The sequence below is a fragment of the Callospermophilus lateralis genome, chromosome 11, assembly GCF_048772815.1.
Source record: "Callospermophilus lateralis isolate mCalLat2 chromosome 11, mCalLat2.hap1, whole genome shotgun sequence".
In the NCBI taxonomy this organism is placed as follows: Eukaryota; Metazoa; Chordata; class Mammalia; order Rodentia; family Sciuridae; genus Callospermophilus; species Callospermophilus lateralis.
The window spans coordinates 99,482,534-99,626,712 of record NC_135315.1 but is presented as its reverse complement, the minus strand read 5'-3'; the positions used below and the strand labels follow the sequence as shown (position 1 = coordinate 99,626,712).

The window sequence follows — 144,179 nt, the reverse complement described above, 5'->3', positions numbered from 1 at the left end:
TACCTAAACTGTTTATAGAAATAATATGGTTTCTGCTGAATATCTGCTTTCCTTCTGGAAGTCTAGAAGCTTGGTATGTACTTGGCAAAATGTGCCTATAGGATGAGCTCCTAGTAAAACCCCTGGGCACTGACTCTCTAATGAGGTTCCCTGATTGGCAACATTTGACATTTGTTTTCTTCACTCAATGCTGGGAGAATTAGCAGGTCCTGTGTGACTCCATTGCAAAAGAATATGGAAATTTGCACTGGTTTCCTCTGAACTTACACATCTTTTCTCTGTGCTCATTTTTCTTTTCATTCTTTTGTTGTAATAACTCTCAGCCATGAGTACAACTATATGAGTGATCCTGGTGAATCACTGAACCATGGGTGGCTTGGGGGACCCCTGAGACAGGACTGTAGTCATAATTTTTTTTAATTACAAGCTATTACTACATTATTCTTAATATTGCCATCATTCCTTATTTAAGTTTATATAATGTGTTTTTTTCTAATCAGGATGCTCATTCCTCTTGGTTGCTCTCACAAGACACACACTGTGATCTTCATTATATTCTGGTCTAGATGTCTTGTTTTAATTTTTCCTGCCCAGTTTATTTTCAGGAATTATTTGTATAACCAGGAGCTGAATATTTAACAGGCACAACTTTACTCACCAGTTCTCTGGCAGTACTTCAAATCATTGCAAGTTATCACTTCTTTTCTGGAATAGTCTATTCTTCTGCATGCATAGATTTTTGGGGGAAAATTATTCTTTTTTTTTTTTTTTGGTTTTAACATAGAATGAGCCATGTTCTATTTGAGCCTTGTTTGTCATTGCTTCTGTCTGGGTTTTCATGGACCCCAATCATTCCAAAAGCACAAGATGCTTTGAAAAGATGATGCTTTACTTCTTTGCAAGGAAACTTCCAAGGCAAAAGTATCTACTGGTTGTACCAATCTTATTTAATTAATTTATTTTTAAGGGGAGAAAAAGATAATGAATCCACAAATTACAGGTCAAAACTGTCCCCATCAGATATAAAACCCAAATTAGACTTTAGGAAATGTGATCGTAAGACCTGTGATCTACTCCACTGGCTCGGACTAAGCCTTTGTTAACACAGTGCATGATGTTCACACACCAGCTTTGGCTTTCTCTGAAAGCCTATAAAATCATACCAGTAAGGCATGTAGGAATCATGCAAGAGGAGAAATGAAAGTACCAAGAACCTGTTAGATACAAGAAGTCCATCCATTCTTTCAAATCTGGCCAGTTAAGCTTAGAGATAGACCTGAACAGGAAAGAGAGGAAATCCCACAGGAAATGAGAGAGTCAAGCTTGAACTTCAAACCCTCCTGCCTAAAGTCCTGAAAACTAAGGTCAACTGCCTGTTGGCACAGTGAGACTTCTATGCTTTAGATATTGAAGGTCACCCAAAAGTCCATGTGTAAAACTTAGTTTCCAGACTAGTGCTAATGGGAGGTACTAGAGACTTAAGGAAGTAAGGGCCATGTGGGGAGTCATTAGCACCACCCCCCTCTAAAAGGGGATGGTTGGACTCTAGTCCCATTTCTCTATTTTTTTTCTTTTGCTCTCCTGGCTCATGAGGTGAGGTATTTCAGTCCACCCCACACTCCTTACCATGAGGAGCCACCTAACCACAGACCAAAAGCAATGCAGCCAAATGATTATGGACTGAATCTTCTAAATCTATGAGGCAAAATACATCTTTTTTTCCTTTAAAAATTAATTATCATGGCTGGGGTTGTGGCTCAGAGGTAGAGCATTTGCCTACAATGCGTGAGGCACTGGATTTGATCCTCAGCTCCACACAAATATAAAATGTGTCCACCTATAACAAAAAATTAAATATTAAAAAATTAATTCTCAGGTATCTCATTATAATGACAGGAAACTAATACATATCCTGCATCTCCAAGAGTCTCTTCTGCAAAGCACACATGATTGTTATCCATCCTCTGGTCACTGACTTCAACTCTGAACTCAACTGCTTACTATATGATATTGACCAAGTTAATTACATATATTTGCCTTGGGTTTCCCATCTATAAAATACAAATAATAATAATATCTATTGCATGGTGTTGCTCTTAGGAATAAATAAGTTTCTTAAGGATTCAAACTTAAATAACTGCCTGTCACCTAGCACAATACTCTATTATCATTTATAATTATAACCACTTGAGGTCACAATTTTCTATTCACAAGAAAAAAAAATCCTTGTTTTTAAGTTGGCAAAGTTCTATAAAAGCCAGTCTCTCTACTTCTCATTAAAAGAAAACATATTTGACCTTGAACCATCAAGAACTGAAAAGCAGGAACCAATCCAAGTTAAAGCAAAATGCAGGAATGAACCAGATCCATGACATGAATCATTCATTTATTGAAAATTTAAGATGGCTGCATTTAAAAAGATTTTATGTGACTCCTAAAAGTTCAAAATTCTCTGTAATTTTTTCCCCCTGTGGTCCAGGACTGGTCAAGCATGAAGTTTCCTGGAAGCTTCTTAGTTTTCTTTTGCCCACACCATCCCACCTCAGTGCCTGGGAATAAGTTAGCATCCAGCCACCATGGTGAGATCCATGTAATACAATAATGCAGCCAGTGGAAAAGTTAAGAACCCATCAAGTCCTGAAGATATTTTCTTGTGTTTCGCATCTATTCGGTAACATTTTGTTATCGAGTGTTATGGGAACCCAAACAATGTTCTAAGCCACGTGCCAAATGCAGTTCAAGTTCCTAAGATGTTATAAGTAATAGTAAATGCATTTACTAAGTTTTTGAAAGTTTTTTATTCTATATAATGTGAAAAAATATTTTCACGATCATTAGATTAGTCAGAGTTTATTTAAGTGCATATTTGTGCCCAATGTACTGTTTCAGCTAGAAGAATTACTGTAGACTCGGAACATAAATCTCTGAAACTAAACATAATATGGATTTTTCTTTTTAGACTGGCAAAAGGCCTGCACATTTTCTGGTTTTATTTTTCTTCTTCTTCTCCTCCTTCTTTCTTAAAGAAAACCTTCCTTGGTTTTGCTTCAAACTATTATACTTGGTTGTTGACATAGTGTCAACTTGAGTTCAAACTTCATTATTTAGATGGGAATATCCAGAAATCATTTGCAGAGAATTATAATACATGAAAATTAAAACATTCCAGTGATCCTTTGCAAATCTCCTCCAAAGGAACTTTTAGTTATATTTTTAGTAGACATATTGAAGGGGAGTGTCTCTAACATGCTTTTGGTCATCTCTTCATTTGCATTAATATAAGCAAAAATTTCCTATTTCCTAGAATAATAAACAACAACAACAAAAAACCTTCAGGGGTCCAGAGATATAACAGTCAGATGTATCACTGCCATGCTGGGTACTTTGTGTTGGGGGGCATATATGATACTATTTTTTGACAAAAAAAATAGTATAATATATGTTATTCTACGTTGCAGATGTTGGGGAACAAACCTGAAGCTATAATACACACAATGAAGGAGTTGGAACATCCTTTGAGGTATTTATAGTCAAGTAAGAAATACAGTATGCAGTGTGTGTGTGTGTGTTTGTGTGTGTGTGTGTGTAGACACATATATACAAATATACTAGAAAGTAACCAATGTGATTCTGCAATCTGTCCACATGATAAAAATGGGAGTTCATAACCCACTTGAATCAAATGTATGAAATATGATGTGTCAACAGCATTGTAATGTTTTGAACAACGAATAAAAAATATACTAGAAAGTTTTACAGATTACAACTTGAGAGTGTGAATTAGATTAATGGAGACAGGTAGTTAATGTCTGTGCAAGAAGGAAAGAATCGGAGAAAAGGAAAATAAAGTAACATTTATTAGGCAGTGCAGTAACTATGATTTCACATGGCTCATCTCATTTATTTTGCATATCGACTCTGCATCATCAGTATTATTTTTGATATAAGTAGAAAGAGATTTGAACCAAGGTCAGTATATTCCAAAACACCAGATTTTGTGCACTATGATACATTAACTCACCATGCCTCACATTATTAATTTGCTTCCATTTAAATATTTTCCTCTGTATTTTGGAGATTTTCCAGTATGCATGTGCATGCACACAAGACATGTGTTGTATACTATATTTCCTACTATACTGTGAAGCATGCCATAGGCAAGGGTAGTATCACTCATCATAGTATCTATTATAGCTTCAAAAGAGGCAATCTCTTGATGACACAAAATAAAATTGTAATCAAAAAGTTGTAATTGATTTACATTCACAATAAAGTGATTGCAAGTGACTACTACATTTTACTAAATAATTAACAAAAACTATGGAAACCCTCTATCCAACAAAATCTTATGCGTAACTCCATACATGAAATTAATAAAGATGGCATTTCTCTGGGGGAAGCAAAATTGCCTCCACCTTGGCCGTGCCTGACTACTCAACAATCTATGATCCACTGCCTGCAGACCCTCTCAACTTCACAACACAGTTTAAGAAACAAATAGATAAAAATACTTGAGCTTAAAACTTCAATTTCCCAGAGCAATCAACACCCCATTTTTGGCCTCAAATGGAGAGTTTGTAAGAATGATGATGATGATGATGATGATGATGATGATGATGATGATAACAACAACAAAATATGACTGGGTTTCTTCTTCAATTGCCTAATAAATACAAGGCACATTCGGGATTCTATGCCCCAGAGTTGTTCCCAAGGCAATTCCCTAAGCATTTTGATAATGGGGGAAATTCAGTATCTGTATGAATATAAAAATGGGTCAGATGTTTTCCTCATTAAAATATTAGTCTAGAATATGCCATTTCAAGTATAATGAAGCACAGTTGAAATCAGGAAATTAGTTTAATTATAATCCACATTATTATTCTAGTTTGGAATTTTTCCTGTTCAGAAATCAGAACAGAAAAAAAATAGGGAAACAGGTTGCTATAGTTTGGATTTAAAATGTCCCTCAAGGGCCCATGTGGTAAATACTGGTCACCAGGGTGGTGGTATTGGGATCCTTTAAGAGGGAGACTCGTGGGAGGTCTTCTGATCACTGGGTGTGTACTCTTAAAGGGCAAAGATGCTTACCAGTCCCTTTCTCTTTCTCCCTTTCATTTTCTGGCCCTAAGATGATCTGCTTTACTCTGCCATGTGCTTACTGCCATAATGTCCTGCCTCACCACAGCCCCAAAGCAAAAGGGCCAACTGACCATGGACTGAAACCTTTAAAAATGTGAGCCAAAGTATTAACTTTTCTCTTTACAAATTGATTTGTCTCTGGTATTTTCCACAGTGATAGAAAGTTGGCTAACATACAGGAGGAATCAAGGAGAGTTAGTGTACCACCACCAGGCAGTTTAAAAGTAGAGCAGATTGCTCCCATTCTAAGAAATGTTCAAAGAACTGAGCTTCAGAGAAATAAATGATAAATAGGGGCCTCCTTTGGTCCATGTCTCTTTCTGTTTTGGGTAATCTGCAACAGTTTACCCACTGAAGATTTACTGTAAGTAAAGACAATTAGTAGATTTCTGGCCCCCAAATAATTAGCATGTATTTTCACATAGTAGATTTCACAACTCTATCCTTTTGATTCAAATAATTCATCCTGAGCTCAAACACTGAGGTTTCTACATAAAAGAGAATGTTAATGAATCAAAAGAGTAAAAATCCAATTTCAAAAAAAAAAATAATCTAAAGATGATTATGAACACACAGATGAGTCAACCAAAAAATGCTAACAAATGATCTCAAAATCATTAATAATCAGAAAAATAAAATTAAAACAAAATTATATGACTTTCAGTCAAATACAATGCAATGATTTTCAAAATTCAGGCAGGTTTTATAGTAGGACATCAGAAAGAATTAAATTACCTTCACTTGAGATGAGGAAGAATAGAGCAGGTTTTTGAGAAAAATCTAGATTTCTGGTGTTGGCACATTGACTTTGAGGTTCTATTAGATATTCAAGTGGAAAGGTCAAGAAGGTATAACCTTAGTTATACAAGACTGGAGCTTGAGTGACGATTTATGCAGGGGAAATAATTTAACTATTGTCAATGCATAGATGGCATCTAAATCTACAAACCTGGTTTAGATTATCAATGGAATAAGTATGGATAGAAAAGAAGATCAAGATTGATCCATGGAGTTCTCCAACAATAATATTAGGAATAAAAAGAGAGCCCAAGCAAAAGAGAAGGAAGATTCAGGGAGTAAAGGATAGATCAGAAAAATGGGGTCTCTGGAAATAAGAAGGGGTGACTGACCATGTGAAATACCACTGATGTCCATGGAATACAAAGATAAGACTTGGTCCTTGAAAACAGGTTAATGTAAAACAAAATTTTTAAAATGCAAAGGAAAGGTACTAGAGAATGAGAGCGATCAAATTATGTGTATGAACAAAGATGGCATAATGAATCCATTATGTATAATTATAATGTAAAAATAAAAAAGGTTTTTAAACACTCAGTGGAAGAGAATTAGGAGGCTAAAGCATAGGGGCATTATTATCTTTTGCATTTTATTTCTATTATATGTTCACAGACAAGTAGAATTTTTATGAATCAAAAGTTAAACAACAGATTAGTAAGTATGTCTGAGGAAGAGTTAGTAAACCATGGATACATTTAAAAATTTATTACATTGCAACATAGAAATACAGGAAATTAAGAAGAGGGATAAGAATAAACCTAACCAAGTAGGTAAAAGACCTCTTCAATAAAAATCATAAAACACTGAAGGAAGAAGGAAGAAATTAAAGAAGACACTACAAGATGAAAAGACCTCCCATGTTCAGGACTGGGAGAATTAATATTGTTAAATATTACTGAAAGTGATCCACAGATTCAAAATGCAATTATCATCAAAATACCAATATCATTCTTCACAGAACTAGAAAAAACAATCATGAAATTTACATAGAACCACAAAATACTCCAAATAACCAAAACAATTCTGGGAAAAAAAAAAAAGCAATGCTAGAACTATCACAGTACCTGATTGGAAATATACCACAGAGCCATAGCAACAAAAACAACACAGAATTGGCATATCAGACACATAATCAACAGAATAAAATAGAGGACCCAAAATAAACTGAAGCAGCAACAGCCATCTGATTCTAGACAAACATCCTCCAAACATATGCTGGAGAAAAAACATTCTTTTCAATAAATGATACTAGAAAAATTGGGTATTTACATGTAGCAGATTGACATGAGGTCTCTCTCTCTCCCATCCTGTACAAAAAATCAGTTCAAAGTGGATCAAATACCTGAAATTCTGAAACTGTTACAGAAAAATACTTCAAGATATTGGCACAGACAACAATTTCCTGAATAGGACACCTCAGAAAATAAAAGCTAAAATTGACAAATGTTATTACATCAAATTAAAAAGTCTCTGCACAGCCAAGGAAACTATCAACAGCACAACCTACTGAATGGGAAAAAATCTTTTCCAGCTATTCAACTGACATAGGATTAATATCCAGCATATGTAAATAACTCAAAAACTTAACATCAAAACAAGAAAGATAATAAAAAATAATAATATGAACAGATACTTCTCAAAAGAAGGGCAAATAGTCAATAAATATGAGAAAAATGTTCCACCTCTTTAGGAATCAGGAAAATGCAAGACAAAAATATCTTGAGATCCCATCTCACCATAGTCAGAATGACTATTGTCAAAAACTTAAAAATATAAACAAACAAATAAAAATATTGATGAGGATGTGGGGGAAAATGAGCCCTTATATACTTTTGATGGGAATGTAAATCAGTATAGCCACAATGGAAAACAGTATGGAGGTTCCTAAAACAAAAACCCAAAATAGAACTACTGCATATGACCTATCTATACCATCCCTGAGTGTATATATGAAGGAAATGAGGTCAGCATACAAAAAAGATACCTATATACCTGTCTTTATTTATTTATTTATTTATTTAGAACTATTTTACTGATTTATTATTATTACAGTTGGGTGCTATTAAGCAAAAAAAAAAAAATCAAGATGTACAAAAGTATGTAGAACATGATCCCCATTTTGTAAACAAACAATACAAAACCTTATATGTGTACATAGTTTCATATGTATATGTATAAATAAGATTATCCATTATTATGTGAGTATGGAGAGAAAACATGAAGAGAAACACATATAACATTTGTTTGTTAAAAAGAATTAGTAGGACTGGGGATATAGCTCAGTTGTAGAGTGCATGCTTAGCATGCATGAGTCCCAAGGTTTTTTTTTTTTTTTATTGGTTATTCAAAACATTACAAAGATTTCAGAATCACATCGGTTACACATCCACATTTTTACATAATACCATAATAGTAACTGTTGTATTCTGCTACCTTTCCTATCCTCTACTATCCCCCTTCCCCTCCCCTCCCATCTTCTCTCTCTACCCCATCTACTGTAATTCATTTCTCTCCTTATTTTTTTCCCATTCCCCTCACAAACTCTTATATGTAATTTTGTATAACAATGAGGGTCTCCTTCCATTTCCAAGCAATTTCCCTTTTCTCTCCCTTTCCCTCCCACTTCATGACTCTGCTTAATGTTAATCTTTTCCTCCTGCTCTTCCTCCCTGCTCTGTTCTTGGTTGCTCTCATTATATCAAAGAAGACATTTGGCATTTGTTTTTTAGGGATTGGCTAGCTTCACTTAGCATAATCTGCTCTAGTGCCATCCATTTCCCTGCAAATTCCATGATTTTGTCATTTCTTAGTGCTGCGTAGTACTCCATTGTGTATAAATGCCACATTTTTTTTATCCATTCATCTATTGAGGGGCATCGGGGTTGGTTCCACAGTCTAGCTATTGTGAATTGTGCTGCTATGAACATCGATGTGGCAGTATCCCTGTAGTACGCTCTTTTGAGGTCTTCATATACCTGTCTTTATTGTGGCACTATTCATTATAGCCAGGTTATGGAATCAGTCTAGGTTTCCATCCACAGGGGAATAAATAAGAAAAATATGGTAATATATATATATATATATATATATATATATATATATATATATATATATACACACACACACACACACACACACACACATACATATATCTATATACACACACACACTTATATACATACATACATATATTTATACATACACACACACAATGGAATACTATTCAACCATAAGGAAGAATAAAATCATGTCAATTGCAGGAAAATATATAAAACTAGAGGCTATTAGGTTAAATAAAATAAGACAGACATATAAAAAAATTACATGATTTCTCTGATATGTGGATACTAAGAAAATAATAAGAAGAATAAGAATAATAATGCCTGAAAGTAGAAGACAAATTATTAGGGAAAGAGAATGGGACCAGGGGGAGTGAGGTAAAGGGGGCATAAGAGAATACAAGGGAGTTAGATATGATTAAAACATGATCAATGCATGTTTGGAGATGGCAATGTGAAGCCCATTAAATTGAACAATTTGTATGAGTTAACAAAATTAGAGAAAGAGTGATGATAAAAGATATGGGCACTGAATGAAAAGGTATGTTATGTATCTTCTGCAAAATACAGAACAAAATCAATGAGAGGCAATCCTTTAAAATGGCACACATCTATTATACCCAATAGATAATATGAATCTATAGATATTAAAATCCCAAGATATTTCAAGGCAGGAAAAATAAAAACAAATCCACCCTAAATATATTGTGATAAAGTCTATAAACAACTAAAGTAAGGAAAAGATTTTTCAACCTCTAGAGAGGATGAATCACCTGCACAGCAGAACCTAGAATGCAGAATAAAATATTCAAGGATAAAATAAAATAATAAATAAAATAATTCCCAGTATAAAATTTTTAACCAGCAACATCATGCTTATGAACAAAAATGAAATGGAGTCATTTACAAATAAACAAAAACTGAGAATACACCACCCAAAATCTTTTACTCTTCTATAAATAATAATGAATTACTTCTGGTAGAGGAGAATGATCCCAGAAATATAATAAATATAAGAAAAAGAGATCAAAGAAGAAATGCAAATGAGGTTCCGAAGTTTTTGTCCTAGTTGTAAGTCACCATATTCAACTCCAGACATATTATCCTTGGTTTAAATTCAGAGAGTGAAGCAGGCTCTTATCCTTGGCCATAAGTGATTTTGCAGTTATTGATGGTTCAGCTCCCCAGTGTCAGGGGCCAAATAGGTTGGCATATTTAAGTATGTCAACCTAATAAAATATTAGTTGACCAAGCCCACCCTGAACAAGCTCTTACTAGGCCATACTGAACCTTTCCTGCTGCTACGTTTTTGCTTTCTTTCTATTAGATTAGCTCTCTTTACTTTTTATGTTTTGATGTGGCTCAAAATAATATATTTTTTCCATCCAGCAAGTGACATTTCCCTATTCTCTGCACCAATCCAGGACTTTATTGGGGCAACTGAAGCTGGAATTGAATCCTGGATAAACTGTCTTCTTTCTTTAAAAGCAATATGTTTAGAAGATTTTTTTTTTCTGTTGAATTTCTTAGCAAAGTTTGCTACTTTGGTTCCATGCCAAAAGAAGAAAGAAAAGAAGGAAGAAAACAAAATTCTTTTTTCCTCTCTTTGTTCAACCACTCCCAAAGTAAATCCTCTATCCTTGGAAAAATCTAATTTTTCAGGTCAAATTCCAGATTGAGCCTAAGGTATAATATTTTATTTTTTTACTAGGTCTTTGTTTGTTTAATTGGCTTGATGTTAGGGAAGAGATGCTATAGTCCCACTTAAAGCCATTAACTTCATACTGGAAAAAAAATACAATTTTACATGGGAAGAAAAAATTCTGTATGATGAATAGATAAAGCAATGGTTTAGAAATACCTGAAAAGGCAATTGAGTATGCACTGAAAAAAGTAGATCTATGGGCATCTCCCAGAGTGCACAATAAAGAGGTAAACAAGTGAAAAATGAGAGGTGAATGCACATAGTGGATGGAATAAAAAGACTGAGTACACTCTCCAGGAAAGTACATACACTGCGGACAATGACTGAGATTGAGGAAGAACAAGAAGCTATCATTGAAGGAGCGACAGCAATGCTGAGCTGGCCTCTGCATACTGCCTTCTGGTACTTGTGACACAATAAGCTGACTATTGATTTTCTTATTTATCTTCCTATTTGGATTTGGGCCAGTTCAAACCAGAAGTCTATCATAGTCATTGCTATAGTTGAAATCTTGATTGTCCTTCAAAGGCCCATGTGGTAAAGCTACTGGGAAGGGGTGAAACTTTCAAGAGGTGAGGCTTAGTGGGAAATCTTTAGGTCACTGAGGACATGCCCTCAACAGGAATTGTGGAACCCTGGTCTATTCCTCTGTTTTCACTTCCTGGCCATGTGTTGAAGAGTACTGCTCCACCATGATGCAGTACTTTGCCATAGGCCTCATTGAACAGGGCCAACCAATCAGGTACTGAAACCTCCAAAACTGTAATCCAAAATAAACCTTTTCTCTTTATAAACTAATTATCTTAAGTATTCATTATAGTGGCTGAAAATGGACTAATACACTTATTTTTGCATCACTAGCACCGATGCAGATCTTTGGAAAGCTTAACAAACTTGTGTTATTAAGAAAATAGAAAGTGTTTCTTAGAAAGTACTTACTATGCAATGGTGAATGAAGGGGGCATGTCCTATGGGTTGTAACCATTTTTCTTGCAGATGTTTACAGGGCATCAACCTTTCCCCTCTACAAGATGCTTCAGCTGGGGTTGGTAAGGGGATAGAGCTCCATTCTGAAGGGGAAAAATTTGACTGTGAATAATAATCAAGAAAATGTCTAAGATTTTCCCTACAGCTTCATTTTACTGTTCCTATTTATCCTAACAGATTTCTACTTACATATACAGTGGAGCATTACCTTTAACCTAAAGCACATAGAGCAAAAAGGCCAGAACAATGTTCAACATAGAAGGAAGGTAATAAGTTAAAAAAAATAAATAATCACAATTCATTGAATTTTAGTGGAATAAAAGAAAGAGAGCAAGAAAGGTCAACAAGACTTAGATTTCCTGAAAATGTCTAATCTATGAGCTGTTCCACCGAATACTCAAGTTGTGATGAAAACTGATAACACTTGGCACTCACAGAGGCTTCTTATTTTGTAGTCTTATGCAAAAATCTAAGTAATTAATCCTGACAGCTCTACTTGGAGAGATGCTGGTCAGGAGCCAGCAGGAGTATGTGTGTTCAAACACCTATTGCTAAGTTTTGCATATATCCATTTCTTTCCTCTACAATCTCCCTTCACCCACGGCTTAAATTCCCATGGCAGATTTCAGGCAAAGGCCTGTCTTCAGCTTGTCCCTTGGTGCTCTCTCCAGGATTATGTCTCCCCTCAAAGTGAGCCAACTTCAGTTTTATATTCAAATTGTATCCCAGGACTCAAGTCTGAAAATGAAAGTATAATGAACCCCATGTTCTCCTGGTGTTAGGATATGCAGGCCTTCTTGTTTGCAGACCTGATGCTTTTCAGAGCATGCACTGAAAATTATGTCTATAGGCATCTCCCAGAGTGCACAATAAAGAGGTAAACAAGTGAAAAATGAGAGATGAATGCACATAGTAGACAGAATAAAAAGACTGAATACGAATTTGTAGTCCATTTTCCCTTTTCCACCCGGCCTCTCAGGATCTCCCTGGGCGGGCGCTGAGGCGAGGGAAGAGGCTGGGGTCGCCACAGCAAAGATTCCTGCTGCCACCCCCCCCCTGCGGGGGTGGCCCTGGTTCCGACTGGGGGAGGCACCCTTCTGGGTGAGGCATCCACCATGGTGAGGCCCCTGAGCCGCTGCCCCCGCCTTCCCCCCCCCCCCCCCCCCCGCTGCCGCTGCCTGCTGCCCCTTGGTGCTGCTGCTACTACCCAGCCTGCTGTTGCTCCTCCACCTCCGGATCGGATCACAGTGAGGGAAAGATGAGCGAGGAGAAGGCGACTTCTGACAACCATAATAGTTATGCACGATTGCGAGCGATGGTGATGACCTGAGATGACTCAAGTGGTGGATGGTTACCCCTTGGAGGGAGTGGACTAAGCAGCGTCACTGTCTTTAAAGTCCCTCATCAGGAAGAGAATGGCTGTGCTTTTTTATCCATGGAGAGCGACTCAGGAACAAAATGGTGGTTTTGGAATGTATGCTTAAAAAAGACCTTATTTATAATAAGGTCACTCCAACATTTCACCACTGGAAGATTGATGACAAGAAATTTGGCCTTACCTTTCAAAGTCCAGCTGATGCTAGGGCTTTTGATAGAGGCATTCCAAGAGCCATCGAGGATATTTCTCAAGGATGTCCAGCATTGAAAAATGAAGCTGATGACTTACAAGCAACTGAAGAGGATACTTCCAGTTCTCTAGTGAAAGATCACCTTTTCCAGCAAGAGACAGTTGTTACCAGTGACCCTTACAGGGGCTCAAATATAAGACCATCTCCCTTTGAAGATTTGAATGCCAGAAGAGTCTACATGCAAAGCGAAACCAATCAGATAACATTTGGACAGCTAGGCCTAGACATTCAGAGCAGAAGTGTGGAATATGTACAGCGGCAAATACCCAAGGAATGTGGAAGCTTAAAGTCCCAAAACAGGGTCCCTTTGAAATCAATCAGACATGTCAGCTTTCAAGATGAGGATGAGATTGTCAGAATAAACCCTCGAGATATCTTAATATGTCGGTATGCAGACTACAGACATCCTGACATGTGGAAAAATGACTTGGAGAGAGATGATACTGACTCCAATATTCACTTTCCTAAACCAGACAGTAAAAAGTCAGACTATCTCTACTCTTGTGGGGATGAGACTAAGTTAAGTTCATTCAAAGACTCTGTGGTATTTAAGACACAGCCTTCTTCCTCATTAAAAATTAAGAAGTCAAAACGAAGAAAAGAGGATGGTGAACGTTCTCGCTGCGTATACTGCCAGGAAAGGTTTAATCATGAAGAAAATGTCAGGGGAAAATGTCAGGATGCTCCAGATCCTATTAAAAGATGCATATATCAAGTTAGTTGTATGCTCTGTGCACAGAGCATGTTGTATCATTGTATGTCAGACTCAGAGGGAAATTTTTCTGATCCCTGTTCATGTGACACTAGTGATGACAAGTTCTGCTTACGATGGTTAGCCCTGGTAGCTTTGTCTTTCATTGTACCATGTATGTGCTGCTACGTCCCTTTGAGAATGTGCCATCGCTGTGGTGAGGCGTGTGGGTGCTGTGGTGGGAAACATAAAACTGCTGGATGAAATGATCCAGTGCCAAAAGGAGCTTAAAATCTTTGTTTCCAGGAATTAGCTAACTTGGTTTTGTGGAAGCTTTTGGCAAGCAATATGGAATCTTGCCTGGTATCACTGGGGCCACACGTGGAAGAAGCAGAACTCGTCAGTTCTTGGCATTTCACAGATGCTAGCCATGCATTTTTTTCCTTGAGTGCATGGCATGTTTCATTACAGGTTGTAGAGTATTTGCAGAAGGAAATCATTTTTGGCTATTGACTATAAAAAGTCAGCATAAATATGATCCAACAAAAAGGGATTAATTTTTGGCATTTTGTATATTTATGCATTAGGTGATGGGAATTTAAAGGTTTGAATTCATGAACTAAAAATAAAAATGCACTAGGGGACAGTTGATTTCAATCTAAGAAAATTTAACACTTGGGAATTATAAGAAGTAAAATAAGTGCAACTAAATCATTTATTAGTTGTTTTTCTGAAAGCAGTTTTATGTATAAATAACAAAATGTTTATATTTAACTAAATGTAAGGTATGAATTATTACATATTAAACCTTTCTTGCCCTTCCTAATTCTGAAGTAGATACACATTTATCTACTGTCACATTCCATATATTTTAAATATTTAACTCATCTAGTTAATAACATTTTTATTCCATGTGAATGATTGATATTTTCATCCTTGTTTATCTTTGGCTACAATTTATATTGAGTTATATCTGTACATTCTGGTAATCTAAAAACCTTTAAGATATTCTAATAGCCTTGTGTGACCAACATTTTTTTAAAGTACAGATGTGCCGCAGTCTCTGGCTGGGCACAAATCACGAGTCTCCACACAGCTTGTAGATTCAAACAGCAATTCTTTATTCCCGAACTCACACCGGCCGTCTACAAACATGCTCTGGGGGAATCCACGTTCTCTGCCCAAATCCACTCCGCATGGGCTTCTGTCTCCCAAAATATACTGTCTGACCCTAAGCACTCAAGAGGAACTCAGCAGCAGGATACGCCCTATTCTAAAGGGGGAACACCCTAATCTCCTATTATGCTAAACTGCCCTATTCTAAAGGGGGAACACCCTAATCTCCTATTATGCTAAACCGCCCTATTCTAAAGGGGGAACACCCTAAACACGGATCCTGCGCTGGTCCTTGAGCAAGGTCACCTTTCAGAAGTCCTTCCACTAGACAGCATGGGAGTAAGCTGGCAAGGAATTTGTCATACCTACTTGGCTGATGGCTCCCAGCACAGATGTAATTGTCTAATGTTCTGATGGGAACTTAACCCTTATTTTTATATAAAAAGAGACTGAGTAAACAGAAAATTTAAGGGTTTTGGTTGTTTTGTTTTGTTTTTTGTGGTATTCAACCAGCAAGTTGTTTTCTTTCAGAATTTCCTCCTTCAAAAAATAATATTGCAAAAACAAACGTTTTACAAGGCAAAAAGTGTAAATGCATAGTTGGTGTAAAACAGTTTCCTCTTGAAATCTCCATTTATTGTTCTGCTACACCGAAATATGTTCAGCTGCATTACTAATGTTTTAGCTTACTCCTCAGTACTTACTATTCATATAACACTGATCTTTCTCAGCTATATTTTTTTTTTATTTAAACTGGCCGAAAACAAAATTATTTTGTTAAAATTTATGCTAATGTATCCCAGGAAAGTATTTAATCCAACATTATTGTGAATGAAATATCTTGTAGATATAAATTTTATTTATTTTGCAGAACACTGTATTACTGCTGTTTAATTTACAAAGTAGTGGGATATGTGTTCCAACATACCATTTTAAAATACCATAGGGTCATTTTTTTTTAAGCATCAAAACTAACCAAATGAGAAATTCTTTAAGAACATTCCCTTACAGGAATAAAGTTGAGACGTGTGCCTTTTTTTTTTTTTAATTAATGGCTCGAAGTACTAGAGGTGATAGAAATTAAAATCACACTACCATTTGAAACTCATTTTCTATGCAGGTTTTAAATGTCATTTATATCTCATTTGTTTTACATATCAAACTTAAGCTTGTGTTAGCATTCTTCTTTTGCCCCCTTTCAAACTGAACAATGTATATAACACTATCTTGTCTGTAAAATACTTTTTTTTTAAAAAAAGAAAGCATTTATATTTATATGACAGCTTGAACTGACAACATTGTGTACATAGATCATCTTGAAGTATTATTTCACATTGAAAAGAAGAAAATTATATTGTTAACTGTATGTTATGAAGAAGAGGTTATTTCTAATTTTGTACTAAAAATCAATTGGATGAACTAAATCCAAAACATGACATTGTAGCAGCAGTTTTAAGTCTTATTTTTACTGTTTATATATTTGAATGCTGCTACACCTGGTGATCTTCATCCCTGAAGTTTTCAGCTAAACTTGGTTTCCTAGAATAGACTGTTAACTTTCAAAATTCCTTTTTATGGATGAAATGGAAATAATGGTTCTCTTTTTGAATGAATTTTCATATTTGTAAGTACTGAGTTTTTAATTCAGGTTTGAGTGAGGTGTGAATGACTGAAGAAAATAACTTGCTAGCTATATAGAAAAATGCTGTGGAAATGAACTGTGCATATACTTCTGGGAAGAACAAATTTAATCATTTCTTCTGTTAAGCACTAATCAGTATAGTGCAACTCCTGGTTCTGTACTGTATTTTATATGCAACATATATGCTTTAATATTTTAATGTTTGTGCATTAATATTTTCAATTTGTTTAACCACTTTGCTGCAAAGATTTTGCCGTCCCATCCCCGTTTTTTCCTTTACAGTTTTAAACAAGTTTCTTCATTAAAAACTATGGTGATAAAAAAAAAAGACTGAATACACTCTCCAGGAAAGTACATAGACTGCAGACAATGACTGAGATTGAGGAAGAACAAGTAGCTATCATTAAAGGAGCAACAGCAATGCTGAGCTGGCCTCTGCATACTGCCTTCTGGTACTTGTGACACAAGAAGCTGACTATTGATTTTCTTATGTATCTTCCAATTTGTATTTGGGCCAGTTCAAACCAAGAAGTCTATCATAGTCACTGCCATAGTTGAAATCTCGATCGTCCTTCAAAGGCCCATGTGGTAAAGCTACTGGAAGGGATTTTGCTTCCCTCAGAACCAGAAGAAAAGTGAAACAAAATCAAATAGAAAAAGAGGAGGAGGAAAATGAAGAAGAAGCAAGGCAATGTCACTACTCCAAAAAAAGAAAGAGAAAAATAAACTCTTTAAATTAACTTAAAAGACTTCCTTACATGCTCTGTTTGGATTTGTCAAGTCTTATACCAGAGCCCACTGACGTAAAGAAAGGAATAATACAAATTAATATTTAAAAAGCTATTTCTTTTCCCCACTCCAAAGGCATTCTGGCTCTGCTGGAAACTGAGCCTAGATTCTGTCACTTGCACTAACTTCCAAACCTGGGTCTGTGTGACTTCTCAGAGAATGAGCTATAATTTCATGCTGTCTAATTCCTGATAATTTAGTTGGGTATTTGGTAGCAGTTAAGTGAAATTTTCCCCAAAACTATCCTAAAACACCTTTATAAAATATCTAAGGAAGTAGAGGAAAGGGACCAAGAGGTGAGAGACAGGGAGGGAGAGGGGAAGTACTGGAGAGTAATATTGGCCAAATTATATTGTAATATTGTGTACATGTATGAATGTTTAACAATAATCCATTATGTACAACTGTAATACATGGATACAAAATGTGGAAAAAAATATCAAAGAAAAGGACTGTCACATACACAATAAGATGTAAAGATATGGAGGTAGAATATTTTGAAACATGGCAGAAGTCCTATATAACTATGGCAATGATGATCAAATGGTCATAATTATTCCTGCAATTGATGAATGATATGAAGTAAAACAAATATAAGTCTAATAAAATAAAACCATAGTGCTAAGATTTTTAATTTAAGATGATAATATAAGGAACAAAGCAAAAATGGGGAAAAAATTAAATAGGCCATTTTAATTAAACACTCCAGAAAACCTGATTTTAGAATCTCATCCATTCTATAAATATGGCTTCTGGTTAATAATTTAGTCTTAACAGTTCCCAGCCATGGGCTTTAGGGAGCACAGTTTAACAATCCACTTGTGATGGTTATAAATTCCTCAAGGAACACGAAGTTAAATAGTCACTGGCGACTCAATATGTAAGTTAATCTTTAAAACATCACCGTCTTGACATTCTCTCATTTTAACCTGACTTTGGAACTCTCTGAAAACCTCAGGTGGCTCTTCTCTAGAGACAGAACTCCTTAAGGCACCAGATTTGTGAAAGTCTCTATGCTCCATCCATGTGTATCCCTAATAAATCTTGACTTGAGTGATGGGTTCCCATTGCAGCTTTTGCAGGCCTTCACCTGTCCTGAAGGGCAGGGCATCATAGTGAGGTGAGGCTGAAGAAAACCAATTAAGACCTGTGGAAAACAAGAACTCCCATACAATCTCCAGAGGACCAGGCAGTACAGAGGTGTCTATAACTGGTGTTTAACGTGTGGGCAAAGTTCATGTAATGGAACACGAGGACAAAAGTGGCCAATTAGCCATCTGCTAAGGAGCAAATAGGGAAGGAGTTTGTTCTCCAGGAGAGAACTGGGAAGAGTTAGGTAACATGGTAAGATCTAGCCAATAGTGCTGAGGTCCAGAGCAGAGCACAGTCCTCATGTGACATGTAAGGCTGAAGGAGGAACAAGCACACTCCTGTCCTGCAGAGTGGGAACACTTCCCAACTTAGAATAAGGCTAAAATGTCATGGACTGCAATGGTGGCCTTGGTTCACCCAGGCCACCAGAAACCCACAGAAGCAGGAGAATTTCCATGCCATAGGCTGATGGGTCAGAATGATGTTCAGCCCCCTGAGTAACCCAGCTTAAGTCCTACTAGATAGAAGACTTCAGTAGGAGAGGATGAACCTGTGGGTGAATGGCACAGTGGGTATAGTCTCTTAGGTCCTAGGAGCAACACTATTACTGACCTGTAGATGCTTTTACTTTGAACCGCATTCTATGGCTTCTTTTAGAAATACACCAGTAAGTTGGTATCTGATGTTTTAATAGCCTGAAGGAACCCATTCATCCTTTAAATTTAATCATTATTCAGACAATTGTAACACGTGAGTTTTTTCATGTTTGGACCCCTCCTAAATAGGAATTCATCTAGCACTCAACCACATCTCACAGTCATTGTTATTGTCCAGGTGGTTTTCATGGCAGATTCTGTTGCCTTCACATGCATAAAAGTGACAGTTACTCCTGGGGCTTGTCTGGACAACTTCAAACTTCAAGGTTTTTAGTCCATGAAACATTTAAAGAGCACTTGTAGAAGAGGTCTGATTCCTGGTGGTCATTTTCTGGTACGATTCAAAAAATGCTTGCATCAAAACATGTGGAAAAGAAATAAGTAGCCCTGAGGAAAATCCAAGAGACACAATGAGGAACTTTCTTTATGAATAGCTCAGGAGGACACCAAGGGGCAGAGATGGAAAAAGGCAGACATTTAAAACATATTCAATGAGATATTTCACACTGGATCCCAGGATGTAGGCTCCCTATTCACTTCACATATTATTTCTCTTGCTGAGAAAAAACTCTTTAGTTTGAATTCATCCCATTTGTTGATTCTTGGTTTTAATTCTTGTGCTATTGGTGTCTTATTAAGGAACTTGGGACCTAACCCCATGTGATGGAGATTAGGGCCTACTTTTTCTTCTATTAGATGCACGAAAAAATGCTCACCATTGCTAGCAATCAGAAAAATGCAAATTAAAACTACTCTAAGATACCATCTCACTCCAGTAAGAAAGGTTGCCATTATGAAGTCAAACAACAACAAGAGCTGGCGAGGATGCGGGGGTGGGGGTGGGGGGGAGTGAGGTACACTCATACATTTCTGGTGGGACTACAAATTAGTGCAGCCAATTTGGAAAGCAGTATGGAGATTTCTTGGAAAACTGGGAATGAAACCACCATTTGACCCAGCTATTCCTCTTCTCGGACTATACTCAAAAGACCTAAAAATGGCATACTACAGGCACAGCCACATCAATGTTTATAGCAGCACAATTCACAACAGCTAGACTGTGGAGCCAACCTAGATGCCCTTCAATGGATAAAAAAAAATGTGACATTTATACACAATGGAATATTACTAGCACTAAAAAATAACAAGATTTTTATAACAAAATAACAAGCATTTGCAGGGAAACGAATGGCATTAGAGCTGATTATGCTAAGTGAAGTTAGCCAATTCCTTCCCCCACAAAAAAAAATGTCAAATGTCTTCTCTGATATAAGGGAGGTGACTCAAAATGGGGTAGGGAGGAAGAGCATGAGAAAAAGATTACCTCTAGATAGGGAAAAAAGGTGGGAGGGAAAGGGAAGGAGAGTGGGAATTGCATGGAAGAGGGAATGAGACCCCCTTCGTTATACAGAATTCAGGTATGACAATGTGAGGGGGAAAAAAAGAAGTGTGTCACATTAGATTGGGTAGAGAGAAGTGATGGGAGGGGAGCGGAGGGGAAGAGGGGAATGGAAGGACAGCAGATTAAAATAGGCATTATTATTGCTGTGGGTATATACATGACTGCATGACCAATGTGATTCTGCAACCTGTAAACTCAGAAAATGAGAAATTATATCTCATCTGATTCAAATGTCAAGATCATTGTACTGTCATGTGTAACTAATTAAAACAAATTTAAAAAAAGAAAAAAAAGTTCCTAAATGAATAATCGAATGTTACATCTCTAGGCCCTGGAAATGGAAGAACAAAATCAGTAGAATATAGGAAATAATTAAGATCAGAGAAAAATTAATGAAATTGAGAATTTAAAAAAAATACAAATGATCAGTGCAACAAAGAATTCTTGAAAAGATAAACAAGATTGATAAACCCCTAACAAACTAACCAAAAGAAGACCCAAATCAACAAAATTATAAATGAAAAGAGAAATAATACCCACAGATTTGTGAAATATGAAGGATCATCAATAACTTTTGAAAATTTATACTCTAATAAACAGGAAAGCCTAGAGTATGTTGACAAATTTCTAGATCCATGTGGCTCTACCCAAGTTGAATCATGAGGATTTGCAAAACCTGAGTAGACCAATATCAAGCAATGAGAATGAAGCAGTAATTTAAAAACTTTCCAACAAAGAGAATTCTAAGCTGAGTTCCACCAAACTTTTAAAGAAGAACTAATGCCAGTCTTCCTCAAATTATTCCATGAAATAGAAAGGGATGGAACACTCCCAAATTCATTCTATAAAGCCAGTATCACCCTGATAGCAAAACCAGACAAAGAAACATCAAGGAAGGAAAACTACAGACCAGTATCCCTAATGAACATAGTCACAAAAATCCTTAATAAAATACTGAAAACCCACATTCAAAATACATGTATAACTAATTAGAACAAATTAAAAAACAATAAATAAATAAAAACACACATTTAGAAATAATATATCATGATTAAGTAGGTTCCATTCCAGGGACACAAGGGTGATTCAACATGTGCAAATCAATAAATATAAGTCACCATATAAATAAAATTAAGGACAAAAAATCATATGATTATCTCAATAGATTAAAAAAAAGGCCTTTGACAAAATCCAGCACCCATTTATGTGAAAAACACTGGAGAAAGAACTTACTTCAACATCACAAAGGCTGTATGTTGCAACTCAAAGCCAGCATCATACTGAACAGAGAAAAACTGAAAGCATTTTCTCTAAAATTAGGAATAAGACAATGATGTCCACTCTCACCACTGCTGCTCAACACAGTCCTTGAAACTCTAGCCAGAGTTATAATTTCCTTACTGAGACTCCTATAGCTCAAGAATAAATAGTAATGGCATCAAATTAAAATACTTCTGCACAATAAAGGAAACAAGAATGTGAAAAGAATGCGTATAGGAGAAAATCTTTGCAAGTGATTCTATGATAGGAGATTAATAAACATAGAACTAAAAAAACTTACACCAATAACCTAATTAATAAATGGGCAAAAGAAGAAATATAAATGGACAACAAATATATGAAAGAGTGTTCAACATCCTTAGCAATTAGGGAAATGCAAATCAAAACCACATGGAGATTTCTTCTCACTCTAATTAGAATAGAAATCATCAATAATATAAATAGTAATAAATGTGACAAGGATATAGGAGAAAAGGTATACTCACACACTGTTGATGGGACTGCAAATTAGTACAACCTCTTTGGAAAGTGGTATGGACATTCCTCCAAAAGATAAGAATAGACTCATTACATTGCCCAGATATTCCACTCCTTGGTGTTTATCCAAAAGAACTAAAATCATCAAACTATAGTGATACAGCCACATAAATGTTTATAACAGCACAATTAAGTTCTAGAACTTGAATAATAATAGTCAAGTTATGCAGCCAGCCTAGGTGCCTGTCAACAGATGAATGAATCAATAAAATGTGGCATATATACACTATAGAGTTTTACTCAGCCATAAAGAATGAAATTATGATATTTGCTAATAAGTGGATGGAAATGGAGAAAATCATAAGTGAAATAAGCCAAACTCAGAGAGTCAAGAGTCAAATGTTTTCTCTCCTATGCAGAAGCTAGAGCAAATAAAGAGGAAGGGGGAGCATGAAAATAGAGGGGAGATCAGCAGCATAGAGGAAGGTGATAAAAGCAGAGGAGGGGATATTAGAAAAGGTAGGGACTATGGAATGAAATTGACCAAATGATGTATGCACATACATGAGTATACAATAGTGAATCTCACATTTATGCATATCTATAAATCATCAATTAAAAAATAAATAGAAGGAACTTCAGTAATGTAGAGGAAGGGGAACAAGGGGAGAGATGAGGGGAGGGAAAGAGGAAGTACTGGGGACTGAAATGGAGCAAATTATATTCCATGCCCATATGATTAAGTTGAAATAAATCCCATTTTATGTATAACTATAATGCGCTAACATTTTTACAAAAGTAATCATATAGGACAGGAACAAAAATCTACAAACCTATAAGTTATAGTTTTTATTAGCTTATAAATAAATTCCCATGGAAAATTATGGAAAAAAATATTTTTAAAAGGTATTTATTGGCTCAGCCTCCTACTTTAAAACTTCATATCCTCTGGGGTGCCTTTCTCTCACCTAATACTGTTATATATTCTTATAACAACTCTTCACTATCTTATAGATTTATTTAGGTGCTCTCTACCTTCCCCAGAAGAGCATTAAACTCTATCTTATTCAGTTGGTGTACTCCAACCCCCATGCCTAGAAGAGTGTCTAGGACAAAATAAGGTGTTCAAAAATATTTGCTGAATTAAGAAACAAAGTGATTATCTACGAGAGAAGAGTAGAGCAGGTCATATCATTATACCTGCGTTAGAGACAAGAAAACTAATCTACAAACAAATTGAGTAGTATTCCAAAGTCCTAATTAGTGGCATAGAAAAGAGATTGGCTCTGGCTTTCTAAAGTTTGTTTTGTTTTTTTCCACTGTACCATATATTCTTTCTACACAAATTTGGTACAAGTTCCAATCAGAATACCAAGATCAAGAGAAATTTTGAGCTCACAAACCAGTAAGGAAGCACCTTTTGGTCAGCACCAAAACTCAACATGTGAAAACAGCTGACCATAATTTCTCCTGTCTTTTCCACAATTCCAGCCAAGAATCCTCTCCTAATTCAAAGAGACTGTTCAAAACAAGTTTACCACACAGAACTCCCTCAGCTTCCACCCCCAGCAACTATTGGACCAGGAACATATTCAGCTTAATGAGGAGCCCCTTAAGACTTACATTTTAGTCAGCTTTTTTGCTAATCTGACTGAAACATCCAACCAGAACAACTGTAGAGAAGCAAAGGTTTATTTGCGGGCTCACAGTTTCAGAGATCTTAGTCATAGAAGGCCAGCTCCATCTCTCGGGGCTCCGGGTGAGGCAGAACAGCATGGTGGAGGAGTATGGCAAAGGAGAGCAGTTCATGTGATGATCAAGAAGCAGAGAGAAAGAGACTCCACTCTCCAGATACAAAATATATACTCCATAGCCACGCCCTCAACAAACCACTTCCTCCAGCACACCCCACCTTCCTCCATTTCCCATTCAGTTAATCCCATTAGGAATCAATTCACTGATTAAGTTAAGGCTTTCATAACCCAATCCTTTCCCCTCCAAACCTTCTTGCATTATCTCACACTTGAGCTTTTGGGCGACACCTCATATCCAAACCATAACAACTTAGAAAGCCTAGATGACATTACTGATCACCTCCCCTCCACCACAATGGCATCCAGTCCTCATGAATGCCACAAAACATATCCCACAAACCCATTAAGAAATAATCTTGAAACAAGAGAACCCAATCTAATTGTTCCAGAATTTCTAAATGCCGGACTTAAATTTGAATCTCTCTTTTTATCCAGAGATTAACTGACCACTGCTTTTATATACTATATTCCTCAGTTTTTTTTTCTTATAACTTTAGTATTTTATTTTAAATAATGGTGCTGGATCCAGGATTGGGAAAAATTTTGAAGTTGGTAAATATCCATTTTTTCTGACCTTCTTTACCCTTTTCTTACTGGCTAAAATATCCATATCAGAATTGAGTACTTCTCTCCAGCTTGATTTTCAAGATAGTATTACATGCATTAGACCAACATCCCCTCAAATTTGTTCTCCTGAAGACTAACTGTGTAGAGATGGTCTGCTGTGATTAGTTTCATGCTCTGATAATTTGGGGAAACCCTGCATCTGATACACAAACCTCATGGATTTCAATCCCATAAATATATATTGAAGGTTTGAGAAACACATGGTTATTTGACAGTCAAAATTCCCAGAATTATTTGACCAACATATCTCATTTCTTTTTCTCTTAATGCCTATTAACTTCCAACTGAATTAATGTTCCTTGAAGAATATTTTTAAAAACATTGCTCTAAGTCTCTATAAGTCCCAGCTCCACACTCTCCCAAACAACATCAAAGCCAAATAATATTAAGAATGACAACCACCACCAATTTACAACATAAAGTAATTTACACATCTGCTTCAACATTGCATTTTTATCTTTACAGCTGCTGTAGTTATGACCTCTTCTGGTACTGCAACTGCCCTTGAAGGCTCTGCCTTCTTCTGACTTCCTCCCTGGCATTCATTCAGCTCCTTGGGCCAGCTCCTGCAGTACTTTGTCTCTTAAGAGTCATGTAATGGTTCTGACCTGAATAGATCCAGTTAGTGAATTCTTTAATTCTCCTCTCCACATTGCAACCTTTCTCCCAGGCATTCTGTTCAGGTTCTAAATGTTCCCTGCCATTTAAACAATTGCCTCGTGAGCTACAATTAATTTGATGATGGAAGGAGTCAGGGTGGCCAAGAGGCCAGGAAAGCAATCACTTGTGGCTCTGCCGTCAATTCCAATTACCTCTGCTAATGAAAGGGAGAAATGCTTGGAGAATCCAACGTTGCCTCGGCTGACACCTCCAGAACTTCATCAAGAAAATGGTAGAACTTCTCTGAATGTCCCTTGCAGTTCAAGTGCCATCCTGGAATCTAAGTGACCCTGCAGAGCTTCATTCTTTCAACCACTTGGGTCAACTGACCTCAAAGAAAATGTCAAAAGAGGATTGATAACTTTGCTTCAGCATCATGGCAAATGCCAACTGATCAGCTCTTATAGGAAGTTTCTAGGTAGTTCTAGACATAGGTAAATCCTCTTTAGAATTTTAAAATGGATCTGGGAAAGGGCTGTCATAGTGAGCAAACTTCATCTTTGGAAAAAAAAAATGCCAGTTCCTTGCCCCACACTCCATCTTTTTCTGGGAGATATCAAATTGGACAACATGAACACAAGCTTCCAAGTTTTAGATCCTAGAAATAAGTACAGCTATAAGGGCATGACAGAAAAAAGCCACAAGACTCCTAGGAACAGGTCTTATTTTGTTGTTGGTTCCATTTTCAGTCATTTTTCAGAGCCAATGTGCATTCTCAACCCTTTTAAGGGCTTGTCACTTGGCTACCTTTGGAATGGCTGTCACATTTTATGATGGCTTAGAAAATGCTGTCCTTCTTCACACTCTTCAGAGGACACCCTCGGGCTGAAGTTAACAACACAGGTTTGAAGCTAGTTAGAAATGGGGTATAGTCAGTTTACAGTGCTTAGTGGCTTTCAGAGAGTCCGCATGTGTGTGCTGTTATAACAAACAAACAAACAAAAAGAAACTGGATAATTTATTTTTAAAATATACTTATTTCTTATAGTCTAGAGGCAGGGAAGTCCAATATCAAAGTGCCATCACGAGGTGAGGGTCTTTTTGCTACCTTATCCCATGACAGAAAACTAGTAAGCATGTGGGAGAAAGAGAGCTTACCTTTATAACAAAGTCATTGTCAATAATAACTGACCCACTCCTAAGATAACCAACTCACTAGATAACTAATCCACTCCCATGATAATAGCATAGTGAAGAAAGCAGGAATGGTCAATTAAAATAATTAACAATCATGCAGCAGTGGTTTTTGCATGTATAATCAAAAAGACAGACTAGTTTACATAATTTGCAGATCTACACAAATGGTTAGCAAATGAGAAAAATCATGAAAGATAAACAATACAAAATATGGCTCTGTCCTTATTGAGCCTAGTACTCTGAAACAGAGGAAGCAAAATAGTAAGACAACTAAAGAATTCTTTGGGCATAAATTTCTTTGAACTTGTTATCTTATTATGTGTAATGCTGGCCCCAACCTAAAAAAAAAGCATTCAATATTTTAATTGGTCAATGATATTCACTCTCATAATAAAAATGAATAGAAATAATCTTGCTCACTTTCATTTTTATCTAAAGTTCAATGAAATTTTCCACCAATCAGTTCTATCCTTAGCTTGCACTAAAAATGCTGCTATTGAAGATGATTCTTGTGTACAGAAATTTTTTCATGCATCCTTCTCTAGCCACCAAAGCTAAATAAATCAGTGAGTAATCCAGGACTCTGAAGTTCATTTCATGTCCTTGACACTGGCTCTGCTTTTGGGGGGCTTCCTTCAGTCCTTCTTGCCTACTTCCAGACTCCTTCATCCAGAACCAGAAAGATAAAGGGAAAGAAATCTAGGAAATAGATGCACTTTAAACTGCAATCTCAACCCATTTGAAACTGATTAAAGGAAGAGTAAGCAACTGTGTTAGGTTATTACTGGGGCTTACACAAACCATTAATGAAGATTTTGTTAGCATTTTAAATGTTATGGTATATGACCTTTTGACTTAGGCAAAAACATTGCAATAATATATTTGAGAAGTAGCAACTCAAGCTTTCTCCTGCCTGACCAGCAAAGTGTATGCTTTTTTTCTTCCTCACCAGAGCAAACACATATACTGATATTGATCTGCTGTCAAAGGTGATTCCTGCAGACAAAATTAGTCTGCAAATCATCGTGCCTCTAACTAGATGCCTTTGAGTACAAACATGAGGATGATTTATCTTTTCCAAACAGAATGTAACTGGCAAAAATGTTGTATTGCTTTAATTTCGCCTCTGGATCTGGGGGGAAAGTCAGCTCCGCTATTACTGAATGAACTCCTTATTCTTCAACATTGAGTCTGACTTGAGCAGGAGAGCACATCGACAGTCAGCTTGTTTTAGGAACAGCTGGTTGACTCACTGATTACAGTCAGCAGATTTTCTAGCTGTGTCAGGGCCTGCCTGTGATTGCATCCTGGGAAGTAAAGATATTCCTTCAGCAGGAGGGACTTCTAAAATCAGCAGTGGCTCAGGAAACTCAAACATTCAAGTCCCTAGGTGGCCAAAACTCATCATGTGGCACAAATCAGTCTTTTCTTTGTGTTTGAAGGGAAACCTAATTATTCTTCTTTGTTGTCAGCATCATCAATGCTCTGACCATCACCCAAAAGATTAATCAAACTCCCATCTGCATTGGGTATAGTACAAATGCAAGGGAAGAAATTGCTCCCACTACAAGTCTCCCAGTAGACTTCTTTCTGAGTCTACCACAATGTATTGCAATGAATGGAGAAGGTGTATGCAAGCATGCATCTCTATAGTTAGTCCACTGTCCTTGCATCAGAGATACTAGGATAAATCTTGGTGCACTAATCTGCACAATGATGCACAATTCAAAGGAAAACTCCAAATATTCTTGCAATGGAACCAACCCAAAATTCACCATCCAACAAAAAAAGCATCAAAGTGATCATTTATAGAAAGATACTTTAGAACATATTGATAATTGCATGTGTTATGATTAGAATATGAGGTGTCCCCCAAAATCTCATGATTTCCACAATCTTCCAGGCTCACAAACTGAACTGCTTTCCTCTGCCATGCCCTTCCACCATAATATTTTTCCTCACCTGGGGCCCAGAGCTATGGGGTTGAGTGACTATGGACTAAACCTCTGAAACCATGAGATCAAAATAAATATTTTATCCTCTAAGTTGATCTTTTGGGGTATTTTAGTGAAAGTGACAAAAAGCTGACAAATAAGACATGAAGCAAATGTTCATCGTTATCATTAATGAAAAAAAATGATGAAGTAGTTAGTACAAAGCAGAACTTAATCAACATTATCAATATTTGACTTAGTCCCTGTGTGGTGGTGCAGGCCTGTTATCCCAGCAGCTGGGGAGGCTGAGACCGGAGGACTGAGCGTTCAAAATCAGCCTCAGCAATGACAAGGTACTAACCCAGTGAGACCCTGTCTCTAAATAAAATACAAAAAAGGGCTGAGGATGTGGTGGGAAACTGAAATTGAGAATTCAGTTTTTAAAAGTTTTTTATGGATGTATTGAAGAAAACAACCATGAATGCTCTGCATGTTGACAGCATCTTAGTATTATTATTAAATTAGTCCTGGCCTCAAAGAACCCCATGACCTGTCCTCAAGCAGAGGGTCAGCTTATTCCAGAGTGTGAAGATGCTAAACAAGGACAGTGGGTTGTATTTGACTTGGCTTTTAATCCTGACTTCAGAACCTCTCCTGAGTCTCCTTCCTCAGGATGGATTTATGTGGCTATTTGCATTTATTCAATAGAAATCTGTCCTCCTCTTCACTAGGATATAATCAGAAAAATTGCTCATACAACCAAAGATCTTGCCTGGAATGCTGTATTTGAAGATGATTCAGTATGACCCTATTTTTTAAATAGCATTATTGTGAGTTTATAAGTTTAAAGTGTATGAATTTATACATTAAAAGCATTCAACTCTGGGGTTTTTCACCACAATCAACTTTGAATATTTATCCCAAAGGAAACCCCCTGACTTATGTGGCCTGCACCTTCCCCAATCTTCCTGTTTCCCTAGACAACTGCTGGTCTATGGTGTCCCTGTGGATTTGGCCACTCTGAATTTCACAGAAATGGAATCATACATGTGGCCTTTTGTGATTAAGTCCTCTTGCTTGGCTTGATGGTTTCCAGCTTCTCCTGGCTGGTGAAGCTGACAGCACTCTCTCCTTTTCATCGACAAGTTACGTTCCACTACAGGATGACCACCTCTTGTTGACCCATCACCCAGACCATGGGTCGCTGACTATCCAGAGCAAGTCACTGCTATGAACATTCATGCCTGGGTTTTGTGCTCACGGTTTCCAGTTCTTGGGGCGCGCACCCAGGGGTAGATCTGCTGGACTCCCTGGAGCCCCCATGGTAAACACGAGAAGAAGCTGCCTGTCCCTGCTAAAGCAGCCGCGCTCTTCTCTTAACTACAGCCCATTTTCGCTTCTAGGTCACTTCAGAGTTTTAAATAGATTACCATGGACCAAACCCGCACAACCACCCCAAAAGTCAGGAGTGACGTGTGCACTTTGGAGATGGGGAATCAGCCCTGAGAGGATGATGTCACTTGCTCAAAGTTGCTCAGATGGAGAGGCGGTCTGGGGTTCCAGCAGACCCACCTTCCCCAAAGCTCCAGCCCTTTGCTCTCAATCCCACTGACCCCCGAGTGGTGCAGGGACTGGTGGGCTTCTTCCTTCCTCTGAAGACCTGGGGCTGCCTCTCCTCAAGGCCTCTGTCTCCTCCCCAGGCTTACATGTGAGGTAAGTTACTCTGCCCATTTTACACACGAGAAATTGAGGCTCATAACTCACCCACAGCTGTGCAGGGAGCAAAGCAGGGCTGGGACTCAAACCAAGACCCCCGAGCCCCAAGGATGGGATTCTCAAACACCTGGCTTTGCTGAAGGCTACTCGGAAGGAGCTGGAGGCAAGTCCAGCTGGTAGGTGGTGGACTCCCAGGATGGGCTCACATGTCAGATGCTCCCTGCTCAGGCTGCTCCAGAGTGGGTGGTGGTGGGCAGCTCCAGGGAGAGGCCCTCCCACAGATCAGGGCAAGTGCATGAGGCACAGTGTGGCATGACCTGGCACCAGTGAGCATCGAGCAGGGCCACCATCCCCTCCAGAGCCAGGTTGTGCACACAACGCTGCTGGGGTGCTGCTGACCTCCCGACACACGGGAATGGACAGGGCAGTGAGGGATGCGGAAGCTGCACCTCCAGGAGCTTCAGCAATGGAAAACCAAGTGTGACAGGCAGTTGGGAGATAGCTGTCAGGTGGTCCCACCCCGACCGGGAGCTGCGACACAGGAATCAGGCCCGATCAGCTTCTTCAGGGCTTTGCTGCGTGTGTAACCTGCTCCTTGCTGGTTTCCTGCACATGCTGAGCCAACGAGGGCTCCTTCTTCATTCCTGTCATTTCCAGAAGGGGACTGTGGCATGGGATGCTCTGTCACTGCCTGGAGGCAGGAGCTGCTCCTGAGAAAGTCAGACCCTGCAGGCCAAGATGTCAAACCCCACGGTTGTCAGGACCTAAAGACAGCTTCCCAGGCTGGCATCGTTCCTGCCCTTAGTGGAACATGCCTTTGGGGGATCCATGGCCCACCCAGGGGCTCAGTTTTCCTGTCTTGGGGGGGGCAGGAGGGGGCTGGACCTAAAGACTGCCTTACTGCTCTCACCCCTTTCCAAACCCAGAGAGCGTGGCTAATCAATCACAGCAGTCTTTCCCACAGAGCCGGAACTCTGCCTCAGAACCCTCCTTAACACCAAGTTCCAAGTAACTATGCTGATGAGTCAGTCTGCAAGAGGAGGCCTGGCTCCATACTTGCAGACACTGGTCTCAGAAGTGGCCCTCAGCTCCAAGGAAGGCACTCTGCTCTCCTCTGCACACACCAGAAGCAACCCACAGATTCTTTCACCCATGTGTTTCAGTTCTTGGATTTTTATTTTCCTCATTTTCTGGGGACTTTCTGTGCCCTGGACACTTGGGGATGTGTTTAAGTGAGGGGAATCCACAATCAGGAGGACCAGCCGCCACAGCCTCAGAACAGGTCAGCCCAGGAACCATAGGTCTCAGCAGCAGCTGGCTGGAACCACTGGGCTGTGGCTTTGTGGGTAGCAGCCACCCCACTTCTGTGGCTGCCCACTGGGTATGGGGACACCAACCCAAAATGGTATGGAAACCCAAGCTTCTCTGGCAGGGTGGTGCCACCCAGAGCTTATCCTGAACCTGCAACTCTGGGAGACCTTTCTGGCCTTGCCATGCAGAATACCACTGGAATCCAATGCCACTCACACCCGTGCTGATTGCACAGGGTAACCACGTGTTGCAGTTCTACAGTTCTCTGTAACATCCCTTTGTGCAGGGACTGAGTCCTGTGAAAGACTGTGCCCCAAACTCATAGAAAATGAGCTGTGATCACTGAATAGTTCTGATTTGAGCTTCTGCTCCACACAGCCCCTCAAAATCCTTCAGTAGGGCCAGGCAGGGGTGCAATCTACAATCCCAGAGACCTGGGAGGCCTAGGCAGGAGGATTGCAAGTTCAAAGCCAGCCTTCGCAACTGTCTCAAAGCAAAAAGTAAAAAGGGCTGGGGATGTGGCTCAGTGGTTAAGAATCCCTGGGCTCAATCCCCAGTTCCATACAAACAGTCTCAGCATCAAGCAGAGGTGGCAGTCAAATGGCAGTGCAGCCACCTGGGACTTGAGTGGGGAATACAGATGACAAACAATAGTAGATTCTCTGTAGATTCTCTCTAAGCTGATCTTATCCTATAGAAGGACATCTAAAACAAAACAGACCTCTCATCTTCTGAGTGAATAGTGTTTCTACTCAGTGAAGTCCAAGATTGGCTTATACAAGTGAAAACTCAAGAGGTAAAAACACATTCGATAAATTCAAATGACCGACTTTCAATTTCTAAAGTCACATTTTCTCAACTTGTAAGGGAATCTTAAAAACCAAAGCTCCGGGTGGCATAGACTGTCCCCCACACACATGCACTCACACCTGCTGTGAGCAAAGCATGGCCCTGGGGGACAGATACCAAGGGGATCCTGCTCCTGCCCTTGGGAACCCAGACCTGGCCCCAAGGCCTGAGCTTTAAAATGCTTTGTATCCTGAAGGCTCTTCTGAAGGACTCCAGGCAATGGGGTGGAGGGTTGCTGACTCCCAGGGACAGCCTACACCCCAGGGGACCTTCCTGGCCCCACCTGGCTTCCAGACCCAGGGCAGCGAGGCCTGTAGGAGGACAACTCCTCTGAGAGGTGCTGAGGGCAGACTGTCCCAGGGCATGGAGGTCCTGAGAGGAAGGAGGGCTGCCTGGGAGAGCCGGAGGCGAGGCCTGGGAGCACAACTCCACCTGAGAACAGCAGGTAGGGGTCAAGGCCCAGGGCCTGGGCCCGGGGAGGTGTCCTGGGTTGAAGGCCCTGCGAGGAGCTGCTGTGCATGGAGAGGGCCCAGGAGAGAGGTCACTCCCAACTCCTGAGAGCAGAGCTCTGGAACACGGGCTCTGGCTTTCTGCCAAAAACCAGGGAACATCCAGCCAGCCTGACCTTCGGAGTTCATCAAACCCAGGACTTCGCTTTGCAGCAGTGACTTCCTGAGACCACACACCCACCGGAGGGCACTGCAAGCCCTGGAGGCCAGAGCTCTGCTTAGAGTGTGTGGCGCCTGATGGAGAAGGACTGCAGGGAGGATGGAGGCCTGCGTAAAGGCTGGAGACCGTGCAGTGGCCTTGCACACTTCAGGGCTAAACGCTGCCTATGAGCCTGAGGCTCTGTGGCACCAAGTGCCAGGGCTCGGCTTCCAGGTCAGGCATGGCAGAGACCCCACAAATTCACTATTTCCTGAGCAGATGTGGAGCTGAAGACCTGGGAGAGGGGGTTGGGGGGGCTGGGAGTAAGGGTTTCAATTTTAAATGTTTTATAGCTGCACCTACAGCTCTAATGCTGAGGGGTGGGATTTTCTTAGCATGGGCTTGGCTGAGAGCTGTGTGGTCCAACACATAGCCTCCAACCACAATGGCTACTCAAAGTTGAATTTAGATTAATTAGAATTACATAACACGAGAAAATCCTGGTCCTCGGTCTCACCAGCCAACGTTCAGGAGCTCGGCATCCCCACGGGGCTAGCAGCTACCACATTAGATAGCACAGAACACGTCCACCATCTCAGGAAGTTCTATTGGACAACACGGGTTTATAACAGGAGTTGATGATGCCCCAGCCTTGGGCCAGATCCAGCTGCCACCTGTTGTAGTAAATAAGGTGCACCGGACCACAGCCATGTCCACTCATTGATGTATGTGCACATTCAGAGCCGAGCAGTTACACAGAGAGCACATGGCTTGCACAGCCTCCCATCCTGATGATGTCATCCTTATCAGAAATCAGCCAAGTCCTGGTGCAGATCATCACAAAGCTGCATGAGGACTTTACTGCACAGACACTCACTGGCATCTGTAGGAGGCACTTGTGTGTCTCCACCACTTGTCTGTCCTGGGAAGCCGGTGGGGAACATAGAGCTATCAGTGCCATTGCTAAATTTTACAGGGGTCCAGGAAACACCTCTTCTAGGGTGACTGACCTCAGAGACAGGCAACGGCAGTAGCATATGAGTGGCCACAAGACCACCCAGAAAAGGCACACGGAGAGACTCTTACCATTTGTTTTCTTTATTTTTTCCCATTCTTCCCAGATCAATGAGGCAGCAACATGAATAAAAAGTGACACATAGCTGTTTGCTTGCTGATAACCCAATGACCCCTCCCTCTCTGAGGCTCCATGGGTAAGCCTCAGGGTTTCTCAGGGACTTCAGTCTTAGGAGGAAGACCTGCATTCCACACATCAAAAGTGACTCCCACCCGAGAGCGGAACCAGAGAGAGGCTGGGAGGCCGACCTTCTCCTGGCTGTTTGCAAGTCCCAGCAGGCCACAGAGGAGACCCAGACTAACTCCTGCGGCACCTCTGCAAGGCTGGCACCTCTGGTTCCCCTCTGCCCCAGACACTGACCCCCATGCCTGCTGGGCCAGCAGGGAGTTGGGGGCTTTGGGGGCCCAGATTGCACGCGATAAGCCCAGTGCTGCCTGGCTCCCAGCAAGCACTTCTGTCCCCTTTTGAGGACACAATCTTTGCTGAAAAGGGATACTGGGCTGACCCCGAGGCCCACTGATGTTCACTTGGTAATGTCCCTATTGTCGTCAGAGTGCAGCATTTATCTGTAGCAGTTTGAAATGTCCTGGGGCCAGCCAGAGAGGGCGGGTTCTCTAAGGGCACCCAGGAGCATCTCGAATGGTAGCACTGGGGACGGCAGGCTCCAGGAGGGCTGCAACATCAGCTGTGCCAATCGCAAATGCAGAGGAAACTCCTGCTGACACGCAAGCAGGGAAGCCCTGGCTCTCCACGTGCAGCTGCGAGGCCCTGAACCCAGAGTGGCTCCCTCCGCTCCCGGGGTTCACTTGGCAAATTCTGCCCCCTCCAGCCCTTCTTTGCTGCTCTGTCCAAGGTATTTGGAAAAATGGGAACAAAGGAAAGAAAATATCCTAAGCCTCCAGCATGAGATCAACCTCCAATGCACACCCCCCCCCCCAGACGCTTCTTTAATTACAGAGAAAACAGCTTGAGCGAGTCCTCTACAAGCTACTACTAGGGTGGGTTTCCTTTGCAAGAGTCTGGGATGAATCTCAGCCGTCCAGGAGGGTCACCCATGCTGCTGTCTCTTTCTGCCCCTCAGCCTTGGGCGCTGGGCAGGCAGGCTGACAGACTGCTTCCCAAACTTCATGATCTCCCTGATCCTGGCCAGGTTGGTCTTGCTGAGCATGAAGTCGCACCGTGTGGCCCCCATGTCGTAGCCGACCATACATTTCTTGGTGGAGGTGGTGAAGCCCTCGGCCTTGGCCGTGACCACATATTCGCCAGGGTTCAGGAGGCGCCAGTAATCCCCATCGCTGGCTGTGAAGAGAAACCAGGGTGGAGGCTCAGAGCAGTTCTTTTCTAACACAAATAGCAGTGGCCTGTTCCAAGACTGCCCCCTGTGGACAGCCTCTGAGCCCTGCTGGAACCCAGCCTGCAGAGCAAGCCCTAGTGCCTTCTGGAGGCCAAGATCTCTCCCTCTACTGGAAGCTGCCATAATGGGAAGGGGCTTGGGATGCAAGATACCCCTAATGATCGTGACCACTCCTCTCTCTGTGGCAGTGCAAACCATTCATTATGAACTTGAACTCACAGTGTGCCCTCACCATAAAATGCCATCAGGCCTCCTGATGCCCTTGGCATGGCTACAAATACAGGAAAACAATTTCTAAAAGGGCTGGGGTTCTTCACTTCTGAAAAGCAGAACGGACTACCTCGGAGGGCCTGGTACCTGCGGCCACTCCACAGCCACCGTTCATGGCTGGGGCTGAGGGAGACATGGCCCTCACACACAGCTGCCATGAGGCAGAGATGCCCTGAGCTCACAAGCTGTGGCTGGACCCAAGGTGGAAACCTGACCCCAGTTAGGCCATTCACCCAGCAGGTACTAATTTATCAGGGTCCATCCCTGGCTTCCTGTGCCTCAGGAGAGCCTTTGGCAGGGGCCAGCTCAGGCCTTGACTGATCCCTGTGAGCACCCGCTGTACTGCAGACTCCCCATATCCACCCGCTGTGCTAAGATGGCGTCTGGCCCCCTGTTCCCTCATGTCTCTCCATCCCATTCAATGAGGACCACTTGGCAGAGTGCTGGACACACACTTGGAAGGACTTCCCAGCCTAGCAATGGGCCAAGACAGGAGCAGGAGGCCATCATCACTCTCAAGGACAGTACTGGTGAAGGAGAGGAAGGGGGAGGTCCCGTGAAGGAGGGGCTCGCTCAGTCAGCCCAGGGAGCAGTGGGAGCCAGAGGTGTCTCGAAGGGGACCTGTCTGAGCTCAGTGCCAGTAGAGCCCCAGGAATCTCTCACCTGCTGAAAAGCCAGGAAGGCATTTTGTGTTGTAGAAAACCCTGCACTTTCACAAAAGGAAGAACAGGAAAAAACAGGGAGCCACCTCCCTCTGTGTGTGTGTAGGGGACACCTGGCCTCTCGCATGTAGTGCCCATGTAGCAGACCATGTGCACCTGTGGCAAACACCCCTATAATTCCCTTTTCATAACAACTTGTGCTCCGGAGAGCTCACTGCATGACACGCAGTGTCCTGATGACTGAGACCATAATGTGAATTCAAACCTGATGCTGCGAGTGTTGTAAGTGTACAAGGGACTCGTCAGCTTAGTACTCGGTCAAATCCAGCCTTCGCTCTCGGAGCTCTGGGTGTCCCAAGACAGACCTGCTAGTTACTAGCTGTGTGGCCTCACACAATGGTGCTCAACTCTCAGGGCATCACATTGCACGTGTGGGAAAGGGAATAACCCGGCAGCCTCCATCACGAGTGGCCTGGAGGGTCCAAGGAGTCAGAGCAAGCCCTGTCTTTCCACATGCCATGTTCTCCAGTGTCTCCTCTTCTGTCTCACAGCCTCTGAGGTGCCAGGGCCTGTGTTCCTGCCAGGCTGGAGGCCTGATGACTTCAGGCAGAAGCTATGTCTGTGCAACGTGGAGATCACACAAGTGGCCAGGGACTAGGAGACAGTGGCCCTGTCAGCTGAGGAGTCCCTACTCACGTGAGAGCTAAGCACTCAGCAAAATGCCACTCAGGCCTGGGGCCCTGCCCACCTCATCACCAGCCACTGCCCACAGTGGCCACTCCAGCCACACAACTTCTCTTTGTTCCTGGACTCTTGACTCAGTAGCTACCCTTCCCTCTAGCTGCAGTGCTGTTCCCGACTCTTCACATTCCCCTCTTTCCTGGCCCTGATTATGGTCTGCACTGAACTTGAAGTCTTTCCCTTGCCCTCACTTGCAGGCCTCCATGAGAAGGCACATTGCTGGGGAGAGGAGTCCCCTTCTTTTCTCTTGCAGCATTTCCAGTCTGGCACCTAGTAGGTGCTCAGTAAGACGTGTTGGAAGAATGAACTGGATTATCAGGAAGATGTGAACAGGAAGTGTGGCTCTGTACTCTGACAGTGTCCACTTCTGAATCCTGACCTGCTTGATTCTCACCTGGGCCGGGCAGGTGCACTATCCCTAGGAGCTCCTGGTCAAGGGGTTCCCCACCTTATCCCCAAGGCTCTGTTATCTCTGCTCCTACCCCTGACAACCAGAAATGAACATATACTGGATAAAATGTAGGGCACAGCGGCGGGTTCCTGTCCCGCTGAGCGAACCGCTGGGTCAGGGGTGAACACCCCAAGCAGCCACAGTGGAGAGGGGATAAGGAATGGCACCACTGGGCATTTGTGGACAGCAGGGGCAGCCCAGGCCCATGAAGGTCCATCCACTAACAGTTCAGGTTGGTATCTACCAAACAAGGACAGTCCACAGTGGAATTCCAAGTCAGGTGTTTAGCAATGCGTCCATGCGCATCTCCAAAGCATCCTTGAGCACTTGGCTCCCTGTGGAATTCGTCTGTTTATTTTATGCAAAATCCTCCTGAAACAAAACTTGTCAATAAAACTGGTTGAACAAGTCTCTGAATCAAGGCAAATTCCGAGCTTTTGTTGAGCTCCCAAAGACACTGAGACCAATAAAATAAACAGCCATGTGTAAAGTATGGAACACGCCTGTCAGAACACACTGGGAAATCACTTACGGGGGGAATAAGAGCACATCCCATTAGCTCATCCAAACTGCCTCCCTGAATACAGGGGCTTCAAATGCAGAGCTCAGCCAGGGTTCTGTGGCCCAGGGCTTCCCTCCCTTCCACTCAGTTGAAAATATGGTCTTCTCACATTGCCTCCCAGGCACTAAATAGTCCAAGGAATGATTCAGATGCCTTTATGAATCGCTGTTTTAAAGGATCGCTTAAGGGATATTTAAGATACCAATCCTATGCAGGCCCAGACCCAATGGCCTCCCTTATTCATAGTGACCACCAGCGACCTGTCTCTAGCACCTTATGGTCCTCAGTTCACATTTGTTGAATTAACAGATGAACAACTGAAGGCAGAGCGTCTGAGGGGCTGCCATGTGTAAAGTCACACAATGAGGCGTGAAGCCTTGGGGTCAGCCGCTATCGGATCCGGGATGGTAAATGGTAAAAAGGTTCCAAAAATACAGAGTGAATAAGTCGGAACTAAATGGGAAGAACGCAATTTACGGCCCAATGAATTATATCATTTCAGACATAATTCATCCATCTAAATCAGTGGCACTGAACCCAAGGGCCAGGGTGGACCCCACATGTCCTCCTCCTGTGTCCCAGGGTCTGTGTCTCCTCGCAGTTGAATGGACCACAGCTGGAGGGCAGGATCTGACGACAGCTGTGAGCAGTGAGGACAGCCCCATGGGTTCCAGGAAGGGGCTCTGGCTGTGGAGCCTCAGACCTGGGCTCCCTCCCAGCTTCGCTCGCTGGGCAACCCTGGAAATGTGTGAGGTCCGTCCACCGTGTGTTCATTCATTCAGGGAATATTCACTTACTGAGCACCGGCTGCTCATGTGTGGCCAGACAGTGTGCCCGTGACGAGCCCAGCAATAGTCAGGGATTCACCCTTGTGTGGGGGTGGGGCAGAAGCAATGATAAGCACAGTAAGTACTGGATGGCTGGATCGTATGGGAGATGACAGATGTTCCCCGGACAAAGCTGGGTGCTAAGAGGGTCCATAAGGGCGGGCGGGCTGGTGCATAGTGTTAGGTCGGTGGTCACACTGGCTGCCTTGAGTGGTGACATCTGAGCAGCCTGGGCAGGGCTGAGGGTGGAGCCAAGGACTCCCTAGGGGTCCAGGCAGAAGGAGGGGCTACGGTGACAACTCTGACATGGGCTCAGTCCAAAGGAACTGCGAGTAGCCAGGTGGAAGGAGCGATCACCCCTGTTTGCCAGGGACTGGGGATTCCTGGGACTTGGCATCTTCAGTTTTAAACTGAGGTGTCCCAGGTGATGAGAGTGCTGGGATCTGAGGGCTTGAAACCCTGACTGTGGGAGCACCTTCTTTCCACATCACTTTCAAGTCACCAGCACCATGGCAGTGTCCCGGAGTGGATACTACAGAACACCTACAGATGATACTCCAGCCCAACCTGTAGTAGGGACTGGAATGCAAACCCAGCTCATCTCTGGAATCTCCATGGGGCCAACCAGCCTCTTGGAGCTTCTGCTTGTCACCTGAATAGGGGAAAGAATGGGCTTTCTCCCTCACAGGGATAACACAAGAAAAGAAAAGAAAGAACATGTACGGATGTTCTCAGGGAGGGGGAACAGGTCACATGAGACAGCATCATGCCACTGCTGCAGCTGAGTGACCCGGGGGACTTGGGGAGAGTCAATCCTTTGCTCTCCTGAGGCTGTTTGGTCACGCCATGAATGCATTTGAAAGTGTGAAGTTATCCGGGAGCAGCGGCACATACCTGTAATCCCAGTGGCTCAAGAGGCTGAAGCAGGAGGATGGCAAGTTTCAAAGCCAGCCTCAGCAACTTAGCGAAACCCTAGGTAACTTAGCAGGACCCTGTCTCAAAATAAAAAATAAAAAGGATGGGGGATATGGCTCGTGTTTAAGCACCCCTGCTAGACGGGTTCAATCCCAAGAATCAAAAAAAGAAAAAAGAAAAAGGTGTGAGTTTTCTTTGGTATTTTAGGAACTGGAAACCAAGTTTGTAAGACTGGGTATTGCAAAAGAGTTTGCACAAGATTTCAGCACTGCCTTTTAGATATCATCTTCTAGCCCTTAGAGTATCCAAGATTCTGAATTCTCCACACTCCACACAAATGGAGGTCAATGTGTGGTCCCTCAAGAGTTAACAGCCCAGCCCCTTTGTCCTTCAGCAGATGGGAGCTGGGTCTCCCTGCTGCACTTCTACACGTGCCTTGTTTCCTTGCCTAGCAACAGCATTGTAAAGATAGGAGTCAATCCACGCAAAGCTCTGGAGGGTGGCAGGCAGGAGATGCCAAAACAGCATGTGGGCTCATTGTGATCCTCTGCTTTACATCCGGGAGACTGGAGTCTTCCTAAAGCATGTTTGGTCATTTCCGTGGTTCAACAGAAAAACTGCATCCTCTCTGATCCGCAGTCAAGGCCAGGTTCTTGCCCCACCCCAGCTGCTCCCTGGATGCGTCCTTTCTGATGGCTCCACCCCAGCCCCACCAGGTCCTACGTGAGCAGGAACACCCAAGTCAACAGCGTCTCCTTTTAGGGGTGCCTGCCTGCCCTACCGGTCAGGGCTCATCCTGCTGACCTGGGTGCCTAGCTGCTGCATAGGCAATGACCCAGGGGAGAAGGAGCTGCTGCTTCCTCCACCTCTTGGGAACTTCCACTGCAGCCAGGAGCCAAAGGGCTGCTCCAAGCCCATCCCAGGAAGCCAGAGGCACAGGCTGAAAACCTGGCTCCCCTGGGTTACTCGGGAGAGTGAAAGGAGGAGACTCTACTTTAGCTCTGAGCAAGGAGTTTCTGGCACTCGGGTCATGATTGGAACTGAAGTAAAGCACCTCAAGAACACAGGTATTTCTTATGGAGAGACAGTTTATAGACATTCCCCATTACCTGTTCGGACGTCATGGTTAACACCTTCTACGGAGTTGATGGCATTTGGAATCCCCTTTCCATGCGAATCTCTCACCAGGCCTTTGGTGCCGCGATGAACCTGCTCGGGACATGGGGAGACACAGTGAGCTCTGCACACTCAGCACAAGGAAGTGGCCCAAACTCCAGCCAGCCCCGTCCCTGCCAAGCAAGCACGCTCCCCGCACCAGGCCAGCCCAAGGACCCTGGCTCTGCACAGAACCAGTGCATTTTTCTGAATTCCATTTAGGGGTCCATCCACCAGAAAGTTTCCCTTTAAAATTAAAATATTCCACAGACTTAATAAACATCAGGATCCAATACACCCACCCAAAATTAAAACTTAATGTTGATAAGGCACATTTATTTGGATTTCCCTGGGCTCTATGGATGTAATGACTGAAGAGTCAGAGAGGAAAGAAAAGAACTGAGGCTTTTCTATAAAGGCCTGCTGTGCCTGGGCACCTTCTGCTCATCAGCTGTATCAAGAGACATGTCAATTCTGAACCTCCTGCCTCGAGCCCCCGGCGTAGGATGACGTGGTGATCCAAGGTGACATGCCCGCATTTCCAAAGACATTCTTTATGCATATAACTGGGCCTGGGCTTCGTATCCACAGGTCAGATCATTGCTTCAGAATGACAAGTTGCTGCAGTCAAGTCTCAAATGCAAAGGGGAAGGCGCCATCCCTCACAAATTCCCGGGTCGACAGACATGTTTTCATGGCTTCTCAAGAGAGCAGACTGGCTGCCGGGGTCCAGCCCCAGCGGGGTCCAGGGAGTCCTGATGGAGGAGTGGCGTCGGCGAAATGATGAGACAGGAGTCGTTCCGTTTGAGCAATCTCCAGAGAGAGAGCTAAAACTGCTTTCTCTGGGTCCCCTTTTTATTACAATTTTTTTCATCATTATAGATTCACAATACGTCATTGATTATATAATTTAAAACTTTACCAAGACATGACATTTCCTTAACCATGATTGAGAGCACACCAATCTACATTCTTCCAGGATATGACTCCCAGCTATACAATCATCAAAGTACAAAATCATCAATAAAACATGTCACCAATTTACATCCTTCAGATTTTCCCAAGATTTACTATTTTTCCCAAGATATGTTATTTCCTTATTAACTAATGCCAAACTACGTAACCAGACTCTAAGTCTTTAGCCAATCATTAACCTAAAGTACATTTGTACTTTATTTCTAATTCAAAATTCCCATCTAAAAAAGTCCCTTTAAATCTTATATTTAAAATATCCTAAAGTTTATGAAGCATCCTTAAAACATATCAGAAACCTATACAACTTAAAGACTTAAGAATTTCTAAACTTAAGAATCTAAATAAAATAACATTTCTAACATTATTTTAAAACTGTGTCTTATAAACCTATTTTAATTGATTCCTAAATTTATTCTCATAAAACTGGTTGAGCTGCTTTCTCGAAGAGTTTCTTTGTTTCTCAGTCAAGGTACACTAGTTCTCAAAGAGTTTGTTTCTCAGTCAAGGTGCACTAGTTCTCAAAGAATTTGTTTTTCAGAGGATGATTGTTGTCCATTATTAGGTTTGTCCACAATGTACTAAGATAGAAGAATAGCCTTTTACTTTGTCCTTGATATGCTGAGGGGTGGGTAGAATGGCCTCCAAGGCATGAACTACCTGTTCTGTTCTAGCCATCTGAAATTTAATTTGTTTGGCATTTAACATACTCATGCCTCCTGTGAGAAACATAAGCATGAAAATGCAAAGTCCCAATTACATAAAAAAGGGTCTCATGGTTTCGGTTACCCACCAACCAGCGTGGCTTTGCCAGCATTCATCCTCACTGTGACCCTGTCAAGACAGTGGGAGAGCGGCTTTGCCAACACTTTTTCTCACTGTGACCCTGTCAAGACAGTGAGTGGGGGATCGCCTCCACCAATTTTTCCTTTTTTATTTTTTAAATGAAGTAGCTTTAGTTCCAGATGGGCTGAACGAATTTTACGACTCAGCAATCTGAACAGGACTGGAAGGACAAAAATAAGGACAAGAATAATTAAAATACTTAAACCACTATTAATTAAAATAGAAAATAAAGTTTTGTTGGAGACTAAAGAGTTTAATTTGGAAACAAAAGTGTCAGCTAATTTTGGAATGGTTGTTTCTGAAATATGTGCCTGGCTAATGTCTTTAATTTTTTCCTGCAATTTATTTATATCTAGAGTTAAGTTAGTGTTTTTCCATAATCCTCGTAAATGACATTGTATCTGAGACCATGTTTTTTTAGAATAGTTATATGTGTGAGGAGTAACACAAATCCATTTATATTGAGAATGACATCTAGTTGTCATTTGAGTTTTTATGTTTTGAATTTGATTACCAATGTAAAGGACAGCCTCTTCTAAAGCATTAACTCTAGCTTCTAACTTTGTATCTATATGTTCCTGAATCATAAGTGCAGTAGAAATATTTTTTGACAACTGATTTACATGATGAGCAGTATGAACTTCTTTAACTAATGCAGTGGTGGAAGCAACTATGGACCCTATTATACCAATTAATGTTGAAATTCCTAAAATTAAGTTAGCTACAAAACGTTTAGGTCTAATTAAGGCTTGATTAACTGAATCTAATGCTTGTAACCCAGGATCATCATACCAAACAGAATCTAATTTAACAGGCAACATAACATAAGAAGGTTTATGTACAATTAAAATATGATTAGATGTTGATATGTTAGGATCAATACAATTTGTTAATGTACAACCTTTACAAACAACATCATAAGTTTCATCCTCTAATTTTGAAATTTTTAGTGTTCCTTGATTTTTAAGTAATATTGTATAAGGGGATCCTACACAAGCTGTAACAAAATGACTCTCATGTACTAAAGAAGGCCTAATCATATGTATTATGTTTAAAGAAGCCAATAATCTGTAAAGTTCTGTATAAACCTGATAATGTTGTTTAATTTTAGTAAAATATAAAGGGGCAACCCATCCAGCTGAGAACCATTTATTTATGGGTTCAAGTGGAACGCTCCTAATAATTCGTATTTGAGGAGTATTTCATGAAGGTGACGATAAAATTTTAGGAGCCTCATATTTAGATTTAGAAATAGAAAAATCATATATTGGAAAAGAAGAATTTTTTGGAAAGATTTTAAATCCTTTTTTAATAAACATACATGTATGCCACATTGGAAATCCAAATTGTTTATCTATTTTTACCCATGAATGATCAAGATGGGACTTAGCTTTTTTATAATTTTGAAACATAGAAGGAGGCTTTTTTGAAGGCAAATTTTTTTAAAAATCAGGAAAATCTAAAGCTAAAATAGAAAGCATCCAAAGATCCTTTATATCATTTTCCTCATTTGGAGAATTTGTCATAAAAGTTCTATAATTAAGTGGTATGTAGCCCACAATTGGAATAATATTATAACTAAAACACAGAGGAGGTAAATGACTATGACCCTTAAAACTAAAATTATGAGTTGATATAGGAGTAATAAAAGAATTAGATTTACCCCCCAGGAGATTAGTATTATTGGTAAATACTTTAATATCTCCTTTTCCCCAAGTAGTGAGATGAAATAAAGGTGGATCAGGATAATATGCCCAATAATATTTAGAAGACACATTGGTTATCTGACAGGCAAGAATAGCTAGCATAGCAACAAACATTTTTTTAGGAGTGTAGAGGTTTGACTGAGTAGAAATAAGTTCTCGAGCTTGATGAGTCAATTGTTTTAATTGTCCCCAAGTTGGTAATTTTGTAAATCTTGTAGAAGATGATCGTCTGAATAAGGATTGAGGGTCATCAAAGCTCATTTGGGAGAAAGATGGAATCAAGGTAGTCATCAAATCTTTCTCAGGCACCGTGGTCAATGGTGAGGCGTGTCGGAGACTCGGAGGGCACGATCTGTTCCGCTTTCTGGTTCGGAGGCTGGACATAGGGTCGAATCAGTCTGTCAGGAATCCAAATGGGGGAATCTGCGTCCTGTGGGAAGACACAAGCATATCCTCGCCCACAAGTTAGTAATACATCAGGTCCTTTCCATTTACCTGTCAAAAGATCTTTCCATTTTACCAAGGGTTTTGCTGATATTTTTTTACTTTTTCAATGTCTTAACATGGGATTCACTCCTTTATAATCACAATTAAGATGATTGATCACAAACAAAGCATGTTGTAAAACATGATAAGGAGAACTATATTTATATTTTTTTTGAAGTTTAGTAATTTGAGCTTTCAATGTTTGATGAGCTCTCTCAACTATAGCTTGTCCTTGAGGATTATAAGGAATTCCTGTAGAATGAGAAATTTTAAACATATCACAAAATTTTTTAAAAGCATTTGAAGTGTAAGCTGGTGCATTATCTGTTTTTAATGTTTTAGGCATTTCCAAATATGAGAAACAAATAAACAAGTGTTGCACTACGTCTTTATATGCTTCCCCAGTTCTTGCTGAGGCAATAATCACATGAGAAAAAGTATCAACAACAACATGAACATAACTTAATTTTTTAAATGAAGAAATATGAGTAACATCCATTTGCCATAAATCATTAGGTCTTAAACCACGAGGATTAACTCCCATGGGTAAAGTTGGCAATAATGATGGACAGGTTTGACAATTTTTGACAATAGTTCTAGCTGATTCCCTAGGGATATGAAATTGCTGTCAAAGGGCAGAAGCATTTTGATGATGTAAAGCATGACTAGCTGTAGCTTCCTGAACAGTAAGAATTTGGGGTCTGGTTAATGAATCTGCCAATGTATTGCCTTGTGACAATTTTCCTGGTAAGTTAGAATGTCTTCGAATATGTCCTATAAAATAAGGATGTTGTCTATCTAAAATTAACTTCTGTAAAGAATTTAAATGATGAAAAATTGTAGTCTTATGTTGAGGAAGAGAAGCTGTCTCTATATGAGGAAAAATTTTTACAATATACTGAGAATCAGTATATAAGTTAAACATTTGATCTTTTAATTGGGTAAAAGGCATAATTACAGCTATGATTTCTGTCCTCTGAGCAGAGGTTTCCTCTGTCTGTTGAACATAGGTTTTATCATTAATAACTAAAGATGCTCGTCCATTTGAGGAGCCATCAGTGAAAACTAAAGCTGCTGGTTGAGGTAAAGGTTCAGAAGAAAACAATTTTGGAAAAATAACAGGGTTATTTTTAACTAAATATAACAAAGGGTGAGATGGCAAATGAAATTTAATATGACCATAATATCCCTGTAAAGCTATTTGCCAATCTTCAGAATGTTTCATAAGTGTATTTAATTGATCTCTGGAATAAGGAATCACCAAACTATCCATTTCTTTCCCAAATAACTCTCTACTTCTATGTCTTTCTTTTATTATTAATAAAGCAATCACAGTAGGGTATGAGCAAATAACCTTTTTAGAAGTAACCGGCATATGAATCCATTCTAAAGGGCCTGACTGCCATAATACTCCTGTGGGTGTATGAGGAGTAGGTAAAATAAGAAAATCCCAAGTTTGAGTATAATCAACTCTTTGTAATTGTTGTTTATTAATAGCTTTTTCTACCTTATTTAAAGCCAATTTAGCTTCTTTTGTCAAAATACGAGAAGAACGTGGGTTAGAGTCTCCTTTCAAAATATCAAATAAGGGTTTAAGATCTGCAGTAGTAAGTTTCAAAAAAGGACGAATCCAATTAATATCTCTTAAAAGTTTTTGAAAATCATTTAAAGTTTGTAAATGATCAATCCGTAATTTCAAATTTTGATGGGAAACAGTTTGAGTATTTATAATTTTACCCAAATAATTGTAAGGAGGTGATTGCTGAATTTTATCTGGGGCAATGATTAAACCAAAATTTTGTAAAGACTGTGTCAGCATTAATAATATATGATGAAGCAATTGGACATCTTTATGAGCAATTAATATATCATCCATATAATGAATGATATAAGCATCTTTATATTTATCTCTTATTGGTTGTATTGCTATTGCAACATATTTTTGACAAAGAGTAGGACTATTTTTCATACCTTGAGGCAACACCTTTCATTGGAAAAGTTGATATGGCTGTTTTAAATTTACAGAGGGAAGGCTGAAAGCAAATCTTTTGTGATCATCAGGATGTAATGGAATAGTAAAAAAGCAATCTTGTAAGTCTATTACCATAACATGAAATCCTTTAGGGACAGCTACTGGAGATTGGAGTCCTGGTTGTAAGGAACCCATATCCTCCATGGTAGCATTTATAGCTCTTAAATCTTGTAATAATCTCCATTTACCTGATTTTTTTTAATAACAAATATAGGAGTGTTCCATGGACTATTAGAAGGTTCTATGTGTTTTAAATTAAGTTGTTCCTTAACCAACAAGTCTGCAGCCTGTAATTTTTCTGTTGTTAAGGGCCATTGTTCTATCCATACAGGCTCATCATTTTTCCAAGTAATTTTATCTGTTGTTTCAACAATGGCCCCAATTAAAAATCCTGTTGAGCTTCTTTTACAAGAGCAGTAGAGAGAGAAACTCCCATTTTAAACATTATATCTTGGCCCCATAAAGTAAAAGGAAGAGAAGGAATAACATATGGCTGAAAAGTTCCTGAATTTTTGTCATCAGCCCATTTAAGTATTTGAGTGTTTTTTGTTACATTAGTAGCAGTTCCAAGTCCCATAAGTGTTGAGGGAGTTACTGTTGTAGGCCAGGTTGAAGGCCAATCTTTTTCAGCTATACAAGTCACATCTGTTCCTGTATCTAATAAACCATCAATTATTTTTCCCTGAATCTCTAATTTTTTCATAGGACAAGAATTTTGAATTTTTTGAACCCAAAATGCCATATCACTAGAGCCAAATCCTTTTGTTTGTCTTTGTTTATTTGAAATAGTTCGGTTTCCGATAGATAAATAGGGGAGTAGCAAAATTTGAGCAATTTTTTGTCCTTTATGAATAATCAAAGTCTTCCGAGATGGAGGTTCTATTAAAATCTTAATTTTTCCAGTAAAATCAGAATCAACAACTCCAGGAATAACTTTGATTCCCTGTAGGGAAGCAGAGCTTCTTCCTAGGATAAGACCAAAAGTTCCTTTAGGTAAAGGTCCATAAATTTTAGTAGGTATAGTTAGAACAGAAGAGTCTGAGGGAATAACTACTGATTTTGAAGATGCCAAATCTAATCCTGCTGAATCTGGTGTGGCTCTTAATAAAGCCCTTATAGTATATTCTGTTGAAAAAGATTGTTGATGTCCTCTATTATTTAAGGGGCCCGAGGAGGGCCCCATTACTAGTTTCCCGGCAATGGATTGGCAGTGATTTGTGGAAATTTTTGAGGCATTGGTCCACCTATTAAAAGTGTCCCATCTTTATGAAATTTAGAGCGACAGTCCTTTGCCCAGTGAAAACCCTTATTGCAACGTGGGCATAAAGTTTTGGGTCTAGATATCTGATTAGAAACTATGTTTTCTTTATTTTGAAAATTTTTATTAGGACAAACTTTACTAAAATGACCTGTCTGTCCACAAGAAAAACAGCTTTGATTTCCTTTATTTTGTTCTCTGTTTTGAAGTCTTTTAAGAAACTGAGCATTTGTTTGTCCTTGTAATGTTGCAGCTATGGCTACACCTTGCAAATATGAGGGTGATACATCAGCACAAACCTTAACAAAATCAGATAAATTTCCTGTCTTTCTAATAGGTCTTAGGAGTGTCTGACATGTAGTATTTGCATTTTCAAAAGCTAATTGTTTAATTATAATTTGTGTAGCTTCATTATTTGTTATAATTTTTTCCACTGATTCTTTTAATCGAGACAAAAATTCCTCAAAAGGTTCTTCAGGATTTTGTTTTATAGTACTTAAGCCAGAAGTTTTAACTCCTTTATTTTCCAATTGTCTCCAAGCATTAACTGCTAAATCTGAGCACTGGATCAAGGCAGGATGAGGAAGATGTAATTGATCACTTGGCTGAGCCCAATCATTTTCTCCCATTAACATATTAAGAGTGACTTCACTATTTATAGATTTATTATATCGAGAGCGTTCTTTAGCTCTATCTTCATAATCTGTTTTTCATAGTAAGAATGTTCCTCCAGGGAGACAAGATTTTGCAGTAGCAAACCAATCATATGGAGTCATCCATCTAGTGGCAATAATTTCTACTATCTGTAAAGTATAAGGAGAAGTGGGCCCATAATCATGAACAGACTGTTTTAATTCTTTTAAAAGTTTTAAAGGAAGGGGCTCCCATTGAGGCATATAATTCTCATCATTTGAATCAAAAGTGATAGGGAGAGTAAAACTTAAATCTCCAGATTGTAGAGCCTCTTTCATAGCTCCTTTAAATCCTACATTCCGTGGAGGAGGTGGTAAAGTATTTTTCATTTTGGAACCCAATTTATTTTTGGTAGAAGATCCGCAAGAATGTGTACTTATGGGGGCAAAGAATTCTTCATTATGATATTCAGTAGCTGCTTCTTCTAAATTATCTTTATTTTGTAAACAAGACTGATCCTTCTCCTCATCTTTTTTTAGGACATAAGTTTCACTTCTAGAGTCCTTCCTTAGGGGAGTTTCTTCAGTAGGGACAGTTAAGTTAATCTTATTTAAGATTTCAGCTTCTTGAGCTGGATCTAACATATCTTTTAAAAGATTCCATAATGCTATAGCATCTACAGGCATATTTTCTGGTCCATAATTAGAGTAATATGCTCTTAAAGCTTCTCCTATTTTTACCCATGTTTTTAGATCTAAGGTTCCCTCTTCTGGGAACCAAGGACAACATTCCTGAATAAAATGAAAAAACCTCTGTAATTGTGAAGTGGGAACCTGAACTCCTTTTTTTCTAAGCAAATGTTTAACAATATCAATGAATAATCCTCGTTCCTTGGATTCTGTATTTCCCATTTTTCTTTTACCTAATTACCCACTCTCACCTGTTCTGCCAACAGGGGGCTCGAGAAACCCACGGGTAATGGCCTATCCACTCCGAAAACAAGGGGGCAAATGCCGAGGGGGCTTACCTTCAGGTGCCGAGGGGATTACCTTCAGGTCCCTGGCTCGGGCGCCAATTGCCGGGGTCCAGCCCCAGCGGGGTCCAGGGAGTCCTGATGGAGGAGTGGCGTCGGCGAAATGATGAGACAGGAGTCGTTCCGTTTGAGCAATCTCCAGAGAGAGAGCTAAAACTGCTTTCTCTGGGTCCCCTTTTTATTACAATTTTTCTCATCATTATAGATTCACAATATGTCATTGATTATATAATTTAAAACTTTGCCAAGACATGACATTTCCTTAACCATGATTGAGAGCACACCAATCTACATTCTTCCAGGATATGACCCCCAGCTATACAATCATCAAAGTACAAAATCATCAATAAAACATGTCACCAATTTACATCCTTCAGATTTTCCCAAGATTTACTATTTTTCCCAAGATATGTTATTTCCTTATTAACTAATGCCAAACTACGTAACCAGACTCTAAGTCTTTAGCCAATCATTAACCTAAAGTACATTTGTACTTTATTTCTAATTCAAAATTCCCATCTAAAAAAGTCCCTTTAAATCTTATATTTAAAATATCCTAAAGTTTATGAAGCATCCTTAAAACATATCAGAAACCTATACAACTTAAAGACTTAAGAATTTCTAAACTTAAGAATCTAAATAAAATAACATTTCTAACATTATTTTAAAACTGTGTCTTATAAACCTATTTTAATTGATTCCTAAATTTATTCTCATAAAACTGGTTGAGCTGCTTTCTCGAAGAGTTTCTTTGTTTCTCAGTCAAGGTACACTAGTTCTCAAAGAGTTTGTTTCTCAGTCAAGGTGCACTAGTTCTCAAAGAATTTGTTTTTCAGAGGATGATTGTTGTCCATTATTAGGTTTGTCCACAATGTACTAAGATAGAAGAATAGCCTTTTACTTTGTCCTTGATATGCTGAGGGGTGGGTAGAACGGCCTCCAAGGCATGAACTACCTGTTCTGTTCTAGCCATCTAAAATTTAATTTGTTTGACATTTAACATACTCATGCCTCCTGTGAGAAACATAAGCATGAAAATGCAAAGTCCCAATTACATAAAAAAGGGTCTCATGGTTTCGGTTACCCACCAACCAGCGTGGCTTTGCCAGCATTCATCCTCACTGTGACCCTGTCAAGACAGTGGGAGAGCGGCTTTGCCAACACTTTTTCTCACTGTGACCCTGTCAAGACAGTGAGTGGGGGATCGCCTCCACCAACTGGCTTGCATCTTTCATGCCAGGGAAGCTCACTGGGGCTGTGATGAAGCTCCTGGGACCCTTGTGGGGCAGACTGAGAGGTCATTTGCAGGTGCAGAGGTGCAGCCACAGGCACCAGGAAGCTGGCACCCAAGCCACAGGTGGGCTGCCTGCAGCTTCTGACTCATACACAATAACGCACAGGAGGGCACCTTGTGTGCAGCCCCAGGATTGTCCTTCCTCCAGCAGGGGTTAAGCAGAATCTAACTGGTATGCTGGCAGAGTCCTGGGCTCACTGTGCATGCAGGCATATCCCCCTGATCTCCAGGAAGTCTGCTCCTGATCTCCAGGAACTCTGGGCCTCTTTATGATGCAGCTAGCTTTAGCATTAGACCTGGCTGACCCATTAATGCTCCATCGTGGGTGTGTCTTGAGAACGTGCGGCAGGGAAGGTGTTCCAGGGGTCCAGTGAAGACTCAGGGCCTCATCAGTTGGCTGCAGGACCTTGGTATAAGTGCTTCAGTCATCTCATGCCACACCCTGCAACAGTGACTCTGAAGGCCTGGGGGTTTCATGGGCTGCACTGGATCCCCCAATGTTTATCATGTGAAGCTTAATGCCTCCAACTGAGGCTGTCAGATGAAGCCATGGGCCCTAATCCAGCAGGACTGGTGATCTGGACATGCACAGATGTGCATGATCAGAGGAGTGACCTCCTGAGGCAGCAAGAGGGCCGCCATCTGCAGGCCACAGAGAGCAGCATCAGAGGAAACCACCTGCTGACCTTGCTCTTGGGATTCCAGCTCCAGGACTGCCACTGGAGCCACCAGTCAGTGGTATTTTCTCCTGGTGAAAGCAAACTCAGAAATGGGCTGCGGGCACACCTGCTCAGATAATGTCACCCACTCCCCACACAGCGTCCGAGAGCCCTGCACTGGCTGTGCCACCAGCGTGTGGAGGAGCCCCACTGGTCTGGAGCATTTCCCCCGCATCTCACTGGGGCTCTGGCCAAGTGCAGACAGGCCAAGGATCCAGGCAGCACTGTGGCTGGCCACGGTGACGGCCGGGCCTGGAGCACTAACTCAGCCCATGCCCTCAGCCATAGGACAGCCCCTTCCTCGGCTGCCCCACTCGAGCCGCGCACGCCGCCATACCTGCTCCATGAACACGATCAGCGATTCGCGGTTGTTCTCCCACTCCTCGGGCAGCTGGCTCTCATGCGGGTACTTATCGCAGCCCACATAGATGGACAGCTCGAAGCAGTTCGTGTGTAGGTAACTGAAGTCATTCAGACCTGCCAAGCCAAGGGACATTCTCGCTGAACTATGCTCCTGGAGGCAGGGGAGCCAGCAGGGGTGTTCCTGAGCACTCGGAGGATGTCACTAAACCCAGACAGGCACCTACCACTGACCAGCACCTGCAGGACTGCAGAAGTGAGGTCTGGAGAGAGTGGGCAGGGAGTGGGGGAAGTGCCCAGGGGAGGACACTGCCCCAGACGTCACTGAGAGAGGAAGGGTGGGTGTAGGTGCTTTTATGTATTTATTTTATTAAGGTGGTTTAACCCACAATCAGTCATTAACACTGTGGGGCTTTTAAGTGTTGAATTAAATCTATCTCCACAGCCACATGGACCTCAGCTTCAGCCATTTCCTACTCATAAAATTGGTGTAATTCTATCCCATGTTTTACTGAGTGCCTTCTGTCATCCAGGGCCTGTCCTAGGTCCCCTGAATCCCCTGGAGGAGTCACTGTATCCCCCAACCCAACCACCAGAGGTACGCAGAGGGCACATTTTTACACATAAGAAAATTGAGACCCCGAATGATCAGAATCAGATCTAGACTGTGGGCCCAGGTCTGCCTGGTGACAGCCCTTGCTCTCATCTCCAGACCACGAGTCACTTCTTGTGGACTGCGGGGCAATCATGCCCACCTCGAAAGCCCCAAGCAGACAACCCCCACATCCAACATGGACAAGCACGACTAAGCAGGGTGCCAGCGGCCGCCCAGGCAGGCACACAGGCTCTGTGCAAGGTTCCCAGCCTGCAGCTGCTAAGGGCCGCTTCTGGCTTAAAATGGACTGGAGCTCACTCCCTGTGGTTCTAGAGGCTGGACGTGTGAGATCAAGGTGCTTGCACTCCCCCAAAGCCTCTGGGGGCTCCCTTCCTGCCTCTCTGCTCTTGGTGGCCCAGGTGTTTCCCTCTCTCTGCCTTGTCTCTACATGGTCTCCTCTGTCCCTTATAAGGACACTTTTCAGGGTTTTAGAGCCCACCTGGGTGACCCAGGATGACTGCATCTTGAGGCCTTTAGTGTAATCAACTTCAAAGACCATGTCTCAATAAGGTGACATTCCCAAGTAGGGGGTCCACAGGTGAAGCCACCGCCTCACCTAATATTTTTGCAAAAGCCACTCTCTACCAGATTCTGGGTTCCAATCACTCAGAAGCCAGCAGCAATGGGCTTTGGTCACTAATTGTGATAAAAGAAGGAAGGACAGGAGCAGTGGATGGCGTGGCTGTGTCAGGGAATGTGAGTCCTCTGCCAGGGCCTGGCCTAGCTGCAGAAAGCTGGCCCCGTGCCCAGTCAAGTCACTCAGGCAAGTCCTGCAGAGGGCCTCAGGGCCAGGGCAGTGTCCACTTGGGTTAGTACAGTTCTCCACCGGGGGCTGGACATCTCATGGCACACAGAGTGTCTGTGGCCACCCTCTTGGGCCTTGCAGTACTGATGAGGTGATAAGGAGACATTTTGCAAATGTCTCTAAAGGTCGGGAAGCCTGAGCGGCAGGATGAGAAAGCAGAACTGGAGGAAGTTCGGGCCAGGCCGGCTTTGCTGCTGACGCCACCCAGGGCCAGGCCCCGTGAGGACGGCTCCCACAGCCAGCTTCCTCCACCCGAGCACAGGGGACGAGGTGCTGCAGCACTGGGCAGCGCTTGTCAGGCCTCCAGTCCTGGCCGGGGCAGGGGACATACCCTGGTGTTTTCAGACTAGACCAGCTTCATGGGGGACACAGGGCCACATGCTCCTCAGAGCTCTGTGCACCTGCCTCCTTGGAGGACAAGGCACAGGACCAGAGGCCTGGGACAGGGAAACCAACGTCTGTCTCCGTGGTGTTCGATGTACACAGTGCCCACGGTGGCTTTGTGAAGTTGACTGAGCCTGGCTCTCAGCTGTGTCTCCCCCATTAACCAGGAAGAACTGGACAAAAAGTGAGAGTGAGAAATCACATTTCATTATCCTACAAAGGACACACCTGCAGACTGTCACTCTTTTCGAGGGAGGACCATTAAAAAGGTCTGAGCCAGCTAGGGCTCCACCACCAGGTCCCTGGAATAATGGGAAATATAATTGAGAAAGAAAAACGCACCCCTGATCGCTGCATAGACCCTCCTTTACTCCCGCCTGGGTGTTGGGGGGGGGTGGTTGCTCTCCTTTTATAAGTGAGATAACTGAGCCTTGGAGACTGATAGGGGTCTGTCAAGCAAGAAAGGGTCAGGCACAGCTGACTCTGCGTGACGCTACTGGTGACCCACCCCAATCCCACTGCGACCACACCCGGCGTCCTCACAGCAGCTCCTGAACCGCTGCACTTGAAGGTTTCCCTAGGTAGGTCCTGGGGCTAAAACTGAGCATATGAAGTGTGATTTGCCCCTAGGGACTCTTCCTGATAGACGGGGATTTGCAGCTCTTAAACATTTCATATGAGGCAAAAATCATGGTGCAGACAAGAGGGAACACCTCCACTTGGTGTTTAATAGAGAAAGAGTCGGGGAGGGAGGCTCTCTGTGTTTTAAAATGGCCATGGGAACACATAGTTGTACTTTTTGTCTTTCCCAAGGGTGGAAATATACATGAAAATTATGTGAAGGCGAAATTTAAAGCAAAGTAAAGTCATATGAAAGCTCATTGGTACAGTCTACAGAGAATAAGAAGATAATCAAAAAAGAGATTCACAGTGAGTCTGCCCTGAAAGCAGGAAAGGGCAGGGATGGGAACTTGCCCTGAGGGTCTCTGAGAAGCAGACATTGAGCAGCCCACCCCTCCACCTTCTCAAGACACCTCTCAGGAGACATCACCATCACCACCACCATGGCCACCATCATGCCAACTTTACTAATGGAAACATATAGGGGTTCAGGGGGGTAAACTAACTTGCTCAGGGTCACACAGCCTCTCAGTGATAGAGGTGAATTTGAATCCAGGTCTTTCTGATGTAGAGTGTTATTCAAATCCATCATTGGATTAACCAACCTTCACAAAATCAAGAAAATAAGAAACAATAATTATGCTGGGGTCTTATAATCCAACGCTGGGGACTTTAGGGAATATGCCATCCTTATCCCTCTTGGATTAGGAGCCTTGGGATGAGAACAGCCAGAGTCAGGAAGCAAGGTGGAGGTTTCTGGTGGAGGCATCACCAGGCCTATTGGATTCTAGAAGGAACACCTCATGGTCCCCACTCTGCACATAGCTGCTTAGACCACGTGCAGTGTGGAGTCTGGAGGCCAGGTCTGCTGGCCTGCAGTGGACAGCAGATATGGTCTCTACCATGCAGGGGTCTCTGGACACACCTGCAGCCCACTCACTTCACACCTGAGCATGAGATCAGTCCATATCCCCTTCACAGGCTCCAGCACAGCAAACCCCAAGCCAGAACAGCTCCGAGTGAAAAGCCCAGCTCTGTGCCAGCATGCTCTGCTTCCTCACGGGGCTTTCTTTGGGGTCCAACACCACTAAGTTCACTTTCACCCATCTGTGATCCTATAACGTCTGCATAGCTCAGTGGCCAAGAACAAGGTCAGGCAGACCCCAACTTACCCCTTTCTTGCTTGGCAGACCCCCACCAGTCTCCACGGGCCAGCTATCTCACTTATAAAAGGAGAGTAACCACCTCCCAGACCCAGGTAGGAGTAAAGGCATTAGTCATGCCACTGAGGGTCGCCTGTGCCCTTCCTGTGGGGCCAGCTGTCTGTGAGTACGTGGCCTCGTGATGCCCTCCAGGACCATGAGACTTACTTCCGGCAACCGTGTGCCAGGAAGCTCCGTCGACGGTGCCCTCCTCCTTCTGGAAGTCCTTTGTGTGGCACACCCTCCTCCTGGTGTCCGTCATGAGGCCGTGGGTGGAGGCGTAGGAGTAGGCCAGCCAGCGGAACACGTGGTCGTCGGGCGTGGGCGTGTGCTCCTGGGTCTTCCACGCGGAGTGCACCATGTCGTAGGGGTAGGCCACCACCAGCTCGCCCCCCTGCAGGTTGCCACCCAGCACGAAGGGCATCTTTTCCATCCAGGCAATGACCGCTCTGGTCTCCGCGGCCACCTGTGAGCATGGAAAATGGATGGGTACCATGAGACAGAGACTGTTTCACCCTGGCTCTCAGAACAGCTGCCTGTTCAAAACAGCAGCAATTTCCTAGAATAACCTTAGAATTGCTAGAATTTCAAAATCTATCCTGGGGAACCTGGACTTGTGAAAATAGTGGATTTAAAAAAAAAAAAAAGGAAGCCAGGGAAGTGTCTGATTTCCATGGTGGGAATATTCCAGTGAACACCATTGTGAGAAGCCCTGGCTGGGTTCAATCCACAGTACTGCAGCTACATTCCCAGCCTTTTTTATTCTTTCTTTTGAGACAGAATCTTGCTAAGTGGCTGAGGCTGGCCTTGAACTTGTGATCCTCCTGCCCCAGCCTCCAGGGTCACTGGCAGAGTGATGATTCACTCCAACACCACTGAATCAGTTCACAGGCAGCACATCATCCATGGCTACCAATGGCACGAGAGACCAGCACCCCGAGTGTGGCCGAGCCCCCACCCAACTGTGGGCCTTGCAGTTTCTGTCACGATTATTCAACTGTGCCCTGCATCAAGGAAGCAGCACAGACAAAAGGCCAATGTGCACCCACAAAAAACCAGTTACCACAACAGCCCCGGTGACCTGGCCCCACTGAGGCCCGCCAACCTACTCTGTCCAGGCTCAGTCCCATGCCAGCTGCCTGGAGGTACCAGGGATGCATGCGTGACATCACGGGACACAACTGGCTGCACCAGACAGCAGAACACGCCAGAGAACCCAGTGGCTCACGGTCCAGCGTTACAGACCACGGGATCCCAGGGAAAACCCTCAGCTTCGAGGAGACTCAAAAGACTTCAAACCCTTGAAACCCACGGCTTTATGTGCATCTTGACTTGAGCAAGCTGAGGGGTTAGGTGGAATGAGAGGGGCTCAGAGAGGACGGAGGAAGAGTGGAAAATGGGGAGGAAGGGAACTCACTGACCAGTGTAACAGGGGGAGTGTGAACACTGACCAGACATTTTATAATATTAAGACATTATTTATTTGCAGTAATAATGGTAATAGACTATGGTACATTACTGTCTCATTATCATTTACTTTATATAGTAATGGTAAATACAGCTTTGAAAAAGAGTCCCCATTTTTTACAGATAGCTGTTGAAAAATTGATGGGTGATTGACACAGTCTCTGGGAACCGCTTCAGTCAGTGGGGAGGAAAAGAATGGGGGTGAAGTGTTAGACTCTGTAAACAAGTCTGGATGGCGCCTGGCAAAATGCCAGAGGGAGTGGTTTGTGAAGTAACGCCAGTGAACAATTAAGTGTGGAGATTCCTGATTGGTTGACTGCTGTATCTAGTTTATGCTAATTAAGATAAGCTGTGTGGAATGTATAAAAACCTCTGTTGTCCTACAATTAACGGCTCCCATTCCTGCTGTATCAACGTACACAAGTTGTTCGTCACCACCCCCACCCCCACCCCCGGTTATTTTGCTGCAGCCGGACTGCGGCAGTGAAGGTATTGACAAGTCAAGCCAAGTGACAAAGTCGGCCCCAGCCCTTGAGGGGCTTCCCAACTTACTGGGATGGTGCCTGTTTGACTGCTCATAGCTCCTGCGGATTCCACCCACCCCACCCATGGATCCCACTCACAGGGAACAGCCTCCTGAGATGAACCTCATTTTCTCTGTTTCATCCCACATGCAAATGTCCAAAATATGCGATTTAGTTTCATTTGCTCTTGATCTAAAGAGGAGGGAGTGACCACGCTGATGGCTGACTTGTACATCTTCTCCACTCAACTGATGTTTCTAACGCTCAGCCCCAAAGTCGACTCAAGCCATGGTTCAGTCTTTGTCACTTCAGCACTAAGATCTCAATTTATTCATGCTTAAGAGGACGGCATGAAGTAACCTCCAATCTTTGGCTGTAATGGACAGTGTGCTTTGACCTTTCTGGTGCTGTCACCTGACACCCACCTGAAAGTTCTCTTCCCTGTATCACAGCATTGGAATTACAGGTAACATCACAGGATGTGGAAATGTCCCAGTTTCGCAAGGTAATCAAGCTGGTCCCCAAAGTCACGACTCTCACCACAAAGGTATGACACCCACTGGGTCCATCCTGTCTGACATCTGGGTGTTGCTGGGCCTCTTATTTTTGCTGCTTGGTGGATGTGCAAGGTTCTCTCTTTCACACTTCCACACGTCCACATCTCCTGTGAGACCAGCCCTACATCTCCTCCTCTGTGAACTGCCTTCTGTGTCTTTTCTGCGGGGTTGCATACATTTTTCTTGAAACTCTTTATACATATTTTGGAAATTCTACTTCTTTTCAGCTACATAATTTGCAAATAACATCTTCCAGTTTGCAGCTTATCATTATAGTTTATTAAATCTTTTGTTGAGTAGATTTTCTTATTTTGAGGTAGTTGAATTTATTAATCTTTTATGATTAAGCCTGTGTGCATCTTGCCTAAAATAGGCTTTCTCACCCGGAAAGCTAATCATGTATATCCAGAGGTTTACTGAAGATTTTACTGTGAATTATTTTCAAGCTTTATCAAATGCTCCTTTCTGCAGATAAATTACTTCGTATTTGTGGGGTTTTTTTAATCATTTCATTAACTTGAGTTTCTTGTTATCTTTTTGATAACTTCTCAAATTAATTAATTTTTGGCCTTTCTTCTTTTGCAATAAATTTACTTAAAGATACACGTTTCTCTAAAGCACTATTTTGGGCTGTACTCCATAAATTCTGATAATAATATTTTGTTACCATTTGCTTAATATTTTTTGAGTTGCCAGTATAATTGTTTTCCTCTGACCTATAGTTAGAAGATTTTAAAACTTTTACTAAATACATACTAATTTTTTCATTCGTCTTATCATCATCTTCCAGTTCAGACAGAAGGTGATGAGATCGTGTTTGCCTGAGTTCTATTCTCTGAAATTCCATCATAGCTCCATTCACCCTCAATTTTTGAAAATGTTCCAGGATTAATGAGAATATTCTCTAATTGTTGGTTGTAGAATTCTTATGGGTTCCTTATGTCAAGCCTATTGATCTTGTTAATTAAATCTTACTTTTACTGATTTCTCACCTCTAAACTGTCCGTAATTGAGAGAGGGATTGGTGATGCTGTGTAATTCTCCTGTACTTCTAGAGAATGAGAAGCTTAGAAAACTGAATTCCAGGCTTAAAGCAAAGTCTGAACTCTGAGGAGCTGAGCCTGGCTGTGCTGGAGTAATGGGGTGTCTCCACAGCCTCGGGGGGACCAGAGCTGGCAACCAATTCCAATTTTGATCCAAGTGCTCCCAAAATATAGCATCACTTGAATTCTTAAGTTTGCCAGGTATCATTGGGATGTTATGGACCAACTGGGTTGAACTTAAAACCAGGAGAAAGATTGAGAAGACCTGGAGCTCATAGCCAATGAGGTCAATACCATCCCTGCATCATCTTGTGGGCATCCTCACCAACCACAGGGTACCACCATGGTCTGTTCCCATCAGTCAACTTCTGGGGACCTGCTCAGCCCTGGGCTGTGGGCCACTGAAGGAGACCACATGCTGACCCTCCACCAGTAAGAGGCCCAGCATGCTGTGCTGCATGGGCAGGGGCTCGAGGCAGCATCCCTCTGGATTAGCCCGAGCGTGCTACCTAAACTACAGCTTCCCAAAGCAGTGGATGCCCTGTGCAGAGAAACTGCCCAGTGAGATTTCAGCCCAAGTCTGCAGGGATTCTAGGAAGGCCTCCTACTGGCCACCGAGCTGCCTGAGAAGGGGACCTTAAAAAAAAAAAAAAAAACACAGGAAAAAACTTTCTCTCCTCTTCCTTCACAGTCATGACAGCCTGAGCACCGGCTGCCACCCTGGATTATGACCTTGAGGGTGAAAGTCACATGTCTCCATGGTAGAGGCAGAAAGACAGATATTCATCTGGGTTCCTGGGGTTCAACTACAAGGTCGAACTAACACTAACCTAGGTTCCAATCAAAGCAGACCGGGTGAAGGACATATGAGATCAAAGAATAAGGGAAAGGAAGGGAGTTACCGCTGACAGCGAGGGCACCCCAACAACGCACGATGCTTTCATGAGAACATATTTGTGAAACAGGAACAAAGGCATTTGGTGAAAACATTTCCTACCCAATTTCATTTTTTGTTTCCAAAGATGTGACACATGCAATAAACCCACAGGTACTTATTCAAATAAAATCAGATGCGTCAAACAGTCAGTGAGGGCTGTAGGTAATGTCATGGAAGACTGACAGGGAGGACAAGGATGACAGCAACCAACAGGTAAAATTCAGACATGTGTGCTTTGGTCTTTGCAACACTGTGCGGTTGTCAAGAAATGTAATTCAATATTTTCTAGGAAGAACCTCCAAGTACCCATTCGGAGGGGGCTCCTTCTCTGCCCACTTCCCTGCTTCTGGAGAAAGCAAAAGCACATGGCTTTGCCCTGCTCCTAAGTGCCAGGCCTCGGCCATAGCAGGTGTCCTCTGGCTGCCCGCTGCTCAGCAGATCGGGATACTTTTACTCATGGTGGCATTTTCAGACAGAAACCACTCAGGGATGGCAATGTGGTGATTGGGAACTTTCCTGGGGACGTTCTGCCGATCCTCTGCCTCCCAGAGCAGCATGTTCAAATCAGGAAAGTTGTTGTTGATGTCAATCCCATCGTGGGTTCAGCGTCCCAGGGACCAGCCTCCCAGCTCTGAGCCCTGAGAGAAGATTCAGAATGTAAGGAACCCGCAGATGTAGGAAAACCAACCCCTGCCCTAGGAGATGCACATGTCCACCTCCACCCGTGTGTCTCGGAGCCTCTGACACACTCTGACCTAAAGATGGCATCCAGGAGAGTACTGAAAACCTGCTGCTGGAATTTGATGGGTGACGAAGGGTAATACAGCAAGGTCACTCCAGAGGGCACCCAGAGAACCACCCTGCCACCTGGCACTGCTCAAAGGGATGAGACCCTTCCTCCCACCTCTCTCCTGCACAGCTCGGTGGGACCTCTGAGTGACCACGAACCTAGGACTCCACCCTGCAGGGCAACACGAGGCTGGCACAGCCTAGAGTGCTTGTTTTGCCGCCTGCCCAGGTTCTGACCTGCAGATCCCCAGTGAACAGAACCAAAGGTCTGTAACCTAAAGCTTGCATTTGATAGATGCCACTGTTTATACAGGGGTCCACTTTATCCTCAGATACTATGGTAAATCATCGTGGACCCACAACACAACATAGTTCTAAGTACCGTCAGCACATATTTACATACATAGGCTTGTTTTATATCTACCAATGACCTACGAAAATTCTGCATCAGAGTTTAGACAGGAATCATAAATAACATCTCAGAATAATAAAAGCAGCTCTCCTTACAGGGCTGTGGAGAGGGTAAAGGTGCTGCGCATGGCTGGCACCTGGTTTCAGGGTGCAGTCAACACAGGGCGTAAGTCTTCCATCATTTCATCCTATATATGTTATTATTCATGTTCTCTCTGTCCATTTAGTGGGCATGTCCCTCTTTCAGGGTCGCCATGGTTCGCATCTCCCATAAACCTCGTGGTTTCCTGGCCACAACAGGGAAGCACCAAGAAGAAGCCTCCTGAGGACCTCCCGTGGCCTGTTGGCCGAGCACACCCTGGTAAAGCCTCACTTTACCCCTTCGTAGGCCTTCTCGTAGCTGTCGGGGTTGAGGGAGGGAACGATGTGGATCCGGGTCTCCTCCACCAGGAGGACGATGCGCACATTCTGGCCCAGGTACTCCTGGCACAGGAACTGCAGTAGCAGCAGTAGCAGCTCACGGCCCAGCACCTCGTTGCCTTGGGCACCCGCGATGTAGTGGAACTCGGGCTCACCTTCACAGAGAGAGGCACAGGCTGGGCGGGCATGCGCACTGCCAAGGGCGCCTGTCCCTGCCTCTGAACGATAGAAACTTAGCTACGTAGCCCAACCTGTTCTTTCCAATAAACCTCCCAAATTATAGCGGGATAATTTTTAAATTCCAAAATAGTCAGGTATGTAGGCAAAGACAGAAAAATCCTGGGTGGCACAAGCCACGAGCAGTCCTGCTCATTCTTACGAGGTTTAAGGGTTACAAGTCACAGCAACCATATTCTCTCTCCTTTTCCATGTCTTACAAAGACACAAAGATGAAAGGACACAAGCAGAAAAGAGTCCTGCAGGGCAGGTTAACAGCAGTACAGTTGGGAAAGGGGCTGAGCATTTTCTCTTTCAAAGCTCAGCTTCTGAAATATGAGGGGTGCTATGGTTTAATGTGTGTCTCTCCAAAATTCACGTGTTGGAACTAAGACCCATGTGATCGTATCCAGAGGTAGGGTTGCAGCTGATTAGTAGCTAGTACCCTTTAAAATGGCCTAAGGGAACCAGCAAGGTCCCTTTCCCCTTCAGGCTTCCGCCCGGAGAGGACACAGCAAGAGGGAGCCTTGAGAGAAACGGGCCTCAGCAGACACTGAACGTGCCGGCCCCTGGTCTTGGACGTCCAGCTTCCAGAACTGCGATAAACAGATTTCTGTTGCTCGTATGTGATCCAGTCTCTGGAATTTTGTGATAGCAGATGAACAGATCAGACATGGGGCCATCTGTGCTGGGCAGAGCTGACAATTCTCTGCCCCTTATTGTCCTCACCGCTGCTGAGGACAATGTGACTGACCAGCAGAGCTGACATCTGCCCTTCAAAAGAAACTCCAGGGATTCAGTCGAATGCGAGGGCTGAGTGAATCTGACAATCTCTGAACCTAAATGGCAGTGGATTTCTAAGCAGCAGGCAGATTTACTAGAAAGGAATCCAGAGAAGCCCACCCTACCTGCAGGGGCTCAGGGTGGGGAGCAGGTGAATGGGAAGTGGCTGAATGCAGGAATGGGTAAAGATAGGACTGACATGAAAAAATAAAAATAAAAAAGAGGGAGACAGCCTGGCATGGTGGCGCACACCTGTAATCCCAGCATTTTGGGAGGCGAGGTAGGAGGATCGAGAGTTCAAAACCAGCCTCAGCAAAAGCAAGGCGCTAAGCAACTCAGTGAGACCCTGTCTCTAAATAATATATAAAAATAGAGCTGGGGATATAGCTCAGTGGTCAAGTACCCCTGAGTTCAATCCCCAGTCCCCTTCTCCAAAAACAAACAAACAAAAAAGAGTGAAGCACTGTAGCTTAAGCCATCAATGAGTAGCATTTCCTCCTGGGAGAGGAGTCTAGCCACTTTCTTCCTCGGCTGTTGTGAATGGCCTTGGAGGGGACACAGGATCAGGTGCGGGCTCTATGGAGAGAAGGAAGGTGTGTCCAGCTTAAATAATCTGCGGCCTGTGTCACAGGGGCCAGAGGCTCTCAGGTCTCCAATCTGTGTGCCCTACAGAGTCCACCCTATGAGACGGCTGACGATGGCCAGTGCAGGCCCTGCTTCCTGAATGTTCTCGGGGATAGAACATGATGCCTGAGGAGGCACCATGGATAAGGCGAATCACCGTCACCCCAGGGGCCCCTCACCGACTTCGTGCTCGCCTGGGTGGTCGGAGATCTCCACGGCGTACAGCTTCAGGCCCTGGTGGCTTTTGCCAATGTTGTAGATCCTGGTGATACTGGGGCACATTTAGTTCACGACCTTCATCAACTGAAAGACAAAGTCAATGAACCATTTCAAGTAACGATGGGGCAGACGTCTCAGGAGGTCAGCCGCTTGCTTCCTGTTCCCCACAGGGCCCTTCTCCCACAGCCTGGCTGCTCCACGTGGACGCTCCTCCCCACAACCATCCCCCCAAGGCTCTCAGCACCCACCTTTTGTGCCAGCCTGCCCTGGGGTCATCTCTAAGGAGGCGCTCCTGGCCATTGCCCACTGCGGCTCTGGACACTGAGCGCCCCTGGCTGTGGTACCACCTCCTGCCACGGTCTGAATGTTTGTGTCCCCCAAAAGCATACACTGAGACCTAGTCACCAAAGCCACAGTGTCCAGAGGTGAAGCTGGCGGGGCAACTAGGTCCCAGGGCAGAGGCCTGGGGAACAGGAGTGGTGACTGCGTAACTGGGGGGGCTCGCTTGCTCCTCCTGCACATAGGCATGTGGGGACAGCGTGCCTGTGAGCTGGAGGGAGAAGCCTCCAGACACAGCTCTGCCACTGGCTTCCTCCAGAGCTGCAGCCTCCAGAACCCAAGCAACAGCTGTGGCCAGCAGCTTGTTCATGGTGCTTTTGTCATGTCGGTCCTGTGAGCAAAGAGGTCTCCCTGGCTGTGGCCATCACCTCCCTCCAATAGGGCTGTCACCTCCTCGACTTTGGATGTCACCTCCCTGGTTGTGGCTGTCACCTCCCAGGTTGTGGCTGTCACCTCCTTAGTTGTGGCTGTCACCTCCCTGGTTGTGGCTGTCACCTCCTTAGTTGTGCCTGACACCTCCCAGGTTGGGGCTGTCACCTCCTTAATTTTTGTGGTTGTCACCTCCTTAGTTGTGGCTGTAATCTCCCTGGTTGTGGCTGTCACCTCCCTGGCTGTTCATCACATTTGTCATCACCTCCTTGACTGTGGTCATTATTTTTCACTCTGATTTCCTGCTTTCTTAATAAATATCCTTGGACATGGGTGGTCCATCTGAGTGTCTCTTGAATACAATTTCTCATGACCTACGCACATGGTGCTAGGATGGGGGACACTCCCCGCTCCGCGCTCCTGAGCTGCTGTGCCGACACAGAGGGGCTGAGAGCACCACTCCTGTGAGTGCTGAGTGAGGACCGCACATGCGGCGCGTAACTGGTGTCACAGGGGAAGGGCGCAAAGCAGGTGTCAGCACAAAGTGAAATCCGTCTGTGCTGCTTTCTGGATCTTTCCGTTGGAGTCGGCTGGTCAGACTGACAGCTGTGGTCTGCGAGAGCGACACAAGTGCTGAAGGAGTCACCAGGCTTCACAGCCACGCGGAGGGAGCTGCCCTTGTGGGGGAGGACCAGAGACACCTCCCTGGAGGCTGCCTTGCCTGGACCACTCAACGAGGCCCTGTCAGTCTGCTTTGGGGCGGCTTGGACTTGCCAGCTTGGTTCAACTAGTTTAGCCACTCCAAGTGCAAGACGCCCCGATTCAAGGGTCACGGTCCATTCACTGCATGTTTATTGAGAAGCCTGCCCCTTACCAGGCCCCGTGCTCCTGGTGGAGGCTTCACTCATCATGGGACAGCTGCACCACCCTCTGTTAATGTCAGGAAGGGTGCAGCCAGGATGGTTGGCAGATAGCACCCATTAGGAAGGGCTCCACCTTTCTGAAAAGATGAGCTGGACTGCTCAGCAAGGGAAAGGCACAGTCCCCGAGGGACAGCAGGGGCCTGCAGGCACTGGAATGATCTTTCAAAGGTTCCTGGTCAGCAGAATGATACACTGAAGGTCCTTGTAAATTGTAAATAAGCTGCTGCAACTTTTATAGTGGATGAAAATCTATTCAAACTGGAAAACTGATATTACACAGAGCCTATGATACAGACAGGTGTCATGCTGTGGTCGTTGTCACCTGCATAACACAGTATTCTGCCATCACCGGGCAGAGCAGGTTAAGGAGAATTCCTGAGGGCCTGAAGGATTTATCCTCACTATCTTGGCTTCCGGCACACCTTCGAGAGGTGACAGGCGCTCCTCTGGTTAGGAATTCAGGGTCTGATTCTCTCGTTGATTCTGGGGGAAAGTGTGCTTCACTCTGCAGTGACTCACTTTGTGTCGCAATATTCAGTTGAGAAAAACCCAATTGCTAAAGACCCATGTTTGCAAGACAGCTGAGGCAGACACCTGCCACAGGGGAGGGGCATGAACATCACAGGGGACACACACAGGTGGCAACAAAAATGGCTACAAGAAAGAGCACCCACATCCCTGCCAACATAAAGGAGACAGCAAAAATGTGTCATCTCACCACCAAGACCTCCAGGTGATGTAGACAAGGCAGAGAGACTGCCCCCATTCTAAAGACAGCCAGGCTGAAACTCAGAGACACACCACATTTCCTGCCCTGAGTCACTAAGGGGTGATATGCGGAAACCTAAGATCCAATGAGATGGTCTACAGAGATGGGTCTTTAGGGGGTGTCCTAATGAATGAAATTAATATCCTTTTAAAAGGTCTGTAGGGAACTAGCGAGGCCCTTCCCTCTTCTACCTCCCACCACAGGAGAGCAACAAGGTGCCATCTTGGAAGTGGACAGTAGGACTTACCAGACACCAGACGTGCTGATGCCTTGACCTTGAACTCCAGAACATGAGAAATACACTTCTGTTGTTTGTGAATTATCCGTTCTCTGGTATTTTGTTACCATAAGTATTAACAGACTGAGACATGTGAGAAAATGTAAGACTGAGGCAGGTAAGAAAGTTTGAGAAGGATCTATCTGTAGGTTTGGGGGTCACATACTGATACAACAGTGTTTGTCCAGTGAATGAAAATGTTTAAAGAATAAATAAAAGGAGGCAGAGGAGAAAAAGTTCTCTTCCATGGTCTTTCTTCATTCACCTGGGAAACAGACTGCGCCCGGTCAATGGGAAAGGAATTCCACAGGATGGGAAGAAGGAGAGGATTGCTGGGAGGGACCTCGTGGCTCAGGACTTTGGTGTGTCTGGACCCCCAGGTCGCTGCCCTACCCTGACTCCCCCCACCACGACCTCCCCCAGGGCCAGGCTCAGCATGGAGAGGCTCATGTCCTGTCCCTTTACCTTCATCTGCCTGAACCTCACTCTCCACAGATCAGCCAAGCAACCAGGGCTTCCTGAGCATGGGGCCCCAGCAACACTGTACCTCCCAAAAGAGTCAAGTTAAACCTAGTCCTCAAAATCACTTCTCTCCTTCCTGGGAAAGCACCCACTCCCCTGCAGGACAAGGCCAGAGTCCTCTCTCTCCCCAACTCACTTTACCAGGTGGCCTCAGACTAGCCAGAGGGCCTCAGAGATGCCTCCCTCCATCTTTGTCCAGGCCCAGGAGGCCCCTGTCCTGGGGACCCAATGGCTCTTATTCACCTTCTCTCCACACAGATAAGAGGCCCAGCCTTGCTCAGCGAGGAACCTCAGGACCAGGCTCATTCCCAGCCCACTGCCCACTGTGGCAGACACTCCCTGAACGCCCCACCTCCATGCCGCGGTTCTTGCTGCCCTTGCTGCTGGGCATGCCCTCCTCTGTTCCCGCCTGCCAAAGCCCTCACCAGCTCCAATGAGGGAGACGGACAAGGTGTCTGTGAAGGAACAGCAGTCAAGTGATCATAAGTTGTGACCCGCTCTGAAGGCCTTCTGCTTCTCCTGGCCCGGCTCTCCCACTCGGCCCCCACCTTCTCCCCTGCTTCTCAGCTCCCCCCCCCCACCCCTGCACCTCCCTGGGTCTGGGCAGAGCCTCTCAAGTTGGTGCTCAGGAGAGTTCCTGAGCCTGGGAGGCCACACACCTGGCCTCTCCCTCCCATAAGGTGTAAGATTTTCACTTTCTCTTCTTGCTTTTCATTGCTGTTTCTCTTTTTATTTTTTTTTACTCATCAGAAATGTCTCTGTCAATAGTAGGGTAAACTAACCATTGTCCCCAAGGTAGAGAGACGTCTACAGTAACCAGCCAATGCCACGAGGGAATCCAAGTGGCAAGTCACACTCGGGAACTTGCCATACAATGGAGAAACGCTCCCTGGACAGTCTCCAGTTGAGCACTGTCAGGCAGGCAGACCCTTGAGGACTCAGTCAGTGCCCCTGAGGCAGCTGACTGATGATTCTATGTCCTTGTAGTGGCTTTGACACCCGCCCCCCAAGTGACAGTGACCTTGCATGATGAAGGCTGCTCCACCAGCTCTCCTTGAGAGAGGAGCCCCGTTGTCCATGTGCAATGGCTACTGACCGACACCAGCACCCACACACTTTGGTGCAGCCTGCTGCCTTTAAATGCAGATTTATGGCTCAGATTTATGGCTCTTGACGTTCACTGCACCAACTAAATTGATATTTTCTCTCTTTTGGACTCAGTGGGATGTCCTGAGATGTCCAGAAAGCAGTTCTGAGTCAATCCATGGTGCCCCTGTGATGGAACTGGGGGCAGAGCCACAGACACCCCAAGAATGCATAGCCGCAGGCATGAGTCATGGACCTCAAGTCCAAGGACATCATCTTGGTTTCTGAAGAGCAAGAGGCTCAACACTGCCATCTTCCCGGTCAGTGCTGACAGGTGTCTAGAAGCTGCCTGTCAATTAAATGACACTGGGCTGCTGGGCGTGTTCCCTTCATAGACTGGGCTCAGCCTACAGGCCCCGAGCTCAGACACGTCCTCCACATTTGTCTTGGCATCTGCTCCTTCCCTCTGCTCCTCCAGCCCTCCTTTGAGCCTCAGTAATTTGCCTGAGTGAATCCTTCTCTGAAAATACATTCTCACGTACAGTCCTGCTCGTTCTGACTCTTCAGACTGATGCTTTGATTTCTAGGGACTTCTTGTCTGCCCACAACCCCTGTGCATTTCCAGCACATGTGGGGGGCAGACATGGAACAGGATGTCAGAGGCAATGCGCTCCACCCAGGGGCTGCCCCTTACCTGTTCTGATTAGTGGTGGCCCTCCCCCCTTCCTCAGCCAGCAGGCACAGGCTGCCACTGCTCAGACTGCGGGCCTCGCTGATCAAACCTGGGGAATCTCCTCTGATGGTCTTTTCCTGCCAACTGCACCCCCCACTATAAAGGTGTCAAGCAGAAGCTCTGAGACCTGGCTATGCAGCAGAAGCCCAAGGTCAGCTTTTAAAATCTTGAGTCCCCAGGTCCTTCTCCTAAGGGTTCTGCTTTACTTGTTCTGAAGCGAGTTCAGGAAAGCGTATTTTTACAAATTCCCCCAGTGTGACTATAACAGGCAACCAAGATGGAGACTGAGAATCTGTGTAACACAGGGAAATGCTGTGCAGTGACTTGGTGACTTGGTTTCCTCATCTGTAAGAAAGGATGACCACAGTGCTACCCTCCTGGGGTGTTAGAGGACTGAACGCAGTGATGTGGGCTCCAGCAGAGTCCTGCCAACAGCAGTGTCCCCATGTGCTTCCTCTTCTTCGACTCTGCACATGACTGACTTCCTCCGTCCCTGACCTGGCTCACACACACAGTGGTTCTTAGGAACTGGAGTATTAAATGAGAAGAGAGTCTGGATTTCAGGCCCATTTCAACCCTGTGCAGTGGGAGAACCTTCCTGATCACTGAATCCCAGAAAGACCCCTCAGTCTTGAAGGTGCGAGCATTCAGTGTGTCTTCCACAGCCAAAGGGACAATTCAGGTTTCTGTCCCTTGAACATGAACCCTACATACGAAGTGCTTAGGGCATTTGCCCTGCACAAACTCCTGGCCTGAGGCTACAAGCTCAGTTTCTTGTTTTGTTCTGTGTTTATTTTGTGAGGTGCTGGTGTTGAACCCAGGGCCTCATGCACGCTAGAGGAGAGCTCTACCACGGAGCCATGGCCCCACTCCCCGTGTCCTGGGTCTTACCTGGCACATTTCCTTATAGTTGTGGTGCTTAAAATCCAGGTCATCCGTGGTGGTCATTTCATTTCGTCGGTGGTAATAGTTATTAGGATCTGGGGACAGAGAGATGACCTTGAATTCATTCACACCATTCTGTTACTTGTGGTAACCCTGTTAGGGCTTGACTCATGAAAGCACCGGGGGGATGGCAAAGCCTTCCCAGCCCAGTCCAACCTCGAACTCCTAACATTGGCTCAGAGGCAGAGAACCGAGACACAGGGAGCAAGACAGGGTTTGGAATCACCCAGTGGCTAAGGGTGCAGAGCCAGGGTGCCTGGGTCCAGATCTTTTCCATTTATGTGCTGTGTGATCTTGAGCAAGTCACTAGTCAGTCTTTGCCTTCGTTTTTCACCCATAAACAGGGAATAGAGTGGTTCTGGCCTCACCGATCTACTGGTAGTGGTAGAGGAAACATCCTATGTGCCTAGCAAACAGCCACTCTAAAGAAATAGATGCAATATCAAAGCTGTGCGCATATGCAGGGACTTTAGGAAGTGTGTGGACACTGCTGGGCTCTTACTGGGGACACATTCCTTTTGTTCTTCCTAACAGAGGCCCCACATTTGGAAGTCCCCTCTTCCCACCTCTAGAAAACTCAGGGCCCCAGCTCCAGGCCATCAAAGCATGCCCGCCCCCGGCCCCCCGGCCACTCTAACTGCTCCAGCACTTGGGCACAGAGGAGGACAGGAAAAGTGTGCAGAAGCACATCGCCTGCTTGCCACAGTGGGCATCTGACTACAAGAGGAACTAGCCCCAGGAAGACCTCAGGGACATGGGCAACCAGGAGCAAAAGACAGAGAAGCCCAACTACATCAGGAGCTGCTGAATAGCCAGCCCTGCAGCTCGGCCCTCCCTGGACTTGCACTCACAAGACACAGAGTGACCATAATGCTGAAGTCAGTGAGTTCCCTTCACGGGAGCAAAAGTTCCTTGGTAGGTGTAATCAGACCATATTAACCGCGGTGACCCTGAGGACTAGGGCTTGGGCTCTGGGGAGGACATGCATGCTCTTCGCTTGATTCCCTTCCAGAAGCATAAGTTGATTTTTACCCTTTAATTTCTTAAGCTTGTATTCTGCATATAATTATAAAAACCAAAGAACACACAGAAAGAAGGGGACACGGAGGAGGAAGAACAAGGAGGACAGCAGGAAGGGACATCAGTTGGTGCTGAGGTCCTTCTCCTCATCTGATGATGACAGGAAAGGAGGGTGGCAGGCCCCAGCCAGCCTGGTAGCATCTCCACCAGCACCAGCTCCCGACAGGAAGAACATGGGAGCTTTGGAAGGCCGACCCACAACCCTAGGAGCATGTGAGCAGCTGGAGAGCCACAGCGGCCTCGGCTTGATGCAGGAGGCTCCAAGGTCATTCTGGAAGCAGAGCCAAGGTAGGTGGCAGAAGGACGGGCACTTGCTCCCTAGGGTGGCAGGCTGGGCCCTATCTCTGATCCGAATGTGCAGCACTGGCTCTTTGTCAGAACCAACCTGACAGAACCTTTTGACTCAGCAGGGTAGAACCACACTTTAACAGAACGCCAGCTGACCCTGCAGGCCGGAAGGCTGACAGCCGCCCAGTGTGTGGCAGCAGGGAGAAGGCATCAGTGATGTTCCACCCAGCCGGTCAGCTGAGCCAGCCCTGCGCCCTTGAAGATGGCTTCACCCTTCAGAACTGAGGTCACCTGCCACAAGGTAAGAATCACAGATGAACACAAACACTGAAAATAGAATTTTAAATCTTCACAAAAGGTTTTCCAGTGATACAATCAGATACGAGTAACCAAGGAGAAAAGGAAATGTCTCCGGAGGCAGGCGGGCATGCTGGCCAGCAAGAACAGAGAGGCTCAGCCAGAGGCCCACTCATTTCTCCAACACTTTCCTTTGGGGAGTGGGCTGACAACACCTCTGGCAAGCTGCCTTCCCTTTGAATTCCAAACCTGTAGATTTCAAAGCAAATGAGAAGCATGTATTTTTTGCATTAATTTCCACCAAACCTACCCAGTCATCTACAGTGAACCTAACCAGAGCTGTGTGCTGAGAGCTATTCCACACCCTGCCCCAGTCTCTGGGGCCTCTTTCCAAAGGACTTGAAAGCCCCCTTTGTTTTCCAACACAAGTTCTGCCTTCAAGGTTGTGAAAAGGAGTGAAGAAAAACTGAGAGCCTCCAGGACAAAAGAACTTTGTGTCTGGGATATTCTTCCTTCCTTAAGACTAATCAGTTTGCTGAAAGGTTCAGGTACAAGTTCCAGAACTGTCTCAAAGCCACGGCGAGTTTGCACAACTTTCAGTCTCCCTATCCTGAAAAAAATTCTTCTTTCCTGTCCATTTATTCTGACTGGCCAAGGTTTTAATTGAGGCTCTACTAGGAGCCACACACTGAAGTAATGAGTGCACACAGAGCAATTGGCATCCCATGTGTCCATCCCCAAATTCCCTCTGTGGGCAAAAGAATTCCTTTCCCTGTGAGTTCTGAGGGAGCTGCGCTGCCATGTGACTCAGGCCAGCCAGTTAACACACTTGTTCTGGCCACAGTCCCTGGGCCCAGTGATCCCAGGATCCACACGGGGCCACCAGAAGACTCTTAGCCCAGATCTGAGGAGTCTCTCCTACTGGAATCTCTCTGAAGAGAGGATGACTTTGGTCATCAGTGGCCACCTGCCTGTCTGCAAGAGACCAAGTGAGCCCTGACCTAGAAGGCCCTGAGACAGTAGACCTACCCTAACCTAAAGCCAAAATCAGACCCGCTCCTAAGATTTGACATCAGCCCACTTTTTTCTCTTAAGCTAGTTGGAACAGCGTGCTCCCATCTGAAGCCCCAGCTGCCTCAGTCTACAAGCCTGACTGTCTCAGATGGAGCTTTGGCTCCTGTCTCCTTCGGGGCACATCCTATATGCTGAAAAACAGCTGATTCCTCAGAGACACCCTAGTTACAGGGACAAACTCCAGACCTTGGTACCTAAAGCTGTCTTCCCAACAGACTCCCCTTACCAAACTCCCCAAATGCTCTGTTCCCCTGATTCTGCTGACTGAGATGTGGTCTAACCAGAGAGAGGCCACCATGTGCTGGTTTGCTTGGGGCTGTCCTGGTTGATAAATTGAAAACTTCCTGTGTCCCAGACAATTGGGATGGGTGGTCACCCCGTCTAGCAATCAACTCTAGCAAGCAGATCTCCCTTTACAAGGCAGTATACTCATGCAGCTTAAAGGCTCAACTCTCACAGCAGATGCACATGTTTTCCTATTAAATAATTAACTGTTAATTCTTTGGCCCATTGTTCACTACCTCAATGACCACAGTAAATGAGAGCAATCTTGTGATCTCATCTTCAGTTGGATCTGGCCTGTGTCCGGCTGACACCCGGTGCTTAATGGAGACATGGCTTCCGTCTTGGAGCAAAAGGCCTTCCCTCGCTTGGTGCCATTGTTACGGAACACTGCTATATGCCACATACTTCACTCAATATGCACAGCACTATCCAGCTACAGAACATTTTTCATCTTGCAGACCTGAAACTCTAAACCCATGCAACTACAGCGCCCCATTTTCTTTTACTTCTGAGCTTTAAAAATCCTATTAATAGTCCATGGTCTATGGTAATGCACTTTCCAGCTCAAAGATTTCTGGAAATATTCACCAAGTCTTAAAAAGCAACCCACACCCTCCAAGTCTGCCTCCACCAGAGGCCTCACAGGAAAAGGAGAAGGGAGGGCATGGTTGGAATGCAGAGATGCAGAATGGAGGTAAGTACATTTTTCATAAAAAGAATTCCAGGAAGCATGGAACTGGTGGCTGCATTTAGACCTCAAGGTCACCTTGGGTTTGGGGAGCTGCATTGTCTGCACAACTCTGGCTTCAATCTCATTAACTTTCATGAAGGTATCTTTTCCGCACAGCGATGATGAGAGGCTCAACTTGGACCTCTGTGCCACCCTGGTCCTCGGACCTGACTACCACCAGGCGGCATGTGTGAACACTAGTGCACCTCTGGACAGAGTGCTAAGTAACTTCTAGAAGAAAAATGGCCCTAAATATTTAGGGGGGGACAGCAGAATACTGCTGAGGCCATACTTGACAGCCACCCAGATTTCACAATGCAACTGTCTCTGCGAGTGATTCAACAGCTCCCAGGACCTATCTTCAAACACACCCCAAGAATAACTTCACATGGAAATATTTATTTCATGAGACTTGCACAGGCTGCCCTCTGCCCTTTGCTAACAACAGATAAATTCCTGCCTGCAGAGAAGAACCATGACCCTTCTCTTTAAAGCAAACAGACTGGCGGTTGCTGAACAAGAGTCCCAGGTTCATGTAAAGAGGGCCAGAGTCCATGACTCCCCCTCTGCAGATACCTACTGACTTCAGGGCCTTAGGACACACTGAACCCGGCAGGCCCTGGATGGCAACAGGCTGGACCTGGACAGCAGTGCCCAGTTCCAACACAACAGGCCACAAAAGGAGGCTTCAATCTCAAACCAGGCAGCCTCTCCCCAAGCCGTCCTTGACAATGGGCGCTTCCTTTGTCCCAGCAACCCCACTCTCCCCAAGGCCATCCTGGGAATTAACCGTGGACATGCACTCGTGGAATAGTGACGTGGAATGGTGATGGAGGAACAGGGATGCCCACTGCGGGTGTTCACAGAATCAGGACGCTGGAAACAACTCAACTTCCAACTCTCCAAGGCAGATTAAAAACACAGGATCTCTCCATGGATTAGGAGAGAAAGCATCAGTAAGACAGTGGGTCTCTGCCAGTTTTAATGACATAAAAAAAGTAGGTGTGAACAATTATAAAACAAAATATCTGACATGAGGGAAATTAAGTAGGTACCTAGATTCAACTTGGTCTCTAAAAATCCATGGTTGCCAAAGAGAGTTCATAGAAACTATGGGATTGAGAGGAAAAGAGCACAATGACATAAACACAATTGAAAACACAGTAAAAGTGAGTTCATGATAGGGGTGGGGTCATGATAGACACAGCCTCAGAGCTGGAGGTGCCAAGCCCCCAGAGCACTAGGAAGAACTAGGGGTCCAGAGGGAGCTGGGGTCAGCTCACACCTGCAAGATCAAGTGCAGGGAGGCTCCCTGGAGGAGCAGCCTGGGAGAGATGAGTCATGGCTCGCTCCTGGTCCTCCTGACTCAGGGTGCCCAGGAATGAGAAAGTTCCTGCCTGCTGCCTTCCCTGGAGATGTCTGGGCAGGAGGAAGAGGCTGCTACCACAGGTCCCTGAGCACACAAGCCAACCATCTATGAGAGCCAGCTCAGGCCAGCCTGTCCAGAGCAAGACAGAGCAGGGACCCAGCTGGCTCAGGAGTCCCCACCATTCTCCCTGTTACCCTAGGGTCACACACTAAAACCATCATGTAGAGATAGGGCCAAGAAAACACAACCAATAAGAATAAGTGACCCAAGACACAGGCATCCCATGAAGCTCTCTAAACAAGACCACATCAAGGGTCAAGTTTAAAGTGAACTTCTGCTGCTGCTGCCCTACCTCCTCTACCTAGAAGAGTGGGATCTGAAGAGACAAATAAATGTGGCCTCCAAAACTTTTTTTTTTTGTAGTGCAAGGAATGGAACCCAGGCCTTGCACATGCTCACAAGAGCTCGATGGCTGAGTTGTACCCCAATGCTCCAAAACCCCTTTATAGTGTCTCTGCTCACCCTTGAGTGGTGGGGTTGGGTAATTGTCAACCTTGAAATATGCACAATGGGATAAACCTCCCTTGGCAAGAGACCTCGATACCCCCAATGTTCATGATGCTTCTTAGCAGGATAATGGGGGTACTTGTTTTCTTTTGGGTTCACTTGTATTTTCAAAATATTCTAAATAGACACATCTCTTCTTTTTAACACTAGAAAACAATTGTGCAGCTTAATTTTACTCACCCCGGCTGGCACCTGTTTTGTGTCAGCATCCTGCCCTGCAGGAAGTGCAGGTGGGTGGACTCACCTGGCAGTGGGCAGCCTAGGATCTCCATTCTCAGACAGATGCTGCCGTTGTCAAACCAGGACTGCGGGTTGATGCGGATGTAGCGGGCCACCATGGGAACAGGCAGCTCGTTGAGCACAGGGATCTCTTTTTCACTGTTTCCTTCAAATATCTATTTATGTTCAAGGGGGAAATGAGGCTCTTGTAGGGTTTGATTATTGGGGGTGTGAGATTGGCAGTCCACTGGCTCAACAAGAGGCTGTTGAGGAATACCTAATGTGAATTGAGCACTGAGGAGAGGGAGAAAGGAGTCAGGTCCCAGGAAGCCCCCATCGATTGGGTCCTGGGGAGAACCTATTGACTGTAAGATAACTATCAAGGTCAGGGCAAAGGGACACCACAGAGCTTTTGTATTTCAGCAGAAGAAGACCAAGCAAAGCTGTGGGGAAGCAGTTGCATTTGACCTGACATGGGGGGAAAGACATACCTATCTTGGAATATTCTAGAGAAATACACAGCAATGGGTTCCCAGGTAGAAGAGCAGCTGGCACCCTTCTACCAGGACACAGGGATGTGGGTGATAAGGAATCTGCAGGCGGTGTGCGAGATGGGTGTGAGACAGGGGACATGGTGCTGGGAATGTGCCCTTGAGTATCTCAGTGTGACTGCAGTGTGAAGCTGCACCACATCACAGAGCTAAAGATCCAAGGGCATTAGAAAAAGTTAGGAAACTCATAACTGAACAGCTGTGAGGGGCCCTGCATGCTGTCTCTCTCCAGGGCTGGCCTGGGTGTGGGTAAGAGGCTGGGTTCAGACCCTGTGACAGGAGGAAAGGCAGGAGTCCACATCGTCCCCAAAGGTGACCACCTGGTGCTGAACTTTGGGCCATGGAAAGGGGTCACTGTCCATCACACTCTCAGGGTTGGCTGGAGTGGACCCAGAAATGGTAAGTCCCAGGTGACTAGGCATATCACATCTCTCTGCAGGGTCCCACACAGCCAGAACCAAGAAGAGACTCACCATGTCTCCAGATCCGTTCTTGACAGTGACCCAGGTGTGGCTGTCATTGCTCACCATGACCTTATAGGACGTCACCCAGTCACTCCTAGGAGAAAACAAAGCATCACAGGATCTGTACAATGTTTACCTCATCCAGGTGGGTGGAGAAATAAGACAGCAGAGGCTCTTGTGGGGTTCAATTATTGGGGGTGTGAGAGTCGACAGTCCACTCGTTCAGCAAGAGGCTGTTGAGGAATACCTAATGTGTGTGCAGTGCTGAGGGGGAGGGAGAAAGGAGTCAGGTCCAGGAAGCAGACATGCTCTTCCCAGCACTGGGCCAAACCCTGGTTCCAAGCCACTGGTTATGCAACCTTGGCCAGATAATTGACCCATCTATGCCGCTGGTTACTCGTCCTTAGGCTGGGAATCATGGAAGCACCTACCTTAAAGGATTTGGGAAGCAAAGAACAGTTTGATACCCTCTAAAATGTGGGACCATGCCCAGCCCCAGGCAGCGCTCAGCAGTAACCACACATAACAGGGCATTTGTTTGTAGTCAACAGTGACATAGCCCACAGGAAGAGTTTGGGGAAATAGTCTCAGGACAGGCCAGAAACTGCTTAAACATTTCATTCGGGAAACTGACATGGGAATGTAACAAACCAGATCCTGCAATTGCAAACCAGATCCTGCAACCGAAAACCAAACAGCTTGGGTCTCTGAGAGACGCTGAGTCTCTCCCTGGCTGTCCTGGTCACACAGATGGTCCCTGCCAGTGGTGTGCAGACTCAAAGCCAAACCTCTGTCAGTACATCCTACTGCCCCAATGTCACTGGGGACAAAGCAGCTGTAATCTGACTTCCCGGAGAAAAGCTCAAGGGGAGAGACTCAGCAAACTCAGAGCAAGAACTTGCATGTGGTGAGAACACTTCTTCCCTCTGCCTCATTTTTCATAATATTAATTCTTAGGCAGGGTAGAAATTTTCCCTCTGCCTTCACCCTTCCTCATTTCTTAAATACTGGCCCTAAGCACCTTCCCTGGTTTTCTCACAAACTCTGCCCGCTGAACTGCTTGGGATCCTTCCCGTGCTGTGAAGTCCACTTGGTCTCAGGGTCCAGAGCTTTCCCAAGAAGGTTCTGAGCTTCTTGTCGAGTCAGGAGTGGCCAGTGAGTCTTCAGAAACAGCAGCTGGTTTTATTCATTCTGGTTCATCTGACAGACGTGGCATGAAAGTTCTTCTCGGGGGCTTTCACACAGGCTTGGAAACAAACCCGTGCCTGTCACCTTCTCCCCTCTTCCCTGCTCCCCACCAACTGCTCCAGATCCCTGCAAGAAGCCAGAATCTCCCAAGCAACACGATTCCCCCTGCGAGCCCCAGGCCGGAGCCCACCACTGCAGTGGACGTAGCAAACAGGCCCTTGAGAAGCACCTCCCTCGGCTCAGGTGTCCTCTGCTGGACAACCACCCTCCCCCCAAACAGCAACCCCTTTACCCCATCTCGATTCCCAAATGACTCACAGGAGGTGCCGCTTTGTGTCAGCTGACACATCCCCACTGGGCTCTGGAGGCAGAGGTCAGAGTTGGGGTCTGCAGCTATTGAGGGAGAGGTGGCACATTTAGGTGACCCCTCAGGCAAAAGAAACACACACTCCACAAAAGGGAGGTAGAAAGAAAAATGGAAATAAATCCTCTGAAGAAGGAAAGAGAGAGAAAAAAAAAAGAGAATGAAATAATTTCTCAAACTTAAAAAACATATAGATAAAAATTGTGTTTGTTTGAATAATGACTCAGTGATGCCTTGGAACTCTGTCTGAACTGCAGAGCAGCCGGGTCTCCTGCCCACTTTACCCTCTACTTGATGTCTAAGTGACATCTCTGAGCTTTCTGCCACTGTGCACCCCAACATGGTGGCCTCCGGGAAAGTACCACCATCCCCCCATGCGTCAGGGTCCAGGAACCATCCTTGGCTCTCACACCCCGCCCCTCCCCTACATTCCAGTCACCATGTTTAGGCTATTCGACCACCCACATCTTTGCAGAAGGCTCACAACTCTGTCCTAACTCCCTTGTGACCAACCCAGCCCATTCTCTGGGGCCAGGACTATTACAGTTGCCTCTACATGGTCTCCTGGAATCTAAACTGCTCCCCAGTAAATCCCAGAGTCAGAGGCTCACTTTGCTAGTGCAATATCATGTCACCTCCTGCTTGAAATACCTCTTAACTTTAAGCATCTAGCCTTCCAACAGCAGGTGTATCCTCATCTTAGTATGAAGACCAAAATCCTCACCATGCTGTGCAAGACCCTAACTTACCTCTTGTTTTCTGTGTTCTCTCCTTCAATTCCCCATATGGAAACACACTCTGCTGCCTCAGGGTCTTTAACATACAGTTCCATCCGTCTCAACTGCTTCTTCTGTTTGCCTCTAAATTATTCAGAAATCAAACTGTATCAAAAAGCCTGTCCTGGCCCTCCTATCTAGCCAAGTTTTCATTGTATGTCCTTTTCATTCTTAGTTTGGGTTTGGGATTTTAAACTCCTTTTTTGAAATCGTCTGATAGTGTCTTTTATCCCCTACTGGAGTCCAAACAGCTCACAGATGGAGAAAGGAGAGACCGGGTGCTCTGGAGGCCACACAGGAAGCCTGGAGCACCCAGTGAGGGCCAAAGGTGCAGGGCCAGGCCAGGTGGGCTCTGGAGGCCATGTGGTGGGAGCAGGACTTCTCTGCCATGCAGTAGGGAGCTGACCCCCAGCCCTGAAGTCCACCAAGCAGCCCGGTCAAAAGTACCTGAAGGCCAACTAGAAATTCTCCTCTGCCTCCTAAATTTGCCTCATCATAGGATGCTTGGTATTTGGAGATGTAGTTCCCTGTTTGCACTGTAAAGCTGCCTCTCCTTCCCCGACCTTTGAACCCAGCTGAGGTGAACACGCCCACAGAGGGGTCTTTTGGCCCCAAGTTCTCGTGAGGCCTTTGCTCATTTTGTCTCAGACTTTGTCTTACTGTCATCATGATGCAATGCTGTAGATGCAACCCGGGGCCTCTGCCTCGCACACGCTGGGTGAGTGCTCTGCCCTGGGCCACGCCTCAGCCCGCTGTCTCCCGCGGTTCCTATTATCAACTACAGCCATGAGATTTTCCTTCCACTCTCTGTGCTTTTCAGTATTCCTCTCTGAGCAGATACTCCGCCTTATCTGCCCACTTTACTGCCAGTGAGGATCTGAGTCATTTGGGGTCTGAACTATTAAAAGCAGTGCTCCTGTAAATATTTTTGTATGTGTCTCTTGGCAAATTTATACAAAATCCTGTTTGGTGTATAATTGGGAGAAGAATTTCTGGGTCACTGAGTCATAGATGTCTATTTATATATGTATGTTCAGCTGCAGCCATTTTCCAAGTTAATTGGAACTATTTGCACTCAGGCCCCAGAGAGCCCCCACTGCTCCGGGTTCTCGCCAACATGTGGCACGTCTTTCCCCTTCATCTTTGCCATTCGGGTGAGTGTTAAGTGAACTACTTGGCAACTAACGAAGCCATAGGTTTCACAGGTCTATTGACATTTGAGTAACATCTATGAGGTTCTTACATTCCCCCCCTTCTCCAGTTAAGTTAGCCACTTTTTTAATACAGGTTTTCAAGAGTTCTTTCTGCATTCTAGAGATGAGATTTTTGATTGAATATATGGTCTGAAAGTATTATCTCTGATTCCGTCATTTCATTCACTTTCTTTGTACCTTTTGACAAAAAGATTTTCTTAATACCAATCAATTAACTATTTTTCTTTATCATTGTTTAGTATTTGTGCCCTTTTCAATAAATTTTTGTTTTCTCTTGAAAGCTTCATTGCTTTATCTTTCACATTTACTTCTGCAACCCATCTGAAATTGATTATCGTATGGTGTGAAGTAGGGGTTAAGATACATTAGGTGCAGGGTCTCTATTCTAGTGCCTAAGTCTTTGATCCACTCTGAGTTGATTTTTGTGCAGGGTGAGAGATAGAGGTTTAATTTCAACTTGCTACATATGGATTTCCAGTTTTGCCAGCACCATTTTTTGAATAGTCTATCTTTTCTCCAGTGAATGTTTTGGGCACCTTTGTCTAGTATAAGATAACTGTATCTGTGTGGGTTTGTCTCTGTGTCTTCTGTTCTGTACCATTGGTCTACAAGTCTATTTTGGTGCCGTTTTTATTACTATAGCTCTGTAGTGTAGTTTAATGTCTGGTATTGTGATGCCTCCTGTTTCACTTTTCTTGCTCAGGATTGTTTTGGCTATTCTAGGTTTCTTATTTTTCCAAATAAATTTCATGATTGCTTTTTCTATTTCTATGAAGAATGTCCAAATCTTCACCATGTTGGCCAAATATCTGACTTCCTTAACAAGACCCCTAAAGCACAAGAAGTAAAATCAAGAAATTTAAATTAAATTTAAAAGCTTCTTCTCAGCAGAGGAAACAAACAATAATGTGAGGAGAGAGCTTAAGATTGGGAGAAAATCTTTACCACATGCACCTCTGATGAAGCATTAATCTGTATAATATATAAAGAACTCAAAAAATTTGACACCAAAAAAACATAAATAACTCAATCAATAAATAGGCTAAGCAATTGAACAGACACTTCACAGAAGAAGAAATACAATTGATAAATAAAATATATGAAAAAATGTTCAACATCTCTAGTAATTAGAGAAATGCAAATAAAAATTACACTAAGATTTCATCTCACTCCAGTCAGAATGGCAGTTATCAAGAACACAAGCAACAATAAATGTTGGCAAGGATGTGGGGGAAAAGGTACACTCATACATATCTGGTGGGGCTGCAAATTGGTGCTACCACTATGGAAAACAGTATGGAGATTCCTCAGAAAACTTGGAATGGAATCACCACTTGACCCAGTTATCCCACTCCTCTATTTATACCCAAATGACTTAAAATAAGCATACTACAATGATGCAGCCACATCAATGTTTATAGCAGCTCAATTCACAATAGATAAACTTTGGAACCAACCTAGGGGTCCCTCAATAGATGAATGGGTAAAGAAAATATGGTATATATATATACAATGGAATATTACTCAGCTTTAAAGAAAAATGAAATCACAGCATTTGCTAGTAAATGGATGGAGGTGGAGAATATCATGCTAAGTAAAATAAGTCAATCTCAAAAAACAAAGGCTAAATGTTTTCTCTAATATGCAGATGCTAATTCACAATGAGGGAGGGGCACTAGAGAAGTATAAAGTTACTTTATTTACATAGAGAGAAGTAAAGAGAGGGGAGGGGATGTGGGGAGAGGAAGGATAGTAGGCTGAAACAGACATTATTACTTTATGTACCTATATGACCACATGACCATCGTGATTCTACAACATGTTTACTCAGAAAAATGAGAAATTATATCCCATATATCTATGTATATCAAAGTACGTAATGCATTCTGTTGTCATGTATAACTAATTAAAACAAATTTTAACAAATCTTTTAAAGATACATTGTTTTCCATATGGGCTTCCAATTAACTCAGGAAATTTACATGATGATCTTACTGCTGCTCCTCTGTGGCACTTTTGTTATAAGTCCTATTACTATTCATGTGGAGGTGTGTTTCTAGACCCTCTATTCTGTTCCCTTGGTCTATTCCATACCTTATCCTAAACCTGCCTTAATTTCTACAGATTTATGACATATTTTAATATCTTGCATTGTGTTTCCCCACTTTGATTTTGCTTTTCTAATTTATCTATCCTTGGCCCTCCCATATAAATTTTAGGATCAGTATGTTAATTGCCAAAACAGAGTCTTCTGGGATTTTAACTGGAATAACATGACATTGAGTATAGAAATGAGTTTTATACTTTTGCATCTTTACAAAATTAACTCTTCCAATCCATAAACATGATATACCCACCTATTTACTTACATTGATTGCCAGATTTGCTATATTTATTCTTAAGTAGTTGATTTTTCAATGATTTTAAAGATGATATCACTTTAAACTTTATTTTCAACTTGTTTATTTTAAGGATATATAAATGTTTTTTGTATCCAGCTATTTTGCTAATTCTTCAGTTAATTCTAATAGTTTGTAGATCTCTTTAGCTATTTTATGGATATGATTATGTCATCCAAAAGCAATGGCAGTTCTGTTTATTTCCAATCATTAGGTTTTCAATTTCTTTTTCTTGCTTTAGTACTTGCTAAGACTTCCAGTTGAATGCTGAAAGCCGTGGTAATAACAGACATTTTTGTCTCCTCACTGGGACTGAAGGAAAGATTTCAACATTTCACCATTGAACAAGACCACACATGCCCACGTTTAAAACCACTTGGCATTTAGTAAATGTACAATAATAATATGAGCAGAGAAATGAATTCTAACCATTTTATTAGCTCTAATCCACTTTTATTCTTTGTAACTACATGAACTTAAAAAGCCACCTCTTCTTCTGAAAATAATAGCTACCAGGAGAATGTGTGTTCATTTTTAAATTAAGAGATGTTATAGTGGAAGGTTAAGACTGCTGGTTCTGAGGTCAAGAAGCCAAAAGTTAAATTCTAGTTCTTCCACTTCCTTCCCTGTGACTTCTTACAGCTCTGCTGTAAAAAAAAAAAAGACACCAACTCTACCTTCTTGTTCAGTCAATGAGATGGACCAAAGCAGTAGGGGCTGAGCTCAGTGCCAGATGCACAGCACGTGCCCTTTCTAGAGGGGCTGTTAGTAAGGATTCCCTCCTCCTGGGCGTCTGTCAGATCCCAGGCTGGCCCCGGGATGTCAGGCTGGACGGAAGCACAAGCGGAGGCTTCTCCAGGTACTCTGGGGAGCGGCTCTTCAGGCTTAACCTTCTTGCTCTTGTGATGGAAATGAGCTGTCAGAGCCATAAAGAAATTAAGGAGGAGTTGTTTTAATTAAAATTAATAGGTTGATAATACAGGGTGAGAGAAGAGCCACCTGCCCAAAATTGTGACGCTGAGACTGACTGTGCCTTCCACAGGAAGAGGCTAAAGCCACGGGATGGCTAAGTCCTGCTCCTAGCCCTACAGCTACAGCACTCCCGACATTTCCAGCTCCAGTGTGTGGTGGAGGGAGCAAGGCACCTGCAGCAGAGGCTGGGAGGCCGGGCAGGCTGGCTGGCACACCTCACCCTTGTCCACTCCAAGGCTGCATATTGGATTCCTTTGTCAGGGCTCACTCATTGTGTGGAGAGCTAGCCGTGTAGACTGTAGCCACAATGGCCCTGCTCTTTGGTCTCCTAATCCTTAGGGAAGGCTTGAAATTCATAGCACTTTTGTGGCTTTTCTTCCACTTCCCTCAGAGAGATTATTTCACATCACAAAGCCACCTTGATATTATTTCCTCAGCACTGAAGGCTTTGACTCAAAGCCCCAGGGTCCAAGCAAAGAAGCCCTGCATCAGAGGCTTCTGGAGAGCAGACAGGGCCCCCATGACGCTCCTCTGGGCTGCAGCAGCTCCCTCAGCTTAGAAATGTGAAAACACAACAAAACACCCTCCTATGCCATTATCACACCCCCTAGTCCATCCTCCCTTAAAACCAGGGAAACAGAGGAGTGGGCCACAAAGAAGAAGCGGAACTTGGGGAGACAGGACTGCGTAGTGAAGACCTGGTGTCCATACAAATAAAACGCCACAGCAAAGGGTCACGGAGCCTCCACTGTGGCTCAGCCGCACCCTGGTTACCCTGAATCAACCCTCAGAGGGCAAAGAAGGGGTGTCTGCTTGCAGGGCCCTGTGTAGGGGCCCGGTTAGGAGGGGAGGAAAAGAACAGCAAGCAGTGTGCCAAGGAGACACCTGGGCTGCGGGGGAGGTGCCGGCGACGGGGCAGGGGAGGGCATCCAGACATTAAGCCAGGAAAGCTGGACTTTTCCCAGGACTCTCAAAGGGACAAAAATGGCCTTACAACAGGAGCACCTACTCGGTTCCCGAGGAGCACCCAGGAGGTTCTCTGAGGTTTCACTGGCTGGCAATCTTAAAACATCATTGAATCTATGAGAAAACATCCCCTGGGAGAAACAAAACAGCTCATTTAGATCCCAAAGAACTTCAGATTTTGAAACTATTGCATACATATTTTTAATTTTCTTTATCAAAGATGCAAACAGATGCTCCTCCACTCAGGATGCAGTCACATTCCCACAAACACAGGTTCTGACCTACTGTGCATCACGGCTTGGTGACTCGGCCCACAAGAGGCCACATGGGCAGGGCCATAGCTCACTGCCACTGCCCAGCATCAGGAGAGAGCTTCCTACCAGCCCAGGAAGAGAGACATCCCCTGCCCTTGCACTGCCTTCGCAGCCCTGGCAGGGTCAGGCTCAGTGGCATGGTGGGCTCATGGTGTTGGTTTTATTGTGATGCTTAAAGCCTTACAAATAGATTACACTCATCTTTTGTACCCATCAAATGTTACAGAAGGAGAAAGAGAAAATATTTATTTGAATGTTGTATAATAGGCTGACATACAGGACAGTACCACAGTTCTCTTGCAAAAAGGATGTATGTGAAGATGCAACTCATCTCTTAAAGGTAGACTTTAAGAAAAAAAAGATAAATCTTATATAACTTCTTATATGCAATTTTTCTGTCCTTGAAAGAACAATTCTATTAAGATTTCCTAGTAATAATTCAAATGGCACGTTAGTCTTCAAAATGCCTCTGCCTACTTGGTCTGATTTCATCCTAGAGAAACAAGCAAAGTTCCTCATTAGGCACATGGTTGCTAACCGGCTTGGTAGGAGGAAAGTGCCATGTGGCTTTTATTCCTATACATAAATGCTCCAGTCTCTCCTCTGGTCTTCATCAAACTTCTCTCGTTCCTTGGTTCTGGGTACAAGGTTTCAGTACCCAGACCTATCCAGTGCTTCAGGGGTGTGTGAGCAAGCTATTGTAAGCCACATGTGATGAACAGTAGCTGTTCTTCTCAAAAGTACCTATCACCAGCACGTCTCAGTCATTTGCAAATAACCTCCCTTTCTACAAACACAGTCTAGGGCTGATGCACCATCACAAAACAGTTCCCAAATGTGGAACACAGAAAGCACCAGACAAACATGGAGTCTAGATCTTGATGAATTTTCCTAAGGATGGTTCAGTAACATCACTGTCTTCAGTAACCAGAGAACCTCAGATATCTGAAGGTGTGCCGAAAAATGGTAGTAACCTATAGAACTGCTTTGATTGTATCTGTATGGGACACTGTGGGGACGTTCAGCCCTGTTGTTTTGAGTTACATTTCCACTTTGACCCTTATGCATGGTCACATTTGAAGCAGCTGTTCCACGGAGCATGACCCTGCACCTTGCCAGGCTGAATAGCCTGAAGGTGGTCACGTGACAGAAACCAGGACAGTCACAGTCGACTGGCCTAATGGAACACCTGACCCAAACGGAGCCAAGACATTCTTCCATGGGATTCTGGATCTGAATGCAAGAGGTGGCTGGAGTCGGAAGCCACAGCCCTTGGGTGCTAAGGGCAGTTCTATTCCTCATTCTGTGGTCAGAGAGGCAGAGGACACTCTACAGAAGGAGATATTCAGCCAACTCTGGATGCTGGGACCCAGTTACACCCAAGGAGCTGCCTGAGGCCTGCTGATACCCCAGAGTGTTTCAAGATGGGCCCTGTGACTTTCAGACAAGGAGGGCCTCCTGCTCCTAAACTGTAACCAAAGGTTCAGGGGTCCTCATATGTGACTCTGCTAAGCCTGAGTGAGAGGGCTTAGGAGCCCAGGTCAGGAGACTGGAAGTTATGGCTGTACAGAGGCAAAGCAGCCAAGCCATTACCAGCTGCATTTTATGACAACACACCAAAAGCTGGGATACGGAGCAGGCCGGCTACTTCCTGTGGCCTCAGTAAGGAACTCACCATAGGGAGAGGCTCTGGTCCAGGAGGTACAACTGGAAGCAGGTAAGCAATAGTGAAGCAAGGGCGCTGTGTGGCTGGGCAGCTCCTTGTCCCCCACCAAGAATCAGAGCCCACTGAGGAACAGATGACCAAATGCCCAGCTGGACAGCAGCGGTCACTTTCCCCCTTGTGGACATTAGGAAACAGAGATTGCTATCACGGTAATGGGGACATCTGAGAAGAGCCAAAAGAACCCCCAAGTCCCTCCCAACATGCCCCTGTCTTTCAGCAAAACTGGGTACAGCATGTAGATAAATGTGAGCTCTCCACCCCAACCACGGTGGCTGTGCAGCTCAGTGAGATCCGAGGACCCTCGCCTCAGCCCTGGGGCTGTGGGTGAGACCTAGTCTCTGTCTTTGTCTTATCTTATATACATTTTTTTTCTTTCTTAAGATAGTGAGTATAACTACTTCCTAATAATTCAAGTGGCATTTCAGTTTACGGGGTGCTTCCACATCACGACCCTGCTTCAGCTAAGAAGGAGCCAGTCACCTTGAAGGATCATCCACAGCAGATAGGTTCAGATGGGGTAAACACAGTCCCTCTCTTTACTCAGGGTCCATTGCTTAATTACACTGGCCAAGTCCCTCTTGCCATGTAAGGTCACATATCACAGATTCTGGGGACTGGCATGGGTGAGTTTTGTGGAAGGACATCTTCCACCTTGGGACCCTCACTCTGATTCTGGCTTCCCCCGTACACCCTCCAGAACCCCTTCTCTCTTGGCGCAGGCCTGAGAGTCCAGGCCTGTCCTGCTAGCCAAGTCACAACAGGACAACACGCTGTTTCCCAAATTCCAGTCAATAAATGGTAATCTTCAGTATTAGCCAAAAAACCACAGCCAAAGAAAACTGCATCACTCCCCCCTCCCCAACCACCACGAGGCTCTCTCCTGAAGAGCCAGAGTCCAAGGAAACAAAGAAAATTCCGTCCCACCTGACAACTCATGATCGACTTCTCAACCCACTGACTGTAATTAAAACTCCCTGGTATTTCTCAATATATCTGGCTCCTTCTACAGGGTCAAAGCTGTGTTCCTGAAAGAGGCGGTCCACTCCTCACCCAGAGTCAGCCCAACTAGCAGGAGACATAGTGTCAGCCACTGCAGATTCCGGAAACCCCTCCCGTGCCAGCCCAGGCTCCCTGCACTCCTCTGGGTCCCCAGCAATCATGCAGGTGTAGCCCAGGGCTCTGCAAGTATAGTGAGGGCTCTCCAAGAGGGTATTTCTGCCCCCAGGGGCATCTGCAGTGTCTGGGGCCATTTCTGGTTTTTATGACTGTGGGGCTGGGGTAGGCTGCTACTGCAGGGTGAGGAGCATCTCCTGGGTAGAGGCCAAGGGTGCTGCTAAACATCCGAAAATACACAGGAACGATTCCCATAGCAAAGACTTATCCTCCCCAGACTGCAACAGTGCTGGGGTGGAGAAGCCCCATTCTGAACCATTCAAATAGCAAGATGGGTATTCTCCACTGAGGTTGTTCAAAACTATACTGAGGGAAGAGTGATGTCACCCGCAATTTATCAGTGTGGAAACTAAGGCACAGCATTGTCAGGGGCTATGACACTTTAGAGACCAGAGTGGATATCCGATAATACAGGCTTCTTCAACATGCCTGTTGATTTGCCTGAACGAACACGAAGGACTCAGAAGCAGGTATGCGGTAGCAAGAGCAGTTTTTCAGAATGTGGCTCAGTTACCTGTCAGAAACGTGCAAAGAACAGCTGTTCAGTGAACAGAAACTGGTTCTTCCAAAATATTTTCAAATGTTTTGGACACCCCTGCACCAGGCAACCCTATTTCTCTCTTACCAAAACTTGTCTTTACAGACAGCCTGGGGTGCAGCCCAGACCTGGCTCATATTACCCTATAAGCCACAATGTAGACTCATGTTATGGTTTGGATGTGCGGTGTCCCCCAAAAGCACATGGGTGAGACAATGCAAGAAGTTTTGGAGGAGAAATGATTGAGTTATGAGAGCCTTAATTCAATCAGTGAATTAATCACCTAATGGGATTAATTGAATGGTGGCTGAAGGCAGGTGGAGTGTGGCAGGTGTGGTGTCAGGAGGCATGACTTTGTATCTGGCAAATGGAGTCTCTTTCTCTCCTTCTGGTCAACCCCTCTGCCACACTCTTCCACCATGATGTTCAGCCTCACCTTGAGCCCTGAGGAATAAAGCCTTCTGTCCATGGACTGAGACCTCTGAGACCATGAGCCCTCCAAAAAACTTTTCCTCCTCTACAATTGTAGTGGTTGCATCTTTTAGTCACAGTGGTGAAAACCCCAAATAAAACAACTCATGACCAATACTTGTCAACAGCAGGGACAGGGAGTAGGCCAGCCACTGCTCAGTGACCCTGGGCACAGGTAGTTTACAGTCTAGAGAAGAAGGCAGAGATTGCATAATTAATAATGCAATTAATAATTGAACTGCCATTGTGATATTGTTCAAAGGAGGAATATACAAGGCTTTTAAATGGGGCAGGGGTTGACTTTGTCCAGGGCTGGTTGGGGAGAGCATTCCTGGGGAGGCTGTCTTTGAGCTGAGACATGAAGAACAAACAGGAATAACTAGGTAAGGATCAGATTCATTTTAATCCAGTAAGAAAAAAAGCTGAGATTTAATAGGTAAATAATAATTCTAAAAAAAGCAGAAGAAAATGGAGCAGAGATTAATAGTAAGAACAATAACATAATATAAATAGAATACCTTAGAGCTAAAAAGTATGAGTTCCTGTATTTCAAGGTCATATCAAGTTTCAGCTATAACAAAGTACAATATTGTGTGGGTTTTAGCACAAGAGATATAAAAATAACCCTAAGAACTTCATAGAGGAAGAATTATTCAAAGATTCTTAGTAAGAATGATGTCCTCAGACATATATATCATTAACATTGAAGGTAAAGAAGCAACAGAAAATTCAAGACTTTGAGAGGTAACATGGTTTCTTTCTGGCATAATGAAAATGTTCTAAAATTGATCACGTGATGATTGCACCATCTTGTGAATATATCAAAACACTAAATCATGCCTTTAAATAGGTGACTGTATGGTATGCATTATAGTACAGCAGATGACCTGGCTGTAAATAATAATAATAACTCAATATGACCATGATATAAGAATTAAGTGCTGATTTCACAAAAGTTTTTTTTTTTGAGAGAGAGAGAGAGAGAGAGAGAGAATTTTTTTAATATTTATTTTTTAGTTTTCAGTGGACACAACATCTTTATTTTATTTTTATGTGGTGCTGAGGATTGAACCCAGCACCCTGTGCATGCCAGGCAAGCGCACTACCACTTGAACAACATCCCCAGCCCCACAAAAGTTTTAATATAGCTCCTTAGGAAGAATGAAATGAGAGAGAGGGGGGTAGAATATGCTGAACACAGGTCAATAAGAGAGTTCCATTCTTGCTTTTCATAGCAGAATGTCAGCAGATAACTAATTTAAAAGATTAAGAAAGAACACTGAGAACATTTTATTTAGAAACCTGGGGATTAAGAAAAATAAAACACAAGAACTAGCTGTCCCAGAGACTAGGAGATGGGACTGCTATTTGTAATTGTCATTAGTGCTATTTGACTTTTTAAACAGCAAAATAATTTTTAATTAAAGAATAAACCCACATTTTTCTCATTTCCTCTTTATTTCTCTGACACTTTTTTAAGTCTTCACTCATTCAAGGTCTTTTTCTTCCAACACATGCGAGAATTGAGGGCAATTTATATGTTACAGATTCAAAGCAAGACGAAAAAGCAGAATTTCTTTCTTCCTTTTAAGAGTTCACATTTTACTATGGTGTGAACTCGAGAGAAGGTCAGTGGAATTTTATGAGAACAATTGGGAAGCACGTGGCCTTTCGCCCCTGTTGGGCGCCCTGTGTTCTGAAGTGCTGCCAATGGACTACTTAGCTGGTGGCACAAATGTTATTTTTTAGATGGACTTTAAAGAAAAACTGGAGAACTGAAGGTTATTTTAAAAGAATAAAAACAAAGTCTTCCGTGAAACTTAGCCAAGAGTTTACTTTCAAAACTGCTGGGAAAACCTTGTACTTGATCGCTCCTTTAACCTGGATGGACAGCTAGCATAATACGAAAATTCTGCACTTGAAAGAGATCTTTGTAGAAATAGGAAGCTTCCTACCAGGCATGGAAGAGGGAATCAAGTGCAAAATGCACACCATGAGAGCTGTCTGCCCTTCAGCCCTGCTGGAGAGGGAGCAGGCACACCTGATGCAGAGGCTGGTGTGGTGGAGGGCCTCCTATGAGGCAGCAGCATGGGGCTCCAGGATGCCCTCTGACCCATACTGACCAGGCCACTCTGGCAGGTGCAGCTCTTTGCACCAAGCTGATAAACCTAACTTCCAAAGGTGTTGGGAGGAACGATTACCAGTACTTGCCATGATGGTAGCTCAGGACAGACTAGCTGTTTCCACCAAGACCGTTTCGTGATGAAACATGCCATCTTCCAGCATCTTCTGTCCTGCATGACAGGGAGCAAGGACGAAGGCATTCAACTGATGCGTTTTTCCAGGACCAGAGAGGAGCCCGGCCAATACAGAACAGGCACCTAGAGGAAGCAGGCCTTCTCCTAGTTGTGTCTCTTTTTTCCCTCCAATCAAAATTAGAAGATAATAATTTAAAAATTTCCAAGGTGACAGCTGAACATGTACCAGAAATCTAAGACCAGAGTTTTGTGGTGTAGGATTAAGAAGGAAAAGTTTTCCTCTTCTAGACCTTGATGACCTGTGTCTTGACGACTTGGAATGGACTTCATGAAACTGGGAAGCCACTGGTTAGATGTCCTGTAGGCCTCTCACACTTTGGCTCTATCCAGATACACAGTGTGCATATACTCCATAGAGGAAAGAGAGAGAGAGAAATAATGCCAGCAAAAATCCAAAACACCATCAACTCCAGCCAGCGTCACTGGCTCATCACTGACACAGCAAATGGGCAAAACCAGCCACACACAGTGGAGGAGACCTGATCTGGAAACCCAAAATCTGAAACTCTGAGCACCAATGTGACAACCCAGTGGAAAACCTCCCACCTCACCTGATGTGATGGGTCACAGTCACAACACAAGCATCTAAAAACAGAGGAAACTGCCTTCAGGCTGTGTGCTGAAGGTGCAGAGGGAATAAATGAATTCTGTGTTTAGACTTGGGTCCCCTTACCAATGCACATAATGTATGTCAAATATTCAAAAATAATAATAAAAAGCCCAAATCCAAAATACTTCTGGTTCCAAGCATTTTGAATAAGGGGTACGAGGCCTGCTGCAGGATCACCACTGGCTCTTGGCCCCTGGTGGTGACCAGTACCAGGTGTCACCCACTTCCATACAGAAGCAGGGCCAGCAGCGCCAAGTTCCTCTTCAGTTAGAAGAGGGAGAGTCCCAGGGCTCAGGCCTTTGTAGGCCAACTCTCTGCTTGAGCCATGAGGAAGCTGGCAGCTCCCCATCCATCACCTCATGAGGCAGCGTTCCAGCAGCCTGGCAGGCTCGAGTCTTGCTGGAGGCCAAGCTATAACTTTGGGCAGGAATACTGATCCCAAGAGGCCGAGACCGCCTTCAGCAGCTTCTGGAGACAACGTGTAAAAAGCGAAGTCCTATCTCTTGTCTACAATAAGCAGAGGCATGCACAGCAGCAAGAACACAGTGTCCTCATTCTGCCTGTCTGTCCATCTGTCTGTCTCCCCCCCCACTCTTACTCCCCAGCCCTTATCTGCTGGAACCACTCTCAACAGCTGAATGGTGCTGCCACATCCTCAGAACAGCCAGATGTTGGACACTGTGTGAAACATCAGCCCACTGATTTATTGGATTTCTCACTTTGGCTAGTTACCATGGCTCTTCGAGACAGCAGGAGGGAATGTTATAAGGTTAGAAATACTATCTATTTTCCATTACCTCCAGTAAAAACATCTACCGGGGAAACGGGAGGGGAAATGCCACTTTCAGAGCCAGGTTGCAATAAATCAGTGTTAAAACCCACTGTAGAGAACTAATAGTAAAAAAAAAGGTATGCGACGCCTACCTAGACCTGGAACAGTCACATGAGGGGCCAGGAGGAAAGGAACAAAAAAGTGAGACCCCTCTGAATGCCACAGGATGGAGCCTCCAGAGGGCTGGCCCCATCCTGCTCCCTGCCTGGCAAGCACTGACCCCGGCCAGAGAGTGCCAAGGGGCATGGCCTGCTCAGATTGCCCAGGACTCAGCGGAGCTGGATTTGCACCGTCCGTGGGGCCGAGGAAGCACTCTGCATTTGTAGGCACTGTTCATAGTTTAAATAGCACAAACTTATTCTCTCACAATTCTGGGGTCAGAAGCCCTAAAATCAAGGCGTTGGCAGAGCTGTATTCCTTCTGGGAGCCCCAGGGAGAATCTGTTTTTCCTTGTCACTCCATTCTTTGGTCATTGTCCCTTCCAAGCCAGCAGGAGGGAAGGTCTTCTCAAGCCACCATCTCTCTGGCTTTCCCTGCTGCCTCCCTCTGCATTTAAAGCCCCTGGTGATTCCATGGGCCCCATCTGTACGGTCCAGGATCATCTCCCATGTTCAGGTCAGCCACTCAGCAGCCTCAATCCCAGGCCGACTTCATGCCCCTTGACTGTGAAAACTTGTGTGTTCACAGGTTCCAGGAATCAGGTCACTGACACGGTGGAGGAGGGTCTCATCCTGCTGACTGCTCTCCCCTTCCTCTGTCAATGTCATAGTCTACAACTGCACCAGCACAAAGACAAACAGATCAACGTCATAGAGTAAAGAGATTGCTTCAACCTAAGAGTTAATTTTTTCTTCTGATTTTAAAAGAAATTAAAAACTTCACGGGCTCCTGAAGGTCTCATGGTCCCAGGTATCACGACTGCTGCTCCAAGGCCCCAGCCTTGGATGCCCTCAGATGAAGTCCACACGGTCCAGGTGCGGCCTCCACATTCACCCAGCCTGTGGCAGGAGGGCAGACCCTGAGCACTAGCCAGGAGTGGGCAGGAGGAGGAGCAGAGGACAAGCATCTTTACTGTGACAGACCAGATTAGAACACGCTACTTAGGCTTTCTACCCCTCAGTTTCTTCATAGTCCATAAAATGGGGACAAAAAAGGGCCCTACCTGTCAGGTCACTGGGGTCATTGCAGGTGGCAAGGTGAGGTGCCCAGCAGCCCTGATCTAGAGCCAGTGTACCTTTATTTAAAGAAACTTCCTATCCACCATTGTGTTTCAAAGAAATGCCGATGTGTGGCAGGAAATTCTCACACAATCAGACTCAAGTTCTTGGTGGTCACATGATACAGTTCTGGTCTTTCCTAGGTGTGTCTGAGGAGAGGCGTTGGCCACACTGGTGGTACCCGCTCGGGATGCTGGGGAGGGGCTCCAGGCTGAGGCTGCTGGGTAAGGAGCAGCACCAGCTCGTGGTCTCGGGCCTCCCACCTGCAGCCCAAGCTGAGAGTGCAGAGCAAGGCAACACCTCTCTCGGCTCAGGGGGGTGAGATGACCTACTTGGGGCTGGTGACAGCAGCCTTCTGGTTAAAGACACTGAGAACAGAGAATGTGGTCTGAGCACTCCAAGAGGCAGAGCACACTTCAGATTGGCTGGAGAGGAGAAAGAAGGAGGGCAGGCACCAATGTGTGAACAGGACTGTCTTCCAGGGGGAGGGAGTCTTAAGACAATCACAGCAACAGCAGGGCACCTGCCGTGTGCCAAGGAAGGACGACCTCAGCTGCTTGACATGAATGTGCTTGCCCAGTCCCCACGACACTAAGCCAACGGCATTATTACTACCCCATGTTACCAATGAGGAAACTGAGGCACAGAAAGGCCAGAAACCTGTCCCAGGACATGCAGCTAGGCAGGTCTGGAATCCTGGTCTCAGTCTGGGCTCCAACTCCAGGGGAGCCCTGGTCAGCCGAGGACCAGAGCTGCCCTGGGGAATGGCTGCTTCCTTCCCCTGCGGGCAGCTCTGGGTGGCTGACCTCTGGAGGAGGTGGGTGAGCAGGGGCTGGTTACGCAGACCTGCCCTGGAAGGACGCTGACCTAGCACTGGAGATGCAGCGGCAACTGGCTGCCTGCTCCTCAGGAGTAGCCAACACAGATGCCAATCGGGGCCAAACCGAGCGGGAGGACTCAGAGCAACAGGGAGTGGGTTTCAGAAGGTGGCCCAAGGACAGCCCCTGGTGCAGAGAGAGTCGAGTCTTCAGGCAGAGGGCAAGGCCATGCAAAGACCCCTGCAGGAGCATGCCTGGTGCAGCTGGGGAAGGAAAAGAGGGTTCTGGCTCCACACACAGTGAGCAAAGGGAATGAGGCCACACAGGGCCTGTGGGCAAGGGGCAAGCTGACCAGGGGCGGCTGCAGGAGGCCTTCCCCACCAGGAAACAGAGAGAGAAAAAGCAGCGGACACCCAGGATGCCTCTAGAAGGTCTCCCAGGGGACCAAAAGGCAGGGGGTGCCCAGAAACCATCCAGAGGCATTTCCAGGGAGCCAGGCTGGGGCGTAAAGCCCCTGAATAAAGCAGGGTGAAGCTTGCACCCAGAACAAGCTCTGCAATTGTTTCCACTTCACACGTGGAATCCCCCGAGAGCTCACTCCTCAGTCAACACCCAGAAAACCACCCAGGAGCCTTGGACGCCATCTTGAGAGCACTATTTGATTTCAAGTAGCTATCTCTGCATCGTTGAAATTTCACATAAGATAGAGGAAATGACTTAGTGCCTGAACTCATAATTGAACTTGAAGATGTTTTTGCTAAAATCCGTTCCCTGACAAGCTCTGCTGTTCAGAGTGACAGTTCTCAAAGAGGTTAGAAAGGAGTTTGGAAACTTCTCTCTCCCCAGCCCCCCACAGGTGCCAAAATTTTCATTTCCCTGTGAAGGGAGGAGACGCAGCGTGACAGTTCTACAAACACACCCACTCTCCAGGAAGGTACCATGTGAGTGAGAAGCCTCCGCTGAGCTCTGCTTCCTGAGCTCCCGCCTGGCCCTGGCGCCTCTTCCCTCCGCACCTTGGCTGCTGCAGTGCTGGGACCCAGACCCACCCTGGAGGATGACCCAGCAGCAAAGGCTGGAGGGGTCCTCAGGGAGCAGAAAACAGATACAGCTGAGCACTGCTGGGTGGGGAAGTGGGACCCCCAGTCAAAGAAGGAGTTTGGCGAGACCCCTGCTTGTCCCCAGCTCTGGGCCAACGTCCTCCAGCTGCTCATCTGCCACAGCCTCTTGTCACCCTCTCTCTTCCTTCTGCTACAGCCCTACTGTCCTGAGCAGCCCCCTCTGCTGAGCCTTGTCCAGCCTGCCCTGCAGACCCCCCCGCAGGGCAAGCACAGAGCAGCAACCCTGAGCCTCGGGGTCCCAGATGTCTGTCCTCTCTACCCTTTGGCTCGCTCCATAAGCCCCCGGCACCCTGACTCCAATCATCACCTTCACTGCCTCATGAAGTCCTCAGATTGGCCTCTGCCCTCCGAGACCAAGTCTCTATCATATTTTATGCCCTCTTTCTCCCAGAGATTCCACCAACTGACTCCAGGCTTTAGCTCCTGCACCCCAGCGTCCCCTAATACAAGTCATGTTCTAGAAGCACACAGTGCCTCCTCCCTGCCTTCCTCCACTGCAACTGCCCGACTCTACCACCCCTGAGGGCATAACAGACAACCCAGTGGGACAAGGACAATTGTGTACCCTCTATAGGCACACACTGAGCCCTCTCTGCAACTGAAGAAATTCCCTGTGCTTTTTCTCAACACGGGTCTTACACTCTCTGCATTTCCACTCCCTAAACCTGCTACTCTCTGAGAGGACCTGCCGCTGCCTTCTCTAAGACTCTACAGCCCTCCAGGAGCAGGCCCTGAGCCCCTCAGCACCGGCTTCCCTGCCTGGACTGCCTCGGGGACCAGGCCTCTATTCCTTTCCAGGCCAAGCTCTCCACTGTGGGTGTCCCTGTGCCCCTCCTGCACCCGTGCCATCACAGACCCCCCTTGTGTCAAGGCCCATGTCTCCCGTCAACCTGATCGTCCCCTCCAGGGCGTGGATGGCTGTCTGACCAGAAAAGGGCAACTTGCCTTTCCTGACCTTCTTCTTCTGACTTGGGTACCTTGGTCTTCTCAGAGTCTCCACTTTCAATGGCACCAGCTTCCTGGGGCTCTGTCAAGCCTGCCTCCTTGGGCACCAAGCCTGGCTCCTGGCAGGGGCTGTGCTCATCCTCCCTAACCAGCCCAACTACTTTACAAATTCAGCAATTAGCCAGCCTTGCTCAGCCCCCACCTTACAAACCCAATGCTGGCTTGCTGGGAGGCGAGACTGTCCTACCTATTAAACAGTTAAAATGTAAAGCATTTGGCTATTTTAAGTTGCCTGTATTTATTCTAAGTTCTTAGAAGCATCTATTCACCTCAAGAAGATTAATTAACTTTTCACTCATCTCACTGGTTATAATTGTAACTCTCATACATCTAATAAACTTTCTGTCATTGGGAAATAAAAGATTGGTTTTATTAGTATACTAACATTTCACTCAAGTGCAATGCAGTAGGAAGGACAATTTATATTGGTAAAAAAATATAAAGCATTCAATGTCATTAAAACAATTGCATTTCATTGCTTTCAAATAGAATTAATTATCTGAAAAATATTAAAACTGGAATTGTAGGCTTGTCAACTTGGCCATGAACTGGCAGTAGGACTATGGTGGCCAAGACTCAAGACCTCACTGCATCTCTGTCTGACGGAAGCTCCTGTCTGTCTCAAGTCAGTGGCACCAACAAGGGGCTGGACTGAAAGCTCACTGCAAACAAGACCCCTTTTTTGCTCATGCTGTGTATATTAGTCCCAATGCTTAGAACAGAGCATTCAGTAGACATCACATAGATTAAAATTAATAAACACATAAAGAGGATGTCGGGAAGAAACATCCATCTAGCAAACTCCAAAGGACCAGCACCCTCTTTCTCTTCCATGTCTATGAATGTTACCAATCAAAATGCAGCACTCTTCGAGAATGGATCTGTTCTGCATGCTTACTTAGAAAAATAAAACTCTAATCCCAGTTCTGGCACAGTTTGTCTTGGCTTGAATCCCACACCTGTCCATGACCTGCAGAACAGGGATGTGGCAATGGGCATCTGATGGTGGTCCAGGATTATCACCTGCATGGAGTCACCTTGGCTGTCCAGTATGCTTTCACACAGAGACACTGGCATGGATCTGTCTTTCAGGGGTGTCCCGTGCAAGGAGAGATGAGGGCCAGGCAGGCAGCATCCCTACCACCCAGAGATCCACACAGAGTCGCCTCACCTGTCTGTATTTTCTAAATATTTTCAAGAAAAATCTTATTTGAGAAAAAGCTCAGTGACTAAAAATAAAGCTAGAAATCCACTGTTGTACATAAACCCAAAGAGGGGCTGAGGGAAGAACCTACCATTTACTGAGTGCTATGTGCTGGGTAATTTTCACACATTATTAATTCCACCTAACCCTCATCACATCTTGATTAGATAAAGAATAATTATCCCTTTTTAGGGAATTGAAAACTGAGGCTCAGAGAAGGAAAATCTCATTACCAGCAAGAGCCATGACATGATTTCAAATCCGTCAGTTCTGCAAGGCAGCCATCTCTATATCTCTGTCATCTCTCAGCCTCTCTTTCCGAGTCCCTTCCTTCTTCCCCTTACATCTGACGCCAGCTGCCAGTCATGTATAGTCATGGGTCATCTCGTTACTATTCAGTGTGAGTGAACCTTCGTGAACTTGCTTCATGCTGGTATTTGTTCATCAGAGTTATTTATAGAGCACCTACTAGATGCCTGGGACCAGACAGGGTCCCAAGGATGCAGAACATCAAGTCCTGCCAGTATCGTCAAGGGTCTCACTGCCCAGTGGAGAGAGAAACAGAAACCAATGGACAGAAGCATTAAAACTGATGCTATCTGCCAAGGGCAGAGTGGGGACAGGACGTGGGGGTTAGAGGAACAACAGCTCTCTTCTCACTGTCAGTATTTAACAATGTCTTTTATTGACGTTCTTTCTGGTCCCGCTGGGTAGTCCTGTTGCCTCTGACATTATTCATGCTTCCAGGAGAAAAGAGCTGAGTACCACAATGTACCCGTGTCCACTGCGGCAGTCCTGGGTGGAGGCAGCCATTCCATGAGGTAAGACACACTGGGACACATCAGGTTTCTTCTTTCCATCATCCCTGAATAATAATTCAACTTGAAATACATTTAGACACTTTTAAAAATCTAACTCTGAAAAGAAATTCTATGAATTCTATGCCTTGCCTTCCCCATTAAATGTTTCTGTCCTGGCCAAACAAGAGAGATAATGCTCCCTCACCGCCTGCCTTGCTCTCCCCAGGCCCTCTGGTGCCTCCAATTGAAATGGAACATGAGCAACGTTCCTACCTTACTCTTATTTCCTAATCCAATGAACGGACTACATGGATCTCCAATGACAGAGGCCAGACAGGTTAATATCTATGCATGAAGGTAAAAATCTCTGCCTCATCCCTTTGGAGAATCTCAAACCACTCTTTGCATCTGAATCTTCATTTTCCCTGAGCAATCCAACTTCCGTGACCCCTCCCCCTTTGAAGACTCCCATCTTTCAGAATCTAAACAGTAAAGACAATTATCATGGCAGTAAGCCACTGAGGAGAGCAGAAGGCAAGCTGCAGAACAAAAGCCGGCACCCAGGCACACGCTCAAAGAGTCACTGCAAAGCTGAGTAAAGGAGACGCGTCCGCAAGGCAACACAGATACGTCACCAAATGCTGTCCAAGGGCACGAATGATTCCCACTCTGGAAATTCATTTGAAGGAAATAATTTAAATGAAGAAAAGTGCAATGTGCTATGTGACAGCAGAAAAGGCATGGCTGAGTAAATTATAGGCCATTAACAATGATCATTATGAAGCCACAGTCACAGCACGAAACACGTTACCGAGATATTAAGTTAAAAATAACACCACTGGATACGCAATATGAAGGCCATATGTAAAAAAAATCTGTCTTCATAATGACAGTGGGATCCAGGATAATGTTTTAAAATGCTGCGAGATGCTACAATATCCTCTGAATAATAAAAAGAAATTGAGAGGAAAACAGGTGATGAGTCATGGCCTGACAATTGTCACTGTGTGATACAATGTCCCCTTTGCAGGGACAATGACAGGTGGTTAAATGTGAGTACAGAGACCAGGTTCAGCTCTTTTATCCTGGGTTATTATTAACGTCGACCTCTCCAGAAATTAATCTCACTGGCAAGTTACACACTGATCTCACCTGGTTGCCAACAGGTAATTCATAAATATTGAAGGATGCCAAGAAATGGAACTGGAGAGGGCTGCAGGTATGTGTGAGGGGGAGGACACTTCAGCCAGGGGGGCCTTGGTAGAGGGTCACGACCAGTCACAGTGTCACCATGTGGGTATCTGTGTCCTTGGCGTTCAGCGCGGGCCCAAGGTTAGAGGAACCAGAAGCATGCTCATTCAAATTCAGCAAGTGTGGAAGTCCTTCCCAGGCCAGCATGCCCAGGTCCCTGTATGCCCTGTTCACAGGGTGGTGACACAGGAGGTCTCCTGAAGTGTCAGCTGCACTTCCACCTCCACAATTAGCCCAGGGCTGGGCCGAGGGGAAGGTGGATGGTTTCATATGTGTCTGTTGTTTGTTGTCATAAAATATACATGACACAAAATGGATCATCTTAACCCCTTTCAAGTGTGGAGACTGTGGCACTAAGTATGGTCCCAGTGATTTGCAACCGTTGCCATTTCACCCTCCCCACATGAAACACTGTACACTCAGCTTCCAACCCCACTGCCAGCCCCTGGAAGCCATAGTCCACTTCTGACTCCACGCATCCCACTACGCTGGGTCCTTGTGGAAGAGGAACGCATAGCTGTTGCTCTTGGTGACTCACTGATTGGACCTAGCACAAGAGCCCCAGGTCCATCCACATGCAGTGTGTGTCAGCATTCCCCCCTCTCTAAGCTGAACACAGCTCCCCTGGAGGCACATGCCATGGGATGGGGCTCTCAGGGGCTGTTCCTCTAGGAAGTACCATCAAGTCACACTCATATTGCCCCAGCTCGACCCCACACTCAATTCTGAGAAATGGCCTTGCATCTCAGACCAGACCTCAGACCAGGTCACTGGTACAACTTCTCGAGTATTCCTTCACTTAGGAAGCTGTCAAGGCTTCTGGCCCTTCTTCTCAGAGTGTGAATGGTTCATACCCTCCAGCCCAGGACAAGCTCACTGCTTGTCCAGAGTTCCCACCTAGGCCTGTGCTTGTGCACCTGTCTGGATTGTGCCATGGATCCAAGATGGCAGCCACTTGCCTACGGCTTTGTTTGGATTGTACTTTTGCCTACTTTATCCTACCTTCCAAGTGGATCCTGCTCCCTGCTGTACGTAGGAAGGTGTCTTTCTAGGAGATGAACCTTTGATCCAGTCCACATTTCGATTTTCTATTTTTGCATTACCCGTTGCCAGATATCTTGCTCCAGCCTCCCATCTGTCGAAACCCTCCAACACTAGACTGAGGACACAGAGCCCCAAAAGCACAGATGCAGGCCACTTACAGCCAGAGTGAGTTCCGTCCCTGCGTGATGACCCCCGTGAACCTGGTCAGGCGCCTGGCGTCCACTTCAATCCACTGATGAAGGTCATTCCTACCTGCGCACCATGCACCGTCGTAAAAATCATTTTCATTAATGCCTGCCTGGAAAGAAAAGAAGGGTGTGTTTCAGAAAGACCTTAACTGAAGAACAGTAAGACAAACATTTTCCTCAGGCTGAGAGGAGGAAGGTGAGATAGGAGAAAATTATCAAGGGGATAAAGGAAAACAGCAATTGTGCCCTCAAATCCTCTTTCTAAGTCACAAAAGGGAGTTGCTCTGTACTAACAAGTTGGAACTATCTCAATGTGGTATGTCCTCTTCTTGCCCAGTGTGAAAGATGAAATTTAATGAGTTCTCCTATTACTCATTCATCCAACACACAAAAAATGTCTCCCACACCCCAGCCCACACACGCCAGGTGCTGGGGAATCAAAGGTGAATCATTCCATCTCAAAATTTCACCATCCAGGCAGGAAGGAAGACGTTATGAAAACATAAATCAGAACCCAGCAGGACAAGTGCTATTCCAGGAATATGGACAAACTCCCATGAAGCTTAAGGGTAGCACAACAAATCTCGGGAGACCACACAGAAAGCCCCAAGGTGAGGGGGTACTTGAACTGGGTGCTGAGCTGGGTGCTGAGGTTGTTTACCGAGTAAAAAATCTGTCTGGTAGTGTCTGACTTATTTGATGTGCTCAGTATCTGTTACTATTATTACCAAAAAATCTTTGGCTCTGAATTTCCAAGGCAGGTGAAGTTTCTGTTCTGAAAATTTGCCAGCAGTGTTACCATTTGAAGAGATGAGACCTTGACCAAAATAAATAAATAAATAAGGACATTGAAGCCAAAAGAAGCATCTGGGTTTACCAGACCATTCTGCATTGACTCTGCTTCTCCATGGCTGTTTCTCAAGGACCTAATGAATGAGATGTCTGGACAGAGAATGGCAGGTCAGCTCACGCTCCCTGCCTCGACTCCAATTCTGCACAGGGCCTGACTTTTAATGGGCATCAGGAAGGTGCAGTTCACCGTACAGTGACATCATGGCCAAAGGGTTCCTGCGAACCAACAGAGGCTTTGTATCAGGACCACCCTGTGGCCTGCGCAGTCCCAGGCCACCCTGACACCCACCTCCGTGAACTCTGAGGGAAAATGCTGGAGTACAAACACAGCACTGACGCCTCACATGAGGGCCAGCGTCAGAAGCTGCTTGTCAACAGAAACCCACATCTCCATAACCAGATGGCCTTGGAGACGTCTGTGAGGACCCCGAGGGGCTGCAGGTTCTGCCTTTGAGAACCGTCAGAGAAAGTCTGCTCTTATCACGTGTGTGTCACAAATGCTCCCGTGTACTGGTGACATGCTAATTCTTAGGAAGTGGTGGGGCCTCTACTCAGCACAGCATCTCAGCTCCCAGCCCGCCATCCAGCAAGGAGGCCCAGAATCCAGCCGGAGGGCTGTAATTATGCCCCTGCTTCCTTTCTGCACTGGAAGGTAATTACCCTGCTAATGACAGAGATTTGCAACACATTAATGACCTACAATATCACAACTCAGCTCCTCTCATGAAGCCCTAACATGCATTTACTGTTTGTTTTCCTCATCAACCACAGGCGAGACTGCAGTTTAGAATGGTCCCATTCATTTAGCAAAGCAAACCTTCACTATGCCTCTGCCATACGTCAATTATTGGTCCAGGGAACAGGGACATAAAAATGAACAATGTGTGAAGCCCTGTCCTCTGGTTGGCAGATGAATTAGTCTACTCATACTGCCATCTTCAAATTAGCCATCACACAGAGCTCTGGCTCTGAGGTCCCCCTACCTGGCCGGCCAGGAATCCTAACTTGGCCACTGAAATGCAGTGGGCCCCAACTTGAGCCTTGGTTTCTCCCTCTGTCAGTATGGAAGCAATGATCATTTTTCCCTGAGGATGTTGGTTGTGTTTACAACTGGGTCTGGCACATAGGGTGAGCTCAGAGTTTGTACTCCATAAACATTACTTATCAAAATATTTAAAGCAGTGTAATTCAGTTAGCCCTGGCAAAATGTGGAAATGTGGATGGTTTATGAATTTTCTCAAGTTTCACAAAATTCCAGGGAATTCTGCAACTAATTTCAGTTAACTTCTGTCATATTTTCTACAACTTCAAACACCCAGAACAGAATTATACAGAACTTGAAGAAAAAGGAGACCCATAACATTAAAGTCCTTCACAGGAGTCCAATGCTGCCCCTCTGGGGTGTTTGGAAATGTCTGGAATCATTTTTGACTGTCCCTACTGGGAGTGAGGGTGTCCCTGCCTCCACTGGGTAGAAGCCGGGGATGCTTGTTGGACATTCCACAGTCACAACCTACAGTGCACAGGAAAACTGCCACCGTGCTAAACAGCCTGGCCTAAATGTCCAGGAGGCCAAGGTTGTATAATCCTGGCCTAAGGCAAAGTCAACTACCACAGAGCTGCCCTGTGGCTTGAGATGTTTACTATATGGAATCCCAGAAGCCTGGATGGAAGAGCTATCCTCAGCTATTAAATCAACATCTACTGAACAGGATTCGCAATTAAATTTAAGGTTCCTGGTTTGCTAGCTAGGAGATTTTGCCTCCGCTGTCAATCTCAGTTCTTTCTGAAGACACCAGTCAATTAAATGCAATTCAGAGTCAGGGGAATGGAGAGTCCTGCCTGAAGATGACTCATTGCAAGGTGACAGCTACCTCCTTAAAATCAATTTCTGAACTTAAAGGACAAGCACCTGGGAGAATTTAGTGAAAGAGGAGGTACCAGGCTCAGAGATGTCACCAAATTGTGCCACACTGCAACATGCAATATTTATAAGATGCCTCTGAGGAACCAGGAAGAGAGCACATTTGTCCCTTTCTGGTTAATCATACAGGGAAACACTTGAAAATTTTAGGAGAAATTTTAATTGAGAGTTGTTGAAATAAAAAGTTTGATTCTTAAATGTATGATTTAACACTGTAAGATTCATTCTACTATAGCAGCAAATTAACTGAGGATTAATGTAATTTTCTCAAGGTGATGAAGTTATGTGCATCATTTCTTTACCTTAAAGAATTAATGCACCTAACAGAGTAAGTTTTATAAAAGATAAATGTGGCAGTCACTAAGACTATAACAAAGAGAAAACCTGACATTATCTATTTAAGATCAACCAAATAGAATTTCTCCACTTCGAGAGGATGGAGGAAATATCTTATTTTTTTTCCGTGTTCTTTTCTCGAGTTTCCTCCCAAAGAAAAAAAGATATAGAAATAGAACCTCAAACTCTGGCAAAAAAATAGAAGGCATTTATAATCCAATCCCTCAGACTCAGGATGCTGTTAAGCCAGTTTCTGTTATACAACATAAATCTGTGCTTGTCAAACAATCCTCAAACACCTTAAACAGCTAATAATTGTTCAAATATTTATGAGCCCCACAGAGGAGATTTATGTTAAGCTGCTTGACAAGGAACAAGAGCCTGTGCAGGTCCAAGGAACATTCTGTTGAAACAAATATTGCCAAGACATCAATACTTTCCTAGCATTTTTCATAACGGACTTTTGCACCTGCTCATTTCCCTAATTATCCCCGAAGCTTTACACTTTCAGAGAGAGAACGAAAATGGAATTTTTTGAAAGATCAGTAATTTGAAAAATTAGCTTCTATATAAAGAAAAATACATACTCAGGCACAGCCATTTCTAAAAATACGGTCTGGAGATGGATGCTTAGAGAGAGATATCAAGTTGTTATGGCAACTATGATTATAATTATGAAGCTGGAGGGTTTTCCCGTTCATTACTATGTTGAGATGTGGTGATTTAAATGGCAGCGTCCTTTGTAATATCCTCAATCTCATTGCTACATAATTACCCACTTCATATTTAATCTTCGGTGTGTTTGTTCTTACTCCCATGCCCTGTGGAGTTGGCATCTTTTGACAAGCCTTATTCTTAGTTCATGGGTCCCACTTGCACCTCAGCTCCTCTCCCCACCATTGCCTCTACTCTGTGATTTCATTTTCACTTTGACCTCTGGGGAGACTTGCTTGGGCATGAGCTATCCATTTGTAAACAAGAAGACACTGTTATGAAAGTTAAGAAACCACCCCAACAGACATGTGGGGAGATGCTCAACTCAGAAGAGCCAGAGCCTGCTGGGCATCCTAGGAAATCCAGAATTTCTTGTTCACCTACTGTGTGCAGGGTTATTTACAGCAGCAATGATGTTTCACCTCTGTGTTGGCTTTCCTGTGTGCACCCCTGGGTCTGCAACCCTCTTGCGCTCCTGTATACTGGAGGCACCCCCTTGAGGCCTGAGGTCCAGTGTCCTCTGGTTTCTGATTGGCATTGGCCAATGGGAGGTGCCACCAGGAGGTAGGAAGATGAGAGAAAGGAGAGGAGGTTTGAGTATTTCTTCCCCTTGACCCCAACCCTTTCCCATCCCTGCCCCTGGGGACCTGCTGGTGGCTGCATTTATTCACTATCCTGGAGTCCTCTTTCTCAGCCCCAGTTTTGGAAGCTTGTGGGTGGTAATGACTTCCTGCAGGCCTGAGCCTGCAACAACTAGGTTCTGGTACCTCAGTATCCTTCACGTGTCCCCTCATCCCTGCCCACACCTCTGAGCTTCGGTCATCTGTGTGTGCCACTCTTTCCTGCTGGTCTCTGCTGGTTGATATACTCCTCCCAAAGCACTAAGAGAGGAGAAATAAGTCTCCTCTGTCTTGCAGCTGACTAGAATAGTTAAGTCACTTGTTGAAGGACACCTAAATAACAAGTCACAGAGTTGAATGAACCTCCAACTGTTTGGGTCCAGAACCTCTGTTCCACCATGTATGCTGCAGCCTCAGGCCAAGGGAGTGCCTGCCCACACATGGCCTGAGATGCATTCGGGCAGAGCAGCTGAGTGCAGGTGGAGCATGAGCCCTCCACAGTGGTCACCAGTTGGGGTGGCTTTAGACCCCAGCATTTCTCTAGCTCCTCCTTTCAATAAGATTTCTTAAGGTTTAAGTCCCTCCAAGTTAAAAATTCTGGGGCTGTTTCTGTTGTCACTGAATGCACAAAGCCCAAGAGAAAAGAAGCAATAACCCTTTTGGAGTCTCCATTTTCATGAAGAGGAACTCCAGGTGAGAAGCCAAGACACAAGACTTAGGAAGATACCACCCTCTCTCCAGCCCATCATCTCCACATGCATGGAACAACTATGTTCCAGCCCAGAACCAGAAGAAAGGGTCAGGAAGGCCTGAAGCTCAAGCACCTTACCCTTTATCCCCTGTGCCAGGGTCACGGCTCTGAACAGCATCAGCGAGTGCTACTGGTATACCCATCTGGAGAGCCAAGAACAGCCAGGCCTATAAGTCCATGGTAAACAAAACCCCAACAGGGGTCCCCGTGGAGACTCTGAAGTGGGGCCTTTCTGCTCTCTCCCACACCAACCACCCACTGAGCCAGACAGAGGGAAACTAAAAAGATTCAAAGCTTTGTGAACCTAACAAATTTGTAAGTCTAATAAATTCCCAGAAAAAAAAATGCTAGGTTTGACATGAGAAGAGAGAACCCAAACAGAATAATATTAAAGGAATTGAAATGGGAGTCAGCCAACTCTGCAAAAAAAAAAAAAAAAGTTCTAAGTAGTTTTTCAGGTGAATTTGCCAAGCTTAAAAAAGATATGGGTTTTTTCCCCAGAATGGAAGAGTGAAACCTATTATCTTATCATTTTATTAGGCTAATGTGACCTTAATACTAAAACCAGAGAATGAAAATGTCAAAAAATAATCAAATAGGTTTATTTTGTTTTACACATAGTTGCAAAAATGTCTAAGTCAAATATTAACTAACAACTAATTTTTAAAAAATTAAGATATAATCATATAGGCTTTATTTTAGAAATACAAGGATGGTTCAACCATAGAACATCCATGTAATTCATCATATCAATAGATCAAAAGAAAGCATTTTTTATAAACTCCAACATCTCTCTTGAAAAGAAACTTTTAGCAAACTATAAATGAAAGGAAACTCTTGATAAGGTTATAAAATAAAAATTTATAGCAAACATAATAATTAGTTGAACAAGTTTAGATAAACTCTCTGGAAGACCTGATTTAAGGCTGGGATATCATTTCTTGATCCTGTACATTATGGCCAAAGCTCATAGGGAAAGAAAAAGATACCAAAAAAATGTAAATTTCAGAAGAAAATAAAAATATATTTATTTTACAGGTTAAACAGTCAGGAAAAACCAACAGAAATATCAGACAAAATAAGACTTAGTTTTACAAGATTGTTTGATCAAATATGAACATTAAAAAATCAATTCCATTACTCTATACTAGTAATAACCAACCAGAAAATGTAATACAACATAGAATCATTTATAATATCAGCTAACCTATGAATTATTTGGAATTTATTAGCCAAGAATACAGAAGAAAGCAAGAATCCTATAACAAGGCAATTTTGAAACTTTAGTCAAAGTCATAGAAAATTTATTGAACAAAAAAGCAAGATACCCTTGCTCTCATGTAGGACAACTTGGCAAGATACAGATTCAGTTCCTCCCCAACAAATTGATCTGTGAATAAATTAATCATAAGAATAAATAAAGTATATGCAATCAAAATTCCAGTTTTTTAAGGAACTCTAAAATGCATAAGGAAGGAAAGTGTCCTCAAACAGCTTAAATAGTGTTGATTTACCCACCTAGAAGTTAAGCCACATCACAAAGCCATATTCAAAAATATAAAGAAGGAGAAAGAAAGAGGGGGAGAGGAAATGAGGAGGAGAAGGGAAAGGAAGGCAGGAAGAGAAGATGAAAGGAAGGTTTTTGCTCAAAAATAGGCCACGGTCTAATGTATGTGAAGAGAGAACCACATGCCGACTTCTGTGGCGTATTTGGGGATGATACATTCATTATGTGAGAACATGACAGGTCAAGGTGATTCTTTACTCTGTGGCCAGGAGAAAACCCAACTCCACATAGAGAAGTGAAACTGGATCCTTACCTCACACCACACAGAAAGGGGACTCCAGATGGTCTGAAGAATTAAACATGAAAATGGGAAACATAAGATAAAAAGGAAAATGTTTTTGCATCCTACAGATGGAGACGAACTTCTTAAATAAAATCTCTATAAAAAGTGAATGTCTGTGATCCATAAGGAAGAGAAAGGGGAATCCCAGTAGAAAAATGGGCAAAGGCCCAGGCAGAAGAGAAAACTGAAGTTTGATCCCTGAAAATGAGAAGCACTTAGGAGCCAGAGAAAGGCATATTTGAATGAAGAAATGTCATCTGACAGCTACCAGCTGGGCAAGCATCACAAACTGGATGGCATCAAGTGCTAGAGATGATGTGGGACAGGAGGAGCACTGCTGGTGAGGCTGCAAGAGTGTCCCATCCAGGGCTGGGCTGGGGCTCAGTGGTGGAGCACTTGCCTCACATGTATGAGGCACCGGGTTCAATCCTCAGCACCACATAAAAATAAATAAATAAAGTAAAGTACTGTGTCCATCTATGACTTAAAAAAAAAAAAGTGTCCCATCTGGAAAGCACATGTGTGTCCCTTGATGAATCCCAACATTCACATTTGTCACCACTGAATGCTGACCACTGCCCTTCTGCATCTGCAGGCTCCATATCCACAGATTCAACCAACCTCAGATCAAAAAATATTTGGAAAGAAAAACAATTGCATCTATATTGAACATGTACATGCTTTTTGTTTGCAGCATTCTCTAAACAATATGGTATCACAACTGTTTGCAGAGCATTTATGATGTATTAGGTATAAATAACCTAGTATTCAGGAGGTTGTGCATGAGTCCTATGCAAATACGATACCCTTTTATATAAGGGACGTGAACTTCCACAGTATCTGCAGGGGGACTGCAAAATTGTGTCCCCTTATCCTTGTGGATGTGGTGGCACATGCCTGAAATCCCAGCTGCTCTGGAGGCTGAGGCAGGAAGATTGCAAGGTCAAAGACAGCCTCAGCAATGTCAAGGTGTTAAGCAATTCAGTGAGACCCTGTCTCTAAATAAAGTACAAAATAGGAGTGGGGATGTGGCTCAGTGGTTGAGTTCAATCCCTGTACCCGCCCCTCCCCCCAAAAAAATGACTATCCTTGAATAAAAGAAAATGTCAGAGATCATGAGCTCAATGAAAATGAAAAAATATACCTGAGAAAAATTTTTTCCATTAAATGTTTGTGCCGATAGGGATTTATTTGAATATTACATTAACTCAGGACACACATCACTAAATAATTTCTACATGTTGTCATTCGATAACATAAAACTTAGGTCAATCAACATAACTGTTTTTTTTTTCTTTTCCACTGAATTGAATAAGCCAATCATTTTTATGGCAATATCTTCCAGAGTCAGCCCAAATTAATTATTGGGAAAAGTGGATTAACCTTTTATTCTTCCACACTTTCTGATGGCCTCAAGGGAATGAGATACATGACAGATAAGCAAGCAAATGTACGGATTAGAAGCAGGTGTAAAATGACCCCCTACCATCCAAGGACTATGTTACATAAATGCCCCATTCAGTAAGAAAATTAGATTTCCCAATAGCGGAGCTACTATTACCAAAAGGAGAGACACAATAGTTCATTACATCCAATTACTTCTATCCTCAGGGGCACAGTCAGGAAAAACATTTTTTTAAAAGTCTTAACATCATTTCTTTGAACCTGGATTTCACCGAGGTCTTGCCCCCATGTTGTAGATCACTCGCTGAGCTCTAGCCTGCTTTGAGGGAACCAGGCATCAAAGGTGGGAGCTTGGAGCAGCACGGACATTGTTTTCCTTCCACCCAAGCTCTTTAATCCCTCCAGATGCAAACGAAGGTAAGTTGTCACATGGGTTGATAAACTCTGTCACTAAGACTCCATTTCTAAGAAGATTAATGTTCCAAGTCCAAGACCTGATGCTCTGGGTATGCAACTTACACTGGCAACCTTTGCCACAGTCTGGGTAAAATTCTTACCACTTTTTCAAATCTAAGTGTGTTTGTCAGCTTCTCATTGCTGTGACCAAAACACCTGACCAGAACAGCTAAGAGGAGGAAAACTATTTGGGGATCAATCTCTGGTCAGCAGACTACATCACTCTGGGCCTGACGTGAGGCAGGACATCGTGGTGGAGGAGTGTCACAGAGGAAGCAGAGAGAGAGTGCCCGTGGAGCCAGGTCCTAAACGTAACCCCCGTGGTTCTCCCCTAGGGACCTGCTTCCTCCAACCCTGCCCCACCTGTCTGTGGCTACCACCCAGAAATCCATCCAGACTTATTAATGCAGCAAATGGATCAATCCACTGATTAGGTCACAACTCTCATAATCTAATCATGTCACCTCTGAACATTCCTGATTTCCATGTGAGCTTTGGGGGATACCTCATATCCAAGCCATAACACTAAGCTTTTCAAACCCCAGTGGATAAGATAGAAAGCATTTTTGTCCTTATTGTTTGAGTGTTCTATCACAAAGGTGAATGAGGGTGTTAAATGTTATGGAGTGTGTTTAAATGTTATAATTTAATAAAGAAACAAATTCTGCATGGAGGTATCTGAACCAGCAGTGGCCTATTTGAGGACATGTACAGGCAGGTGACAGGCCATCAGCTCAGTGTGGGCATGAGGCCTCCCATCCTGACTCCACCCTGCCAGCTGCACAACCTGAAGCAGGTATGACTGCCAGGTGACATGACCCCATGACAACCTCATAGAGAATGATGGTGAGATTTTAATGAGATAATGTGCATAAAACTTGCCATATACTGTCTTATTCTGTTTGGTCCACCAAACAAAATACCATAGATTCTGTGGCTTATAAACAGCCGCAGTTTAATTCTTACAGTTCTGGGGGCCAGGAAGTCCATGATGGAGGCATCAGCAGATTCAGCGTGTGGTGAGGGCCCGTTTCATAGATGGTGCTTTCTCATTGTATGCTCATATGGTGGAAAAGGCAAAAGAGCTCCCTCCACCTGTTCATAAAGATATGAATCCCACTCACAAGGGCGCCTTCCTCTTGATCTAATCATCCCTCAAAGGCCCCACTTCCTGACACCATTGGCCTGGGGGTGAGGATTCCAAGGGTGCATTTGGCCCACAGAGCCTGGTGAGCACTCAGCAAGGGTTTGCAGCTGCTGTTTATCCCTGCCGTCGTTACTGTTTGTCCCATCAGCGTGAGGTGCAAGCTGTCACTGCCTCCTGAGGAAGACACCCTCTGCACCATGCCCTTACATTCTCTGCCTGTCACTACCTGGAGTGTTCTGGGACCCTCCTCTCTCAGTGGACTCCTGCTCTCACGTGGAGCGCTGCCAGGGCCGGCAGCTGGCAAGCTCCTGTTTCTCTGAGCCTGAGCTCCCCAGCTCCCTCCCTGTGCATGGATCTCATGTGGAGGCAGAGGACTCTGAAGTGGTTCCTGCTAATGGATGGCTGCATCCAAGGGAGCAGGTATCTCTACCGCATTAGAAGGTGCTCAGTAAGTGTGGTTGAATGTCTGGGGAAACGATTTTGAGAGTGAGGTCCAAAATCGGATTCTCCTCTGCATCCTGCCCAGGGACGCGCCCCCCACCCCGGGTTTGGCATGCAGTGGGTGCTCTACAAAGGTTCACATAGAAGTTGACTTTCCAGGTCTGCCTGGACTGCACTCCCTCTGAGTGCCTCCTCCCCAGCCTTTATCTCAGCAGGGACCAAGGCCACCTGCCCTGCTGCCCTGCTCACCCCACCCAGCCTCAGGTCCCTCCTGGCATCAGTGGAGTCTGCTCTGGGGCTGGGACAAATCCTGGTATTCCCGTGAGACTGGGCTGTGGCCCTTCCTTGTCCCACAGTGGGGAGCCCTGAGACTTAGGACCTGAGGACTTCATAGTGTGCAGTGTCCTCAGGTGGCACAGCCACTTGAAACTTTAGGTCTCATTCTCCAAGAAGCAAAAGCTGGTGCAAAACCAATTAATTTTTTGAACAGCCAAGAGAGCCAAATTAAGCTAACTGCCAGGCACAGCTATTGTGTGACAGAAGTTGGGATTCACTGGGGAGGCTCTGATGATATCACCTCTCCTATCGGCCTTTGCAAGGTCTCAGCATGATCGAAACCCCACCTCAGTGAATCAGCTTTGGACAAAACAGTAGATGAGCTTAGGAAGCAAGATGAGAACAGCCTAATCATTAATATCAGTAAACACTGTTTTCTTTTCCAAACACAACAAGCTCTCCAGTTATTAGTTACATGAATAAGATGATTTTCATATTTCAGGTCTCAATTTAAAGTGCATTTCCTCAGGGAGCCCTTTCCAGAAAATTCTATCTGGAGACTCCCTCTACAGGGCCTCTCTGCCACCTTGAGGATAGTGTTCATGCTCTGTCCCCGAGACTCTGCTGGGTTGCCCTGGCCAGGCCTGCCTTCCTGCTCTCTCCACTTGTCACTCACCAGCCATGAATACTGGAGTGAGGTCACACCACCTCATGGCTCCCCACACCCTTGCTCCCTGACTTCCCACTGCCAGCAGAGGCCTCACCAACTCCAGCCAACCCCTGACAACTTCTCCTTCATCTCCCCTTCCTGACTCCCAACCTGGCACATTTCACTCCAGAAATCTTCCTCAGCCAACGCCAGCAGACCACGTGCTGATCTCCCTCTCTAAGTGTATGGAGCCTCAGTCTCCTGGTGTGTAAAATGGGACCCTCAGGCCTGCTCGGCTCCCCCAACTGGAAACGCTGCACCTATGTCAGGGCTGGTGCTAAGTAAAGTTAGCCATGCCCCTGCCCATCCACCCAGGCACCTCCCACGCAGTGGGTAGGGAGTCTTTCTTCCTTTAGACAGCTATGGGATCTTGATGGTCTGCCAAAGCACGTCCCCAACACCCCAACCACATGTGGTGTCAGCCCCAGCAGCTCCTTCTGAGCTCCTGGACACGACAGAGCAAACCTTAAACTCAATCCAGAAGCTGTACCACATCATAAACCTCAAAATGCACATCCCCCACTGTGGGACACAGAACCAACAAAGGGACCATAAATAAGTACCACCATCTTGCCCACTCAACCCTGAATACCCTAACTTGGCTCCAAAGGAATATGGGGAGGCTTCCAAAGATAAGGAGTCTCTGCAGGAAGCATCTCCCATGGTTAGGAGTCAAGCCACTCTCATGAATTTTCTAGAAGAGAAGCAGGGTCCCAAACCACTGAGACCAAGAAGCAGGGAAGGCAGCCCAGGATGGTGCAGAGAGGACACCCTGGCTGCCTCCCATGAGGCTGCCTCCCTGGCGAGGCCCAGCTCTCGTTCTCCAGGGAAATGCCTGTGATCAGTCTGGAGTCACCGCTGGGATTCGTGAGTCTCTACCCTGCAGGTTCATGCTGAGAGGCACCTGTAGGAACCTGGGCAAGGTGTTTGAGTATATTTTCTAGGTAATCCGACTCCAGAAGGGCTCCCTTCAGCCTGGAATGTTTGCCAGAGGCTGCTGCCCAGGTGGGGACACCTGCTTCTGGGGCCAGAGTGATTTGCAAAGGTAATTAACACTCATGCTGAAATGGAGAAGGTGCTTCTAATCACAATGGCTATTTTTTAAAGACCTCCTAATGGAAAACTCTTTTCTTTTCAAACCACACACAGCTTTTAGTAATTGGAAGAGAGACCATTATTCAAGTCAGATTGTGCTTTTTTTCTCGAACTTTTGTGCTTTGTAAGATCATGAAAATGCATTTACTTGGGGCTGACCATAGTGAGAGCAAGCAGCATCACCCGGGAGGGTCCTCACAGTGTGCTTCATCACTCATGCAGGGGAGGGAGATGAAGTCACCCACTCCAAGGCCCACACTGTCCCTCTTGGCATCACCTGGTGAGGTAGAGCCCTCCTACCCCGACAGGACCAGGTGGCCTCTCCCCTCACCCCTCTCTGCCCCAGCCCTCCCCTGTAGCCTTGACCTCCTGGAGAGGTGATCCTCATTTGCAGGCCTGTTTGCCTGGAGGCTGTAGCTTCATCCCACAGCCAGGCTCCCAGGCCTGCCCAGGGGCTGGCTCTCTGTGAGCACTGACATCACTGAACAATTATTTTAAAATGTTTCTTCCACTGTTTCCATCAGAGAGTCACAGATACCCTCCCCCAGGTCCCTATGTGCAGCGTCAAATAGTGAGCACATGCTTGGTGCCAAGAGAGGTACTGGACCCTGCCAGGGACCACGCTGATGGACAGGAGGCCTCATGCTGTGGTGGTCTTTGGCCTCACAGAGATCACATCCCAGTGTGGGGGAGGCTGGGATGAATAAATAAGCTAATCATCAACGAAACAAGCTGCTTTTGATAAATACTGGAGAGCAAAAGAAGATTAGAAGAGGGACCAGAAAAAGGAAAGGAGGGGGGAAGGAGAGGAAGAAAAAAGGGAGAGAAGAAAGGAGAGGCCAGGAGGAGGCGGGCAGGAGCAGAGTGTCTGGGATTTGAGTGGGAATCGAGGGTTCAGGTAGACCTGTCTGCGGGCCACCTCACCATCCATGGGAGGTATGGTGGTGCCTTGGGGTGAGCACAGGGACCATGGAGAAAGAAAGGAGGGGTGGCTTTCAACCAGCTAGTAGGATAGAGTCCCAGGATTTGCTGGGGGTGGCTGTAAGTGGAGGAGGGAGGAGGAAACATGGGTGGGGGACTGGAGTAGGGCCCTTGTGTTGGAGAAAGACTAGGAGTGAGAGGGGTTTGAGATCTCAGCTGGAGCAGCACTATTGACAAGGCTCCAGCCAAATGCAGAAACCATCCTGTTTGCAGCTGAGCCAGGTCACTCATCACTTATTCAGCAAACACCTGGGCAGGCCTGGGGTCTTGCTGTGGGGACCACGTGCAGCTGAGCAGGGAGACAGGCATGCAAGTGAGATCCACCTGGATCTGCCTGCTGGGGGCACGAGGAGCAGCTGCTCCAGGCCAGACCACTGAGCAGAATCTTCCAGAACAGCTGGATATGGACAGAATCTGTCCATGTGTGCAGAGTTGATCTAGAGTGGAAATAGCCAGAGGTCACTAACTGGAGAGGTTCTGCAGCAACAGAGTCGCACATCGTGGCTGGTGTGGGTTTCATGTTGATGAAAACTCAGCCCTCTGTGCGCTGCCCATCCATTTCACTGTATGTAAATGTCACTATAGGTAAATGATACCCTAAATTCAAAAAACAACAACAAAAAAAAAAGATTTAAAGTAGTAAACATAAAAAAGCCAGGAAGTGTATCATTGAGTTTAACTGAACATTTTCTTACGACCCAAAGTATTGCCTCTCCCTTTTAAGAGGCAAGTCTGTCCTTTTGAAGCTGTGGTTTCAAGCTTTCTGCAGGGCTTAGGCACATCCTGCCATCCAGCTCAGGCACCATGGTCCCCATGGGAGACAATACAAGAATAGGTCTCAGCATCGCACAGGTCACATAAGGGACCCTCGCTTCCCTCTGCCCTGAGGTTCCCAGTCCAGGAAAGGCTTCCAGGGAGCCTGTGGGGGCCCATGCCTTCCTGCTGTCTGTCTCTGTCCTAGGCTGCAGGTAGGACTTTTGCCCTGGCCAGGGCCTCTCACCTCTGGATTCTGTTTCTGTAAGTTCACACCACACACTACCCTGGGCTTCCCTGCTTTTTTTTTTTTTAATATCAAACTATGCTCAAGTAACAAATATGTGTTGAGTATAGAAATTAAGTGGTGCTATGCCCAGGAAGAGAAAGAGCTCTGTGATTTATGTTCTGCTGGGCTACAATGCCAAGTGGAAGTCTGAGACCAGCCTCTTGCCACCTTTACTCTGCCCTGAGTTTCTTCTAAAGCCTTTGTCCAGACTGCTCTCCGACATGTTTAATTGCTGGGCCATTCAAAGCCTCCAGATACTTCTTTCCATTGTTCGGAAGTAAATCTTTGTTAACAAATCCCCCAAAGCGGAGGTTGACAGTCAGCCTTCAATGTCTAAAGTATGACTCAAATGGAAAGCCAATAAAAAATCCCCAAGGGACGTCTTTCAACAAGTCATTCTGGCTGCAGGCTGAGGGAAGAGCTGCCACCACACTTCTCTCCCCTGCTGTGGTTTTGAAATCAGAGACCACAAGGTATGATTCAGGGCTTCCCCCAAGAAGACGTGGTCCCCTGTGTCCCCTGCTAGGATGACCTCCAGCCTATTAGGGTCACCTGTTAGGGTGACCTGCCTGCATCTGTGGGTGCAGCCAGGCAGCTCCAGAGCCCACACAACCAGTGCAGGTTAAGGGCAGAGCTTCAGTACACTACAGGCCACCGCCGCAGAAAGTGCCGGCAGTGGGCACCCACACCACGTCCCCACTGACCCAGCCCCACGCTGGAGGCCAACCTGCACACTGCCTCTGCTCGCTACGCAGCCCTTTGTTGGCTCATTGTGCAGACACGGACCTTACCCTGCATGCCAGCGTTGGACCAAGGCTCTTTTAATCCTTCTCCTGAGGGCTGGGGACGGGTTCTGTGTCCCCATGACTTTAGATGCAGGATTCTTCTTCAAATGAATGACCAAGACCTGATATCTACCCTGAAGAGCCCACCAGGTCCCATCCACATTGACCAAAGCTCACATCACACACTCACAGATGCTGGGGTGCATCACTGGCCCCAGCCTCCGTGCTAGACTTCAGGTGGTGGAGATCTCCCTACCCCACCCCACTGGACCCCAGTTTTTGTCACCTCTCACCAGCTAGTCCTCAGCAGACCTCCCAATAGCACCTACAGATGCCAACACCAGTTTACCTCAGATGCTTCAGTTTCTAGACATGAGTGACAGTGAGCCAGACTGGAACAGATAGAGGACACGTACAGTTTCTCATCCCACACGCCCAGCTCTGACTTGTTGTCTTTGTACCCATTTCCCAGGGTGGCTGTAGCACTACAAAGGTGGAAGCTTGAAGCAGCACAGGTTTACTCTCTCTCAGGTCCAGAGGTCATAAATCTGAATTTCAGGTGTCAACAGGGCCACACTCCCTCCAAAGGTCCTCGCCTACCAGCCCCGGGGTCCCTTGACTTGAGCCACATCTTTCCATTCTGTCTCATCGCTACATAGTGCTCCTCTGGTTCATTGGTTTTCCACATGGTGGTCTCCTCTGTGTCTGTGATTATGTTCAACTTCCCTCTTCTAATAAGGACAGCAGTCACCAATGACTTCATCTTAACTTCATTAAGTCCACAAAGTCATTATGTCTGATTTCAAATAAGATTTCATTCACAGGCACCAGGGGTTAGAACTTCAATGTAGCTTTTTTGAGGGACACAAATCAGCCCACAACAGACAGACCTGTGTTTCCTGCCATACATCCATTTTACTGACTTCTTCATTCACTGACTTGTTCAGCAAGCATTTATTAAGCACCTATACATCCCATGCACTGTGCTAGGTGCTAGGGACTCCAGCCCTCAAGAGCTCATGGTGCAGGGGACAAGTCAGCAGGCAGCCACAATGAAGTGTGACATGAGGACACCAGGGGGGCTTCTGTACCAGTCTTGGGACATCAATCATGTTTCTCAGAGGGAACAACGACAGAGTTGAGACTGAGGCTGAGTGCCAGTTCCGCAAAGAGGCCATGGACAGGAAGAGTCCTGCCAAGAATCCAGGGATGAGAGGAGCCTCAAGTCTTCAGACACTTCAGATGGTTCTGCCAGCTGGTAATTGACAGGAGGAACGAGATGAGCCTGAAGAGACACCGGGAGGCAGCTCTGGGTCACGCCAGGCCTCACGTGACACTGAAAAGTCATGGCACACACAGGGCACCTACAATGACAGGTGCCACAGTGAGCAACAGCTTTACCTACACCGGCAAGCTCACAGAGTGGGGCTCCCTGACACGGCACAGCGGAGGAAGCCGAGGCTCCCTGCACCTACATCTCTCTCCCCCGCCCTCGAAGGCAGAAGCTTGACTCTCGGCTCTGCTCCAAGCCCAGGCCTCCGTCTGTAGACTGGTCCTGCCAAGTTGTTGTCCCAGGGGCAAAAGAGGGGTTGGTGGCACTATGAGCTGGGGGTGAGCACTTGTTATTGTCTGGGACACCTTCTCAGGTTCTCACCCATGTTCACCAGTTTAGATGAACCGCCAGGAACAGGAACGCGAACCCAAACACACGCCCCATCCACTCCATGCAGTGGAGGGCTTCTGAGCCCTCGCTGTCTGTCTCTCTGCCATTTTGACTCCCATGAACTATTTTTTTTTAACCATCTCATTCCAGGCAACCATCTATGGTTCCTCTTTTTCTCTCTCATATCAGACATTCACTCTTTGCCAACATGCTGCACAATGTCAGGTGGGAACTGTCAACTCATCTCTACCATGGCCTCACCCAGGACTCTGACTAAACCAGTACCACCTGGAAGTTCACGGCCAGGACCAGAAGAGCCAACCTACTAGAAGAGTGCAGGAGAGGTGCCCCCAGATCCCAGGGCCCAAATCTGAAGAGATGAAGAGCTCAAAACTGGATTCTCTGACTTCTGTGGGCTCTTGGGCTCTCTGCCTTGATTTGATTCATGACTATAGCGTTTGGCAGACGTGTTCCTGGAAGATTCTGGATTGGTTGTGTGTACACATAAAATAAAAGATGCACTGCAGGTATTTTTAGCTGAACATGACTGACAGCTATGCTTATTAGGAGAGGAACAACCCAGGCTGTTTTAAGTTATACATCTTATCTAAATGCAGAGTTGCAGGATAAATGGGGAAAAATCCTTAAACTGCAAGTAGCATGTGGTGAACGGCAGGCTGGGATACATTTTTCCTCACTCCTTATTTCTTTTCCTAATAATTGTTTGAGTAGCGTTGGCATGGAAAGAGCTCTGGGATTATAAATGTGTTTGTGTGTGTAGGTGGTGTGTGTACATATAAGTGAATATACGTATGTGTGCGATACCTTATTCCCTCAAAGGGAATTAAAGGGGACTAACAAAACTACATAACAGAATTTTTTTTTAATGGATAAGGAAATCAGGACAAGTGAGATGGAAAGTGAGGAGTAAAAATAGAAGGAAAACTGTAGCGGGAAGAGAGCGAGTGGGTGTGAGGACAGGAAAGAAAGAAAAGGGGGAGGAGGAGGAGCGTTGAGAAAAACCGGAGAGGAAGTGGTGAACAAAGGCTTCTGTTTCCATGGTGACCAGCAGCTCCAGGTCTGCAGAGATAAAGCTCTGGAAGGTGCTGGGATGGACTGTTTAACCCAATGCCGTGGGCATCCTTCCAAGCATTGGTCCAGTGCAGAAGGTCCCCACCTCCTGTGCCCTGGAAGCTGGAAGCTGCCATCAGTCCCTGACACCATGCCATGGCTAACCATCAGACCAATAGTACTGGCTCCCTGGGGGTCTGGAGTGGACCTCCAGGGGCCTGCAATTGTGTCTGCTTGTGGAGTGTGGCAAGTTGCAAGGGGGTCCCGACTCCCCTGGGATTGAGGGGCAAAAAAAATAAGTTGGACCAATTGAAGGTCAAAACACCTTTTAACAAGGTCATCTGTGGACTCCGTGAGGATGACATAACTGTCCACTTGGTCAATCTCTCTGCAGTGTTAGGCACTTGACCAGGGCTTCCTCCCCTCAACGCTCACATCTTGGACCCAGAAGGCCACTCTGCCTTTACCCCCTGGCCTGACAGGCTCCCCACCTCCCTGCCTTGCTGAGCCTCTGGAAGCACATGCTGGTTAGTGCTTGTTCTTGGTCCCTTTTCTAGCTTTCCACTCCCTCTCCAGGGGACACCCTCCATTCCTATGCCTTAAATAGCATTCCTGCAGATGGTCCCCATGTCACCCTCGGGCCCCAACATCTCCCTGAGCTCCTAGTCTGTCTACCCAAAGCTTCCTGACACCTGCCCTCAGATAATCACATCTGTGTCCCAAACTTAAATCCAAAAGCAAACTCCGGATTTTCTCCCCAAGATGTGTTTCCCTCCTTTCAGTCGATGACATCATCCTCCACTCAGTTACTTATGCCAGAGATCTGGGGCTCAGCCTTAACTTCTGCCTCTACCCTCCGCACAGCACCCATCTTCCTGTCTGGTCACCCCAACCTCCAAGATGGACAGTGACTCTGTTTCCCTCTCTGACTCTCTGAAATCATCTGATCCTTCAGGTCACCACAGTCTCCAGTCTGACTTGCTCAGCAGCCTGCAAACTAGTCCTACTTCCACTCTTGCTCACAGATGGTTTGTTCTCGATGCAGCATCCAGGGGACCAGTTCAAACAATGAATCCACCGCAGCCCTGCTTCCACCCTTCCAGTGCTTGCCCTCACAGGGTGCCATGCAGAACTCCTTTCCCTGGGCTTTGGGTTGGAACTGTCCCTGTCCTGTCCCCTCCAACACAACAGCAACTCTGGTTCCCTTCCCACTCCTCCCGCACCAGCTTCTTTTGGTTTCTCCAAAAGGAGATGCTTTCCTGCCCTGGAGCCTTTGCCCGCCTGGGCTGCCTGCTGTTTGTCTGGCCCTGCCACCTCCTCCCACTTCTCCATACAAAAGAAGCCTCCTATTGTCTCCATCTCAGCTCTGGCTGTTCCCAGCACTTGACCAACTGGTAAGTTTTTTCATTAGTCTGTTGCCTTGTGTAACTTCAACTGCAGCTCCCGGGAGAAAGAACTGTGTCTGATTTACCCACATTGTATCCCTAGGATCTGTCCATAGTGACATCTACAAGTATTACTTGGAAGGAATCAGAGAAGATAATGGGGGATTCAGAAAGTTTCCTAGGGACCTTCCAGTTCCCCAACCAAGTCACTCAGGAAGTCAGCCTGAACCCCCAGCCCTGGGGTCCCAACCAACACTCTTGGGGGCCTCCAGCAAAGCCCCTGATGGCCTTGAACAATTCTCTGCTCTTGGAACTGACACCTAGCACCTGCACCAGAGCCTTTTCGGTGGCCTCCAGGAGACCAGCCATCAGCCCTGGAAACTGGTGGGCCCCAGGGCACTGGGTGCAAGACTTGTTCTCTTATTGGAATTGGAGTTCAAAACTGCTTTTTTGCTTTTGTAGGAAAACAAACTACAGGCAGGGAGACAGCTCAGCTATCTGTCATTCCAGCTCTGAGTGTGCTCTGTTGGCCACTGTCAAACTTGAATTGTATCCAGAGGGTCGGGGTGGGACGTCTTTATTTGTGTGATTAGAAGTGGGAGCTATGGAGCAGGGGCTGGGAGTTGCAGGGTAGAGAAGCCCCTCTGCACTGATGAACTACTCACGAGATAAGGCTGTGGATTGCTCTGCGCCTCTGTTGAGAAGCCAGAGCCATCAACTTCAAAGTCCTGGTCCCTTTGCCCTCATTCAGACACACCAAAGAGCTGCAGCAGGCTGACTCCACCCAGGTCTAGAGGCCCCCTGGCACTCCTGCCTGCTGCGTTGGCCGCTCTTCCAGACCCTGCCAAGTGCTCTCTTCTGAGTCTGCTGATGCCACAGCTCTCCACGAGCACCTGATCTCCATCTCAGGAGCTCCTCCAGGGCAGGAGCCTTGGATCACTCCCTCCCCTAGCTCAGAACCTGGCAAACAGCAGGCATCAAATTAATGCTTGTTGGTTTGATCTCCAGAGTTCCTTGCAGCTCTCGGGCTCAAGCTGCCTCCTGCCATTTGATTCTCCTCTTGATTCCAGTTGCTTGCTTGGTGGAGTGGGCAGGCAGGGAGAGAAGCAGATGGAAAGGCGGGGGGCAGGAGGGATGCAAGGATGGGGGTGCCGGGCCTGGTGGAGGCACAGACGTTGAGAGAGACCTTGAGGCAGAGGGAGAGCGGTGGGGTTGGAGACAGATCTATACAATCTCCAGGTGCCAAAGCACTCAGAATGTCCCAGTCTCCATAGAACACCCATCCAGAGGCTCGGAGCAAAGATCTTTTATCCCCGTCTCTAATTAAGGATCCGCTATGATGGGCTCAGGCATAGGAAGGAAAGTTACAATGACTAACATTTTTAATGTCATTACAAATAATTAAATTACAGAGTCATTTCTTACACCCAGCCTGGACTTTTTTCAGCACTTTCTTTCAGAAGGAAATATTGCAGAGCCGTGGGGGTGTTGGCAAGCGCTGCAGACCAAGCCTTCACTTCACGGCGGCTCTGGGGAGAGGTTGTAATGGGCTTTGCAATCCCCAGGAAATTTTCCTGCTATTTTCTATGCATAAAAGTAGACATAATGCCTTGAATTTTAATGTCACCTTTTTACCTCACAACCAAATGTGCTCTCACAACCTGAAGGATTACTAGTCCTTGGTACAGAAGGAGCAATTTGAAAGCAGCACGTAAGCATTGGGTCTATGAATGTCCACTGCACCAGGCCCCAAGCTTGTCATGCATTATCCTTCAATACTCTTTTGAGATCTGAGCCAGGATTTAAACCCAGCAGTCTAAGAACACATAGGTTGAAAGACTATGCTGTATTTCTTGTTTGACAAACATTTAATGAGCTTCTACTATGTGACAAGCACTATATGGCTACTGGGATATAGTGGAGGAGGAGAGAGACAGATCCCCTTCCTGGAGGGGATGACCTTATAAGACTATGAAACACACAGCAGATGAGCTAGGTGGTAGAAGAATCAGGTGCTTCCTGAGGTGTTAAATGACAAGAAAGTCCAATTCATGGGAAAATATGGTGCAGAATGTCCCAGAAAGCAGGTAGCACAGGGGTCTAAAGATGTTCCCTGGAATGTTTGACTCAGTATTCCACTCCTGGATACCTGTAGTAAGGCAACTATTCTTCAAACAGAAACAGATACTCCCTGCTTATTTATAATACTGAAAACAAGGTGAGATGACTTCAAATCCAATAGGAGAAAATTTCAAGGAATCACGAAATACTGGCTTGATGAAATGTTACACAGCAATGAAAAATAATTTGACAGGCCCTGATTGTGGCTAGGAGGTACACTCCCTCCTGCCTCTCCCACTGATTACAACTAAAATTTCAGGGTAGAAGATATAAAATAGCTATGGGAGTATTCTGAGAAATAAATAAGAAAGGGAGTGGGAGGGAAATCAAAATGGAGAGATACAGATGTGACAGTGGGAGTCCTGGTCCCCTGCCCCCATATTTCCTGGCTTAGAGACAGGACAGCCAAACCCCAGAGCTATGCAGAGATGTGGCCAGAACAAGTTCCAGGAGAACCCTCTCTTTCTGGTAGAGAAGCAGAGAAGCAGCCCCTGAGTGCAGAGCATGGGGTGCCCAGGCTCTCTTTCTACTGCTCTGGCTCTCCCAGCTCTGCCCTGGGCAAGCCTCTGCCACAGAGCTGTGGTCCTTCATCACCAGCCCCACGGCAGCAGGGGAACTTTGAAAAATGGTCCTCGTGGTCTAATGAGTGAGATGGGAAGGATGCCTGTTATTTATCTGGGTCCCTCTTACTTTTCCAAGCCTTGTTCCAGGTAAGACACCATCACAGGAAGTTTGTGAAAATATAAGGAAGATAATAATAATAATAATAATAATAATAATAATAATAACAATAGATTTCCAGCCAGAGAATCAGGGACTGGAAATAGTAGAAGAATCTAGAAGAGCAGGAAGCTAGAGAAAGAGACATCATACTTTTGGGCTTGAAGGCTGATCTCTGTGCTGTGTGTATGGAACTAACACAGAGCAATACACACCAGGCTGCAGGACTCGACTTCAGGGTGACCCCGTCCCAGCCTGGATCCTGGGTGGTGTCTGCACACTACATATCCAAATACCACTGTGAAGGTTTTGTAAACAAGGTTAACATTGCAACGGCAGGGGAAGATGAATGGGGGACTAATTGGGGAAATTGCCTGATAAAATGAAACACAGTAAAGAAATTAACACTCACCGGAGGATTTCAACAGCACCCAAAATCTCATAAATATTCAAAACATTCAAGATAAGATCAAAAATTATTCAACATACAGAAACTACATAAAAAAATACTTGAGGGGGAAGATAAGTCAATACATGCCAAACACAAGATTACCTAGATGTTTGAATTATCAAATAGTTAAAGTAGGTTTGACAGTCCTACTTCATAGTAAGGGGCCGGGGATGAGGCTCTGTGGTAGAGCACCTGCCTGGCATGTGTGTGGCTCTGGGGTCCATCCCCAGTATGAGGGGGAAAACGTAAGGGTGAACACTCTTGAAACAAATAGAAAGTTAAAAGTTCTCAGCCAAGAAATAGAAATGATACATAGAAAATTTAAAACTGGACATTATAATAGCAGAATGTTTTCAAAGAAATCCTCAGAGGGGGACAATAACAAAATGGAGGTGAAAAAGGAAGGAGTCAGTTTTAAGATAGGTCAATAGAAATTATCCAATAATAGAAAAAAATTAGACTTAAAATCCCGTGGAATCACAGCAAGTCTAACACTGATGCCACTGAGGACCCACAAGGAGTGGGTGCAAAAGACATTTAAATAAAGATCTTTAAACTTCTCCTGAATTTAACAAGAGACATAAATTTATAAATTCAAGAAACTCAGCAAACCTTAAGTAAAATAAAGTCAGAGAAAGCCCATGCCAAGTTATCATAATCAGACTGCTGAAAGCCAAAGATGAAGGGGAAATCTTGCAACTGTCAGAGAAAGAGGAGGCTTTAGGCATCCGGAGCCACAATTTGCATGACGGCAGATTTCTCACCAGAAACCATGGAGAACAGGAGACAGTTGAAAATTATTTTTAAAGTTCTCAGAGTCAAGAATCCTTTATCTAACAAAAATAATCTTTAGGAGTGGAGATGAGATTAGGATGTACTCAGATAAAGGAAGACAAAAAAAATTACCACCTGTAGTACATAAAATTAAAAATTAAAAAAAATTTACCAAGGGGTTGCAATAACTTTGAAAAATTCCTATGATCTGATGTTTTAAAAAACCATGATTCTGAATTTAAAAGACAGTATGATTGCAGTTATGTCCAAACATTCTATTCAGAGAGGAAAAGCAAGATGAAAGTGAAATAAAGTGTCATTTGAGACTTATTTTAGTTATAGAACTATCAGTAATTCTCCTTTTAATATTTTCTAAAATTTCAATGGATAATTCACTATTTGATAATAGTACTTCTAAATGGATTGGTTAGTCGGGAAAAGGATAGAGTTAATCTCTAAATTTTAGTACAAAAAAATAACATGTTTAAGACTGAAGGTTTCTGTAGGGGAGGTGAGAGAATGCCCCCCAGGTGAAGAAAGTGGCCCATTATTTCAGTTTCATTCATTTTCTTGAAATTCCAATTATCTGAGATAGTTGAGATTTTTAAAAATAAAACCTAAAGTTCAAAATCACTACATACTACTCATGCCTGACCGTTCTCAACTCTGTTTACATAGAGAAAAAGGTCTCACCCTCCAAGATGCTAACAGTCACCACAGCCCCACCATTAGTAAGTCATCCACTGCAAAGAAGGAAAAAAAAATCCACTAGCCTCAGATGGCAGATGCCGACCTAAAAGCTGAAGGAACGTTCTAGGTGGCAAATAGGACAAGTGGCAGCCACCTCCCAAACCATCATGTGTGAAGAGCACTCTCAGAGTTCCTGAGTTCAGGCTGCACACTGAGGCCAGGACAAAGGAGACTCAAATGCAAATGTCCCCGATGCCCAATAATTCAGGGGACCTGCAGGATGGTGTGGGAAATGAAGAGACAGACATCCAGGAGCCAAAGAGTCCCAAGAGACGTGGCAGTTTACTTCCCTGACAGCTTCCAACCATGGGCGGGAGAGCACATTCCCGACTTAGAGGCCTTCCAGGATCGTGGGGGGGGGGGGGGCTGAGGCCTGCAAACTTTGGTGTGTAATGTCTGATCCCTCCCCTTTGCTCTTTTCTTCCTCTCTCCATCCTTCCCTGCACAGTCCCTTGAATCCTCTGCCTTTAAGAATATCTCTTATTCTGTTTCTGGATTTTCCAAGGAAATTGAGAAGTTGCACTACTGACCTTTTGGGGCAGGAATTTCCTTACTGTAGGGAAATCCAGTGGGTTGTAGGATGTTTAGCAGCATCCCTGCCCTCGGATCATAGAGACCAGTAGCGCCCATGCCCCATGGTTGTGACAAACACAAATGCCTCCAGACACTGCCAAATGTACCCTGCCTCAAAAATGGTTCAGGACCACGGTGTAGCCATTTGGGAAACTGCACGGGTTGTAGTTTCTAAAGAAGCAGGAGGTGGATCCAGGTGTCCTAAGTACAGGGGTGGCCACTGAGCCCAGCAGAGCCTAAGAGAATAAGGAGAGAACATAGAAGTTTCAAGATTTTTAAATATTTGAAAAGAGTAAAACTTCTTTTGTGGATATAATGCAGTTTTGTTCTTCTTAAAAAGGTCTTGCTGTCCCTCTTGGACCTCTGTGTTAGGGACTTACCTGCTCATTCCTTCATTCAAGGAACACAAAGAGTTGGGTTCCAATGCTCCTCGCCCCAGAGCAGCTGCAACTTGAATCTACAGTTAGTCTTCCCAGTTTGCAGACGGGGATACCGCAGTTCATGATGTATACTTTTATCGTGAAGTACACCTCTCAGCACTTCTGAGAACTGAGATTAAACTCTCCAAAGGAAAGGAGAGTAGGAGAGGTGAGAGAGGGGGTGGGACAGGGAGGTCCTCCTCCTGGAATGTCACCAGTGACCATGCAGAAGGAAGGGAGGGAGAGCTCCATTTTTTAACCCTGATGTAATGATTGAGTCAAGCCAGAATCATCAGTGGGTGACAAGCTCCTGGGAAACAAGATGCTCACAGGTGGCAAAGTTTCACCCCAAGACACCTGGCCCATTGCAAAGAGATGGTGGGCTCAGCATGGACACATCTCACGGTTGACTCCCCCAAGCCATTGGACCACCACCTAAAGCCCAGCTCATAGGTGCTATAGGGGACCACACATGAGAGAGATGCAAGGACAAGCCAGTGACAAGCCTATCAGGCAAGATCTGGAGACAAGAATCCAAGCTGAGGGGTATTCCAAAAGACCACCACCCTGAAGACTTCAGAGAGTCACAGTCTTGGAAAAGCAGAGGGACCATCCTAGATTCAAAGGGATTGATCCAGGACCCTGGGCAGTGATGAGTGCACCTGGAGCCAATCCTGATTTTTAAGAAACAGGCATGACACGGTCTTGGGACAGGGAGGTGGACATTTTACAGTTGACATGGTTCGCTTTTCAAGTGTAATAGTAGTCTTGTGCCTATTTAAGTGAAAAGGAAGCAAATAAAACCCTCTTTTTCCTGCTGGCTCTCACACCCTCACTTTGGACAGCACCCGGGTGGGACTTCTCCAGTCTCCCAGTTGCCTGCAGGTCAGTGATGCAGGAGCTACTGGAGGTGATGCGTGAGGGGTCTGCTCTGCAGGACTGCCTCCACTTCAGAGGCCAGCGACTACTTAGTGGGTCCCTGGTGTGGCCACCAATGGAGGACCCCTAGGAACCCCTCCTTGAGATCAACAACTTGCCATAATGACTGACTGGCAGAACCCAGGGAGACTTGTGTTGACTGGTTTATTATAAGTGACATGATAAAGGACACAGAGGAACAGCCAGAGGAAGAGGGACACTGGAGGAGGCCTGGAAGGGTTCCCCATGCAGGGCTTCTGTCCCACTGAAGTAGGGGACCACCACCCTCTCAGCTCAGGGGTGTTTTAACCAACCCAGAAGCTCTCTGGATCTCATTATTGTGGGATTTTTATGCCTCCCGCTGGTAGGCATTGCAACTGTGACTTATTCAATCTCCAGCCCCCTCCCCCTTTAGGAGTGTGGGGATGAGACAGGAAGCATTAAGCTTCTGACCATGGCTCACTCTTTCTAAAGACCAGACCCAATTCTGTAGCTGTCCAGGAGCCCAAGACTCTTCTCATTAGAGCAAAAGACACCCATCCCCCAAGAATTCCAAGGGATTAGGATTCTGTGCCAGAAATCAAGAGACAGAGACCAAGTATGTCATTTTTATTATGTCACATGAAGAAAATGTCTTTGTTCCTGGAAGATATGTGCTGAAGGATTAGATTCGGGGTGAAGTGTCATAATAGTCTGAACTTATGTCCAAATGATTTATGTGGATATATCTATATATCTAAAAATGTATTCATATTATGTATATGTAACATCGCAATATATATTTATACACATATATTCACTCTATATGCTCACAGACATACAGAGGGAGATAGATCAAATGTGGCAATATCCACCTTGGAGGATTCCAAATTTTCTGTAAGTTTGACCAATTGTATTAAAGGCCAGATAGGGTTCCGGCTCCCATGCAATTCCCGGATGTCTCCATTCAGCACCAGACAGTTGAGCACCTGCTCTCTACAGCCCTGTGCTGAGCTTAAGGGCTAGCAACCTCAAGCCTGGCTGGGTGGGGTCCTGTTCTCAAAAGCCCACCTCCCACAGAGGGTGGAGCCAGATCTGGTGCTTTTCCCTTACACCTGAGGGCCAGCGGGGAGGCTCAGGGAATGACCTCCTGAATATATATATATATTTTTTTCAGCTAGGTGTAATCTCTGACATTGAAAAACAGCAAAAAGAAAGAAAGACAGAAAGAAAGACAGAAAGACTGGAGCACTAGCCTAGCTCTTTGGCAAGTTTCCAGGCCTCATTAAGCCATGGAGATTATTAGAAAGAATTGCACACACTTATTAATTTTGTTTTCAAGTAAATCAAAGATCATCTTTGTCAGCCTTCACTGAATCCACAGAACACATTGGCAGCTTGATTGCTAATTAGTGTATAGGGAAGGAGAGCAGATCCAACAACAATTCCACATAGTGGAGTGAGTTTGATTGAAATGCATAAATTCTAAAAACACTCTAATTTGTAAACATCCTCTTGGAAGTCTAAGCCTATGCCAAAATATTGGTGAGTTCCACACATCCAAGGCGACGGGCATCTTCATCTGTACCGAGGGAATGAAGAGGCAGGAACGGTGTTCCTGCACCCTCCCCCCCACCCCCCTCATACTGTGTGATCTTCTGAGGGCCTGTCTAGCTCACACTCAACCATGAAGACCACCCACCCATTCGTTCTCTCAACAACTCTCTATTGACCATCTACTACGTGTTAAAACTCTCCCCAAACTGAAGGTGTTGAATTGAACAAACCCGTGGAGCTTCCAGACATGATCCTAGCATAGGGCATTAACGTCGCAGTAAAAGGTAGGCTCCAAGATCATGCATTAGGCAAATGTGCCCTGTTTGCATTGTTTCTCAGTGGAATTCCAGTGACAGGGTTATGCACCAATGCTTAAAACCGCAGCAGGATCTCAGGGATGGATGGGCCCTGGGATACAGCCCCTGAGCCCTGCCCTGTAGAGACACTGTCCTGGCAGGCTCTTCCCCTGGTGAATCACAGGAGGGCCAGAGGGCACACCGGATGTGCCTGTGCCTTGTCCATCACTTCCCATTGGCCATAGAAAGTCACTGGCCCACACCAACCCTGGGGCTGAGAAGAACTGGGAAAACAATCCCATCTTCCAGTGCCCAGTCTTGCACTGGGGTAGCCACTCCCTCCACCCTGCTCTGCTCCTCTTCTAGCTCCCGCTGTCCCTAAGCCTCACCTCAGACATTGCCTCCTCCCCCTGGTCCTCCCCAGTGGGTGCCCCTTGATGGCTTCTCAGAGTCCTGGGCATCCCTCTGCAATGGTCCCTGGCACAGCTTGTTGGAATCATCTGCTTACATCCCCATCTGTCCCCCTTGACCTGAACTCAAGTGGCAGTGGGTGGGTCCCATTGTAACTACTCACCCTCCCAGGTCCTCTTTCCATTAAACCAGCCGTACATACCAGTCTAGCTTTGATAAAACTTTCTTTTTCTTTTTCTTTTTTTTTTTGTGGTACTGGCAATTGAGCCCAGGGCCTTATGCATGCAAGGAAAGCACTCTACCAACTAAGCTATATCCCCAGCCCCCTGATAAAACTTTTTTAAAGGGCAGCTACCCAGCTACCCTGGCTCTGTTTTGGTTTTGGCCTTTGCTCTTCCTCTTTCATCTTGCCTGGAACATGAATGTGATGTCTGGAGGTACTGCAGCCAAATTGTTTCCCATGGGGACTAAAGTCATAATATAAGACAGGAGGTAAAATCAGATAAAGTCCCCAGTGGCTTCTGAGCGGCTGTACCAGCCCTGCACTGCCTGGCTGCAGATTTACTGTTTTGCCAAGAAAACCCCCTAACTTCCTTAAGTCACTGCTGTTTTGGTTTCCTGGGTGTCCAAGCCAAATGGGCCCTAACTGATAGAGCCTCTCAGAGAAGGGGCAGACCTCCTCATTGAATTCCCAGACCCCGAGGGCATGGCACGTAACAGGACCCAGCTGTGGATTTCTCCACAGGAGCCTCCCCGTGTGCCCAAGCTCCAGCCACCTCTGGGCCCTGAGAAGGTGGCTTCCTTCTCAGGAAAGACATCTCCCCTCTCTCCTTACCTCCCTTGAGGCCCCTGGGCCCCTCCTCTGGAGGTTTCCTGTGCTCCACCTTCCGATGATACTAGATCTTAACCTGACGTGATAAAAGCGCCAGGCTCCTGGGTCGTGGTGAGACTGGAGTCAGCCTCTCACGAACAATGAGGAGAGCAGACACCGCCGTGCCGGGCACCACTCTAGACAAGTCACAGACCACTGACTCATTTACTTCCCTGTGGCCTCCGCCTGCAGACACTCCCACTCCGCAGAGGAGCGGACAAGGCACAGGACTGCGAGCACCTGCCCAGCTCGTGACTGGCAGATTGGGATTCTCTCTGAGCCGTTGGTGGTGGCCTCTGTGCTCTTGCCTGTTGCTCTGTATGATCTTGGGGTTCCCCATAGCCCCTGCTTCCTTGACTCCCAACAGGCTCTTGTCACTCTTGATGTGACTCTCATGGAGTGTGATCCCCTGGTGAATGCAAACGAGTCCCATCCACAACCTCATCCAGCATCTTATGGCTCTAGTTTCCACCCACTTGATGGTGACATCTGCCACCTGCTCCCGGCATCCCCTCAGAGTGCCCCAGGGATGGTGGAAGGTACCAGACATTTCCATTCCTTGGTCCACCCAGCTCCACAGGGCCCAAGAAGAACTGATGGGTTAACCTTGATCAGCCTCTCACCTGCTCCAGGACCATGTGTACAGCACTGAGCTGGCCTCTGGGGCCAGGTGGGTGCTGCTCCAGGTGCAGCGGCCAAGCTTCCTGGCTGCTGGCTGGACGGACACCTGCCATCGCTCCCGCAACAGCTGTGTAGTCCACTAATTCACAGTTGTGAACTGGTTTCTGGGTGATGAACCAAGTGGTCACCAGAGATCTTTGATCCACCCCAGAGATTGTCGTAGACACCTGGCCAATCCATCCAGACTGCTGGTCCCTGATCTCTCCAGTACCTCTGTAAAGATAGCCAGGGCGAATGGTCTGGTGGCCTCTGGGGCAGTGGGTTGTGTTTTCCAGATATAATCTGCATGTTTAATATGGGGTTTAAATGTCTGCAATTAAATTATATTTCTACAAAGCAGAAAAAAAAGCAGTGCATATGGCCTCAACAGCTCATCTGACAGCCTAGTCCTGACACTGCTCCACCTGATGGTAGCATCTCTGTCCCTTCCCCTTGATCCTGCTACTGTGTTGGCCCTGAGTGACTGCTGAGGTGAGGTCAAGACGTGCAGCTCTGCTCTCTTGGGACATCATGCCAGGACACCATCCAGCAGCTGTGAAGCCAAGGCAGCCCACAGAGAGGTTGCCCGCAGGTGCCCACTGAGAACCCTGAGAGGTCCCAGACTCCAGCCAGCCTCAGTCTTCCTGAACACCAGAAAAGAGGAGCCAGCCATCCCCAGCTTCTTCAGGTTCCTGGCCCACAGACTCTGTGAGAATAAAAAATTGCTTTACGCCTCTCGACTGGGGGTCTGTTGTATGACAGTGGTGATCAGGATGTGGGGCTTCCCCAGAGTGTAAAGAAAGTCAAAAAGACACAGAGAAGTAGGCCAGGTGCAGGGACAAAGTAAAAGGGGTTGCTCGTGTGTCTGAGGACGAGGCTGACGTGAATCTAGCACAGAGCCTCCTCAGGAAGGACATTACCGCAGCAGCTGGCATTGAGCATGCATGAGTCATCTTACAGTTCCAGGGAGAAACCATAGAATATTTCAATGTGGACAGCAGGGCTCCTGCTACCCTCTGGGAATTTGCTCACCAGAGGAACGCTGCCCTGGACCTATCCACTGCTACAATCCTGACAGCTCCCCTGTCTTGTTTTGTGTGGCCTTTTGGATGAATAACACTTCTTTTCTCTTTAATATTGGTGGAGGCCAAAAATAGGGTAGGTATTAACAGTAACAAGCAGAACATAAAAATCCCAGTATTGCTAAACATCCGATTATAAACAAGGAGCCTGATTTTTTTTTCTGGATTCCCATAGCTGGGGTACAACAGCAAAACAACATCATCAGGATCAAAACATTTACAGAATTTTGTGTGTAAGTTTAGCAAACAAAGCCGTAACCAGATTTTCTGGAGTGCATTTTAACACCTTTTGAGCCAACAAATGTTGAGTTGAGGCTGTTAACGATTTTTTATCTCCCCAAGTCACTGGAGGTCAGGTATCTTGGGGCCCTCTGTGGGGTCCTTCTCTTTCAAGGAGAGTGATTGTCTTTTTGTTTGGTAGGGATCCTCCTCATCCAAGGTCAAGTGAAACTTGGGGATCAGGTTGTGAAGGTCCTGATTCAACCCATAACTGACAGGTCTCATCAATGGAGCCAGAATCCAAACAGGACCTGCTGGTGTAAGTGCAGTTGCATATCTTTCTCACGTGATCAGAGGCATGATCGTAACTCAGGTGAGGTGGCCTCTAGAGGTAAGGTGTTTTATTTTTTAAAATAATCTTAATCTCTTTCTTAAATATTGTTTTATAAAGTTTTTGTATATCATTTTCGAGTCTATGTGAATCAGTTAACATAACTTAACATTACATCTGAAATATAAATCAAACAAGAGAGCTTCTAACACTTGTGTGGGAAAGAGGAAAAGTAATTTTACATCTCATATTATAAAAACCATAAATAAAACAGGCTTTCTTTATTGCCTATTTAAAGTATATTTGATTTACCTCTCATTGTAGAGAGTAACACAGATTATTTTTATCTAATTATAGGATTCTAAAATCACACAAATAAATTTTTAACTAAATTTTTTATTTTTATAATAGACCACTGTTATAGAGGAGTTTAACTTGGAGAACACGGGCTTTGTAAAGGTATTCTTTCTCCTGGGGCTGGGGTTGGGGCTTAGTGGTAGAGCACTCACCCAGCATGTGCGAGGCCCTGGGTTTGATTCTCAGCACCATATAAAAATAAATAAACAAAAATATCATGTCCAATTAAAAAATGAATATTAAAAAAAATATTCTTTCTCCTAAACTTTATATTCAAAAGATTTTATGACTACTTTTAGAATATAAAGAAAAAGTTAACAGCATCACACTTATATTGATGTTTATAATTACACTGATGTTTTTATATTAATCAAGTTTAAATTTGAAGAAAAATTTAGAATCAGGAATGTAACATAATACTCTAAAATAATAGTTTGAGTTGGACAAACAATAACTTCTTTAAGCCCTATTTTTTGATAAAACTTTCATTACACATAATTTTTAGTTTGGAGAGCACCAATTTGGCAAAATGTTCGCCTAAGCTTTCCATTTAACTAAGTTTAACTTGTAGACTTTAGAATTCAGAGTGTATAGTAATGATAATTACAGATCTGTATGGGTTAACAAAAATCAACGAATAGCCTTAAATATCTTATACATTTAGGGAATAGTGTAGAAATTGACTTAGTCAAGGCAAACAGATATAAGGCAGGTCTTTAAACTTTGACACAACACTAGATGTAGTTCTCAGATGCACACATATACCTAGACAAGGGTTGCTTTGGATGTCAACAATATTGTTATAACCTAAATAACAGTTGTTTGTTTAACAGTTACAAAGTAATCATTTAAGATTTTGGAACAGAAACACATCTTAATTTCCTTAAGAGTTAACTTTCCCAAGTAATCAAACCTAACAAATAAAAGAAAATTATAGAATTTTAAAATCACACAAGTTAATTTTACTGATAAGAGTAGACCAATGTTTCAGACTTTGCTTTATATCAGAATTTTAAATTTCAAATAAATTTAATGGACTGTGCTAATTATAACCAATTTAATCGGAAACACAAACTTTTTAAAATGTACCCTTCACTTACACAGACTCTCCTGTCACTTTTTCAGACCCTCTTATTGTGTTTCAACTTTTACAACACAAAGACTTTCTTATCTAGAAACATTTTCTTTTTTCTTTATATCCTAATAAAAACTGTATATCAATTTCCATTGTGAACCTTATGTCTAATTTTCTCCACAAGCCTTATATCTAATTTCCCATCATAAATCATCTTATATTTAATCCCCCATTATAAACAATCTTATGTATCTTTCTCTCCCTTTAAGTTTATAATTTGAAAATAGCCTTTATAAAATTTTGAATTTAGATAAATTACTCCTTTAAGATGAAATACTTTGTTTTTTTTACAGTATTTTAATTGAACATAGTTGAAACTTTTGAATCTTTTGCATATAGAATTACACTTGTTAGAACTTTATCTCTTAGTAACCTTGCTTTAGTGAAGACCAAGACAAAGCAATTTAAAACTTCTTTCTTAATTTATCCATTTCAGAAAATATATTTATGAAGATTAATTCTATTTATGATAAATTTAATTTATTTATTTTAACTGTAAAAAATAAAAATATCAGAAAAAATGTTATTAACAATATTAATCATCTCTTTCCTGTTAAAGAAAAATCCTAGAAGCAATGAATGCTACATTACATTTTAGAGATTTATAGAAATCAACACTTTATTAATTGTCTGATCATCTAGAAAAAAATTTGTGAGTTAGAATTTTAAAATCATCTGTTTTTATTTGATTACTTGATTTGAATTAAATTATTTGGATTTGTTTTTTGTTTAAATTTTCATTTATGAGCACTCATTTGTCTAAATGCCAATTTTGATACCAAGTACCTAATATATAGACACAGGACAGGCCTGTACAAGTGGAAATGTCAGGTATAAAGTTCAACAGCCACAATGGACACTGAAATCAGAGGTTTCAGATAGCCAGCTATTTGTCCTCGATGGTTATCAGATAAAATAGTTATCAGATTTAGCCCCAACATCACCATGTCTATATCCTCCTAAGGATTTAGTAAAAGAAATTTTTTAATGTATTTGAGAGATAACCCTGGAGAAATTGGCTTCTGGACAAAGACAGAATATAAAAACTTTTATAGTTAGATAAAATAAGACTGATCAAAAAAATACATTAACTTATGAAGAATATTAAACAATGTACATGGCCATAATATTAACTTCTTCATCAGGTTAGAGTGTACCTTTAGCTCAGATAATAGTCAGTTGGAAGTCTGAAATTCTCAAAAAAAAATTGTTTTTTGAAAATAAACCATGGGGCTGGGGTTGTGGCTCAGTGGTAGAGCGCTTGTCTAGCATGTGTGAGGCACTGGGTTCGATTCTCAGCACCACATATAAATAAGTAAATAAAATAAAGGCCCATGAATGACTAATAAAATTATTAAAAATAAAAATAAAGCTTGTACATTTGGAATTTTTCAACTTTTATCTTTCTGTGTTGTAACATTAGGGAGGAACTGGTTAAGAAAGCTGGCTGAAAACAGTTAAGATGGCCAGTTAAGCAGTTTGGATTTAAAAAGGACACTTTTTTCCTCTTTTGTCTCAACTGGTTTTCTATAAGCCTGGTATATTTTGTAGGCCTGTAATTCACATTTTAAATATAAGGCTAGGAGACCAGAGATCCGGGAGAGGCTAAGAAGTAATGAAAACTGCTGGAACCATTTTTTTTCTCAAAGCATGGTGTTGTAGTTTATATTGTCTTTTTTTCTTTTTCTGTTTTAATTGTTCATGCTCTAATTGGCAAGTGGGATTCAGCCTAATAGGCAGATTGCTAAATTATGAAATTCTCCTCACTCCTATGTTTGTTGCATTTAAGTGTGGCAGATAATTTAAAGGGACCCCGCACCCAGGCTCTGGGATTGTGGCAGCAGGCAGCGTGTTGAGCATGGGAGGGGAAGAGAGTGTGGGCTGAGAATTACAAAGCTTAAGTTTAGAAATGGCATCATGACAGAGAAACCAAGTTTGCAGCAGAAGCACAGGAGCCCATGGCTCCTCATGAAGCCCCTTCCCTGTATCTTCCTAATCTTTGGAATATAAAAAACCACTTTCTGGGTACCAGGAGCAAAGAGAATCTATTCCTGCCAGCAAAGCAGCAAGGTTAGCATTACTTACAGTATGTCCACCTGTGAAGTAAATCATAAAGTTCAGCCTGATGATGACGATGTTGAGCATCAGACAGGGCATTTCCCATAGCTTACTGATTAGGGATCAGTACCAGCCGATGAAAGAGGTGCGTCAAAAGCCTGTTCCAGGTGGTAAGCTACTCCCTTCCCCTGTTAACATGTTCACCCAGAAGGGTCCTTGTTCAGGCACCAGCTGTAAAGAAAAACAAAAAGAGACAGAGAAGTAAGCAAGGTGCATGGACAAAGTAAAAGGGGCTGCTCATGGGAGCTGCCAGCTTTATTTATATCCAAAGGTTACATTAGGTGATTGACATCAGTAGTACACATTGCCCATAGTATAAAGTTACTATTATGTGGGCAGGTTTAGGCCCAGTGACACATTGGTGATGTCTAAGAGAGTTCCTTTATTCCCAGAAGCTGAGCGTCTAAGGTCGAGGCTGATAAGACTCCAGCACAGAACCTCCTCAGGAAGGACATTACCACAGCAGCTGGCATTGAGCATTGTTTAGGCATTTTACTATTTCCAGGGAGAAAGTGTAGAATATTCCAAGTGTGGATAACAGGGCTCCTGTTACCCTCTGGGAGTTGGCTCACCAGAGGAACACTGCCTTGTACATACCCACAGCCAGAATCCAGACACAGAGCAGCCTGGGTAGCTAGCTGCCTGTAACCCTGCCTGAAACTGAGTCCTCCTGCATAGTCCTTATGCTGGACAGAGGTCGAGCCCGGGAACCCTGCAAAGATCAGCAGACTTAGGGCCACAAGACACCTTGATTCTTTGTCAGGAGACCAGAGAAGGGGCTGTCATGGTGACAGGGGAGCAGGTACAGCAAGGACAGGCAGGACTCAGAGTGTAAGTCCAAGGGGCTAGCGGGAGGGGATCTGACGAGCTGGTATCTAAAGCCCCAACAGGGTCAGGGAGGGTGGGTTCTGGCGGGTCCGGGAGAGAGCTGGTGTACTGCTGGCTGATGGGAATTGGGGTTTTCCTAGTGGGGCCCATTCACAGCTTTGTGGATCAGAGTCCCTGGGACCTCTCACGAAAGGGAGGTTGCTAAACAGTGACTGAATCTAGTCACCAGGAAACTAAGGTCCCAGCCAACAGCAGGGCAAGGAGGGGAGGAATGGGAGGGCTCCCTGGAGGAAGCCTCATTTGCCACCTGGAGCCGCTGTCTCACTTTCTTTCAGATCCTTGGGCACTCAGTGTAAAACGGCACCCACATGTGACCCATTGTCCAAGATCAGCTGCTTTGGTAACAGCCTACAGGACAAGCAGGGCAGCGTGCACCAGGGCCAGGTGAGCACCCTGCCCTCACCAGGCCTTCCCCTGAGTGCCCTGTCATCCCCAAAGACCCCGTCCATAATCACCAGGAAGGAGCGAGAAGTCTAGGGACACACAGCCCTGACCACTAGGTCATAGTCCCCTCCTGGCAGAGGCCCTGCTGAAGCAGACTCAATAAACACCCCCTCGGCCTTCCAGCCCATGCCAGGCTCTGCCCAGGGCCACCCAGGGCCACCTTGGCTGTGTTCCTGAGAGGCCCTTCTTCCCTGAGGAGCTGAGTTCCCCACTTACACTTGGCCACCACCTGGGGCCTCCTTCCCACACTGGGAAACGCTACCCACTGGAAAGGAAGATCTGCAGCTAATACCCAATGGCTTTGCCAGCTTTCTTGGGAAAACTGTGCCCAAGTGCACAAAGAGGACCTGTGGGGCATCCCAGACCTGCCCCTCAGCCTCTCACTGGTCCCCAGGCTGGCCGACAAGTGCTGGAGGACCCTGCTTCTTGTTCCTCTCATTTTATCCTGGGCCTCAAACATTCCAAAGGCAGTGGCCCTCCTACTGCCAGCAACCAGGCCCAAGGAGAGGTCAGGTGAATGCTGGTGCCCGCGGGGTCCAGGGCACTCCAGCCCCACTCCATGGGCTGCTTCAAAACAGCTCTGGTGTCCACTTCCCCAGGAACCTCAAAGTGCACGCAAACACCAGCCAGCCCAGGAGCAGTCCAGATGCTCCAACCTCATGTTAAAGGGTCAAGATTTGAAAATTCAAAACATGCCCTAAAGCTGCACATGATTTTAATTTCTCTGTTATCACAAAAGCAGGGGGAGGTGTCCAGCGAGCAGCTCCAGCCAGTCAGTGAAAGAACGCTCCCAAACGGTTCACGATGGCACTTTCTGGCCTTGACCTTAACTGGGCAGTTGATGCTCTATTATCACAGGCCCTTCACAGTTCCAGAAAATGAGCAGCCAGCACTGCCCTCTCCAATGTACAGGGCTGTGAGGGCAGGAGCCACCCAACCTGAATTTGCCGGGATATCTGGGTTACAGACCAGGCTTTGAGGTCAGGCACGTCCTTGGGTACAACTTGACCACTGGTAATCTCAGCAAGGAGAATGAATTAATTTTGTTTTTCGATCAAATGGGTGTCCTGAAGATGGGACACAGACATTGAGGGAGGGCTGGGGAGTGGGAGACGCAGTCCTCCATTCCCTAATCAGCAGAGGAGAAAGGGACGGGACTGAAAGGGAAGGGGATCATTCAATTATGGCTCCTTGGACAACCCAGAACATTCAACACACTGATGTACATGTGAAGCCATGTCTGCTCATAGGGACAGGGATGGGTATATGTTCTGCCCTGTGTTCACATGCATATATGTGTGTGTGCTGACATGTATGTAACTCATGTGCAGATGTCGGGGGTATGTGTGTGGAACTGTGGTTTGTGTACACGAATATACTCAGGTACTTACTATATGGTAAAGTAGCAACCTTAACCAGAGAGAGGCTGGCCTTTGCCCTTGACCCCTGGATGGTCATCTCTAAATGTGTGGAAGGCTAAATCTGGTCAGAATGTCCCAGGAGACTTGAGCCACAACAGATAGTGAAGCAAGGTGGTTTCTGGTGGGGCTTTGGGCTCTGAAGGGCTGGAGACCATGGTCAACCACTCAGGAACATCCAAGGGCCCCTCTTCTCCTAAGCACACTGGTCATAACCTCATCTTAGCTCAATTACATCTGCAAAGACCCTAGTTCTCCATAAAGTCTCAGTCACAGGCTCCTGTAGACATGAGTCTGGGGGAGACATTTTCAGCTCCTCAGGGCCCCAAGCACAGGGTGGCATCCTGCCGACACTGAACAGCGAGGCTGATCTCCAACTGGACTACTGGGGGGACAGAAGCAGGTGTGGACATCTCTGCTGTCCTGCAGGAGGCCCTTCTTCCTGCGCTCCCCCACCCACATGGAGGGGGAGGCCTGGCCACTGTCCTTCTCCCTTTCTTCCCGTGTCTCTGTTTTCTGCCATGTATCACCTCTCGCTCAGACCCAGCTTGGTGCAAAGTGGGGCAACTGTGTGTCCTGTTGGCCGTGTGTTGAGACCATTTCAGGTTCTTCTTGATCCAAATGCTCAGACTTCACATTCTGCCGGGCTGCAGCGAGCTGGAATTCTCGCCACCTAAAATTAGAAGAAGCAGCTGAGGCTGTCCTGGGGCAAAAGCATAAGGCAGCCGAGCCAGGAGGAAGCCCCTGGCATTCTCTTGCCCCACCTTTCTGCTGGCTCTGGCATTTATTACAAGCTACTTCACTGACATCTGCTGTCTCTTTCCCTGTTAGGAAGGGGGCTGTGGTATGAGACCATAGGGCTAACTGGCTTGCCAAGAGGCCCCACGCACAAAGCCCTCGGTCCTGCTAACCTTTGGCTATTAATGCTCTAGTACACAGAGGGGACACAAAGGACTCATAGAAAGGCTGCCTGCCCCGATTGAAAGTGTGGCCATCCCAGGGAGAGTTACACTTTAAATGAATAAGGACTCAAGTTGGTGGCATTTCCAGATGTTGGGGGGGGGGGCTCAAGCAGAGGTAATTGTGATGCGAACAGGAACTGAGGGGGCAGCTCCGGGCAAAACCCTCCAGGGAGGGCCTGCTAGGAAGAGCCTCAAGGACTACATGGTGCCTGCCTCTGCCAGCTCAGGACACAGGACACAGGACTGAGCTTCTGTCTTTTGGAACCCCGCCTCTGGTGGCATGAATCTGCGAATACATACTCTGGAGAAATTATGCATGGGGGTTGGGGCTTGACAACTTCAGCAGGAGCCAAATGGGCATCCTGGCCCCTATCCTGTGTCCTATCTGCTCCTCCCATAGAAAATGGTTAGTGTCCCAGTTCTGGTAGGAGTAGGAACTCAGGCCTGAGAGTTAGGAGGGAAAAGAGCTAAGATAAGGAATGATGTCAGTGAGAGACTCTGAGCAAAGATCCAATCAGAGGAGCATCATTCCATCATCATCACCATCAACACCATCATCACCATCACCATCACCATCATCATCACCATCACCATCATCACTGTCACCATCATCATCACCATCATCATCACCATTACCATAATCACCATCACCATCATCACTATTATCATCATCATGCCATCACCATCACTGTCATCATCGTGCCCATTATCATACCATCAACGTCATCACCATTACCATTATCACTACTACCATCATCATCACACCCATCATAATCACCACTACTATCATCACCATCACCATCATCATCATCACCATCACTATTGTCATCACCATCACCACCGTTAACATCACCACCATTATTTTCATCATTGTCATCACCATCACCACCATCACCACCCCCATCCTCTCCACTGTTAACATCACCATTATTATCTTCACCACCATCATCAACATTATCATTGCCACCATTATTATCATCACCATCACAATCGTCAGCTTTGAAATTTTACCAGGGTTAGGCACTGCACTTTATATTAAAAGAAGGCTCTGAGGTCAGCCTTATTATCCCCATTTTATAGATGACGAAACTAAGGCTCAAGGACTGAGCCTTCCAAAGTCACCAGGCAGTAAGGGCAAAAGGGACCATATGGTAAAGCATTATGCCTTCCTGTCTCCACAAGATCATTCAGTAACAAAGTGGCTGATGAGTCAGGAAATCAGCGATTAGTCAGAAGATTCCAGAAGTGTCTGCGGCTCTTTTGGGCTGCAGACCAGTTTCCTGTAGTGTGGGTGGGTCAGGCTGGAGCAGGAGTTCTGTCTCTGGGCCACAGCCCCATGGAAAAGATATTGTCCCTCTTTTGCACATCTCCCAAGAAAAAGAGGACACCTTGAACTCTGCCTCACACCATGATGCACCCGAACAAATGGGAACGGCAGCTCCAATGAGCTTTGGAAAGGAACGAAGACATTGTCTTTCTTATGAGGACAGGTGTCACACAACATTAAGGTTTCTTTAAAATGGTCTGCTCTTTCTCAAGTCTCACTCCACACAGCATTTCCTTTTCCACGTCCCCTCCCTGCCCCTGTGGTCTGGGTCCACTGCCACCTCCCACCGTCCCAAGTCTCCTCCTCCATGGGGAGCCCCCAGTTCCCTTCCCCTGGCATTCTCCTGTATGTCTCTCTACCCTCCCTTCACTCTGCAGGAGCATCAGCGCTCAAGGCTGCTCCTTGGAGACACCACCTGCCTTTCCTTATCCACATCTTAATCAGATGAGAAGCTGAGGCTCAGAGAGGTCAACAAACTGGGAACAGAGGCCAACTTGGGACCTTTGCAAATTTTGAGCACACTGCCATTTCCCCCTCTCTAGTTCCCAGGCTTCCTGCTAAAATTAGGATGAGTAGGAGGTGACCCCAAAGTATTCATGCCTGTAACTCGGGCATGGGGCCAGTGCTAACAGTGGAGAAAGAAGCCTGGACCTGGGTTCTAGCCCTGACCCCACCTCTTACCAGCTGTGGGGCCTCAGGGAAGCCTCAATCTCACTCGGAGCCTCACGCTTCCCTCTGTATGAGGCGCATGGAGGAGGAAAACCTGCGACTGCATCCAGGGTGCCTTGCTGCAACAACACTGAGAAACCTCTCCAATGTCCTGCAACTCTGAGATCCCCCTCCCCAGACCTCTAGCAGCCGACAGGCACACCAGCTTTCAGCTTTGTCAGGAACAAACAAACCAACAAAAACATGAAAATTCTGTTTCCTTGGAATCTGCATTCTTCTTTCACTTCCAGAATCAAATATCCTTGCTCAAGATGGAGCTCCCTTCTCAGCAGCCTCCTCACAATGCCTGGAAGCTGAAACCCACAGCAGTCTCCTCTCGGGAGCCCCTATCTCTTATCTGAGGAGGGAAACAAGCTTTTTGAATGAGAAAGCTTCAGGCAGAGCTTTATTTTTCAGGGAAAGTTTTTGATCTTCCTAAACTTAGAGACCAGACTTCTAAGAGGAGGAAGATCAATGCAAAAGCCCTTGTCCCCTGTGTCCCATGGACTGTGGTTCTGCAAGGAACCCCAACATCTGCTTGGGCAGCTAGGTGCTGTGGGGGCTCGAGGGAGGGGCCAGCTCCCTCTTCCCTTTGAAGAGTGAGAGGGTCCCCTTGCTCCTGGCTCAAAGACGCAAGAGCACAAACATGCCTTCAAGAAAACAAATTTCCAGAAAGTCAGTTCTTTCAAGGAGGCCACACTTCTTTGCCCACTCTCGCTTTCTGTCTGTGTGGTCGTCTTGTCTTTGCTCACACTTCCGAGTGGACATGGTCACTTGGTGATCTTTTTCACTCCTAGGGCAGCATGTGGTTGAACAGGTGTGGGCGAGGGGCTGCAGCCTGCACTTCTCCCAGGCTCCCCGGGACCTGCAGCTTGGATCGCACCAGAAGCAATGAGGCCCTGGCATAGGAGAGCTCCTGTGTCTCAGAGCAAGAGGCAGGTGCAGGGTGGTTTGAGCTCGGCTGTATCAGGGTGCTCATCTAGTCCCTGATTTCTGGGTCAAAAGATGTCTCCAAAGAGCATGTCTGGTCCCTAAGAGAAGGAAGAGGGGCTCTTCCTCGGGTCTCTTTCCTTTTATCAGGAAGGGGAATTAAAACTTTTTCTTTCCCAGGAAGTCTCCCAGGAAGTCTGCCCTCTTCTATCTTATTGGCCACCTCTCTGCCACATGGCTACCTGGAACTGCAAGGGAACCTCGGAAAGATGCACTTGGAAAGATCACCATGATGGATGCCTTCAGCAAGAAAGAAAGGGGAATGATGACTGAGTGACAGGCCAGCAATGTCTGCCACAGCCCTCTTTCAGACAGTAGAGGCCACCCCTGTGTTCTCTGATCTACTGCATTCAGCAGAGAGACCTGGGGAGGGGCTGGGTCCTCAATATGGAGTGGACAATGGCAGGGGAGCAACCCTCATCTGAAAGCCCAGGTGACCCTCGATGGGGGAACATACGTGACCTGGGGACACACTGGAACACAACCCAGGTGCTTTATAGCCCACCAAGCTCCAGGTCGGCCAACCCCTCTGATCAGCCCATGCAGAGGACACAGCCAGGCTGCCCCTCCCACTCCTCCTGGAGCAAAGGCCTGGTGTTTCCTGGCATCCTGGATACCACGTCATGGACACAAAGC

The 144,179-nt window shown here is 45.1% G+C and overlaps 2 pseudogenes; one reads left to right on the top strand and one right to left on the bottom strand.

Annotated features, from left to right (window-relative positions):
• Nucleotides 1-12,949: 12,949 nt before the first annotated feature.
• LOC143410335 (sprouty-related, EVH1 domain-containing protein 1 pseudogene) lies at nt 12,950-14,274 on the top strand (annotated as a pseudogene).
• Nucleotides 14,275-35,284: 21,010 nt separating this feature from the next.
• Nucleotides 35,285-131,638, bottom strand: LOC143410722 (inactive carboxypeptidase-like protein X2; annotated as a pseudogene).
• Between the last annotated feature and the right edge of the window lie 12,541 nt (nt 131,639-144,179).